This window comes from Neomonachus schauinslandi, chromosome 1 (genome assembly GCF_002201575.2).
Source record: "Neomonachus schauinslandi chromosome 1, ASM220157v2, whole genome shotgun sequence".
NCBI lineage: Eukaryota > Metazoa > Chordata > Mammalia > Carnivora > Phocidae > Neomonachus > Neomonachus schauinslandi.
The window spans coordinates 157,172,562-157,294,457 of NC_058403.1; the positions used below are offsets into that span (position 1 = coordinate 157,172,562).

Here is a 121,896-nt window from a genome sequence, read left to right on the forward strand (position 1 = left end):
ATAGATGGGGCGACTTATAAACAACAGAAATTTGTTTCTCACAGTTCTGGAGGCTCGAAGTCCGAGTTCAGAGACCCAGCCTGGTCAGGTTCTGATGAGAATCTTCTTCCCAGTTGCAAGTGGCTGACTTCTTATTGTGTCCTCACATGGCAGAAAGGGGGCTAGAAAGCTCTCTGCGGTTTCTTTCATAAGGGCACTAATTCCATTCATGAGCCCCCTGCCTTCACCTGGTCACCTCCAGAAGGCCCTGCCTTCTAAAAGCATCCCATGGGGGTGAGGTTTCAACATAAGACTTTTGGGGACATGACCATTCAGTCTATAGCACGAGGGTCCCTTGCTCACAATGGGTTGGGCACTGTCAGTGGGCAATGAATGGCAAAGAACAAAAGACATCGTCTGGGACATCATCCAGTTTGTCACTGATAACGCACAATGAGGTTCAGAAGCTGAGGCAGAAAAGTAAGGGGACAACTGTCTTGTAAAATATACTTACACAAACATGAGCTTCCACAAGTGACATCAGAAGCCATCAAGTGGCCTATGACAAGGCTGAGCCAGTGACAGACTCCTTATGAATGAGCCAGGAATTCCGGCTACTGGATGGGAGGGGAACCAAGGAGGCAAAATTTCTCAAGGGGATTGGAAATCCCTCCCTCAATTTCTCCGCACGTTTGTAGAAATCATTCACTCATGCAGCTGGATGGCGGGGTAATCCGCAACCCAACTTCATTAGAGGAGGATTTTCCATCTCATTGTTGAACTGCAGGCTCAGCTGACATGGAACCACCTGACCTAGTAGGCAGTGAACATTGCCGAAATCATCGGAAGAGGACTCACTTAAATATATCCATATAAGGAGAACACAGGTGAAAGCTCCTATCAGTATGTGGAGTACAGTAGGTGGTCCACAAATCTTACGTTAAAAATAATGTAAGAAACTTCTAGAACATGATGTATATCCTAAGGGCAGTGGGAGCAGGCCACCCAGATCATTCAGGGAACTCCCAGGTCCCAAGGGCAGGCAGGTGCAGCCCCCCGCATTCACAGGAAGTCTGGAATCTTTATGCTCCCTTCGGGCTCCTATCTCCAGTGTATCCTCAGTATGGACAGTCCACGTTCTGCTTTTAAACGGTAGATTCAAAACAAACAGTGATGGCACAGTGATTTTACAGAGGAGAAAAAGGAACTTGAGTTACTTCAGTTCTGCTATTCTTTCACATGATGACTTGGAGTTTATATGTCTTTTTTTTTTAAGATTTGTTTTTATTTATTTTAGAGAGAGTGGGGAAGGAGGTGCAGAGAGTCCTAAGCGGACTCCGAGCTGAGCACGGAGCCCCACGCAGGGCTTGAGCTCACGACTCTGAGATCACCACCTGAGCCAAAACCAAGAGTCAGCCCTGGTGCTCAACCGACTGTGCCACCAGGAGGGACCCCTTGCGATTTTTATTTCTGCTTAAAATTTAAAACACTGAAAGAGAGTATGAATACAGTGTAAATTCATCCTCTAAAAGTAATGTAATTAGGGTCCCTGGTGGCTCAGTCGTTAAGCGTCTGCCTTTGGCTCAGGTCATGGCCCAGGGTTCTGGGATCGAGCCCCGCATCGGGCTCCCTGCTCTGCGGGAAGCCTGCTTCTTCCTCTCCCTCTGCCTGCTGCTTCCCCTCTTTGTACACTCTCTCTCTATCAAAAATAAATAAAATCTTTAAAAAAAAAAAAAAGAAAGAAAGAAAAGGGAAGTGACCAAGGCGCCTGGGTGGCTCAGTTGGTTAAGCATCTGCCTGCGGCTTGGGTCATGGTCTCAGGTCCTGGGATCGAGCCCCACATGGGGCTCCCTGCTCAGCAGGGGAACCTGCTTCTCCCTCTCCCTCTGCTGCTCACCCTGCTTGTGCGCGCTCTCTCTCTCTGTCAAATAAATAAATAAATAAAATCTTTAAAAAAATTTTTTTAAATAAAATTAATGCAATTAAAATATTAATCCAATGTTTTTTCTTTGTTCGTGTATATGTGCTGACATGATTTAACTACGAAGTTCAAAAAAAATTTTTTCACTGCACCATTTCTCTTCTAGATATTCTTCATTATTATTATTACTATTATTATTATTATTATTTCACGATTGTTATTGAAAAGAATTTGGCATAAGAGAGCTGTTAAAAGAATATGACTACCAATAAGTCACACCAGGTAGAGAGAGCAGATTGAACATAGGCCTCTCTTTTGCTCCCTTCCAAAACCCCTTTTAGATGCCAAGAAGAAGGTTGCTTTAAAACCAGAACCTGCAGGGAAAGGAGAAAAGAAAGAGACAATTGGGACCCAGCTTTGGCAGCTGGAATGCAGAGGGAAGAGAGGTGAATGACACACTAAGCAGCCCCAGGAAGACCAAGTGCTAAGCTAGCAGAACCAGGATTTACCCTGCAGAATCCCCAGATGCCCAGGAACGAGAGGCGCTGGGACACCTCTGGCGGAAGGGTGACATCAACGGTGGTAAGTGGGGTTCCAGCTGCAGCCAGCCACTGATATCCCCTCCCCACTCTGCATCATGCCTTTCTCCCAACCTAGCAGAGGATGAGAAATGTCCCGGGAGGAGAGGATAATAAAAGTTAGTCTTCTGGACTGGGAAACACAAGGCACAGTTGAGGCCAGTGTTGTCATTCCAAAAAGACAAAAAGGTTATGTATATAGTGGATGCTGAAATCCCCAGCCCTGCTCCTCACTCATTTTCCAGAAATCTTCACCTTGAGGCAGGAGACCCGAGGATCTTTCTGGATGGAATCTGTGGAATGACGTTGGGACATCCCCAACTAAGTGACCTAGCCACATCACCCTGCAGTGAAGCTGAAAGTTAACAGGCCCCACTTACACCCCCGGTTTCCAATAATCATTTTAGTGCCCCATTCCTGAATATGAAGAGGCATCAGGGCACATCAGAGGGAAAGCTCTAACACAAAAATGGACATCAAGGTGCAGGTGGAGATGGACCAAGATGGAGACAGAGAATAGGAATTTGGAGGAAACAGAGATTTTTGCAAGGAGAAGAATGTTTAAAACAAAAAGATTATTAATAGCCTCAGAAAGATAAAAGAAGATATTGCAACCATGAAACAGACAAGATGTCATAAAAATTAATATTCAGAGAACAAAAAGGAAATCCTAGAAATTAAAGTCGTGATAGCCAAAATGAAAAGCTCAATAGAAAGCTTAGAAAAGGACACAACGTAGAGGAAAAGACAAAAAGCTGGAAGTTAAGGAGAAAAGTTAAAAAAAAATTAAAGGGGGACGCCTGGGTGGCTCATTCGGTTAAGCAGCTGCCTTCGGCTCAGGTCATGATCCCAGGGTCCTGGGATCGAGTCCCACATCAGGCTCCCTGCTCGGCGGGAAGCCTGCTCTCCCTCTCCCACTCCCCGTGCTTGTGCTCCTGCTCTCACTATCTCTGTCTCTGTCAAATAAATAAATAAAATCTTAAAAAAAAAAAAAAATTAAAGGACTAGTCCATGAGGTCCAGTACTCAAATAACATGCATTTTGGAAAAAAGATAATCAAATAGAGGGTGGGTGGGAACAGATAGGTGAGGAGTCTAAAAACCCCCAGAAGATGAGTTGCCCCATTATAAAGACCCACAAAGTACCCACTGAGGCTCACCGTCCCAAAAGCTCAGGATGCAGGAGGCAGAAAAGATCCTTTAAGTTTCCAGAGACAGAGAAAGGCTGAGGAGAAAAGATCAAGAATCAGATTGTTATCTACCTATAATCAGCTATCTATCAGACTATCACTGAAGGGCATTTGTATTTGTTTCCCACTGCTGCTACAAAAAATAACCACACATTTAGTGCCTTATGACTATGTAAACTTAGTATGTTACAGTTGTGGAGGTCAGGAATCCTAAACAGGTCTCACTGGGCTGAACTCAACCAGCAGGCTGAGCTGCATTCCTTCTGGACACTCTGGGGGAAAATCTGTTTCTTTGCCTTTTCTAGCTTTTGGAGGTCACCTGTGTTCTTTGGCTCATGGCCCCTCTGCCTTCAAAGCCAGCCAAGAAGCATCTTCAAGTCTCTCCCTCTCTGTCCCCCGCCCCACCTCTGCCTCCACTCTCTCATCTTTTTCTCTGATTCCAACTCTCCTGCCTCTCTCCTATGAGGACCCTTGTGGCTATATTTGACCCACTATAATCTCCCTGTTTCAAAATCCTTAATTTAATCACACCTGCAAAGTCCCTTTTGTCATGTAAAATAAGAGGTTCACAGGTTCCAGGGATTATGGCCAGGCCATCTTTGGGATAGGGCCATTATTCTACCACCACAGCACTGGACTTTTAAAGAGCAACACTAGAACCTGGCTGGCAGTGAAGCAACCCTCTTTTCCTGCCTGGAAGACCTCTCTCCTCAGCCAAACTATCAGTCAAGTGTGAGAGTAAAATAAGACATTTTCATATGTAAGATTCTCAAGAAATTTGCCTCCCACACATCCTATCTGAAAAGGCTCTTGGAGGATGTTCTCAAACAAATGACTCAACCAAGAAAAAGAAGGCACTAGGGATCCAGGAAATAGTAGATCCCACCTAGGGACAAAGATGATGTTAAAGAGGCATTCTAGAAGGACAGCTGTGCAGCGGTGCACCTTGGAGTGGTTCAGAAGATTCCAGAAGAGACTTCCTCAGGAAGATGAACTGATAGTGTATCTGATGCATGTGACCTGATTGTGAGAAAATATAGACAATGGGTATGGAGTTTGGGATTGAATTAATAGTAAGTTCATGAAAACAAAGACAATTATTAACTCCAGGGAAAACAAAAGTTGTGCAGGGGAAAAGAAAAGGTAATCATAGTTTGCTACATTTGGCAGTTCCTTAGCTGCAAATAGTATTTCCATAGCTATGATTGTGTGAACACTGACCACCCACTTAATCAAGCTAAAACCATGGGAGGGTGAGGGATAAGCCAGAGTGGGAAGCAGAGCCCACCTTGAGTTTCAGAGTGAGGATCAGTAGTCAGGGAGAACAACTGAAAAAGAAGGAGTGATACAAGAATTTTTTTTTAGGGACCTGGAGGCACATTCCAGAATAATCATCCAGAAGAGGTGAAGGCTAAGGAAATTTTTATGGAGAAAGAGAAATGGGGGCTGTCTAGTACACGGTTAGCAAATTTTACTGCAAATAGCCAGATAGTAAACATCTACAATACAACAAAAATCTATTCCTTTTCTAGGCTGCATAACAAATGATCTCAAACACAGTGACTTAAAACAACACCTGTGTATTAGCTCTCAGCTCTGTAGGTCAGAAGTCTGACACAGCATGTCTGGATTCTCTGTTCAGGGCTCACAAGCCAGAAATCAAGGTGTAGGCTGCTAGCCTCCTAACTAGAGTCTCTGAAGAACCTCCTTCCAGAATCCGGCTCCTTTTTGTTATAGGACTGAGGGCTCTGTTTCTGGCCACATGGCCTCCTGTCTTCAAGCCCCTTGTGCTTGGAATTTCTCTACTTTCCTTTTCCACTCCCTCCCCCAGTTGAGGGATAATCGACATGCAACATTATATTAGTTTTGGGTGTACAACATAATGATTCATATTTGTATACATTGTGAAATTGTCACCACGGTAAGTCTAGTTAACATCCATCACCATACGTAGTTACAAAAAATATTTTTTTCGTGTGATGAGAACTTTCAAGATCCATGTGAAAGTGGATCCACTTCCTCTTCTGCTTTTAAGGGCTCATGTGCTTCCATTGGACCCACCCAGGTAATCCATGATAGCTGATAGGTCACCTTAATTACAACAGCAAAACACCTTTGCTAAACAAAGTAATGTATTTATGGGAGTAATGCCAGGTGGTGAAGGTCACATTCTCAATGTTTGTCTCATGTACTCAATTCCACTGCTCTAGCACAAAAACAGCCCTCAGCAAAATATAAATGAACATGTTCATGGGTACACAAATGCTTAGGGAAAGAACCAGAAAGACACATTCCAAATGCTTAACTGTTACCACTCCTAGGGAAGGAAGTGAGGGCAGAGGGGAGACATGCTCATCCATATTTTATTCTGCATACTCACTGGTCTGATTACTTCACATTGTACTGACTAATAAAAAATTTTTAAATTGTACATTTATATAAATACATGAATGTTAATATATGTATATTAAAGCTCAGCCCATGATGGTGATTATATCTGAGGAGAGGAAGTATAAGGAACTTTGTCTTTCCAAACTACATTTTCCTGTCATCTTTGATGTTTTTGTTACAATGAGCTTCTACTGCTGTAGTGAGCAGAAAAAGATATACTTTTTCCTTTTTTTTTTTTTTAGAGAGAGAGAGAGAGAGAGAGAGAGAATGAATGGGGGAGGGGCAAAGGGAGAGAGAATCCCAAGCAGACTCTGTGCTGAATGCTGAGCCTGACCCTGGGCTCAATCCCATGACCCTGAGATCATGACCTGAGCTGAAATCAAGAGTTGGACGCTTAACTGACTGAGCCACCCAGGCGCCCCAAAAGATATATCCTTTTAGTTTTACTGATGTTTCTGGAGAGTTTAAGCAAAAAGCTAAAAAAATAAGTAAGAAGCTAGGTAGTAAATATCTATAATAGTCATCTATCATGGACAAATGTTCATGTTATAACTTCAAGTTAAAGGTGCAAGATAAAGACTGTCCCAGAAAATAAATCCAACTATATAAATATTCATAGAAAATGACTGGAAGGAAATCCACTAAAATGTTAACAGTGGGTGTTCTAGGCAGTGAAATCATGAATAATTATTTCTTCCTTTCTAGTTTTTAATACTTCCCAATTTTCTATTATAAGCCTGTATTATTTTTATAATTGAAAAAAATAAGCACTATTTTTTTAAAAAAACTAAATGTAATTGCCAAGTATACTGCAGTATTCATGTCGGCAGGCTGCCAGGTTTTCCTCCCAGTGAAGAAGCTTGCTTGAAAAATAGTCGAAATCAGAGTGGATCTTGGCGAGTATGGGTTCTAAGGAAAAGGAACCCGAGGCTTCAGGGGTGAGAAATCATGTCATTTTACAATCGGGTGGGGCCACTCCTGCCCAGTGACCCAAACACTCAGGGATATTGAGAAAGCCACCCCTGGCCCTGGTCCACACTTGATGCATGCTAATGAGCTGCTGTTTTCCATATAGATCAGATTTCTGATTCTCGTATTCTTAACAACACCTACTTTTTCAACACCCCCATTTGGTGTGATATTCTCAGCAGGTGGCTTTCTGGGTGTTCCTGAGGTGGCTTCCCCTGCAGGTTGATGATAGGCTTTGTTTGTGGCTATTTTTACAGTTCGGGGGAGCAGGCACGCACCTGAAATGCAGCTCTCACCAGCTCCTACTGAACAGGCCCATTCCCAGACACACAGATCTGTGACTGTTCCGTCCCCACCACACAGATTTTCAGTCCTTGCAGGGGCAACTTGGAGTCCTCGCTTCCCGCAAGGTGCCCTGGGAGAGCCAGAACACAAAGGGTAGGACACCTGCCTTCACAGGAGCTCACAGCCAGTGAGACATAAAATGTGTCCAGAAAAGTGGAGAATGGTAAGTGCCCTGAGTCATGTCAAGGGGAGTGCCTCATGGCGGAGGGAAAGATTCAATCAGTTTTAATGGAGGGGATGCCCGTTGAACGGTGCCTTAAAATATGTGGAGGATTTGTTCATAGTGAGATGGAACGAAAAGGCAGAAGTATTCCAGCCCACTCCCAAAAAAGGCAACATGAACAAAACTGGGATTTCCTGACTCTTCAGAATCCGAAATGTTAAAATATTTCTCACCGCACCCCGCGCGGCTGCAGCACCACCTACATGCCGTTGCCTTGCGCAGAGACGCCCCGAGGTTGGAGTAAACAAAACTGCCCGTCTGCCTCTAAAGTACTCTAAAAAGTCACCAATAAACTGGTTCTGAAAAGTTCACTTTGCCCTAACATGAGAGGTGCCGATAAAAACCACACTGGGAAATCAATGTGCTCTATCAGTGTGTATGTGTTAAATTTAAAAACAGATGGGAACCTTGGAAATCATATGTTTCAATCTCCTCTCATGTCAAAAGGGACAACTGGGATTCAATGTCAGGAAAGTCTCAAGGTCACACCCCAAGCTGGTGGCAGAGCAAGGGTAAAATCTGTGGTTCCTCAACTCCAGATGGAGCTGATCTTTAGCTGGGCCTCGGGACCCACTTCTGCCTTAGTTCGTAAATAGCTATTTCCCTAAGCCCTCCAAGGGCCCATGGCCCATCCCAGCTGCCCTGTCTCCTCCCCTAGAACCTTTCAGACATGTTCACAGTCCAAAACCTACAGGCCTAGCCTATAGACTGATGGTACCTAATGCTAGTCAGGGTATAGGATGACTGGAACTCTCACACGTTGGTCAGAGTGTAGGATGATACGACCACTTTAGAAAAATGTCTGATGCTTTCTTATAAAACAAAATATGCACCTCACCCATGCCCAGGCAAAATCACGCCTGGGTGTTTGCCAAAAGAAACGAAAGCATGTGTCCATACAAAGATTAGTTCAAGAATATTCACAGCAGCACTATTCATAATAGCCCCAAACTGGAAGCGACCCACATGTAGTCAACTGATGACTGGGTACATAGCTTGTGGGGTATCCTTGAGTACGTGAACAGCCTTAGACAAAACAGTACATGTGCAATGATTCCATTTTTCTAGAACAGGCAAAACTCATCTACGGTGAAGTCAGACAGTGCTTGCCTCTGGAGGGTGGGGATGGGGCAAGTTTGACTTGGAACCAGCAAGAAGGAATTCCTGGGCTGATGGTATCTCTCTTTTATTTAAATCGAAGTATAATTGACACCTAACACTATAGTAGTTTCAGATGTACAACATAATGATTCAGTATTATATGTATTGCAAAACGATCACAATGGGTTGAGTTACCGTCCATCACCACACATAGTTACAGAATTTTTTTTCTTGTGATGAGAAGTTTTAAGAACTACTCTCTTAGCAACTTTCACATATGTAATGCTGTATTATTAACTATAGTCACTATGTTGTACGTTACATTCCAATGACCTATTTATTTTATAACTAGAAGTTTGTGCCTTTTGACCCCCTGGGTGATGGTATCTCGATGAGGGTCTGGGTTACATAGGTATGTACATTTGTCAGAACTCATGCTTGAAATTGGGGCATTTCACTGGATGTAAATTTTACCTCCAAGGAAAAAAAGGAAACAAACATGGAACCCTGCTTAATGATATTTATGCTGAAGTGTTTCTGGATAAAGTCCTGATGCCCGCAACCCACTTTGAAATGCATCATTATAAGCTGGACATGTTTAGACATACAGATAGATGGATAGATTGGTGATGAAGCAAGTGTATAGTATGTAAAAATCTAGGTGATAGACACACAGGCGTTCACTGTACAAGTCTTTTAACTTTTCTGTATGTTGAAACATTTTCATAATAAAATCCTGGGGGGCAATTTGTAGGTTAACTAACAAAGGAGGTGTGGACAGCGGCTTCCAGGATCCTACTCAAGTGTCCTACTCAAGTATCCCTGCTGTACCAGTTGCTGACCAGATATTAAATTCTTGTGCAATCACAGTTGTCCCAGTTCAACATGCTTCCCTCTGCCCTCTGGGTCATGCTTCCTCCCTCCTCAGTCTACCCCGGGGCATCTGAGGGATAACAAATACATTGTTCACTGAAATAATCTTCTCATTAAAGTTACCTGGCAGCCCTTGGTAATAACACCAGTCTCCCTGAGCCCTCTAGTTTGTGAATTCATCACTGTCTTTGGAACGTCTGTTTATTTTTTGGATGTAGATCAAAGCAAAATTGAGATGTCCATTTAACAAACATTTGTTGAGCGTCTACTACATGCTAGACAGTGGGGATGCAGACAACATTAAGAAATGGTCAGGAGTTGCCTTAGCGGCCAGAATGGGAAGTTTTAGAGGTGGAGAAGGAGTGGGTGAGGAGAAGGGAAGGAGAACCGGCAGCAGACCCATGATCTCATCTTTCATGTCATGCTGAGAGGTTCGACTTCTATTCGCAAAGTAGCAGAGCTCTCCAAGCCCTCCTGAAAAGCTGTGTGTAAATCCTTTCATGTTTCAAACATTTTACGGAAATGCCCAGGAGATTCTGAAATGTAAAAAACAATATGGGAGATATTTTTGGAAATAAAAAATTATTTTATATTGACAATCATTCAGTTTTACTTTTTTTTTCATTTCAAATTTGAAAATATATCCTATCCCTTGCCTTAAAGTGGAGTGTCCTAATTATAAGACCCCTACACTCACATGGTCTTCATGACATCAGTGGGCCATCCGATTACACATGCATGGGGTCATAGCTCTTGGATGAATTGATTCAATCTCAACACATAATAGTTTAACATAAGAACGCAACCTAAGAAGGTTCGGAGGGCTGTAGGAAGCACCTGGTCCAATGTCGCCTCACTTTTTGGAGAAAAAAGATAAAACGAGGCAATATATACATGACTCAGAGCTACATGGCTAGTGAGAGGCAAATGATGAGACTCAGATCCAAGTTTTCAAATTCCAAATTCAATGTTCACATAGTCAGCTATCATTAAACGACCATTATCTGTTCCTTTTTTTCCCCCTTAATCCATATTTTTTAACATTTCTTGAGGGATGGGTATAAATAAAACTTAATTCTAAATATTTTAAAATTTTCTATTATTTTAGGGCTCCCTGCTCAGCAGGGAGCCTGTTTCTCTCCCTCTGCCTCTGCCTCTCTCTCTCTCTCTTTCATGAATAAATAAAAAATAATAATAAAAAAAATTTTTTTTTCTATTATTTTAGAAGTTCTTGTAAGAAAAAATATTTGAGGGGAAATAATTACTCAAAATTGTTACAGATCTTAAATTCCACATATGAGTGAAATCATAAGGCACTTGATATAATGAGCACTGGGTGTTCTATGCAACTGATGAATCACTAAATTCTACCCCTGAAACTAATAATACACTGTATGTTAATTAAATTGAATTTAAATTAAAAAATTTAAATATAAATAACAAAAAAATGGTTAAAGCTCACGATCTATGATATAATTCAGTCACACACATTTCATATCACATGGCTCTCTGTTCAGAAGGAAACTTTCCAGCAATTTATGGATTTTGAAAACATGAACTACCTCACTAAAGGGTATTAAAATATCCTTCCATAAAGTCAAGTTCCACCAGATGAGAAAAGAGTTTTTAAAACAGGGTGACTTCTGGGGCGCCTGGGTGGCTCAGTTGGTTAAGCATCTGCCTTCGGCTTTGGGTCCTGGGATCGAGCCTCACATCGGGCTCCCTGCTCCGCGGGAAGCCTGCTTCTCCCTCTGCCACTGCCCCTGCTTGTGTTCCCTCTCTCGCTGTGTCTCTCTCAGTCTAATTTATTTATTTATTTATTTATTTTTAAAACAGGGTGACTTCTCTGAGTGCCCTATTGTTCACAAGGCAACCAAAACAATGAATGTTCCAGGCACTGTTCTGAGGACCATGCATGCATTAACTCATTTATGTTACAACAACCCTGTGAGGTATTGCTCTTATCATGGCTCTAGTAGGGAAACTGAGGCACAGTGATCCCTGCCCTGCTAAGAGGCAGAGATTGAACCAGGCAGTCTGGCTCCTGAGCTATTTGCTGAACCTCCCATGCAAGCCACTCGATAATGTCTTATTACCAATTCCACTGCAACTTCGTTGCTTCAGGGGAGTTGGTCCTTTGTGGTGTTTCAACTTTATCTTTTCTTTTTCCCCTTATGCTGTAGGGGATGGAAGTGAGAAACACCCTTGCCCAGATGCCCCTAGCAACAGGGATCCAGCTGGGCTTTTCCAGGGGGAGGCACTTATGCCACCCAGATGCCAAAGGCAGGTTCCAGCCATCTGCTGCAGCAAAGGGAGCGTCAGCATCTGCAGAGACAAGCAACAGGCAGACTCCATTGTGACAGCGCGGTGGACACCAACGGGGGCATTAGCACATTCATTTACGCCCTGGTCTCTGGGCACCAACACCTTCCCCCCTTTATGCACCTCCAGCCCTTCTTAGTTGAAAACCAATTTCCTTCATATAATCCCTCTCTGCTTGAAATATGTAGGTCAATGCTTTTTTTTCTGGACTACTGATTGATTCTGACACCTTACTTAAATGTATTGCATTTCCCTGTCTTCTGAAATGAATATAATGAACTTGTGTACCCTCGACTTGACAAATCACAATGCTGTAACAGCGAGGTCCCTGGGACCTATCTCAGGAGCACGCATATCTGCCGCCCTGCTTCCCAACATCACTTTGTAATGATGGGAGAAAAACTTATTTTTCAATTTATGAGCTATAATAAGATTGGAAGGCAAGAAAGGGTGCCCCCTGCAGACCAGAGTGTTAGAGAAATTTTAGGAAGGGAGAAAGCAGCTGGAGCCTGATGGGTGGAGAAATCAAGGCAGAGGGTAAAGGCTTTTTTCTCAAGGGAGCCCTGGAGAAGCCCTCTGATGGGCATCAGTAGGTACAGAGAGCAGGAGCGAGCCATTCTTGGGCATCTGAGCCGCATCCAGAACCACTGGGGAAACCCAAGTCCTCCTCTCTGTGTACATACATTTCCTAGCAGTAAAGGCGCTCCCAAGAAAGGGCAGGACCCCAGCTGAGGTCCTCGGTGAGAGAAGCAGAGCAGAGCAGACAGACACAGGGAGGATGCAGGACAGAAAGGGGAGTTGCTCAGCCAAGGACTGGGATACAGCAGAACACAGCCCTTCTTGCCGTGGTGCCTGGGGGCAGCTCCCTGACCTGCACCACACAGGGGACCTCTGCCAACATGGGCTTCACTTCCAGTTCACACACAAGCTGCCATCAGAAGACCCAGCACTGGGGGACAGAGGCCCACAGCAGGGGGACCGACACTGGCCAGGGTGGTCCTTCCTTAAGAAATACACACAGCAACGAATGGTCACCAGATATTTGAGGAAGATGGACAGAAACTTGAAGGACAACTGATCCTGAAGGAACCAGAGATGATTTGGAACACTCAAGAAAACACAGAATAAATCCTAAATTTAATGTTTAACTTTTAAAATCTGTACTATCTTTGCATGATTCAAAAATCAAAGAAAAATAAGGGATACACTGAGAAGTTTTGCTCCCACCCTTGCCTTTCAGCCATACTTTATGTGCAAAGGCAAGAAAATATGAAAAACATATACTTATTTTCCTTCCTGTCTTACACAGAACATGGCATGCTACCTGCATTAACAAAGCAGGTGGCTTCAACAACAGAAACCTACGGTCTCCATTCTGGAGTCTAGAAGTCCAAAATCAAGGTGGGCCAGGAGGGAAGGGTCTATTCCAGCCCTCTCTCCTTGGCCTGTAGAAGGCTGTCTTCTTGTTCATATGGTGCTCTTCCTATATGCATGTCTGTCTCCGGATTTCCCCTTTTTATAAGGACACCAGTCGTATTGGGTTAGGCTCATCCCAATGACCTCATCGGCACTCAGTTGCCTCTTTGAAGACCCTATGCTCAAATAAGGTGACAGAGATCCTGAGGGTTAGGACATCAACATATGAATTTTAAGGGGACACAATTCAACCCCTGTCACTACAATACCACTTTTTTTCCACTTACTAATGTGCCCCTGAAGACTTCCCCACATCAATACATAGAGCATTTTTTCATTTTTTCATGGCTGTACATTACTTTGTTCAGAGAATTACTGTGGTGTATCTGACCACTCCTTCATACATGAATACCTGGGTTGCTTTTTCAATCTGCCACTATTATAAACTAAGCTTCACTTCCTAAGTGTGTTGGGTGTGTCTATATGATATGATCATAGCCATGGAGTTGCTTGGCCAAAGGGTAAAGGCATTTATAATCCTGAGAGATATTGCCAAAAGGCTCTTCTTGGGGACTCTGCCATTTTGCACTTCCCCCAACATTGGATGAGAGGGCTTGTTTCTCTCAGAGCCTCATCAACAGGCTATGTTGGTAGTCTTTGGGATTTTTGCCTATCCCATAGTTAAGAGATGCTTTCTTCATACAGTTTCATTCTTATTTCTCTTACTAGTGAGGTTAAGCATTTTTTTTTTTTTTTTGGGCCGTTTGGATTTTTTTTTTTTTTTTTTTTGCGAATTGGCAATTTTTTATTGGGTTGTTACCTCATTTTGCTCTAGATTCCTAGCCACACCACACATTAACCAGATTAATCCTGTGTCTGTGATGTATGATGAAAGTATTTCCACAAATTTATCATTTGTCTTTTCACTTTGCTTTTTAAACTTTTCATTTGGAAAATTTCAAACACTGACATAGGTAGAGAGATTATATGGTGAACCCCATATACCCATCACTCAAATGCACCCATTACTAATGCACGGTAAATTTTCCTCTGTCTATAATCCCACTGGCTCCCATCCCAGATTATTTTATTTAAAAAAAAAGATTTATTTATTTATTTTAGAGAAACAGAGCATGAACAGGAGGGGCAGAGGGAGAGAGTGAGAATCTCAAGCAGACTCCCTGCTGAGCACAGAGCCCAATGTGGGGCTCAATCTCACTACACTGAGATCATGACCTGAGATGAAATCAAGAGTCAGACGCTTAACCAACTACGCCACCTAGGCACCCCCCCATCCCAGATTATTTTAAACACATCCCGCTCATCATAGCCTTCATTCATAAATAACCCAATCCGTAAAAGATTGTTTGTATCTCTTAAAAACAAACAAACAAACAAACATAATCACAATACCATTATCACATATACAAAATTAAAGTGTCCTTAATATCATCAGATAACCAGTTGGTGTTGAAATTTTCTGAACATATATTATGATTAGTTAATATGTCTCTTAAGTCACTTTTATTTTTTATTTTATTTTTTTAAAGATTTTATTTATTTATTTGACAGTGAGAGAGGGAACACAAGCAGGGGCAGAGGGAGGGGGAGAAGCAGGCTTCCTGCCGAGCAGGGAGCCCGACGAGGGGCTTGATCCCAGGACCCTGAGATCATGACCTGAGCCGAAGGCAGATGCTCAACGACTGAGCCACCCAGGCGCCCCTCTTAAGTCCCTTATAATCTATAGGTTCAGCCTCTGTCACAGTTTCTTCTTTCCTTTGAAATGAATTTTTGAAGAATCAGTTGGGCCGTCAGTCTGGCAGAAACCCCACCGTCTGGAGTTCGCTGCGTGCATCTCTGTGGTGTCTCTGAGCATGTTCCTCTGTGGTCTGTACCTTCTGTAAACTGGTAGCTGATTTAGAGGCACTGCCAGATTTTGATTTGATTTTGATTGGGGGCAGGGGGGGGAAAAGACGACTTCATAGGAGGTGTTGTGAACTTCCTTCAAGAGGCGCTTCATGTCGGGTTGTCCCTCTTTTTGTGATATTGGCAGCTGTTCATCAACACTGAAGAGAACCTCTCAAACTGGGAAAAATATGGTATTGTGCTGTCTCTGTCTGCCTAGAGCAGGGGTGGGCAAAATCAGGTCTGCAGACCAAATCCAAGTGTGCCTGTTTTCGTAGATCCTGCAAGCTCTGGATGCCTCTTCAATGGCTGGGAAAAAAAATCCAAATGAGAGTAATATTTTGTGACATGTGAAAATATATGCAATTCAGATCTCAGCGTGCATCTGTAAAGTTTCACTGGGACACGGCCACAGTGTCCATTTTGCAATGGAGGAGTGGAGGAGTTACGACAGAGACCCACTAGCCAGCAGCATGGCTGGCAGAGCCTCGGATACTCACAATCTAAAACGCTCACTTTCCCAGAAAAAGTTGCCAATTTCTGGCCTAGAGGGTGTGGTAGCCTCACAACCTCCCCTTCAGCCCAGTGCTCTAAGGAAGGCAGTCTTCAAGCTAAAAGAACAGTGAGGGCCAAGCAGGGTTTCATTTTACATGAAACTCACAGGCAGACACATTCAGGGGAAAATTCAGAAGGAAGGTCAAGAACAGAGCCCGAAGCCCTCAGAGATAAAGCAGGCCTTGTAAAAGGTAAGGGATTAGGCTTTCCCACCAGAATTTTCGTTGGCAATACTAGCCATAAGACTACTGTGGAGCCATGTTTCAAAATTCTGGGGTGAAGACTTTGGAACCTAGAATCCTAGACCCACCCACACCTTAGATGAATGTGAAGGTAAGAGAAAGATGTGTAAAAAGACAAGAACTCATAATTTATTGGCCATAGTCTCTATATTTAAAAAAAAAAAAATCTATCCTAGGTATTCTAGTAAAACAAACAAGGCTTGAATAAAAAGACCACATAGGATATAGCAAATTGTGGCATCTGTATGTGGCCCAGAAAGAATGAGTGAGCCAGAATGAAAATAAAAAGGATCCAACAGTATGAGGGGTGTCAGTCTTCAATGTGTGGGAGAACCACACTGAGTGCCTATGAAAGATACAAATTCCCAGGAGCTCTTTCGGAGATCGCAGTGGGGTAGTCTGGGGTAAGATGATGGATTTTAAGCAAGCTCCCCGGTCACTTCCTTAGCTCTCTTGGAAGAGCCGCACTGCATTCCGACCTCTTGCCAGCCACAGTACTAATGGCAAAGAATGACATTTTCTTCTCTATGGGCCCAATCATACCACTGAGTATTTTCACTTATTCAGCAAATACTTATTCAAATATTTATTCAGTGCTTACTATGTACCAAGGCACTGTTCTCTTCTAGGCTTTTGGGCTATATTCATGTCAAGCAGATGAAAATCCCTGCCTGTGATGCTTTTTCTAAATTCCAGAAGGAACACTTACATGATCATCATGCAGTAAATGAAGTTTATTGGCTTTCCATTTTTAGAATCAGAGCACAGAAGACTTGTCCACAAAGATAAAACAGATGTAAATAATACAAACCTTGGCAACCTAAAAATAACAGGACTTACACAAAATTATATGATAAGGGATAAATGGAGGGAGAGAAGTAAGCATAAATTTCATCATCTCTCCTGGTGGCAGTCAGAGGGGTGAGGGGAGAAAAATGTATGTAACAGCTGGGGAGGAGAAGTTCTCAATTATCATGAACAATGCTGCTAATTTTTTTTTTTTTTGCACAGTATTCAACTATTTCTTTAGAATAAATCCTAAAAGAAAAAATTGTTGGGTGAAAGGTTTTGATACAATAAACTGCCATGTGGTCCTAAAAAAATTGTACTATTTCGTCCATCCTAGGTACAAACTGCTAGTTATAAAATAAATAAGTCATGGAGTTAAAAGCTACGGCATAGAGAATATGGTCAATAATATTAAAATAAGGTTGTGTGGTGACGGTGACTGACTACACTACATGATGAGCATTTCATGATGTGCAGGGCTGTCGAATTGCTATGGCGCACACCTGAAGCTGATGTCACATCGTATGTCAACTATATTTCAATTAAGAAAAAAGAATGTATGGTCAGATCCACCCAAAGTATTAAGCTAACCATAAAGAAAATATTGTACAACTTTATAGTTCCGCTAAGAGTACAGGAAAGTACCCACTACCTGAAACTTCACCTACCTTGAGTTTTATCCAATTTAAAAAATTTCTTACTTGATATATATACAAAAACAAAAAAACAAAAAAACAAACAAACAAACCCTGACATCCCACAGTTTGAGAATTACATTTATTTGTCTACAACTGAAAGGAAATATTTACTTCGTTTTCTACCTTTTTAATGTTTCTTGTCTTTGTGACTGGTCTGGTCATGCCATTCATTTCTTATTCATTTGTGCAAGCGCTTATATGTTAAAGATATTAGTTAGCTGCCTACTAGATAGATACATACATACATAGCCAAATTTTCCCCAGTTCACATTCGATTTTAATCATTTGTGTGGTGGTTTGTCACATACAAACATTTAAGATTTCAAGTAGTCAATCTTATTACCATTTTCGTTTGTTTTTCTTCTTGAGTCATCAGAATGACCAAGTCATTCCCTACCCAGAAATCACCTACAATTTCCTCATTTTTTTATGTTGCTTCCTGTTATTCTTCCTTTTTTAAACTCTTAGATTCTTTTTTTTCCTTTTTTTAAAGATTTTATTTATTTATTTGAGACAGAGAGAATGAGATACAGAGAGCATGAGAGGGAGGAGGGTCAGAGGGAGAAGCAGACTCCCCACCGAGCAGGGAGCCCGATGCGGGACCTGATCCTGGGACTCCAGGATCATGACCTGAGCCAAAGGCAGTCGCTTAACCAACTGAGCCACCCAGGCGCCCCCCTCTTGGGTTCTTAATCACACCGGATTCTCATTGATTTGTTCCTTCTCTGATCATTTCATTGGACTAAGGGTCCTTTTTTTTTTTTTAAGATTTTATTTATTTATTTGAGACAGAGAGAATGAGAGAGAGCACATGAGAGGGGGGAGGGTCAGAGGGAGAAGCAGACTCCCTGCCGAGCAGGGAGCCCGATGCGGGACTCGATCCCGGGACTCCAGGATCATGACCTGAGCCGAAGGCAGTCACTTAACCAACTGAGCCACCCAGGCGCCCCTAAACTCTTAGATTCTTAAACTATTAAAGACCTCTTGTGTTACATGTTATGAGATAGCATTTCAAGTTATTCTTCAAATACCTAGCAGAATTTATTAAATAATGCCACCAATTTAAGGCACTCCATCTAACAGACACCTATTCCCATAAAAGCATGAGTCAGGGTAGAGACTCCATTCTGTTCCAGTGAAATAGCTACCTGTTCTTCCCTTCACCCCACATTGCTTTATTTCCTGCAATTGCATTATAATGTTTCAGTATTCGATAGGGCAAGTCACCCCTCTTTGCTGTTGTCTTTTTTTTTTTCTTTTTTTTTTAAGTAGGCCCCATGCCCAGCGTGGAGCCCAATGCAGAGCTTGAACTCAGGACCCTCAGATCAAGACCTCAGCTGAGATCAAGAGCCAGATGCTTAACCAACCGAGCCACCCAGGTGCCCCGGCTGTTGTCTTTTCTAAATTGTATTGGCCATTCTCATATTTATTTCAAAAACTTATTAAAGTTTCAGTTGAATAAAAAATAAAAATAAAAATTTAAATAATTTTTTAAAAAATTAAATAATTTTGAAAGTATAGAAAACATTTTAAAAGTAAGCAAAAACCAACAAAACAAAAAACTGCCCCAAATTCCACCAACCAGGAAAAGAGAACAGCGTTAAGCCTGGCATAAATATCATTCCAGACCTACATCAGAAGACATGTACAAATCAAAGGATTTGTATTTAATATTTGACTTTACCAAAAGAATAAAAACTTGTGTGAAATTTAAGAAATTGCTGAACTTCAGAAAAAATATTTTTTATAAGATGTCCCTAAAAGATTTCTCTAAGGTTATAAAACAATCGAAAAGTTGAATTTATTGTATTTTTTCCTACATGCCTCAATTTTGGATAAAAATTATTGATACCCTGCTGTGAAATACGAGGTTTTTATTCTTACATCTCTTTCACCCACCGGCATCTTGTTAGCTGTATTTTCATTTTGTCAAGTGTTATAACACATTTGGTTCAATAAACATTTCCCCAGTTGCTCAGTTTTAGTCTGTGTTTCTATATGAATTTAACACGTAACATCGACCTTTTCTTTTTTCACTGAATAAAGGTAAAAAAATTAATCTCACCATTGGTTCTATTTAACGTCAAGTCATTCTTTTTACAGGAAGTGCCATATACAATATTTCTTGGACTCTCCCGTGCTTGAGTGTGACTTCCTGTTTCCTTCCTACTAGAATAACTCTGTGGCTGGTCATCATCATCTTGGGTCACACCTTCTTCCCCTCAGAACACTACCTGTGTTACTCCACTGCAATGTCTGCTACTGTGGAGAAATCAAAAGTGATGTCCTCCCTCATAAATGACTTCTTTATCCATCTGGATGCCTGAAAAATTATGTCTTCAGTCTCAAAGTCTAATAACTTAACAATGTGTAAGGTATTGATTGTTCCGTATAAATTTTCCCCTAGATAATATGTGCCCCTATGAGCCAAAGATGTTATTGTTCTTTCACTACATGGGATAGGGATGTTTTCCTCTATCATATTAATGAAAATTCTTTCTGGTCAGTATCTTCCCCTCTGAGCCACAATCCATAGCGTGAGAAGCATGTGCCATGTAGGGTGGAGGGCAACGTTGAGAGAGCTGAGGTGTCTAAAGCCCTTACCAGGGCACTGACCGTTCTATATTTGACTAACTCTAGTTATCTTTATATTGGTTCATTTTGTCATTCCTTCAAATCCATCATCTTTTTTCCCCAAGATTTACTTACTTATTTTAGAAAGACAGAGGAAGAGAGAGCGTGAGAGAGCACAAGTGGGGGAGGGGCAAAGGGAGAGAAATCTCAAGCAGACTCCCCACTGATCACAGAGCCTGTGGCTCCATCCCACAACCCCGAGATCATGACCTGAGTCAACACCAAGAGTCGGACGCTTAACCTACTAAGCCACCCAGGGGCCTCCCCATCACCTTCTTAATTGCTTTAGTCCTTTTGTATTTTTCCTCTGAAGTTACTGTGATTATCTTAAACTTTTTTTTTTCTATATTAGGAATTTGATTTCTGGCTCTCTCTAAATTATGAATCAGATCTGTAATGGTGTTTGGAGTCTCATTGTTCTTCCACATCTCTTTTCTTTGCATCTCTATTATTTTATTACCCCTGTATTGAGCTAGTTTTATTGAGTTCATACCCTCTTGCAGTTCTTCCATATCATGAAAAACACCTGGAGGTTTCCTTCTGCTCCTTGATTATGTTTGCTTCCAGACTGGGCTCTTTGTTATTTCCATGCAACATTTTGTGCATTTTTGTTGTTACAGACTTGCATAGCTACATGCCATTTCTTTTCATCTTGCACATGCTAATGATGGGACTCATCTGTCCAGATCTTCTATTTGCTCTGCTATCATGTGGATAAGTTCTCCTTGATATTTTCCACCTGATCTGACACCCATTTGTCTTCCCCTCTGAGCCACAATCCATAGCGTGAGAAGCATGTGCCATGTAGGGTGGAGGGCAACGTTGAGAGAGCTGAGGTGTCTAAAGCCCTTACCAGGGCACTGACCGTCACTCTCTCTCTTTCGAGTATTCATTTAATGTCTTATATCTGGGACAACCATCCTCACAGAGATGTGTCCCACTCTCATGGGCATTGAGTCATTCTCTTCATGTTTTGGGCAAAACACCAAAGAACCCCGGGAAATGGCCCTTTCTGGCCTCCTCTATCATCTGTGCTGATGTGTGAGATGTCCCCCTTTCAAAGATGTTCCTTCTCTCTTCCCCAGGGCTGCATAGCCACACATTCCATCCACTTTTCTTCCAGTTGGAGGATGTTTGTAAGAACTGTCTGTATTTCCTTTTGTGGTAGGAGGCGAAAGGGAGATATTCATGAGTTTGAAATCCCTCTCAGGGATCTCAGTAAATTACCTTAGGGACCATCTGACATGTTGGAAGTTAGACCTAGATTGGTGAGGAGGGAAACTACAAATACCTACAAAGTGAGAAGGAGCCCTGGAGATTGCAGGAAGCCAAGGAGGAGAAGAGGAGAAGTGGAAAGGAGAGAGCCCAGCTGTATGGCCAGATGTTGGATAGCAAACATGAAAAATGACCAACGAAAGATCCACAGAAGCATATGCATCATTTCATGTGTTATGTTCAATATTAAACTGCTCCACAGCTTCAAAAGTTCAGCCAAATGGACTCCACACACAACCTTGAGGGAAAATATTGTGCTGGTTTTGTAGATGTTATCCCAGGAAGAGAAGGAGTATGAAAAGACCAAAGGTAGCAACAGTCTAGGACACAGATCACAAAATCAGTAGAAGCAGAGATTTCAAGTCAGCAGTGATCAAGAGAATTATAATCATTCCCCGCTTACTAAGCCCCAGAAATACTGCCAGGGGAAAGCAGGTTTTAAGATTTCTCACCAGCCAAAGGGAGGATGGGGTGACATCCAAGATACTGACACATTTACAGATGTTTAATAATAAGAGTTACAAACTGCCCTTGAAACAGGTTTGGTCACATCCATGTTTTCTGAGTTTTGGTAATGTGGAATTAGAGTTTTTAGTGCTTCCTACATTATTAATGTGGGACACATCAGAAGACTTCTAAAGACCTCTCATATGTACATATTAGATGAAACTATTATTCCTTGGGAATCCCTTGGGAATTTTTTTCATTGAAGTAAAATTTACATACAGTGAAATGCACAGATCATAGTGTATAATTCAATACATTTTGAAAAATACCTACACCCATGTAACTAACACTCAGTCAAGATACAGAACATCTCCATCACCCCAGAAAATTCGCTTGTACCCACTTCTAGTCAACTCTCCCCATTCAAAGCAACCACTACTCTGATTTCTGTCACTATAGATCATTTTGTCTACTGTAGAATTCCGTATAAATGGAATCATGCATATGTACTGTTTTGTATCTAGCTTCTTTTACTCACATTTTGAGATTTTTGCTCATATTATTTTTGAGATGCATTATTTTGAGATTCAGTAGTTTGTTCCTCTTTTCCATTCTATGGATACGCTACAAATTTTATGTCTATTCTCCTACTACTGGACATTTGTGTTATGTTCAGTTTTTTACTATTTTTTCTGTGTACCTTCAGGTGAACCTACATTTTTGTTTCACTTTGGTAAAACCTGTAAGTGGCACTTCTGGGAACTGCATTAACTGTATTGGAAAACACCAGTTTTCCCAAGTTGTAGCATTTTATACTCCCACAAGTCATATATGAGACTGTTGTTGCTCCATATCCTTGCCTACACTTGATATTGTCTGTCTTTTTAATGTTAGTCACTTGGTTGGACATATGACAGGACCTCATTTCAGGTTTCAAATTGCATTTCTCTGGTGACTAAGAGGTGAGCATCTCTTCATGTGCTCATTGGCTATTTCTGTTTCTTCTTTTTGAAGTACCTGTTTAAGTCTTTTGCCCATTTTGAAAAGTTGGGTTCCAGTGTCATTTGCTGAAGAACCAATCAGCTATGGGTAAATCTATTTCTGGACTCTCTTCTATTCCAATAATCCATTTGTCCATTGTAACACCAATACCATGCTGGGTTTGATTATGTTAGCTTTATAGTAAGTCCTGAAATTAGACTGTGAGGTCTACAGCTTTGCTGTAGTTTTTAAAGATTTTAAAGGTTGTTTTGGCTACTCTATGTTCTTTGTACTTCATTTAAGTTTTAGAATTCACTTATCAATTTTTTCTGGGCTTTTGATTGAGATCAGATTAAATCTAAAGATCAGTTTGGGGAGATTTTACATTTTAACTAAATTGAACCTTCCAATTTATAAGCATGGTATATTTTCCCACTTACTTAGATCTTTAATTTCTCTCTGTTTTATATGCAAGTGCATTTGATATATATATATATATGAATTTTGATAATTTATATGCAAATAGTCAACAAAACTATGTGTGATTTTTTTTTTTAAATTCTGGAGTTCTAAATGAACTGATAAAAGACTCAGCACAGAAGGAGAAAGCAGTCAGTGAACACTACATAGAATTTTTAAGTGCTACTATAATAATGATAATTTGATTTTTAAACATGGTAGCGGCTCTTAGTGACGAAAAATGAGACATTAGTCTCATTGAAGCCTTGTGTAAAACATCCTCTCCAGCCTTACCTCCCATGATTTGTTGTCCCGCTCTTCATCTGTTCCTCCCAGAGGTCTCTCCTCATTGCCACCAAGGCTGTCTCCTTGCTTCCAACTGAGTACCACTGCCTGGGGTCAGGTGCTCCTGGCCTCCTTCTCTGACCATCGAAATGTCCTAACTGCTCTCTGTGCCTCCAGTCTTTTTGCTGCCAATTCACCCCACATGCTAGACCCCAACGTTACTTTTAAAAACATACACCTGCACATTTAATATATGTTTGTTATTTCTGTTAAATAAAGTGGCTCAGACACATGTTGTTGTTGTTTTTTTAAATATGGCATGCCAAATATATTCCCTATATATCTATGGTTATTTGGTTAAATTAGAAATGATTGGGGGGTGGCTCAGTCGGTTAAGTGACCAACTCTTGATGTCAGCTCAGGTCATGATCTCAGGGTTGTGAGATCGAGCCCAGCATTGGGTAAGCATGAAGTCTGCTTAAGATCCTCTCTCTCCCTCTTCCCCTTCCCCTCCCCACCCCTTATCTCTCTCTCTAAAAAAAGGGAAAAAAAGATAGAAATTATTAATCCCCCAGTAAAGAAATTAAAAGTATATGTTATGAATAATTTGGTTGTTAGAACACCTGAATCATCAATCTGATTTCTTATTTAGTGATGAGAACATGAAATTTAAATACTGCATTAAAACAGAATACACCTTCCAACTCTTTGCAGAACACCCATTAACTTACCAGCAAACCAAACTGCTAGAATGCACCCTTTGCAGAAGAACAAATAGAAATCGAGTCTCCTTGATTGATGATTTGAATTGAGTCTTCCTGACTGTGACATAAATCATGATTTAAAATGTGATTAACACTGGCCAGAGGTGAATAAAATCCACACTACCTGGAAGCCACATATTCAAGGATGGATGGTTTGTCATCATGTAAATTATACTCAGAGAAGACCCCCATGGAATTTTCAAAATATAGATAAGCAACAGGAAATTCCTACTCAATAGAATTACAGCTTTGTGTCTTAAAGTGGTGTATTCACTTTATTTTCATTATCAACGACTCTACAATCCATTCTACAAACCTGTCATAATTATGTCGAGAAAAAAAAAATACAAAACAAAAAGATGTGGTCCGCCGCTGCGTTTCCGCTTGCCAAGCTGGGAGAGAAGAAAATGGAGCTATTATGCCACCCCGCTCTACCGCAACGTTCCAGCAGTTCCAATCGACAAAATAGCAGCCATCATGCTTTGCATCGCAATTTTTCCTTGCCATTTTCTCCCAGCTCATCATGACATAATTACATTCCATTTTTTCTAGCCAGGGGCCTGTGTTTTCTTTCATCCAGGACAGCAGCTGTGAGGCTCAACCTTGATGCTTCCACAACATGGTGAAATGTGCTTGCTTTCTGTTGCAGCCTTGACAATCCCAATTTCCACACTCCTGCTTGACAAATTTTCTTGCTGCCAAAAAAAAATGCAATCAGCCCTGAAACTTTCACAGGGCTGTGCAAAGGAGCTTCCAGGGGGGCTTAGTACTTGTCTGTACTGTAACTGATCCTTGAGCCAAGTTGTTTGGAAATGTGTTGAGAACACTATCTGCTCTCATTCTTTTTATAGCTTCGTAATTGCTAAAGGAGAATTGTCTTTGTGTCAAACCCATCTGAACATTTTTATTCTTCTTTCTATTTATGTCTACTCATGTATACTCACATCAACATTTTCTGAGAGATGGGGACGTCAGGCCAAAAGCTTGTCAATAAAAATCCAATGCTTCATGGCAAAAAATTCTAAGACCTTGTGTGGATGGTAACAATAGCTAACAGTTTTTTGAGTGTTGCTCTGTGATAGATAGATGTTCTAAATTATGTCGAGAAAATTAGGTATTTCACTTTTGGTGAAATACCTAATCTATGCTTCACAAAAACCGTGAGATAGGTGCTACTAGAATCCTCATTTTTCAGAGGAGGGAAGACAGGCCAAGAGAGATTTGGGAAACCACATCCGCTTGGAGAGCTCACAGCGGATGTGGCTGTGCTGGGAGTTAAATCCAGGCAGCCAGAGCCCAAATCACACGCCTTGCCCTCCCACCTTCCGTGGTGGTCATCACCAGCTCCCAAAACACAGGAGGCCCAGACTTATCCCCTCCTTGGGCTTGTTCCTCGGGAAGTAGTACAACGATATTGAAAACCTGATAGCCAATCAAAGACTGGTTACATTGTGTATACTAGATGCCTTCTTGAAATTTCTCTTCCTGATCATATAGAATTTAAACGGCTGTGGTCCCGGTTGTACACTATTCATCTGAATATTCAGTTTCCTTCATCCCCACGTGGTGATACTGAATAGGAAAGGCAGAGATTCACAAGCCACCAGTGAATGGAGGCTTCCATCGTCCTGTAAGGAGGCTCCATACTGGTGAGACCCCTTATGGGAAGATCAGAGACAGATGCCTGCGGAGCACCAGCCATTCTTCCCAGCCCAGATGCCAAACATAGGACTCAAGAGGCTTTCAAGATGACCCAGCCCCAGTCACCAACTGCCTACAACCTCATAAGAGACTCCAAGCAAGGACTACACAGCTGACACAGTCAAACCCCCCAGCTCACGGACTTTTGCTCCTTTTTAGACCACTGTTTCGGGGAGCTTTGTCACACAGCCATAGATAACTAAAACACCAGGCAAAATAGCAGCAGAGAACATGGGGGAGAAAAAATTCCAGCAGGCTCACATTTTAACCAAATGTTTGTAGAAGGACCCACTGCTGTGATGTACTCATAACACCTGTTGCATTGGGGCTGGGGTTAGTACGTAAGTAGGCAACGTTACCTGTTGGACTTTTATCCCGTGGACTGGGTCTGACTTGAAGAGTGAGATAATCCATTCTGTCAGTTATCAAAATTCTGCCTATCATCTGGGGACTGGGAAGAATCTATCAATCCAGAAACAAGAACCAAGAGGAAGGGCTTTATAAAGGCGTATAAAGTAGAATCACTCTCTTGACCAGGCAGTGAATGACTTACCACGTCTGAGAGGCTGAGTCTGTGAGCTGTTGGTGATGCCTTCTGTGTGGACACAGGCCAGGAGCAGGGAAGTAAGAACCCATGTCAAGAGCCTGTCTAGTTGTACCAGCCTCTGGGGCTTGGGGAGGGAAGAAGTGAGTGGCACAAGGCCTGTGTCCCAACAAGTCTGTTAAACTAAGATCTTTTGTAAGCTGAACTCTTCTTATGCTTCTTGTATGTTCCCAGTTTTCACTTTTATTCTCCTTGATATTTAACAAGGTCTTTTTAAAAACTCTGTCCTGCTTTGGCTATGCTATGGGAAATCATATTTGGGCCACAGTTTTATGGGGATTTTTAAGACTTTATTCTAAAGTAATCTCTACACCCAACATGGGGCTCAAGCCCACACCCCTGAGATCAAAAGTCACATGCTCCAATGACTGAGCCCGCCAGGCTCCACTGGGCAACAGCTTAAAAAGGGAGTAATACAATAGCAACACAACAACAACAACAACAACAAATAATCCAATTAAAAATGGGCAAAACACCCATATAAACATTTTTCAAAGAAGATATACAAAAGGCCAACAAGTACCTGAAAAGATGTTCAACATCAGGGACATGCAAATCAAAATCAAAGTGAGATAGCACCTCACACTTGTTAGAATGGCCATCATCAAAAAGACAAAAGATAACACATGCTGGCAAGGATGTGGAGAAAAGAGAGCCCTCGTGCACTGTGGGCGGGAATGTAAACAGGTGCACCCACTAGGGAAAACAGCATGGAGGTTCCTCACAAAATTAAAAGTAGAACTACCATATGATCCAGCAATCCCACTTCTGGGAATATATCCAAAGGAAATGAAATCAGTAACTTGAAAAGATATCATTGTAGCATTATTCACAATAGCCAAGACATGGAAACAACCCAAGTGTCCACTGGTGGTTGAATGGATAAAGAAGTTGTGATATGTGTATACACACACACACACACACACACACCCCAATGTATACACACAATATACACAATTTTATATAAATGTATATATATATATATACATATACACACACAAATGGAATATTATTCAGCCACAGAAAACAAGGAAATCTTGCCATTTGCAACAACATGATGGACCCTGAGGGTATGATGCTGAGTGAAATAAGTCAGACAGAGAAAGACAAATACTGTATGATTTCACTTATTTGTCTAAAAAATCCAAATCTTAAAAAGCCAGAACCCAGAGAAAGAGAGAGTAGAGTGACAGTCACCAGGGACTGGGGTCTGGGGGAAGTTGGCAGATGTTGGCTGAAGGCTATAAACTTCCAGCCACAAGATCAACAAGTCCCGGAGCGCTAGCGTACAGCATGGCAACCACAGCTAATAACACTGTATTATGTACTTAAAGTTTGCTAAGAGAGTAGATCCTAAGTGCTCCCACCACAAAAAAGAAACAGTAATTATGTAATTAGGGTATTATTTTCCTGCATTGTGGTTTGCAAATCACGCCCAAGTGGAAGGCCAGGGTAAACATGGAAGTCATCTCAAGTGCTTCCCTTGGCTCAGAGATCATGGCTCTAAGCTACTCACTGTCTAATGCCTGAAAAGTACTGCTTAAGTTTTGTCCATTTTTAGAACAGTTATTAGTGGTAGAAGGTTACATCTAATACCAGCTACTCCATCATGACCAGACTGGAAGTCTGTTGAATAAGTATATCAAAATAGGACAGCTCAAAGTTACCTAACATAACTGAACCCTGAAAACTAACTTACTGGCTATCTCCCTCTGGGCCCATCCCATAGCTGAGCTGCTGTCCTGAGCACAGGTCCTGGTCTCCTCTTTCTCACCAGCATGTCCTACAGCTGGTCCCATTCCAGTTGACATTCTATCCTTTTTTCCCCTCTCCTTCCATTCTGAGCCTTTCCTGAGATACGGGAATTACAAAATGGCCATTGTTTGGAGGAAAGTGAAATTCAAGAAAAAAGCTCAAAAGGGTCTCAAAACACAAAGATCATATAACATAATGTGAAACAGGACAATGGCTTCTAAACATAGGAATATATTCTATTGAAAGACAAATACAACATGAGAAATTAGAAACCCCTGAAGAGCTGTTGGCTTGTATTGCATTTTAACAAGGCAGAAAATCCTCTGGATAATATACCCTAACAGAGGAACAGCGATGACAATTCAAAACTCAAAACAGCTCTTCAACGCAAAACAGGAAAACAGATTCATATATAGATAGATAGATAGATCTTACACTTGAGGTGGTACTGAATGACCTCCCATTCCCAATCTCCAGCTGAGGTTAAATAGACAAATAAGGCATGTTCGGGGGGGCGCCTGGGTGGTTCAGTCAGTTAAGCATCTGCCTGGGGCTCAGTTCATGATCCCAGGGTCCTAGATCGAGCCCCACATCAAGCTCCCTGCTCAGCAGGGAGTCTGCCTCTCCCTCTGCCCCTCCCCCCACTCGTATGCGCACGCTCCCTCTCGTCGCTCTCTCTCTCAAATGAACAGATAAAATCTTAAAAAAAAAAAAAAGGCATGTTCCAGGTAGGCAGTCAGGAAGGTCCCCGGAATATTCTGGGCACCTGCTGTAGCTGACCAATACTGGGATTGAAGATTTGTCACAAAGAATCTAGAAAATGGAAATAAACATATAGACAATTGACAACATTAACAACCTATTCTATGCAATACTGGGCACACTACAGGTGCTTTAAAGTATTTTTGAATAAATATATATAACCCAAATCTTTAAGCATTCATCCCAAAGCCTTCCCTTCACGGGCCACACTTAGATTCTTAGATTCTTCCCTGGTTCCCTCTGTTGACCCGAGATCTTATCCACTCACCCTGTTTACTGTTTTTGAAAATTTGTTTAACTTGGAAACCACTGTTGCATCTCTCCACAGCATTCTAGCTTCACATCTGGCTTTGGGGACCATCAGCTTGCTGAGTGCATTCCCGCCTGCTTATATTTCTACAAGCTTTATTTTGGAAATTTGGTGCACTTTGGCTTTGAAACATGTGTACAGAAGATTTTTAACATAAGAAGCCCCGCACGCATTGTTATTTTTAAATAAATGTATGCAACTGTTAAATTTTGTGCTTCTTGGGTTTTGTTTTCCACAGCTGACTGGGCACATTCCAAGTCAGGAAACGAGCTCGGCGAAACAGCTGCCATGAGCAAGGGGACCGTGGCCGCGAGAGAGAACGGACGACAAAGTCTGCTACTGTATTGACACAATGTTGTGCCGATGTTTCATATGGCATAACAAAGTGCCATATGAAATCCTAAGGTATGAGACTTCCATGCAAGACTTCTTACAGGTTCAGCAAATCAAAACTATATGGACATACTAACACATATATATAGTATATATAGTACATACATGTGTTAGTATATATAGTATAACACATGAAATGTAACATTTATCTTAAACTATGGTGGGTTCTAAGTCTAATGAATATTCAGGTGGCGGAGCTGGAAGAAACTTAACATTTTTCTTTCTGGAAAGCAGTAATTTTGTTCTAATTTCAACCTTGCTTCTACCTAGCTGCGTAACCATAGGTGAGTCATTTAAACAACCCGAGTTGTCTTAGTTTCCTTGTTTGAAACCAATGATTCTCAGAATTCCATTATTGTACCCTTCTTTCCTTCCCATCCCACGCCCCTGGAAATCTCTAATTCTTTGGGAACTTAATATTATTTGTTTCAGATACTTACATTCTTTTAGCTAAGTGTTACAGTTGCAGTGAAAGAATAGTTGGTGGGAAATATTTTTCACGTGTCAAAGCTAATGTTTAGAGCACAGAAAACAACCAGCAAATGTCTCACTCAGTGTCCTGATTACACTGCCTTTGTTAAGTCTAACCTTTTAAATTTGGTTTTAAGCAGATGCTCTGGAGTTAGTCATATAATGAATGAATTCATAAATGACTGTATTTTATGTTTGGATGTCTCTACACATACCCTCAATGGGCCAGGGTTGCTGTAGCTGTTCTCTATAAGGACCATACAGATTTATGCTAAATAATTAATTAGCATTTTCTTCAAAATACTGAAATCATCAAAACTACTTGCTAAAATCTATAGACTCTCAATTCTTTTTGCTCAAACAATGAATCATGCTTCCCTTATGGCTCTTCCAATTTTACTCACCTCTAAACTCCCAATTTGCAGGTTATAATGAGATAACACAGTTACACACGTGTGATGTATTTTTTCTCATATGTTGTATACTTTTCCTCTGGAACTATATAATCTTCATTTGCAATGGCTACAAAATATTTAATGGAGTTTATATAACAATTTTTTGTCAGCTTTATCTGTCTTCCACTGAAATAAATGAGTTAAGGTCTATGATCAGTGCGTTTTGTCTATTTCTCCTTACGTCTCCTTAGTTTATGCTTAATGAAAGATGCTACGATTTGATGCACAGATACGTGTAACTGCTGTACTTCCATGGTGTTCTGTGGCATAATAAAGTGTCAGCTTTTGTCTTATTTAATACTTTGGGGCCTGAATTTTACCTTGTTTTATATTAGGATTATGATGACCCCCCCCCCACACACACACAGTTCATTTTTCTGCTGGTGTATCTTTGTCTATGCTTTTTTTTGATTCAACAATTCTGTACATTACTCAGTGCTCATCATCATACTCTAAATCCCCTTCCCCTACTTCACCCCTCCTCCCACCCACTTCCCCTCTGGCAACCATCCATTTGTTCTCTACATTTGAGAGTCTGGTTTTTTTGCCTCTTTTTTCCTTTGTTCATTTATTTTGTTTCTTAAATTCCACATAGGAGTGAAATCATGTGTTACTTGCCTTTCTCTGTCTGACTTATTTCACTTAGCATAACCCCCTCTAGGTCCATCCATGTTGTTACAAATGGCTTTTAGTTTTAGTTTTTCTATTTTGCTTTGTGATTCAGTCTGAAGATCTTTTTCTTCTAATGGGAGAATTATATTTACATTTGTTAGTATGACATGTGTTTGGTCTCAGTTTTGTCATATTTTATACGATGTTTTCTGTTTTTAGATGCTGCACTGTAGCAATTCCTGGTCATTTTTTCCCCATTTTAACATCTTTGGAATTGGGATGTGTCTTACAACTGATGGTGCTTTGTGGTTTCATTGGGAACAGTGATGATTAAAATAATAGTGATCTTACAATCGATACAATCTTCATATCTAATAAAATTTGGTATATATTTTAATATATAATGTGATGTATTTTCTCTATGTTTTATTGCAGTGCTTCATCTATTAAGGAAGATTGTATTCTGCTTATTTCTACATTTATATGTTTATATAACACCTGTAATGCCCTCTCTGTCTTGTCTAAAAAGCGAACAATAGCATCAGCTTCTGTCTCTTCTTCCTTCACCTCTTTCTATCTTTTCCTACCCAATTTTAGTCAATAATACTGTTTTTCTTATAGTTTATCTTTTTATTCTTAAATATTCTTAAATTTGGACAACGCGATTTGTCAGCATTAAAGACAAGGCAATCCACAAACTTACTCCATCTTATTTGTTCATTGCCAGGGCATACAACAATTACATTATGTATCATTTAGCTCTCTCTGTTTAACAAAACACCTCAGAATGGAGAGGCTTAAAGCAGTGAACATTCATTATTTGTCATAGTCCTGTGGGTTGGCTGAGCAGCTAGCTCCTCTGGGCCAGCTTGGCCGCATGGTCTAGTTAAGGGGTTGACAGCAAGATTGGTCCTGAGGGGCCTCACTCAGGGGTCTGGCAGTGGCTGGATGTCAGCTGAGGCAACAGCAATACACCTCTAATCATCCAGCAGGCTAGCCTGGGCTTGTTCAGATGGCCACAGAAGGGCTTCCAGCAGCAAGAGAGGCAAGTCCCAACACCCAAGTGCTTTTCAAGTCTCTGCTTATACTACATCTACTATCACTCCATTGACCAAACAAGTCATGTGGCCAAGCCCAGAGTTGATGCGGAAGAGAGGCCATTTTGCACGGTCTACCCCACACTCTATTCCATTCATCTTGTCCCCTTCTTTGCTTTTGCCTTATGTCTCTTGTCAAATATTTCCAACATTCAATCCTTTTGTGAAGTTTCCTCTGCCATCTCTTGGCTGGTTGGAACTCATCCTCCAGTGGTTCCCTGAAGAGGGTCTCATGAGCTACCTTCTTCCAGTCTGCACAAAGGCACTGTATATGCTGGCTGCAGCCAGGACCTGAGGAGGATGTGGCTAGAATATAGAGGCTGGGGATCAGCCTGCTCATCTGGCCAAACTTCCATTCCCAGGCTGCTATATGTTATTCAAAGTCAGCTGCCAACCCTTGGGTCTCACTGGATGCAGACAGACTTTTTCATATCCAGGAGCCAGAACTGAGGTCTCAGAGGCCCTAAGTGGAATTTACATTCCTGAAGGGGAGCTGGCATCCTCACCCTGGGGCCCTAGAAGGGGTCCTTCCCACGATGTGTCAGACTAGACTATTGTTCTAGTTATTTATTTGCTCCCCGGTACAAGAGTTGACATCCACACCCGTTGCTATGTAACATCCACCCAAAAGGAGCCAGGTATAGTTTCCCATCCTTTGACATGCTTTGGTCGAGGGGATGTTGGCAGATGAGATGCAAGCAGAGGCTTGAAAGTGCTTTGCTTGGTTGGGCTTGCCATCTTTGCCTCTGTCATATTCATAAGAAGAACATTCTTGGGGAGTCCGTTGGCCCAAAGAAGATGAGAGACATGTAAGCAGAGATGCTCCAGCTGACTCACAGACCGGAAGTAGGAAGCAGAGCTGCCCTGGCTGCCACAGCCTGGGGCAGGGACACCTGCTGAGCCTAGATCAGATCACCCCAAGCCAACCTGCAGTAATAAATATAATACCGGTTTAAGCGACTGAGTTTTGAGGTGGTTTGTTATGCAGCAATGTTATCACTGCAAACTGACACATGTCAGAATTTCGTTTGTGAGTGTCAGTGTCCCTGTCAAAACCCTCAAGAGCCCCAGTGAAAAAAGGTGACCTACTTTCCGGCTGGAGCCACCTCCCCTCTCAGGCTCAAGCTGGAACTGCTCCTCCCACAGCCACTGAAAGCTGGTGACTGAATTCTGCCCAAGGATTAGCCAGGAGCCACACAAACAATATGGGTCTCCTGTCTTCTCCAAATTCTCTTATTCCTCACTACTCCTAGACTCTAAAGGATCTCACCGCTCTCAGCACAGTGCTAAAGATTCAGAAGTCCTTTAATACCTATTATTTGAATAATCAATGAATACATTAGAAGGTCATTTTCTGAAAGTGTTACGTGAGTTAAAAGGTCCACCATTTATTGTATCTAATGCACTTAAGTACACCACTGATGTTATGAATGAATAAGCAAAGTTATATTTCAGTGGAATTTGATTTTGATTGCATTTCATTTAAAATCTAGCTCTAGGGGTGCCTGGGTGGCTCAGTCGTTAAGCGTCTGCCTTCGGCTCAGGTCATGATCTCAGGGTCCTGGGATCGAGCCTTGCATCGGGCTCCCTGCTCAGCGGGAAGCCTGCTTCTCCCTCTCCCACTCCCCCTGCTTGTGTTCCCTCTCTCACTGTGTCTCTGTCAAATAAATAAATAAATCTTAAAAATAAATAAATAAAATCTAGCTCTCGTATCCTGACACTGACACACATTTTAAAGGGCTGCTGGAACCCTCTGGCAAAAGAGGGAGTAAAATTCCTTTAAATCTCCTCTAGCCCTTCCAAAGTTGGTGTTAAGGGAAACCTGTTTGGCCTAAAAGGAAACTATCCCTTGCACTAATATACTTGCTTAATCACTCAGCAGAATTAAAACTGGATTCTTTGCTGCTGTACTTCTCAGAACTTTTAATATGCTAATGCACATTGTAGAGTTCTGAGTGGGGAATTAGCAGGCAGCATTTCCTAAGCCAACTTGGCCCCGGAACCCTGAGAACTTTTTGTGCTTAGGGCATTTGTATGATTAATATCAGCCCATGGAACACAGTTTGAGAAATTCTGCTCTTTTCCAATGACCTACAAAGTAATAAATCATTTTGTCAGCTACACAGTTATATTTCAATCCCCCCCTCCTGGACCTAAAATAACTAAACCCCCCCCCCCCCACTCCTTGGTAACCTTTTCATGGCTCTAGCACACTTGAAGGGAATAAAGGATCAAGGCAGGGGGCGGGTAGGAAACCACTAAACAGGTCAGAAATAATTACAGCAAAAATGCTTTTTTCAGTTGAACAAAGTCTCACAGGTCTCTAAAAGAGTGCACGGTTATCTCGCTATTCACCCCCAACACTGGGTCTTTGAGGGAAGCTTGTGACTGGGCCTGCACTAATAAGGAAAAGTTTTGAAGTGTTCCAAGGAACGCTGGATTTTTTTTTTGGCACCGGCCAAGGTTACAGGACACCCTTTAACTCTTTTTTTTTTTTTTTAAAGATTTTATTTATTTATTTGACAGAGAGAGACACAGCGAGAGAGAGAGCACAAGCAGGGGGAGTGGGAGAGGGAGAAGCAGGCTTCCCGCGGAGCAGGGAGCCTGATGTAGGGCTCAATTCCAGGGCCCTGGGATCATGACCTGAGCCGAAGGCAGACGCTTAACGACTGAGCCACCCAGGCGCCCCCACCCTTTAACTCTTATTGGTAAAAAGCGGTATCTTGCGTCTTACAACCTGATCATATGCCACAGCTGCACATGGACTCACTTGGAGTATAACAAATTTGCACACGTTCAACATTTAACAGACACCTGCCCTCAGAAGTCACAGTATTTCTGCAGCGAGCTCCCGGAAACCAAAGGGGAAACACTGAGTCGATCGTGGCAAATCACATTGCACCAAAAACTATGTATGTAAGTGCTTCGGATTAAATGGTATCCAAATAGAGCACTATTTTCCTCAATGGTACTCGGTTTAATTTAGTTATTTCAATATAAAAAAACACAAAAATAAAAACGAGAATGAAAATACCTCTAGCCCACTTGGCCCTCCAGTGGTCATTGGAACAGCACGCATGATCTTGTGCTCACATGGGTTGGGTTCTAAAGTCTGCATGTATGGAAAAATCAGTGATAGTCCAAATTGCCCTTAAAAGTCTTAAATTTTTTCTAAGGTGCATGACACATGGTGTGTGCCCCTCAGTGAGATCCACCCAGGCCAAGAACTAGAGGCATTCTTCATGAAGAGAAAAATAATGCTATCAAGGGACATCATGGAAGTCTCCAACGAATGGAACATCATGTCTGAATCTTGGACAAAATACCCAATATGGTAAAATTATTTTGTTTCCCCAAATAATATATCGGGCTTTTTTGCAATTCTAAATAACATTACAGAGTGCTTTTTCTTGGACACCTGACAAAATGATGCTAAATTGAAGTAGAAAAAGTTATATAAGGATAGTCAAGAAAATATTGAAAATGAAGAAAAACTTATCCTAGCATGAGTTAAAGAATATTATAAAGCTAGGGAAATTAAAGTATTATGTTGCATGACAGGACAAACAGACAGCCCAGTAGGAAAAAAGAGAGTACAGAAATGGACAGAAGTAAGTAAGGAAATTTGATATGGGAGAAAGTTAGAATTTCAAATCAGAACACTCCAGATGGAACGATCAATAAATAGAATTGGAATAACTAACTCAACACTTGGGGAAAAATAATAATAAATCTGGATCCCCACGTCATTCTTGACACCAAAATAAATCCCAAATGGATCAAAAATTTAAAGATTTTAAGTAGACAAAGCCATAAACACACTAGAAGAAATATTGATGCATTTTTAAAAATATCTTGGGATTGGGGAAAAACATTTCTAACCATATTGCAAAACCCAGAAAACAACAGAACTTTTAAAAAATCCATAAAGTTGAAAGACAAAGGGGGAGAGGGAGAATATTTATAATACATTACAGGGGAAAAAATTAATGTTTGATATCATTTCTATCTCAAGCCTCAAATAAGCCAATAATAAAATAAAGCAAACCCATGCAAGGAAACTAGGCAAAGAAATTGGGCAAGAAAAGTTACAAAAGAATACAAATGAACAGTAATCATATGCAAAGATGTTCAACTTTGTTAACAATACAAAGCAAAAATAAAAACAAGATAATAATTCTCACCTAACAGAATAGGGCAGAGGAAAGATCACAAAGGCTGGCGCGGGCCAAGATGTAGACGTTGGGTGCTCTCACAACCTGTGTGTGCAGGCTGCTGGTAAAAACCCTGAGGGTAAAGTATGCACACGTTAACAATATCCAATGGGAAAAGGACAGTTTCTTCAACAAATGGTGCTGAGAAAACTGGATAACAATGTGCAAAATAAAGAAACTGGACCACATTCTTATACCACATAAAAATAAATTCAAAATGGATTAAAGATCTAAATGTGAGACCTGAAACCATTAAAATCCTAGAAGAGAGCACAGGCAGTAACTTCTTTGACATCGGCCATAGCAACTTTTTTCTAGATATATCTCCTTGAGGCAAGAGAAATAAAAGCAAAAATACACTATTGGGACTATATCAAAATAAAAAGCCTCTGCACAGTGAAGGAAACAATCAACAAAGCTAAAAGGAAACTTATGGAATGGGAGAAGATATCTGCAAATGACATATCCAATAAAGGGTTAGTATCCAAAACATATAAAGAACTTATACAACTCAACACCCCAATTTAAAAATTGGCAGAAGACATGAACAGACATTTCTCCAAAGAAGACATGCAGTTGGCCAACAGACACATGAAAAGATGTTCATCATCACTTATCATCAGGGAAAGTCAAATCAAAACTACAATGAGATATCACCTCATACCTATCCAAATGGCTAAAATCAACAACACAAGAAAAAAACAGGTAGGTGTTGGTGAGGATGTGGAGAAAAAGGAACCCTCATGCACTGTTGGTGGGAATGCAAACTGGGGCAGCCACTGTGGAAAACAGTATGGAGGTTCCTCAAAAAATTAAAAATACAACTACCCTACAATCCAATAATCGCACTATTGCGTATTTACCCAAAGAATAAAAAAACACTAATTCACAGGGATACATGCACCCCTATATTTATAGCAGCATTATTTACAACAGCCAAAATATGGAAGCAGCCCAAGTGTCCATGCATCGATTGATGAATGGATAAAGAAGATATAGTACCTGTGTATATGTATATATTCCATTCCATACATGTATGGCCATAAAAAAAGAATGAAATCTTGCCATTTACCATGACATGGATGGAGCTAGAGAGTATAATGCTAAGTGAAATCAGTCAGTCAGAGAAAGACAAGAGAGAGAAACCAAGAAACAGAAAGAAAGCGAGAGAAACGAAGAAACAGGCTCTTAACTATAGAGAACAAACTGATGATTAACAGAGAGGTGGGTGGGGAGATGGGTGAAACAGGAGATGGGGATTAAGGAGGGCACTTGTGATAAGTACCTGATGTTTGTATGGAAGTGTTGAATCACTATATTGTACACCTGAAACTAATAAACACTGTATGTTAACTAACTGGAATTAAAATAAAAACTTTAAAGAAACTACAAAAAATTATAAAACCAAAAAAAAGTATGCACACCTTTTGCCCACGAAATCCCATTTCTAAGAATCTATCAGAAGAAGAAAATTATTAGAAGCTCAAAAAGCTGCATATACAAGGAAATTCATCACCATATTTACAATTGCTAGACAAGAGAACAGAAAAAAAGAAAAGGACTGAAATGGAACGAGATCAGTGAGAAGAAGTTAACATATATTCTGGTATACTCCCTGCACCATACCATGCAGACGCCAGAAGTGATGATCTATGTCACTGACATGTCTATCAACTGTCAAAGCACCAAACCAAGTTACAGAAAAGGAAGTGTGATTCCTTTTGGCAAATAGTGTGTACATTTATCAAAACAAGTACATGGCGTTATTGTCTAGAGCTACGCTTGTCAAAAGGCTTTTGTTGTTGTTATTCTCTGCAGTACAGTTTCAATTAGTTTACTGTGATTACATAAAATTTTCCATAACCAATGTTTTCAAAAGAGAAAAAAGTCATGACTAGATGGGCAAGGAAAGCCGAGAATGTTTTTTAATGTAATGAAGGGGCATTTGCCCTTGCTGGGGGTAAAGCATATTCTAAAGATGTAACCATTAGAACAGATTGGTAATGCTGCAAATGCAGGTGGAGATTTGAAATGCAGAGAGCTAACAGAATGCTGAGAAAGTGATCCAGTTACATAGGGAAGTTTAGCTTATGACTAAGGTGGCATTACAAATTAGTAAGAAAGAGACGCATTCTGAATAAACTGTGGTGGAGAAACTACTGCATCATTGAGGGCAAAGAGGGGCACTCTCCTTTCACACGACTGATCCCAGAGGCATTAAAATTTAAGTGTAAAAGCCAAAGACAAAAGACGACTAGAAAACACAACAGGAGGATGTTTGTACAATCTTTAGGTGTGCGTGTTGGGGGATGTATCTTCTAAGTATGTGAATCCCAGAAGCCCAAAAGAGAAAAGGTGGATAAATTCGATCACATAACAAATTTAAATTTCTATAGTGAAACGTACCATAAACAAAGTTCAAATACAAATCTCACGCACGAGAAAAATAGAGTATTTACTATCAGTACTACAAACTCTGTCTGCAAAGATACAACCAACACCTTAACTGTGGTATCTTTATTTCCTTCTATAATGTTTTGCATTTTCTTGATTTTTGTTATTGAATATAATACTTTCATAAATGAACAAAAAACTTTTTATTTTTTAATATTTTTTAAGATTTTATTTATTTATGTGTCAGAGAGAGCGTGCACAAGCAGGGGGAGCTGCAGGCAGAGGGAGAAGCAGGGTCCCCCTGAGCAAGGAGCCTGATGTGGGACTCGATCCCAGGACCTGGGATCATGACCTGAGCCGAAGGCAGACGCTTAACCGACTGAGCCACCCAGGCGTCCCCAAGAAACCCTTTTTAAAAACTAAAACCAAAAAATGTTGGGAGGAAATAAAATTATTCATAAAAACTTTTGAAATAGGGGATGGAGAGTAGAATTTTCTAAGCTTAAAGGTTTTAAAGGAAGGAAAGAAAGTCCTTTCCTTTGTGGGGCCAGACTTACACATCCAATGGCATCCTTGAAATCTCCACTTGGGCCTCTTGCAGACAAACTTCATCCCAGCACAGTGCAACTTCTTGGCTCCCACACCCAGAGAGGGTGGGGGAGATCTAAACTCCAGCTACCAAAACAAAATGAAGTCAACGTATAACTTTTTAAATGAGTCCATCAAGACATAACGGGGTCTGCTGCTTTTTGCTAAAAGCTCTTTAGTACTGTCATCACTTGGAAGGAAAGAGGGCAAGAGGCAGCCATGTCCCTTCCTCCTTGAGGACCTGGCCCAGAAGTCGTGCACCCTCTGATCTCTCACATGCCATTGGCCAGAACGAAGTCACGTGACTGTGCCTAGCTTCAAGGGAGACTGGGAGATGCTGTCTTCACTCTGGGAAGTCATGTGCCTAAATGATATTATTCTGGGAGGAGGAGAGGTTGGGTATGGAAGGATCAATGGTCTCTGGCGTCAATAGAGTATAGCCTGCAGTGCACAATCTCATCTGTGTAAAATACACTGCCCACACTCACACACGCACGCACCTTGATGGATGGGAAGACACAAAAATATTGGGAGTTTGGGGACTTTTACTCACTTCCTTGAATTTTTTGGTAATGATCAAATATTTATAATGGGCATATTTTTCAGTAGCTTTTTTTCCCCAAAATGAACAATAGAAATTAAATCTAAGGTCAGAGACTTCCTCGTGAAAGACATATAAGCCATCGGAGGCTCTGGGTCTGGGCTGGCTCTTCAAAGCTGTCCCCGAGTGAGGGCCTTTGTACACCCTCAACAACCCGTCATGGGATGCAGACTGCCCTCCGGGAGGGGGGAACCTTGACCCAGACACCTCCTCTGGGTCTAGAGCAATTCCAGGAGGGGACTGGACCATGGGTCCTCAGCAGCTAACGCTCAGTTGGTGGAATCAGTCAGTGGGAGGTATCTCTGTGCTGGAGAGGGGAATCTCAGTGGTGGACAAGGGCATACACTCTACCAGGGACAGATACAAGGCATGGCCTAGAACCAGAAGAAAGAAAGAAAGGAAAGTCAGAAATATTATTTTACACATACTACATGCCATGTGTTTGTCACTGCGCATGTTACCTTCTTCAATTCAATAGTCTTGCAAGCTGAGTGCTTAAGTTCACAATTTTTATATGTATGGAAACTGAAGTTCAAGGATATTAGGAAAACTTGTCCAAGAAGAGACAATAGAGAAATAATAGAATGAGGATTCAAACCCAGACGGGATATTTTATTGCAAAACCACTTTCTACCCCAGCATTAAGTCATGAAGATTGAGACCTTGTTTGGTTTGATTCAGATGAAAATTGCTAGCGGCATCACAAAAGACTTTTAAAACTATGTTGGCAATGAGAACAAAGAAGGAAAAGTTCTGGTATAAGGACATGGTCGTGAAAACAAATTAATAAATAGAAGAGGGGCGCCTGGGTGGCTCAGTCAGTTAAGCATCTGACTCTTGTTTTCTGCTCAGGTCATGATCTCGGGGTCCTGGGATCGAGCCCCGCCTGAGCAGGGAGCCCGCTTCTCCCTCTGCGCCACTCCCCCACTGCTCGTGTTCTCTCTCTCTCTCTCAAATAAATAAATAAAGTCTTTAAAAAAATAAATAAATGCAACATGTGCTCTTGCATTGGGGGAAATTGTATAAAGGGCAACATGAGGGCTTAGGCATAAAGTCAGGACGGATTGTAGGTATGGTAACAGTTTTGTTACTGATATTAAATTTTCTAATTTTGATAATCACACCATGGATATGTAAAATATATTCCTGTTCTTAAAATTATATGCATAAGTGTTTAGGGGTAGAGGGTCATGATATCTGGAGTTTATTCTCAAATATTCAGAAAACAATTATATGTAGAATAAAAAAAGTATCTATGTATTATATATATATATCGAGAGAGAAAGTAAACGCAGCAAAAAGTTAATAACTGGTGAACCTAGGTGAAAGATATATGAGAATTTATTGTAATATTCTTGAAACCGTTTTGTGTGTTTGAAATTCTTTCAAAATGAAAGAAGGAGAAAGATCCCCAAGGCAGGAGAACCAATAGCATGAGAGAGGGGGCGCCTGGGTGGCTCAGTTGGTTAAGCGACTGCCTTCGGCTCAGGTCATGATCCTGGAGTCCCAGGATCGAGTCCCGCATCGGGCTCCCTGCTCAGCGGGGAGTCTGCTCCTCCCTCCCCCGCTCCCCCCTCTTGTGCTCTCTCACTCTCTCTCTCTCTCAAATAAATAGCATGAGAGAGTCTCCACCTTCCTAAAGGAACTCAGATCTGGTAAGTCTCCAGATGGGCAAGTGTTGCAACTGATAAAAAATGGATTATGATCATTATCGATTAACAAACTTGAAGTTGATCCTTGGGAAGATTCTGGAATGTATTTTCAAACGGATGGGCTAAGAACATTTTAGAAAAGATTGCAATCTCTAGCAGTCAGTATGAACTCCCCTACAAAAACAAATAAATATATGCAAATTAGGTCAAGCTAAGCTCATTTTCTTTTGTAAAGTAAATTAAAGAAATGAGCATCTGCACAGGGTGTCCTGATTTTGGCAAAGCTATTGACTAAGTTGTTCATAACATCTTCATGGATCAGAAGACAATACAACCCTTGCAGGCATTTTTACAGCAACCTGTAACACCACCACTCACAATGAAGACTGAATCTGCTTGTGGGTAGGGATGGGGTCGTGGATTAGTTTCTAGGGCTGCTGTAGGAAAGCATCACACGCTGGTACCACCACAGCATGAAATTTATCTTCTCGAAGTGCTGGAGGCTGGAAGTCGGAAATTAAGGGGATGGCAGGGGCAGCAGTTTCCTTCTGAGGACTGGGAAGGATCTATTCCAGCCCTCTTTCCTTGTCTTGTAGATGACCAACTTCACTTGCGTGGGCGACCACACATACATGTTTGTCTCCAAGTCTTCCCCCCGCCTTTTTTTTTTAGATTTTTATTTATTTATTTATTTGCCAGAGAGAGCAAGTAGAAGCAGGGGGAGCAGCAGAGGGAGAGGGAGAAGCAGGCTCCCCGCCGAGCAGGGAGCCCGATGCGGGGCTCGATCCCAGGACCCTGGGATCACGACCTGAGCCGAAGGCAGACGCTTAACCGACTGAGCCACCCAGGAGCCCCCATGTCTCCCTTTTTGATAAGGATACCAGTCATATTGGATTAAGACCCACACTAATGACCTCATTTTAACTTAATTACCTCTGTACAGACTCTATCTCAAATAAGGTCAGATTCTGAGTTGCCAGGGAGTTAGGACTCCCATATATGAACTGGGGGGACATAATTCAACCCGTAACAGTAAGAGGTGGTGGGGGGTATCTAGCAAAGTGTCACAAAGCCTTGCTCTGTTAAACTCTAGCAAGAAAAGACCACAGGAGATCCCCTCCTCACACTTGGGGACTATCTAAAGATGCAAAGGGAAAATAACCAGTAGGATGATGAAGCAGCTGGTATAACAGATACGGAATGAGGGGGTGGGGTTCTGTGGCCACATCCCTCACCGGCCAGTGGCACCGCCCTGTCATTCCTCACACACACTCTCAGGTGGCGTGCAGATTACATGCGAACTGGGCAGGAGGCATTATGCAAACGGCAAGGCTCACATGACCCACTAATCACTGGCACCGTCACCTGCTGGAGACGGAGTGAGAGCCACCGCAGGAGTGCCAGGCGGAAGACAGCATCGACATGCGTGAGTGACAGCACTCTGTCATTTCCTTTACAGCTGTCTTTAGTAGGTCTGGGAGATGGGGAGGTGCTTGTGCTACTTTGGTTTCTGGTTCCTTCCCACCTGCCCGCCTTGATTCCATAACCTTCCACCTCTCTGACATTTGGGATCTCCACCTTTCCAAGGATGTCTCTCGGTTCTTGCCTTTACAGAGACTTAAAGCTTCTATCTGAACATATTCTTAACTTACGCTGAGGTCCTCTTCCACACCTGTTTCTCAGGTGTGCCCCACAGGGTCTTAGCGTGCCTCATACCCAGACCCATAGTCACATCATTGATCCAGAATCAAGAATGTTTAGGAAATGCTTTGCATCTTTTTTTTTTAAAGATTTTATTTATTTATTCATGAGAGACACACACAGAGAGAGAGAGAGAGAGAAAGAGAGAGAGAGAGAGGCAGAGGGAGAAGCAAGCTCCCAAGGAGCAGAGAGCCTGATGAGGGACTCGATCCCAGGACCCTAGGATCATGACCTGAGCCGAAGGCAGACGCTTAACCATCTGAGCCACCCAGGTGCCCAAAATGCTTTGCATCTTTACTGCAGAATTCATCAGAACCTTTCATTCTGCATTCTGATTCTCCAATAAGGGATTTGGAACACAGCATTTCTCAAATTGTTCTAACTCAGAACTCCATTTTCCAATCTGGAGGAACTACTGTCCTTCGTTCGTAAGTGCTGGTTTGCACTCAGTGTCTCTGCTTCCAGTTGGTCCATGACACACAGCTACCCACCAAAATCCTTTTCCCCTTTTTTTTTGGACATGGAACTAGACTCCACTTCCCACCCTTCCTCAAAGTTATGCACCCTCATCCTCTCCAATGGGACGTGAGCAGTAAGATTTACCCCTTCTGGGCCTGACCCACAACCGACTATGTATCCTTTTCAGCATCCCTTTCCTTCTGGCTGGCCAGGAGATGAAGACCCGGGGGGCCCTCGGCAGGGCCACTGTCAGCTGGAGTCCCTGAACCACTAGATGAAGGACAGCTACCTTGATGGTCTGAATACCTGCCTTAGGCTTTGCATCAGCAAAAGATCATTTCTATTATGTTAAGCCATGAACCACTGAGGGCTCTTATTATGGTGCCTAACTCACACTGTCCCACTTGCTTCTTCATTCCCTGTAATTCTGCATGAAGGAAAAAGAAACTTCATTTTTAGTTAGGGAGCTATCCAGTCAAATTCGTTGTTAGAGCAGCAAAACCTATATACCTGAACTTACACAGTGTATAAATAGTGGTCACCGCATAATAATGCAACAGACGATAATAATTAGTTATACCTGTGTTGAGAAACTACTTGCTTAAAAAGCAAGATTTAATGATTCATATACTCGGGATTTGAGGATTTCATCGCTGGGGAACATGAAATAATCTTGGGGTATGGAGAGAAATTTGGCTTCCAGAAAGTTCATGATCTTTGAAAACCCCTCAGCTCTATTAGATTTAGGGTGCAGCCTTGAACACCTGCAGGCTGAAGGCTGGACTATCTGAGCATGGTTTATTATCACTGAAGGGGGAAAGCAGGGCTGAGTAGCTAGAGAACTCCCTTCCCCATGCTTCCCTGTGACAGATTCTGAAAGTGGAAGAGCCTCTGGAAGAAATATGGTCCATATCTCTGCCTCAAGACGGGATACGATCAATATTACCAGGAAGAAATGGCTTTCAGTCCCATTTTCAAGATCTTTGGGGAAAGGAGTTTCCAGTGAATATCACATGCCTCATCAGGGAAAATGACGTTGAGTTACTTTACAGTTTATCAAAGTCCTTTTACACATCCGTTTGCTCTCCTCGCCCATCGTCCTAATAACTTGGCTATGAGGTAGATGCATTTTCACTTTGCCTTTATCCTCCAGGAGTCTGAGTTACAGGAGGCTGTGAAGCCTTCAGGAGCGGTGCCAGGTTAGGATACCGGGTGTCCCATTCCCCAGTCCCATTTTCCTGTCACTTACCAGCCTTGCCTCTCGGTCATCCAAATCAGTGAACGTTCCCTGACCATCTATTCTCTGGAGGGGCTGAGGCAGCCACGTGAATGCACCACAGAGGTGAAGAGGACAGAGCCCTTGGCCTCCGGGAGCTTTCGGGCTTGATGGGAAACTATGACAAGTGTGGACACATGCTACAGAACGAAGCTCTGTAGGGTGAACACCATGTGACAGCCACAGGCAACAATGCTCTGAGCCCTTCAGACCAAAACAGCCAATGAGGATATCAAAATGAAGGTGTTGCAACTGCTAGAATCCTCGCCCTTTCCATACGCACAGGTGCTGAGCCCGAAGCTGCAGGCACAAATACCCTACACACACACACACACACACACACACACACACACACACTTACCTCTGGCCCCGTCAGGTTGTGGTGGCCTCGTTCCTCACAGCCCACAAACCTCGGCGGGGGAGGGGGGTGGCAACACGTATCCCAACCCTCCAACTATGAGAGCTGGAAAGTATAAAAACACTTTTTTCTTCAGGTTCCATTTCTCAGCCTCTCTCAAAGCCAGGGTGTGGAGAGGTGACCTGGCTTCTGTCAATCAGAGGTACCCACAGTTCACCTGGAGGTGGAGGAGAGTCAGGTCACCTGGAGGTGAATCAAGGTCCTCTGACAAGCTCTGTGAAGGGAGAGTATGAAGCAGCTGTGGAAGTTTCTGACATCCATGCCCTCATGGGGCAGAGCAGCAGGCGACAGGGGCATTTCTTCCGACTGTTGCCCTGGGACACACTGCCCCCAGTGCTCTAACATCCAAGCCTGCTTCCGGGGCATCCCACACTAGCCAGACTGAATTCCACTACCCGCAACAAACGGTTCTGACCCGCTTACTTGTTCACTCCCTAAGAATTATTGAGCACCGCCTTTGTGCCAGGCACTTTTCCAGGTGCTGAGGATCCAGCAGTGAACAAGAAAGACATACTCCCCGCCCCTCAGGGGGCTAATATTCAGGATGAGAAGAGAACCAGCTACACACAAAAGACAGAAATTAACGGTGTGATAACTTTGGTTCTTGTTTCTTACCTCTCCCTTTCAAGTTGCTCCTTGTTGCTTGCTGAAACTCAAGTTGAAAGAAGAATCTCTAGGTTCCCTGAATCCTGTCCCCCATAGGGTGACAAACCACTTCTGCTGATGCTCAGTGCTTCTGCACGAGACTCTGTGGGTGTCAAGCCCTCCATTTCCACAGTCCACAAACTACAGTGTGGGTGAAATACGACTTTATTAGTGTCAACACGTTCTGGTTGAAGTTCTCATGCCACCAGGATGGCCAAACCTTCCCTTTCCCCAGAGTCACATCTAAGTTCGGGGGGGGGGCAGGGGTGTCTAACCAACACTGGAGTCAGGCCAAGGGGCGTGCCTTCGCTTGCTCAATGTCTGTCATCTGTCTGCACTGACCCACAAGAAGCCCATTGCCCCTAGGTCCTTGGTCTTGCCAGAAGCGCCACGTACCTGTCTGCACGGGCCTCTCTGGTTCAGTGGCTCTCTCTACCACTGGGGCCCCAGGAGGATAGGCAAGCCTCTGGAATGGTTACCTGAAGCCCTCGCTGGCCAAGATGCTATGGAGTTATTTTCTCTCTTTGGGTTCTGGCTGCCAAACCACCCCACACTTAGTCTGGCTGAACAGGGCATGGGTCTTCTTTATTACTTCTCCTCCAGAGACTTCCCTGTTTCTCAGTTGGGGAAAGGGGTACTACGGGAAGAAGATCCATTACTGTAATTTAGGTTTCCTCCCAAATGTATTACAAATGCCAATAATTCATTTCTTTCTTGAAAGAGCCGAGGCTTCTGGAATCAGAAGAGAGCATTTCCATTCCCCACCTGCCAGGTTTTCTGAGGTCCTGATTCCAACCCCCCCCCCCCCACCCCTGAAGCAATGACCCTAGAGCACTTTCAACTTTGAAATGGCATAGAGAAGCAAAGCATCATAAGGAAAATATATGATGAAGGAAGGAGGGTGGGAAGAAACAGATATTTCAAAAATATCACTCCATAGACAAGAAGATATAGCAGAAGAACTACAGCAGGAGAGTAAGAATGAAGACCACGAAAAGAAAGCTGCTACCACTGGTGTGTATCCATTTGTCATTCTGTGGCAGGCTGGTTTTTTTTGGGGGGGGGGGCGTGTTAAATTAAGTTTAAAATAATCAGGTTGGTTGTTCATTTTTTCATTTAGAAGCCTGGTTTTCCCTAATCAAGGAACTGCTCAAGCCAAGTGATAGATAATAGTTCAAGATAGGAACCAGTGTCAGGAATAGTAGTTCAGATGTGTGTACTTTTCCTTTAAAATGTGGCAATGTCATGGGGCAGAAGTGGATATGTGGGGAGAAAAGTGATTTCTCTATTAAGGAAAAGCTGCTCAGAGGCAAATCACAGTCGAAGGGAGCCAGGCACAGGGTAGATTAGCTTCAAGGCGCCAGAAGGAGGAATAAATTAAACCAAAATGGCAAAATATACCCAAAGGAATACAGGAGAAGCAACTCAGCATTGTAAGAAAGTGAAGGCTAAAAATGAAGCAGTAAGTCAATTCTGAGTAAAGTACATATTCATATATAATCTATTCAAAAAGCATGTTCCCTAAAACAAGTTTTGGGTACATCAGTGTATTTGATAATATTAATCCATCATTAATCATCTGGCAAATCATCTGAGAATCAGCTAAAGTCCCTGAGAGCCCAACTTCCAACTTAGCCTCTCTACCCACAGGAAGCCCTAGCTCTTACACCATATTTCACTTCCTCTAGAAACAAATGAACAAGGGCAAATAAAGTAGCCACATGGGAAATCAAATAGTCTTCAGAGCAAACGGAGAAAGATTCATTAGCTTAGCACAATCATCTGGTAAACAAAACCAGAAGCAGGAATAGAATCAGGTGTAAAAGGACCTAAATGGGGCTCACAGATCACGAAATGTTTGTGGGAAAGGGAGACAGGAGTTTCATCAAACAACTCTAATATGTACATGTAAATATAAATGCATGCAAGGATTGACATGAGCTTCTAAAATGCTTTAAGGAATTTATTTACCAACATGAAATGTGTTTTGTTTTGAATATGGTATGTGTGTAGACACATACACACACGCATGTGCATGCGCACACACACACAATGGAATATTATTCAACTTTTAAAAGGAATGATAAATGGATAAATCTTGAGGACATTATGCTAACTAAAATAAGCCAGGCATATATGGACAAATATTGTATGATTCTACTTGTATGAGGCACCTGAAATAGGCAAATTCATAGAGACAGAAAGTGGAATAGAGGTCTCCAGGTGCTGGGAGGAGAGAGGAAGCAGGGGAGCAAGGGTGGTAATTGGGAGTTAATGGGTACAGAGTTGCTGTTTGGGAAACTGTTTTTCTTTCTGATGACGAAATTCTGGAAATGGTTAGTGGGGATGGCTGCACAACATTGTGAATGTATTCAATGCCACTGAATTATACACTTAAAAATGGTTAAAATTTTGGGGCACCTGGGTGGCTCAGTCGGTTAAGCATCTGCCAGGGTCCTGGGATCAAGCCCTGCATCCGGCGCCCTGTTCAGCAGGGAGTCTGCTTCTCCCTCTCCCTCTGTCCCTGCTTGTGTTCCCTCTCTCGCTGTGTCTCTGTCAAATAAATAAATAAAATCTTTTTAAAAATGGTTAAAATTTTATGTATATGGTGAATGGTAAAGGTTATGTATATTTAACCACAATTTAAATAAAGGAAAGAAGGAAGCAGAAAAATCAGTACCAAGTGCAATCTAGGAAAGACTCAGCTCTGTTTCCAAAGGCTTTGAAGATGGAGGAAAGGGCCATGAGCTGCAGAGAGAATGAGTACAGTTAATAGAAGCTGGGAAGGCAAGGAAACAGATTCTCCCCTAGGGCCTCCCCTCCCCCAAAAAAGAGTGCAGCCCTGCAGACACTTTGCTTTTACCCCAGGGAGACCAGTTTTGGACGTCTGCACTCCAGAATATAAGAAATAAATTTGCATAAGATAACAATTTTTTGTTAACACAAATTTGTTTTATTTTAAACTGGCTGACCTAATACTACTGCCTTATCCACCCAGTAGATATTCTGTTACACTTCCCTCCAGGAAACATTCCTCTTCCCTGCACCACCCCAAACCTGGGCATTACTCATCAGTCTTTTCTCAGGCTTACAGGGGACCTCCCACTTGAGGCCGAAGGTCATGGGGCTGCTGGTTTTTCCACGTAGACTTGCCAGACGTAGCAAATAAAAGTACAGAACCCCAAAGAAGCAACAACAAGCACCCACATTCCGTTAAATGTGAATTGACCATGCAGTATTTGGGACATATACTTAAAAACTGTTGGTTATCAGAAATTTATATTTAACTGAGCATTTCATCTGGCAACCCTATTCCCTGGCCACATTCAGTGAGCCCACACATATTGGGTTTTGGTCGTTTGCATTTTTTAAAAAGATTAAGCGGATAGATGTGTCACTTATAGAAATCTGATTTCCAGATTCTCTTTAAAACTATGCCCTCGCCCACTCCGGGCGGATCTTCCGCCGCCCTGGCACGCGGGCCCGCGCGGGAAGACTAGCGCAGGCGCAGAGCGGCCCGCGGGCCCGCAGATGGCGGATTGCCTTCGCAAAGCCGCTTGGACGACTAGCGCAGGCGCAGAGCCGCCCTATCCCGGGCTCCCGTGGCGCCGAGGGCAAGCAGCTGTCACTTCAGAGGAGCTGCCAGCGCCTCCCGCCCCCTCCGCAGGGCGCGGGCCCTCGGTCCCCTGCGCTCCCAGCGCGGTCTATTTATATCACCAGGCCCGCACAGGCCCATATTGGGCAGTGCCCGCTGGTCAAGCCCGCTAGCTGCCCCGCCCCGGCCAGACCTGGCCCGGTCCGCGCGGCCACAGGGCCAGGTCGCGGCGCCATCCCTGCGGCCTCTGCGGAGCCAGTGGGGCCGTGCCTCAAGCCGGGGGTCAGCAGCTTGTAAGTAACGGTGACAAAGGAAACGCGGGCCCCTGTCGAGGGCCTTGTCTTAGCTCTAGGGCCAGGCCAATGGAGAAAGGTCGAGGGCCGGAGTTGGGGGCAGCCTCCCGGCCCTTGGCACTTGTGGGACCCACTGCGCTTCCCTCCCGTCGTCATGGGGCCGGCTCCTGCCTTCACAGCTCAGCCCAGCCAGTCGCTTCCTTCTCGAGACCAGCTTTGCTCAGCCAGGAGTCTCTTCCCTCTTTAATGTGGCAGTAGCCACCGTCCTAGCATTATCTACGTTAACGTTTGCCTCCCTCACTAGACTATAAGTTCCATAAAGGGAGGGACCCTTCTGTCTTTCCCTTCCTGGCTGTCTGCCTAGGGCCTTGAATAGTGCCTGGCACTTTAAAAAGCTTCAATTAGCATCGAAAGTACCCCCAAGCAACTCTCTTAACTTTAAAGCCAGGAATATAATTACGCTGCATTTCCCCCCCCACGCGATTCTTAAGAGGAACTAATGAGCTACTGCACAATGCATATTAAAGCACTTTGAAAAGTATAAAGTGCCCTGAGAATGCAAAACAGTGTGAACTCCTCAAAGGAAAGCAAAAAGGAAACCTTTTTTGCTTTATCACTTATAGGCCTGGCCGTTATTAAACACCTAGGGTATGGGATGGATTATTGCTATTAAGTAAACCAGGTGTTTTTCCATACTAGTGGGAGACTCAAAGTGCATTTAAGGTAGCCATTTCCTACCAGTGTCTGTGCAAGGTTGTAATACTGAAGCAAAATAAGGTGTGGGGATGGACTGGTGAAAAACAGAGGTCACAAATAAGTGCCTGGAAGGTAACTAAAAAGGCGGGGGGAGAAAAGCAACAGTGTGAGAATTATAAATGAGGACTGACACTCAGGATAATGGGGGCTGGGGAAAGGAGATAAGATGTGCCGTCTGAGAGGTGGCAACTGTCTACTCAGGTCAAACACATTGTTGTCACCATGGGAATGAAGGCTCCAATGTTGCCAAGCCTTCCATTTTTTTCAGTAGATGTTACAATGTTACAGTTGCATGTTAACAACTATTTTGCAAAAAAAAAAAAAAAAAAAGTGTGAGTAGCCAATTTGTGATCTCTGGCTTCAGTTCTCTAAAAATTGGGGCCGAATCCCTGAGAGCACGTGGTAACTGGGAATTAATTTTGAAAGTAGAAGTGAAGTGAGAAGTGGGTGTCACAGTGCATCAAGGAAATCAAGTTAAGGATTCTGGGTGATTTGCTTGACTTGAAAAAACATGAGCAACTTAAAGAATCAAGCACAACTTTTAAAGGTAGAAAAGAGGGGCGCCTGGGTGGCTCAGTTGGTTAAGCGACTGCCTTCGGCTCAGGTCATGATCCTGGAGTCCCTGGATCGAGTCCCGCATCGGGCTCCCTGCTTGGCAGGGAGTCTGCTTCACCCTCTGACCCTATCCCCTCTCATGTGTTCTTTCTCTCTCATTCTCTCTCTCTCAAATAAATAAAATCTTTAAAAAATAAAAAATAAAAATAAATGTAGAAAAGAATCTTCAAGATAATGGTTTATTAACATGCATGAAACAAGAAGAAAAAAAGGTTATCATGAAATTGTAATTTAGGACGAAGCAAAACATTTAGTTGCACAGACCTTATTGAGCAGCCCTAATGTAGCAGGCATCATCACAGACAGATGTGAAGAGTTTGGAAGTGACTAAAACATGAGCCCCCTACCCTCAATGTGCTCATTATTGAAAGGGGAGGCAGGCAGATGCAACAGTCACTATGTTCAAGGTACAGACAAGGAAGGGCAGAGAAGGCTTCACAGGGGAAGTGATGTCTAACTGAATTTGGAAGAGCCACTTGTATTTCTTCAGGTGGAAGGGGGAGAAGGATATTCCAGACAGAACACTGTGTGTAAAGGTAACATATGCATTAGAATTGTTAGTGGTTCAGTACTACTAAAAGACTGATGTATAAGGAAGGAAAGCCAGGAGATGAGGTAGGAAAGGTGGGGAGATGCCAGATTGTGAAGGGCCTGGTGATGTTTGAATGAGGGGTGGTGCTGGTGACTATAGGCTCAGGATACATTTTTTTATCTTTATTATTGAAGTATATGTGACATAATGTATCAGTTTCAGGTGTACAACATAGTAATTGGACAATTTCAGACATTGTGCAGTGCTCACCACGGTAAGTGCAGTTCTCCAATTGTATCCCCTCCTTCCACACTTCCTCAAGGCAACCCTATCCTGAATTTGATGTTTTTTATAATTACCCTTCATTTCTTTATATTCCACCAGAGTTGTATGTGTCCTTAAAGAATATATAATTTTTTAAACTTTTTAAAAGATTTTATTTCTTTATTTGGCAGAGAGAGAGAGCACATTTATTTATTTTGTCAGAATATATTGTCTATATTTACTCTATTAGAACATAATTATTTTGCATATTTTATAAATTTTTTTTTTAAAGATTTTATTTATCTATTTATTTGAGACAGAGAGAATGAGAGAGAGAGAGCACATGAGAGGGGGGAGGGTCAGAGGGAGAAGCAGACTCCCTGCCGAGCAGGGAGCCCGATGCGGGACTCGATCCTGGGACTCCAAGATCATGACCTGAGCCGAAGGCAGTCGCCTAACCAACTGAGCCACCCAGGCGCCCTATTTTGCATATTTTAAACATGAGCTCAGTGGTTTGTAGCATCTATTCGTCTGCAGTCTTTTGCACAGATTATGATGTTCGTGAAATTCATGTTGATACATGTAGCTCTAGTTCATTTTTTGTTTATGCTGTGCAGTATTCTCTTGAGTGAATATCCTCCAGTTTATCTGTTCTCATGTTAATCAATATTTAGGTTATTTCCACATTTTTGCTATTTCAAACAGTGCTACTATGAATTTAAACTAGTTTTGACTTCAGCAAAACATGGAAGCAAGCTCATGTATCATTCATTATGTAGGAAAAGTAGCAACTTTAAAGATAATGTAAAGATTATAATATTAAACATTATAAAAGCAAATCCTTGGCAGTTTAAATTAACATTTTTATGCCACATTAAAATTTGTAGCAGTCCATCTCTCAAAACTAAATATACTGGACATGGGTATAACTGCATTTTGGATTTGCAGAGTAATTAGGCTTTATTCTTGTGATTTGTATTTATCTTTGCTACTCATTTTTTCTCTATTATTATGGGTACTATTAATATGAATGCACCAGTTCAGTTTTCTATAAATTGGAGCAGAGAATAACTTCCCATTGATATCATGAGAACATTTATACAATTTTGTTTTGCTGATGAGAGGAGAATGCCCTCTCTGCCCTCATTATAAGAAAAAGTTGCTGTCAGCTCTCTTTTATTTATGAGCTGTGTCTGTACCCACAAGCAGTTTGTATATGGACCCAAACATTGTTATTATTAGAAAATTATTTATACAGGTATATCCTGCTTCAGCTGTACCAAGCAGATTTTACCAGGCAAATGATGTATTGTACACGAATGGCCTTATTTAATTCTCCCAACTATTCTTAAATAATTCTCAAAGCTAATCTCAAGTGAGGAAACTGAACGAGGCTAAGAAATTTGCTCATATTACTAGATAGTAGAGCAAGGATTCAAACCCAGGCCTTGGTAACCCAGCCAAAGCCCATGTTTCTAGCCTCTAAGCTGCACTCTGCTACACTGTAAAATAACAATAATTTCCATTTATGGAGCACTTGGATGCCAAGAACTGACCTAACTACTTTTATATACATCCTCCCCATTTTACAGATGAACAAACCAAGGTTTAGAAAGGTTAAGTCATTTTAGGAGTATAGCAAGTAAATGGCTAAACTGAGATTCAAACCCAGGACTCTCTCAAAGCCCCCATCTGCAATGCTGGTATCTTCTCTGCACCTTATAGGTACAGGAGACATTGCTGAGAATGTCTTTGAAGTGTGGTGGTGCATTTAACTGCCTGGATATTTTTCAGGATTTCCATCGGTATATTCATTTGGTCCATAAATCCATAGAAATTTCGAGTAGCTTTCAGGAGGTGTATAAAAGGCAAGTAGAAGAAGGGGATACTTAATAAATATATACGCCCATCTAAAAAATTTATAAATGCTTCTTCAGAATGTTGGGAACGATTATTTCTGTTTTAAAAGTGTTTGTTGTGGGTGGGAGGATGGGTTAGCCTGGTGGTGGGTATTGAGGAGGGCACATTCTGCATGGAGCACTGGGTGTTATGCACAAACAATGAATCATGGAGCACTACATCTAAAACTAATGATGTAATGTAGGAGATTAACATAAGAATAAAAAAAAGTGTTTTTTGTTGTTACAGCCAATATTTGGGGCAGACTGGCTGCATCCAAATAAAGTATCTATTGAAGAAATTGATTTATATTTGGGAATCTTGGGGACAACCAGATGATCTTTTTGAATCTTTTTGAATCAAAACTCTTCAACTGGGCTTAAGCAGAGAAGTGGAGGTTAGGCACCCAGATGGGATATTGTCCTACTCAGGATCTAGAAAGTGGATTGATTTATAACAGTAGAGCAAGAGTTGTTGACCTGCGGCCTGTTTTTGTATAGCCCATAAGCTAAGAATGGATTTTATCATTCTAAATAGCTTTTAAAAATCAAAAGAATACTGTTTCATGACACATGAAAATATATGAAATTCAAGTTTCAATAGCCCTAAAACAGTTCATTGGCACACAGCCATGCTCATTTGTTTATGTATTGTTTATGCCTGCTTTTGCATTACAACAGCAGAGTTGAGTTGTTAGGACAGAGACCCTAGAGCCTACAGAGCCTGAAATATTTACTCTCTGGCCCTCCTTTGCCCACACTTGCACGAGAGTGAATGGTTAAGAGTACAGACTTTGGAGTCAGATAGAACTGCGTTCAAAACTCAGTTCCTGCACCTGTAAAATGTTGTGTCCATTTAATGAGAAGAGGTAAACTTAGAAGAGTGACTTAGTGTATATTGCCTTCTATCAAGAAGAAATGAAGGGGTGCCTGGGTGGCTCAGCTGGTTAAGCATCTGACTCTTGGTTGCGGCTCAGGTCATGATCTCGGGGTTGTGAGAGTGAGATCGAGCCCCGTATTAGCTCTGCGCTCAGTGCAGAGTCTGCCTGAGATTCTTTCCCCCTCCTCTTCCCTCCCTCACTGCTCTTCCCTGTCTCTCTCTCTCTCGCTCGCTCTCAAATAAATAAAATCTTTTTTAAAAATGAAGATAACTAGAAGCTTCTATGGTTCTTTTACTTGACAGTATACTAATAGAAAACATAAGAATATAACAAAAGTGGAATTTTACAAAATATATGATTGCAATTACCTTAGGCAACCTTTTCTCAACCTTTTTGCATATGTCACTTATACCAGTAAGGACTCTTGAGTGTCAGTTACAGCAATCCCAATTCAAACTAGCTTAAACAATAAAGGAAATAGTTTGTCACTGAAGCCTGAAAAATACAGATATAAAGCATGTTTCAAACCCATTACTCTGGATTCTCTGCCTTCTTCCCTGTATTAGCTGTGTCCTCATGCTGACTTATGGGGACATGGCTGTAGCAGTTCCAGACCTCTCATCTGCAGAACACATGGATGCCGCCAGCCATTGAGCCAGAAACCTGAGCTTCACTCTGATTAAGCCCATCTCCGGTCTCACACCCATCCCTGAACCAGTCACAGTGGTCCTACCCCATCCACTCCAACAGAAGGCAGGTTGGATTCTGGGGGAAACCCAACATTGTCCACGGTGTTTATAAGGCACTACTATATTTATAAAGAAAAGGAACACATACTTCTCTTTCAAACTAATGCTGCTTGTGTTTTTATTAAGATAGCCTTATGCCACAAAGTTCAACAAGGGTGGTTTGGTTCCTGCCTTAAAGATACAAATCCTGAGGCGCCTGGGTGGCTCAGTCGGTTAAGCGTCTGCCTTCGGCTCAGGTCATGACCCCAGGGTCCTGGGGTCGAGCCCCGCATTGGGCTCCCTGCTCCGTGGGAAGCCTGCTTCTCCCTCTGCCCCTCCCCTCGCTGGTGCGGGCGTGCTCTCTCTCTCTCTCTCTCAAATAAATAAATCTTTAAAAAATATATATATATACAAAATCCTAGGGTTACAGTCACAACATTTGAGCCCCCAGCATCTCATTTCTTCCTAGCAGCATCAAGGTCAAAACTCTGGGAACTTGAGGCACTTTCTGAATGGCCTGCCTCATATTCAATCTAGTGATCCTATCTGGAAACTGCTCTTGGCTTCCTAGCACTGGTATCGATATCCTCTAAGTGATTCTTAGGTATCAGTACAAATAGAATAGGAGAAACTCGTTCGTATTTATCTCCTTATAAGGAAACTTCTCTGGTTTTCAGCTCAAAGTAACAGCTGCCATCTTTAAAGTTGACTGATGTGTTTGTGTACGAAGAGGCCCACATAATATGATTTGGGCTACTCATAATGTGTTGTAGGAGAGTCAGAAATATAATGACCTCTTAATTACCCATAACTGGATTCTCTTTGTAAAAATCTAAAACAAATGAAAGTAAAAAACAAAGGTTCACTTTTAATCTGCAGGGCCTCACAAAGAAAGTTTTAAGCTTTTATTGAAATAAACCTGAGGCATTAGTGCTGGAAAATCTGGCAAGAAGGGTTTTTATTCCTATTTCAAGTATACAGATTCTTAGACTGGCTACTTGTTATTACACACACTCTAGCACAGTGATTTTTAGGTCTTATAGATGCCATCATATACTTAAACATTCCTATCGTGCTTAACACTTGTTTCCTGAAATGAACTTTAATTCAACACTGAAAAAAGTGCCATTTCTCATTGAGACACAGTGAGAATTGAGATGGATAAATTTTGCTGAGATTTCTAATCTTGATAGGATTACAGAAATGTAGAACCTTTGCAGCTGACAAATTATGCTTTCATATGATTGAAATTATCACCTCTCTTCCTCTCTTAACTCCTAGGACTGACTTTTTTACCATGGTTCATTCTTACTGCGTGCAACTTCTAGCCAAGTAAGAACTAGACAGGGTGACAGGGCCTGGAGATGTGCTCCTCAACGTGAAGGTTACTGACTCTAGGAATTCCTTCTTTAAATCCAAACAGCTAATTAGCTTCCTTGAAACACCCTGCTTCCATTCCTCTGGGCAAGGTGAAGACAGACAACTAGCTGAAAGAGACTTCTGATTAGACCAGGGCTTTTTAAGGGGAGAAGTGAGTCCATCTCCACTACTATGAAGTAAGGAACAAAGAGAAGCTGAGCAAGGAGTGAGGATACAGAAACGGGATGGATTTTGTGCACATTCTAAGTTGAGGATGATTTAGCTGTAAGTTTCAAGTCTTGTGAATTCTCAGATCAGCGGACATTTGGCTGTGCTTTCCAAAGCACTGTTTTGAATTATTTGCCCCATAGGAAAAGTCTGGGCAGAATTTTAATAGACTTTTTTTTTTTTTCCTCAGCCATCCTGTGTGGTTCTGGGGCCATTATAACACTTGAGTGCAGTTTTTGTTTTTGGTTTTTTTTGGCAGGTGCACATGACATTTTCAGAGATGCACGTCCTCAGAGGGCAGGTTACCTAATGCCCCTGCCCCCTTGGCCTGCAGGCAGCTGTGTTTGGTAACTGCAAATGGAGTTGCAAAACGGGCCATCTTATCACTTCTCTCTCCGTTCACCTTGGGAGGGAGGACTTTCCAGCCCTCCTAGAAAAAAAAATCTCTGCTGCTCATTAGGTTAATGTTGTTAGTAGTTGATAATTTACTGTTTATGCAATCACTGACATTATTTCTAGATACAAAAGTGGTTGTCTTAAACTACTGCGTTTGGAGTGAATAAAATTTATTTATAAATACTTTTTAGTCACTAATGCTGCATATTTAAATCACAGAGAATTGTTTTCTTACGGGAAACCGGATTCTTTTCTTTCCCTCAGGAGTGTTCCAGCACGTCTCTGTAGCTTTTTGAGTAATCAGACATGCAAATAGCCCCGCAAGAATCCAGCTACCTTTGAAGAAGACGTACTTAGAAACACTGAAAAGTGTATCATGGAGTGCAAGGCTGAGGGAAAAGAAAAATACCAACATAGTTTGAATTTACTGAATCAAGTTAAGAGCATGAAAGAATTAGCAGAAATGATCGATGTCATACTCATAGCAGAAGGGGAGAAATTTCCTTGCCACAGGCTAGTCCTGGCTGCATTTAGTCCTTATTTCAAAGCTATGTTCACCTGTGGACTACTCGAATGTACTCAAAGGGAAGTCATACTTTATGACATCACAGCAGAAAGCGTGTCCGTGATATTGAATTACATGTACAATGCGGCTTTAGAGATTGATAACGCCAATGTTCAGACTGTCGCTATGGCTGCCTATTTTATGCAGATGGAAGAAATCTTTAGTGTGTGTCAAAAATATATGATGGACCATATGGACGCCTCGAACTGTGTAGGTATCTATTATTTTGCAAAGCAGATTGGAGCTGAAGATTTATCTGATCAATCAAAGAAATACTTGTATCAGCACTTTGCTGAGGTGAGCTTACATGAAGAAATATTAGAAATCGAAGCACACCAATTTCTGACACTTATTAAATCAGATGACCTTAACATATCCAGGGAGGAGAGCATTCTGGACTTAGTCCTGAGATGGGTAAATCATAACCAAGAACTGCGCACAGAGCATCTTGTTGAGCTTTTGAAGCAAGTCAGATTGGAACTTATAAACCCTTCTTTTTTAAGACAAGCCCTGAAAAGGAACACAATGCTTCTGTGTGATGCAGACTGCATTGACATAATTCAGAATGCATTCAAAGCCATCAAGACACCCCAACAGCACTCTCTAAATCTTCGTTATGGCATGGAGACTACTAGTCTTTTGCTTTGCATTGGCAACAACTCTTCAGGAATCAGGTCAAGACATAGGAACTATGGGGACACTAGTTTTTGTTATGATCCTGCTTCACGGAAGACCTATTTTGTCTCGTCTCCCAAGTATGGAGAGGGCTTGGGAACCGTGTGTGCTGGTGTGGTCCTGGAAAACAACACCATAATTGTGGCCGGAGAAGCAAGTGCCTCTAAACTCTCTAGACAAAAGAACAAGAATGTTGAAATCTATAGGTTTGTATCTCGCAAATATTTATAAATTGGTTTTAATTTTCTTGCTCTAACATTAGCAATGGTAGAAGAAAGTACTCCTGAAAGAGTGATCATCTCTTCAAAGATGTGTAGTAAAATTACCCTGTAATTACATATTTTACATATATAGAAAATTCATAATGAAATCACCCACATTTTAAAATTATTTTTTTTCCTTTTATTTGTTCAGAGCATACAGGTGGATTTCCATAAGTTAAATGTATATATGTTATGATTCCACTGTACAGTTTCATGCTTAGCTTTCATTATTGATCCATATGAAAGGATGTAATTGTTTAGTTACAAGTTTTGAAGAGCTTAAGACAACTTTTAACAAGAAGAAAAGTTTATTAATATGGATTCCTTTGAATTTATGTTTTAGTTCATAATTCAGAATAGTAAATAATTTTTTTCTCAACCAAAAATTACTAATTATCTCTCGGTTTTCGTTCTGTATCCTTAATTTATAGATCTTTCCTAAACCTCCAATAGCATGAAATGTTTGTGGCCTAAGAATGCTTCAAGGCTAGAATCATTGGAGAAAGGAGTGTCTGCTAAGAAGTACCATGTCCTCTAGGTCTCCTATGTGAGGACTAGTCATTCATTTACTGTTTCTGCAGCAAGTATTCAGTAAGCATTCAGGGCTTCAGTCTAACTGGGTAAATAAGAAATATGTACATAGAATAAGCAGTAGGCAGTAAAGCTCTCCTTCAGTATCCTCCCCCTCTCAGTTCCCTCTACGAGGGTTTGTTCAGACTTTTCAGTGAGAAAGGAATTCTTCTTGCTGGCAAAGTTGGGACAAAGAAAGAAGTAAGAGGCCTACTATTTTCCTGTCATCTTTTAACATTCCATTATCTGCTTAAAGCACCTGTCCCCTTTTCACCTTCATCTCCCCTGGTAGTGATGGGGGAGGGACTGCAGAGCCCTGGGTGAATGACCTGGCCCTATGCCCTTGGGGCCGAGCATGGCCCTGGGCAGCAAGCACAGCCTTCTTCAGAATAATCAGGTATAGACTACAGAGCCAGGATGTCAGATCCCAAGGGCCCTTCTTTTCATCATAGATGCATAGCTATTTTTCTTCCTCATCAAGACAGTCCACAGTTCTGCCATTATTTTTATTTTTTTATTTTATTTAAATTCACTTAATTAACATATAGTATATGATTAGTTTCAGAGGTAGAGTTTAGTGATTCATCAGGTGCGTATAACATCCAGTGCTCATTACATCACATGCCCTTCTTAATGTCCATCACCCCATCCCCAACCCCCCTCCCCTTCAGCAACCCTCAGTTTGTTTCCTAGACTTAAGGGTCTCTTATGGTTTGTCTTCCTCTCTGATTACGTCCTATTTTATTTTTCTCTCCCTTCCCCTATGATCTTCTGTTTTGTTTCTTAAATTCCACTATGAGTGAAGTCGTATGATAATTGTCTTTCTCTGATTGACTTATTTCACTTAGCATAATACCCTCTAGTTCCATACACATTGTTGCAAATGGTAAGATTCCAATTTTTTGATGGCTCAGTTATATTCCATTGTGTGTGTGTGTGTATGTGTATGTGTATATATATATATATATATCACATCTTCTTTATCCATTCATCTCTCAATGGACAATTGGGCTCTTTTCGTACTTTGACTATTGTAGACATTGCTGCTATAAACATTGGGGTACAGGTGCCCCTTCAAATCACTGTTTGTATCCTTTGGATAAATACCTAGTAGTGCAATTGCTGGGTCATAGGGTAGCTCTATTTTCAACTTTTTGAGGAACCTCCATACTGTTTTCCAGAGTGGCTGTACCAGCTTGCATTCCCACCAACAGTGTAAGAGGGTTCCGCTCACCAATATTTGTTGTTTCCTGACTTGTTAATTTTAGCCATTCTGACCTGTGTGAGGTGGTATCTCATTGTGATTTTGATTTGTATGTCCCTTATGCTGAGTGATGTTGAGCATTTTTTCATGAGTCTGTTGGCCATTTGCATGTCTCCTTTGGAGAAATGTCTGTTCATGTCTTCTGCCCATTTCTTGACTGCCATTATTTTTAATAAACGTCCAGCCCTGTCCATGTGTCTTTCTTATGATCCTCAGGCATCTTTCCTCTTAACTTTTTTGAAAGCCTACTTCCCTTTCTGATGACATATGTCTAACTATATACTCTGTGTTTTCCTTCTTATCTGTCTTGAACTCAGCCACATTCCCATCACCAACCAGCTACTCCACAGTGGTCGGAGTTAGGGTAAAAGTATCCGTTACCCTGCTTACCTCCTCCAATAATGAAATTGTCAGCAAGGCAAATAATGAAATTATCAAAAGCACTGCTTTGGGCTTCAATGAGCCGGACTTCCAGTAGATACCCAGATAGTTAAAATCTTAGAGCATTCCTGAAGGTCATGTTAGGTGCCAGTTTTGTGATATGTGTGAGAAATGATCATTTTGTGTTACATTCCTACTCTATTATTTCTGTTCTTATCCCTTTTATCTTTGCCTGGATGCTCTTCAACTTGCCTCTGTATAGTTCATAGATTTCTATGCAGATATATTTCTTCTTGACTTAGGAAATAGACCTGTACCCTAGTAGGCCATTTCTTTTCAGAAAAGATACACCTTCCTGTGTCCTTTAACTTTCTCTCATACTTGGGTGCACACACAGCTGAGGATGTAAGTGTTGTCTTTACACTATCAACCTCTGTGAAGTTGAGCCACTTTGTCACTATTTCCTTTTTATGTCATATCCATTTTTCTTAATAATATGTTTTATAGTTTTATCTGGGCATTTTCCCTCCCCATTTTCAGTTCAAAGTGTTGAAAATCAGATTAGCAAGCTTGCCCAGCAAACACGCACTTCCCAACCTTCATGGGATGTATTTCATTCTTGGCCTGTTTTCTTAAACCATGTCTCAGAAAGCCAAAAACCCATTTTTTTAGTTCTGTTGATATATTCATCCACTGGCTTTACTTCAGTATCCCCCACACTTGACACCTAATCCTCCTTCCTCTTCTAAAATCTAGTACAATTAAAAGTAGTGGTGAAAATACCAACTGTGATTCTAGGGACTGGTTTCCTACCCAGATTACACAGAAGACGATGACTGGATTTGTTGAGTTTCTGCATTCAGTTTGTGACAAGCCAGACAGGAAAGGAACATTGTCTTCCAACTTCCCTGTCAAGCCTGAAGCAAGGAGTTGTCTCTAGGGAAGAATTAAGAGTTGGCTCAGAACAACTGGGCAAAACTCATATAATCCGATTCACTGTCAAATGTTTGATACAAAGTAAGTAGGGTACTTTAAACTGTACTGTACTCTATACTTTAAAACTGTACTCTGTATAGAACATTCATCATTTCTTCATTTGTTTCCAAACAGAACAACTTTTTTTTTCTTATTTTCCATATTTTCCTGGTTTTGTTTTACTTTTGAATTCCAGAATATATTCTGGATTTTCTGGGACAGATCTAATTTCATATCCCACTGTCCCCATAAGTATTTTTGTTCTTCTTAGACTATTTGTCTCAAATCATGATTGGAGAAAACAGACTTACCATTATCAAGAGGCAAGACAAAGGATACCCACAAAATCATATATTTAGTGACTACATAATGCCACACACGCACACACACACACACACACATACACACACACAATCAATTAATGTGTTGGACTCTAGGAGGTATTTAAAGACTGTATATCCTGGTGTCCCTACCTCCCAAAACCCTTCTCAGACTGACATACTTTTTCATGGAAGAAATTACTAAAATTATCCTACCCAGAGCATTAAAATAGATGTTAAATGTAGCAGACACCTACAGGTGTTCCTGACTCTGTTCTAAGCCAGTTAGAACTATAAGAACAATCCTTAAAATTCTACATACTCTACCTTGTCCCATTAGAAATCTCTGAATAGAGATATTTTGAGATTCTCTACTGGAAAGCTGATTGCTCTAATGTAGTATTAAAATGAGACAGACCTCTAGGGGCACCTGGGTGGCTTAGTCATTAAGCATCTGCCTTCAGCTCAGGTCATGATCCCAGGGCCCTGGGATCGAGCCCGGCATGGGGCTCCCTGCTCTGCAAGAAGCCTGCTTCTCCCTCTCCCACTCCGCCTGCTTGTGTTCCCTCTCTCGCTGTGTCTCTCTCTGTCAAATAAATAAATAAATAAAATCTTCAAAAAAATTAAATAAAAATAAAGTGAGACTTCTAGTCCACAGAATAAGACATTTTTGTATTTTTCTTCATTTTTACTTATTCCTCTTTTATAGTAAAATTACAAATGATGTGCTGCAAGATTTCCTATTTGTTCTTGATTTTCTTTCCCAGAATCAGGAAATGAAAGCTAGTCCTGGATAATCTATACTTTGTCCATATATTTTCTAAAATTCTGCAGAGATGTGGTTAATTATTTCCATGCACATTATAGTTTGTTCATCAATCCTTGCCCAAAAAAGCAGCACAAACCTGTGCTACTATCTTATACTAATGTTTCTTCCTCCCCAATTAGATGAACCAAATCGTGTTGTTTCTAGCTAGAAAAGAAATTTTTTTTTAAAGATTTTATTTATTTATTTGAGACAGAGAGAATGAGAGACAGAGAGCATGAGAGGGAGGAGGGTCAGAGGGAGAAGCAGACTCCCTGCCGAGCAGGGAGCCCGATGCGGGACTCGATCCCGGGACTCCAGGATCATGACCTGAGCCGAAGGCAGTCGCTTAACCAACTGAGCCACCCAGGCGCCCGCTAGAAAAGAAATTTAAGTGTGTTTCTTGGATAAGTTGTTTTCCAGTTAACACTAATCCTGGGTTTTCTCTCTTAATTTGCAGGTATCACGATAGAGGAAACCAGTTTTGGGAAAAGTTATGCACCGCTGAATTTCGAGAGCTCTATGCTCTGGGCAGTGTCCATAATGACCTCTATGTTATAGGAGGACAGATGAAAGTTAAAAACCAGTATCTCATTACAAACTGTGTGGATAAGTACTCTGTAGAACGGGATAGTTGGAGAAGGGTGTCTCCTCTTCCACTGCAGTTGGCATGCCATGCCGTAGTAACCGTGAATAATAAACTTTACGTGATCGGAGGCTGGACCCCTCAGGTTAAGAAATTTCCTATATACCTAGTTGGCATGGCTGTGCTACGTCTGGTGCTGTGTTGAAAAATACTGTAGTTGTTGAACACTAAAAGAGCATGACTTACATCTTGGTAAAATGCCTTTTATTTTATAGACTATTAAACTTAAGATCGTAAAGTGTTAAAGCAGTTTAGGAGAATGAATTTTAAAGTGTGTTATTCATAGACATGACTTCATTCAGTATTCATGCTATGCTCTTTATAATCCTTCCCATTCTTGCTAATTATGAAAGATGCTTATGCTGAGAAATTATCTGTAGGGAGCATCTAAGCAAGAGGTGGAGACACTGGATCCTCATTCCACTTCTGTCTGCTTAATAGTTGTGTGAGCTGAGGCAAGTAAGGCTCAGGTTTTTTCCAAATTTAAAGTTCTTACTCTACATGGGAAACCAGAATATTCAACCTGTGATGGCCCAGTCATTTCCACAAAAGTATATTGTGATTTAAAACATTTTATGGCTTTGCTGGGCACCAGCAGATAGAGAAACCAGGATACCATTTGCATGGAAGCCCAGCAAAGAGATGGCAAGCCAAGACTGCTGAGTCAGTAGAGCATGACCACAGGGGCCCTCCCCTTCTCTCTGGGTGTTCGCTCCCCATCCCCACCGTGCCTTGAACTCTCGTGGTAGTAGCAGGCCAGCTGCCTTCTGCCCTGGCCTACCAGTTGTTCTCATAAGATGAATCTTATTAGCAGGGCGCCTGGGTGGCTCAGTCGTTAAGCGTCTGCCTTCAGCTCGGGTCATGATCCCAGGGTCCTGGGATCAAGCCCCGCATCGGGCTCCCTGCTCAGCGGAAAGCCTGCTTCTCCCTCTCCTACTCCCCCTGCTTGTGTTCCTGCTCTCACTGTGTCTCTCTCTGTCAAATAAATAAATAAAATCTTTAAAAAAAAAAAAAAGATGAATCTTACTAGCTCATTGTCCATCCCCATGACAGAAAGCAAACTTATTTTTGCCTGTATGCTTTCTTGTTTGGGAAATTGGCTTCATGATAAAACTGAAAAAACTGATGCTTTTTGTATTCATTTCATAAGCTTGGATTTTGCCATATATCATACCTGTTTTTAAACCTTGAACATCACATTTAATACATTTTGAAATGTGTCCTGTGTATCAAAACGTAGTACAGATTTAATCACAGCTAGTAGCTAAAACCTTTGTAATTATGCATTTTCAGAGCAATCCATTACATAGTTATTTTGCATGAATAAGCTCCAAAGACAATTTAGAAGCTTTTCTTTGGTTTTCTTGCCACTAAAATAAAGATCAAATACTTAAAAATTAGAAGGAAAATTAAAACAATAAAGTCAATACGTGTTACGGTATAATGTCTTTGAACAAATGACACATGGATATTTATTGCATAACAAAAGCTTCTGCTGGTCCCTATCTAATACAATACATTAAATTGCAAGATAACCTGGGGTTGTGATTGCATCATAATGATCATATCCCTGGTGTATTTAAAGTAATTAAATTAATTACAACTTTCATAAGTATGGCAATTATTTCTGTGTCAAACACCTGCATCCAAAACAAAAGACATTTAAAAAGCATCCTTAGACTGAAGTTATAAAAGTTCTTGACACACTAAAGGCAAAAAAGCACTACTTTGCCTGAAGTTTATGATCAGGGGAAGCCATATTCATGTGTATAAGAATAAATAGTTCAATTTTTACTGTCTCTAGTCATTAAAAATGTATATAAGTAAAATAAATACATAAAAATAACTGCAAATAATGTATATTAATCCATCAATCTTGAAGATGAAGTTCAGACCATTCCCATATAGGTCATAATTATAGTATAAAAATACTCTAATTACTAAAACACTAAAATGTTTTCTTAATTTTGTTCCATTTGGATTAGAAAGATATAAAGAAAAATGCCTTATGAATTATTAAAATGAGTTTCTCACAAATATCATTAAACTCTAGCACTATAAAGTTTGCTGAAATAAAATTGCACTTTAAATACTGTTCAAGAAAGTTGGGTTTCATTTTTAAGGCTCTGCCATTGCTTCATTTTTTTAAAGAAGTGCTGTCTTGTCTCCTTGCTCAGATCACAGATTGTTTGCTGTGAGCCGACCCCCTAGCTCCATTATTACAGAGTCCAAATTCCTCTGACATTGACGGTAGACTTATCACCCCAAGTCATGGGATCTGGTGTGTTTGTGAGTGTGAGTCTCAGCAGCTAACTCCTCTTCATCTCCTTGGCTGTCTGCTTAGATTAATTGCATTCATGTACTCACAGAGATTTCCGAGTGGTATGTTATTATATCAGCTGTCATATCTCACACAGATGGATCTCCCTGATGAAGAACCGGATCGACTAAGCAACAGACTGTTGCAGTATGACCCCAGCCAAGATCAATGGACAGAGCGGGCGCCCATGAAGTTCTCTAAATACCGATTCAGTACAGCTGTAGTCAACAGTGAGATTTATGTTTTGGGTAAGAAGAAAGCAGATTGCTAAAAGAGTATGACTACTTTTATTTTTCTCAGCAGTTTGCCTCAGTAAAAATGACCTATTCTCCCTTCCTCTTGCATCCCAGTTCAGATGTATCTGTAACTAGCCAAATGTGTTTTTTTGTTTCTTGTTTTTCTAGAGCACAGTCAGATAAGATTAAATGGAAGTCCACTGACTTATGGAAAACAAAATTATTTGTATGGAATTTTCAAGTCCCTTGGAATTCAAGAACAATAGTGATACATCTTTATATATAGTATCAAGTAATATTTTGAAATGGGAATAAGCCTTTGGCCACCTTTGGTTGATGAAGTGTGTGTTTTAGCAACCAACTATGATTATCTGTGCTAATAGAGTAAGCCACCATAGATAAGACACACATTATGCCAGCCCTCTTCATTTTGCCTCACCCACCAAATTTCTGTAGAGGTGTTATTAGATAATTCTCATCTGAATGTATTTTTTTTCTTATTTCTTAAATATGTGTGATCTTGTGAAAGACTGGTTCATTTCCACTCAAGTGGGTAAAAATTCTAGAACATCTCCTATGCTTCCCTTATCCTTCTTCACTTCTTATTTTTTCCTCTTTTATTAAGTCCTTTGCTCTTCTAAGCACATTTCATGACCTCCTCTCCCTCTCCCACTGTCCCTGTCCTGTGTGGGAAAGGGTGAGACTGGGTCAAGGAGGCTGACCGGCTGGTAAACTGATAAGGATTCCAGTATTCTCTACTTCATCTCATGCACACTGATGACTAACTGGCAAAAACATAGGGAAGGTGATGGATACCAAAAAGAAGGCAAAGAAAAAACATGAGATACGGGCTGAGAGCAAACCAGGCATTTGAATAGACTTTTTTTTTTTTGCTAAAGGGAAGCCATTATCTCTTGGTTGCCTGCACAGCATGAAACAAAATAATTAATGCACTCAAATATTAATAGTTTTATAATTTTAAGAACATTATGCAACATAATTTATGACTACCTCAGTGATGAGACTCATAATTATAATTAAGTTTTTCCTCTGGAAATATATTTGTTACTTGGTTATAACCATATGCTGTGTCATAGGCCCAGAAGAGACAATATCTAAACCAGGATAGATTGCTTAGGATAGATATATAACTCCAGGGAGGGAACGGCTGATCTCCTAATTATATTAAAGTTGGAGGTAGTCAAAAGTGGGATAAAAGTGATTTATCAACTGAACAAAAATGAGATTTCTGCCTAATGTGGAGCCACAACTAGGCTAGATGTAGGGTAAAAATGTAATGTTTTGTTTGTTTTTGGTAAGTTATATGGGGAAAAGCACCTTCAAGACAGCCTTTGGAGCTCACCCTTGTTGGCATGAACAAATGCCCACTAGATGAATGAAAGGAGGCAGATGTTAAAGGATCCGTAAGAACTGGGTAAGTGACAGAGAGAGAAGGGTACACCCAGGAGGGGAGATGGTGCAGAGCGGCAGGGAAGAAGATGAGGAGGAGAAAGCTCAAGCCAAAGCTTGGCGGTGAGAGTGGAGGTAGTAAGAATAGAAAATGAAAGGAGAGTGAGTAAATGAACCCACCAGGTGCAGGGAGCTGCAGGAGACAGAGTTTACAGGTAAACTGGGAGCCAGGTTACAAAGGATTGTAGTGGAAAACCAAGAGAATAATAGTAAGTAATGAAAAACTATGTAGAAGCAACATGATTACATCAAAAACTAATGATGTATTGTATGGTGATTAACATAACATAATAAAATAAAACAAAATTTAAAAATATATATTTGGGGAGTATTGGTGAGGTGAGGATTAAAGAACAGATCAAAGGTTCGAAGAGACTGAAAATGGAGAGACCAGTCAGGAAGGCTTTTGTAGTAGCTTAGAATATAGTTTCTGGATATTCAGAACTGAGTCATGATTAAATAAAACAAAGTTGTAAAATCCCTACAATGTAAGTGTTCAGACATTATTATAACTACTGTTTTTTGAGCCCCTTTGTGTTACAGATACTTTGCTGAATTCTTTGCATAAAGAAATTCATTTAATGGTCATAAAAAACTGATAAAGCATTAACTTTTCTGTATAACAGACTAGATATCTAGACTAATCCACTGAAAATGCCAAAAAAAAATGTTGGGAAAACATTTTTAAAATTTTTCTGAAGAGCTTCTAAGATCTGTAATGGCAGTAGGAATTTAGCAGGCCAAAAGCTAAGTGAAAGCAGGAGGCTTCCAACTATGAAGAAGTGAATGAGTTGACATCCTCTCCCCAAAAAGCAACTATAAAACCAGAGAGATTTTTCAAAAACAACCATTTCAGATCTCTAGAAACCAACCAAAAACAACAAATTGAGAAGAGCTTATCTTCTCAAAACTGCTGAACTTGAGGTAAGTTTTCAGGCAGTCCTTGGCATTCTTTCCTGAGCTGCCCCAGTTCCCTACCCCAGTAGATCCAGCATGGGAATTCTAGCAGAGTGGGCTAGCTGTGAAAACCAGCATCTTTGTTTGCCAGAGGGGGCTGACACGTTTGGGAGTGAAGGGTGGGAACCTACACTCACAGTGACAAATGGGAAAAGCCCACATTTCTTCTAACCTGAGCTTTTAGTCCTGCTTGGGACAGCAGCAGACAGGAGAATTAGCCAGAAATTTAATAGGGACGTTCCAGGAAAATCCTGGATATGAGAGTCCTAGAGGGGCTTGATAAATTCTCCACACATCCCTGGAGACTAGGGAAGCTGCACAGACATGGAGCCCATAAGAGGATATAAGCTCTTCACACATTCCTGGATGACTGGGAGTCTGAGCACATGTACAGAGATCTGAGAAGGCCAGGCAGAAGGTAAAAGTCATGGTAGACTTGAAAACTGCCTGAGCTTTGAATGTGCTCCCAACGTCCACATAGACCCACCAAGCGAGGCTGGAAGCCTTCCTATTGTTTGAGTACAAACAATTAGTCTTGACTTGACCTGACCCATGAAGAAATAAGAGTAACACCTATGCTTTAAAAAGAGAGAGAGAGAGAGAGAAAATTTTTAAAAATGGAGAAGAAACCAAAACAAACCACAGGAGAGGCATATTAAATCTAAGCAAATTACTTAAAAACAACAACAATAACAAAAGACAAAAAATACCCTAGGGGGAAAAATAAAATTAAAAGTTGCTACAATGTATTATTTTAAATGTCTAGTTACCAACAAAAATTTACATACAAAGGAAAATAAACAGGGAAGTGTAACCCATGCTGGTGCGGGGGCAGGGAAGCATTCAATAAAACCTGTCTCTGAGGGCCTCCAGATGTTAGATTTAGCAGGCATAGTCTTCAAAGTACCTATTAAATATATGTTCATAGAATGAACAAAAATCATTTTTAAAGAATTTTTAAAGAATTCCTTTAATGAATTAAAGGAAAATAAAATGACAGTGACTCCCCAATGATATCAATAAAGAAATAGAAATTATCTAAAAGAACCAAATGGAAATTCTAAAGTTGTAAAGTATAATAACCCAAATGAAAAATTTACTAAGTGGGCTCAAAAACAGATTTGAGTTGTCGGAAGAAAGAATCCATGCACTTGAAATAGATCAGTGGAAATTATTAATCTGAAGAAGAGAGGGGGAAATTGGAGAAAAATTAGCAAAGCCTCAGAGACAATATAAAATACCATCGAGTCTACCAACATAGGTATGATTCCCAAAAGAAGACAGAAAGGAACAGAATTTTTTTTTTCGTCAAATACTTCTCAAACTTGATGGAAAAACTTTAATCTACATATCCAAGAAGTTCATTAAACTCCAAATAAGCTAAATTCACAGAGATCCTCACCTAAACACATTGTAGACCATTCATTGAAATATATCATAGACAAAAAATTCTTAAAAGCAATAAGAAGGGCGCCTGGGTGGCTCAGTCGTTAAGTGGCTGCCTTCGGCTCAGGTCATGATCCCCGAGTCCTGGGATCGAGTCCCACATCGGGCTCCCTGCTCAGCGGGAAGCCTGCTTCTCCCTCTCCCACTCCCCCTGCTTGTGTTCCTGCTCTCGCTGTCTCTGTCTCTGTCAAATAAATAAATAAAATCTTTAAAAAAAAAAAAAAAAGCAATAAGAAAAAAATAACATATAGATCATAGTATATGATCATAACATCATAATATGCTCAACAGGTGACTTATCATCAAAAATAGTGAAGGCAAGAAGGCACTGGAATAATATATTCAAAGTACCACAAGGAAAAATACTCAACCAAGAATGTTTCTGTGTCCATCTTCTATGTTCAGCAAAACTATTCTTTTAAAATGAAAGTCCAGCAAAGACGTTCTCAGATAAATAAAGACTGAGATCATTTGTGGCTAGCAGACTTGCAAGAAATACTAAAGGAATACTAAAGAAATACTGAAATCCTTCAGATTAAAAAGAAATATACCAGAATAATTCTAATCCATAGGAAAAAATGAAAAGCACTGGAAATGACGAATATATAGGTAAATATAAAAGACTTTATACATATTCAATTTTTTATCTCTTAATTTCTTTAAATGATATAAGAGCAGATAAAACAATAATTATGGAACTATACTGTTGGATTTATGACATATGTAGATATAGTACATATAACTATCAGAATTGGAGAGGAACAAGAGATATATTGGAACAGTGTTGCTATATTTTAATAAAATTAAGGCAGTATTAACCTGAAGTAGATTGTGATAAAGTAACATATATATTAGAATTTCTAGAGCAACTACTAAAAAAATTTCAAATAGTTTAAAAATCAAAAGAATTAAAATGGTACACTTAGAAAATGATAAACACAAAAGAAGGCAGTGAAGGCGGAACAGAGGAACAAAAACAATATGAGACGTTGTAAATCCAACTACATAAAAAATTACATTAAATGGGAATGGACCAAATACTTCTATCAAAAGGTAGAGATTTCAGACTGAATAAGAAAATAAGACCAAGTATATGCTGTCTATAAGAGACATATTTTATATTCAATTACATAAATAAGCTGAAAGTTTTATTATTTTATAGAGAAAGACCTACGATGCAAACAGTAACTTTAAGAGAATTGAAGACGGTTTATCATTATCATACAAAATTGACTTTAAGAACTATTACTATAAAGAGAAATTTTGTAATAATGATCAATATGCCAGGAATATATACATATATTATATATATATCTCAATTATAAATGTGTCACACCCAACAACAGAGCTCTAAAATACATGAGGCAAAAACTAAAATGAGAACTAGAAAATCACCATTGGAGATTTGTATCCCACCTTCAATAATTGATTGAACAACCGGACAGAAAATCAGCAAAATGATAAAGACTTGAACAACACTATCGACCAACTTAACCTACCTGACATTTGTAGTACGCACATATAATAGTGAAATACACATTCTTTTCAAGTGTACATGGAACATTCTCTAGGCTTAATCATATGCCAGGTCATAAAACAAGTCTCAATAGATTTTTATTTCTTTTAAAGATTTTATTTATTCATTTGAGAGAGAGAGAGACAGGGAGAACAAGGCGGGGGGGGGGCGCAGAGGGAGAGGGAGAAGCAAGGAGCCTGATGCAGGGCTTGATCCCAGGACCCGGGGATCATCACCTGAGCTGAAGGCAGATACCCAACTGACTGAGCCACCCAGGTGCCCCTCAATAGATTTTTTAAATTGATGTTATTCAAAGTAAATAACTGACCATAAAATAATTAAATTATAAATCAAAGACAGAAAAAGGAAATCCTCAAATATATGGAAATTAAACAGCATACTTCTAAAACTTTGGGTAAAGAAATCACAAAGGAAATAAAATATTTTAAATTGAATGAAAACTCTAGGTGTATATCCCTCATGACCATAGATTCAACAATCTTTAAGAAACACTTAGCAAATTGAATCTAGCAACATAAAAATTATTATGTGTCATAAAAAATCCTTAAGAAACAATAAGCAAAGTGACTCCAGCAACATAAAAAATGATTATATGCCATGGCCAAGTGGGATTTAGCCCAGAAATGCAGGAATGCAAGGTTGGCTCAATATCCAAAACTCAATGTAATACACCATTTTAATAAAGGACAAAAACCAAATGATCACCTCAATAGATGTAGAAAAAGCATTTGACAAAATTCAACCCCCATTCTTGATAAAATTCTCAACAAATTAGGAATAGAACGGAATTTCCTCCACTTGTTAAAAGGTGTCTATGAAAAACCTACAGCTAAGATGATACTTAGTGGTGATTTTTCTACCTATGGTCAGGAACAGGGAAAGATGCCTGCTCTTGCTCCTCCTATTCAACATTGAACCAGAGGTTCCAACCCATGCAATAAGGCAAGAAAAAGAAGTTAAAGGTATATAGATTAGAAAGGAAGAATTAAAAAGTCCTTATTCACAGATTATATATTCTTGTGTGTAGAAAATCCTAATGAAGCTACAAAAAGTAAATAAATAAAAAGAAAGAAATAAAGACTACTAGAGCTAATAATTAATTTTAGCCAAGGTCACAGGCTAAAGAGATCACAAGATATGAGATCGTATACAAAAATTAACTGTATTTCTATGTGCTAGCAATGAACATTCCAAAAATCAAATTGAGAAAATAATTCTATTTCCAATAGTATCAAAAAGAAGAAGGGCGCCTGGGTGACTCAGTTAAGCATCCAACTCTTGATCTCAGCTCAGGTCTTAATCTCAGTGTCATGAGTTCAAGCCCTGCATTGGGCTCCACTCTGGGCATGGAGCCTACTTAAAAGAAGGAGGAGAAGTGTATGAATACATTTAACCCCCAAACTGTAAGAATCATATGCAGAAAATTATAAAACACTCCCGAGAGTTAAAGAAGATCTAAATAAATGAGATATATTCCTTGATTATGTATTCAAAGATTCAATGTCGTTTAGATAGCAAGTTTCCCAAAATTGAGCTATATATTCCATACAGCCCCTGTAATATCCCAGCATTATTTTATTTCTATTTTTTAGTCTTAAATACTTTTTAATTTTTTAAATTCCTGTACAGTTAACATACAATGTTATATTAGTTTCAAGTGTATAATATAGTGATTCACCAATTCTATATATTACTCAGTGCTCAACAAGATGAGTGTACTCTTAATCCCCTTCACCTATTTCACCCATTTCCCCCACCCACCTCCCCTCTGGTAACCATATTTGTTCTTTATAATTAAAGGTCTTTTGGTTTGTCTCTTTTTTTTCCTTTGTTCATTTTCTTAAATTCCACGTATGAGTGAAATCATATGGTATTCGTCTTTCTTTAACTTATTTCACTTAACATTACACTCTGTAGCTTGCTGCAAATGGCAAGATTTCCTTTTTTTAATGGCTGAATAATATTTCATTGCATATATATACCATACCCTCTTTCTCCAGTCATCTATCAGTGGACACAGGTTGCTTCCATAATTTGGCTATTGTAAATAACCAACATTGTTTTTTTAAATTGACAAGCTGATTCTAAAATTATGTGAAAACATAAGGGATGTAGAATAACCAAAATGATTTTTAAAAAGAATAAAGTTTGAGGACTTAACTCATTTTAAAAACCTATTATAAAGCTATAGTAATTAAGATATAGTGGTATTGGCCTAAGGACAGGCAGCTAAATCAATAGAACAGAAATGACAGTCTAATAATAAATTGGTCTTTGACAAAGGTGTCGAGGCAATTCAGTGGGGAAAGATGAACTTTTCAGCAAATATGCCAAGACAATTGGGTAGCTATATGCAAACCAATGAGCTTTTTCCTTAGGAAAAAGGAAAGAAAAAAACCCCACAAAAACCTCAGTATGGACTCCAGACTTAAGAAAACATAGGAGAAAATGTGGTGACTTTGGATTAACAAAGATATGAAACTGAAAGCATGATCCATAAGAGGAAAAGTGTTGAGTTGGACTTTCTTAAAATTTAAAAAATTTTGTTCTTCAAAGGGCAACATTAAGAAAAAAGAAAAGACAAGCAAGAGACTGGGAGAAAATATTTATAAATCATTTATCTGATAAAAGATTTGTATTCAGGGGGTGCCTGGGGGGTTCAGTCGGCTGAGCATCCAACTCTTGGTTTTGGCTAAGGTCATGATCTTGTGATTGTGGGATCAAGCCCCTCACTGGGCTCTGGGCTCAGTACAGAGTCTGCTTCAGATTCTTTCTCCCACCCCCTCTGCCCCTCCCCACTCTCTATCTCTCAAATAAATAAAATCTTTTTTAAAAAATTTGTATTCAGAATACAAGTAGCTTGTAAATAATTTTTGCAACTGAATTATAAGAAAAGAATCCAGTTTAAGATGGGCAAAAGGTTTGAATAGACATTTCACATAAGAAGATATATGCCTATCTGGTAAGCACATGAAAAGATGATTTCTCATCAAAAACCATGGGAGCAAGTAGGCAGGGAAAAAGCATTTTTAAAGTGTTAAAAGAACTGTCAACATAGAATTGTATATTTCATGAAAATATCTTTCAGAAGCGGAAATGAAATACTTTCAAGGAAAGAAAACTAAAATGCGTGGGAATAGCTTTACTCTAAAACAATTTACTCTAGCAGGTAGCAAGTAGATTTACTCCAAAAGAATTGTTTAAGGAAGTTCTTCAGACAGAAGGAAATGATGACAGAAGGAAACTGGGAACATCAGGAATGAAATAAGACCAATAGAAATGGTAAATATCTGGGTAAATACAATAGAAAATTCTTCTCCTTTTGAGTGCTTTAGAATGCCTTTAGTGATTGAAAGTAAAAAACTACATTTTCTGATGGGATTTTCAATGCATGTAATGTATGAAACATATATTTATATAGCATAAAGAGGGAAGGTTAACAGGACTTAGAAGGGAGCAAGTTTTCTACATTCCAATTATAATGGCAAAATATTGATTCTAAGTAGACAATGAAGTGTTAATTTATTAATCTCCAAACCAACCACTGGAAGAACTATAGTTAGAGATACAGTCAAATCACAATAAATACATTAAGATAGAAAACTAAAAAATGTTCAAGTAATCCGAGAGTAGACAAGGAGAAAAAGAGGAACAACAACAACAAAGAGCAGAGGGAATACCCATAACACAAACAAAATGATAGACCTTATTCCAGCCATAAAAATACTTACCTTAAATGCAAATGGGATAATGATACCAATCAGAAAACAGAAACTGTCAGGATGGATTAAAAATAGAATGATCTAATAATATGCTGTCTACAAGAAATCCACTGCAACTATAATGATGTAGATAATTTAAGAGTGAGAGGATGGAAAAAATATACGATGCAAAACTAATGAAGTGAAAGCTGGAGTGTCTATATTAATGTCAAAGTTAACTTCAGTGCAAAGAAAATTACCAGGGATAAAGGAAGACATTTCATAATGATAAAATGATTGATTTACCAAAAAGACAAAACAGCAGTAAATGTGTATGCACATAACAATAGAACTTCCAAATACATGAAGGAAAAACTGACTGAACTGAAAGGTGAAAGAGACAAATCAACAAAGATTTATTTAACATTCCTTTCTCAGTAATAAACAGACAATTATAGAGAACAAACTGATGGTTACCAGAAGGGAGGTGGGGGGATGGGTTAAATAGGTGATGAGGATTAAGGAGTGCACTTGTGATGAGCACCAGGTGTTGTATGGAAGTGTTGAATCACTATATTATACACCTAAAACTAGTATTACACTGTATGTTAACTAGAATTTAAATAAAAATTTTAAAAAAAGAAAATATATTGAGTTGAATGAAAACACAATATATCAAAAATTATGGGGGTGCCTGGGTGGCTCAGTCATTAAGCATCTGCCTTTGGCTCAGGTCATGATCCCAGGGTCCTGGGATCGAGCCCTGCATTGGGCTCCATGCTCAGTGGGAAGCCTGCTTCTCCCTCTCCCACTACCCCCTGCTTGTGTTCCCCCTTTCACTGTCTCTCTCTGTCAAAAAATAAATAAAATCTTAAAAAAAAAATTACAGAGTGCTATGGAAGTAGTGCTTAGAATTTAATTTGTAGCATTTAGTGCTTACATTAGAAAAGAAAAAAGGTCTCAAATATCTAAGCACTCACCTTAGGAAACTAGAAAAAGTAGAGCAACATAAATCCAAATTAAGCAGAAGGAAGGAAATAAGAGAAGAAAACAATGAAATTGAAAGCTAAAAAAATAAAATAAAATATAGAGACAATCAATGAAACCAAAGCTGTTTCTTTGAAAAGATCAATACAATTGATAAACATCTAGCAAGAGTGACAAATAAAAAGAGAAATAAGGTGCAAACTACCAGTATCAGAAATGAGAAAGGGCATATCATTATAGTCTTCACAGACATTAAAAGGATAACAGAGCAGTGCTACAAAAAACTTTAGACACATATATTCAACAACTTAAATGAAATGGACCAATTCCTTGAAAACCACAAACTACATAGCCACTCAAGATGAAATCAGGAACTCCAAACTATTAAATGCATTGAATTCTTAGTTTATAACATTCCAAAAAATAAATTGCCAGACTTAGAAGTTTTCACTGGTAAATTTAACCAAACACGTAAGAAAGAAATAACACCAATTCTGCAACCCCTTTCAGAACATATAGGGAGAGGAAACACTCAACAACTCATTTTATGAGGCAGCATTGCCTGATCTGAAACCAAAGATGGTACAGAAAAAGAAAAGTACAGACCAATATCCCTCATGAACATAGACACAAAAATCCTCAAGAAAATATTGGCAAGTTCAACCCAGCAATATATAAAAAGAATAACACACCGTGACCAAAAGTGAGTTTTATCCTGGGAATGCAAGATTGGTTCAATATTCAGAAATTAATCAATGTAATCTACTATATTAATCCTATAGACGAAACCACATGATCACGTCAATTGATGCAGAAAAATCACTTGAAAAAATATAACACCCATTCATGATTAGAAACTCTTAGCAAACTAGGAAGAGAAGGGAACTTCCTCAACTTCTCAACCTATTAAAGGGGACCTATGAAAAAGTTAGTTAACATTATTCTTAATGGAAAAATTGAATGCTTTTTCCCCTAAGTTTACGCATAAGGAAAGGATGTCCACTGTTACTATTCAACATCATACTCAGAGTCTTAATGCAATAAGGAAAGAAAAAGAAATAAAAGTTAGGCAAAGAAAAAGAAGAAATAAAATTCCATTTCAAATGACATCTACATAGAATCATCTGTGTATAAAATCTCAAAGAATCTATTTCTTAAATTCTTAGAATTAATGAGTTTAGTGTTGCCAAAGAATTAAAAAAGTCAATCTTATTTCTATACATTAGGAAAGTACAAAAACAAAATTTGAAAAAAACTACAATTGCTCCAAAGAAAATGAAATATTTATATATAAATCTAACAAAACATGTATAGGACCTATATGCTAAAATTACAAAATGCTGATGGAATCAAGGAGGATTGGAATATGCAAGTATAAATGTCAATTCTCCCCAAATTGATCTATAAACTTAATGCAATGTCAATCAAATGCCAGGAATTCTTTTGTAGCTATAGACAATCTCATCTAAAATTTATATGGGAAGACAAAGAAACTAGAGTAGCTAAAATAATTTTGAAAAAGAATAAAATTGGAAGAATCACACTATCTGGTTGTAAGGTTTTCTATAAAGCTAAAATAAGGCAGTGTGGCATTCGCACAAAGATAGGTAGATAGATACATCTATGGAACAGAATACAGAGCCCAAAAAATAGATCCACACAAGTATGGTCAGTTGGTTTTTGACAAAGATGCAAAAGAAATTCAATGAAGAAAGGATAGTCTTTCAGCAGACAGCATTGGTGTTCTAATGAACTTTTATAGATTCTGTCATTGAAGATTTGGCATCCATTGATCACAGGGCCAAACCAACTGCCAAAGTTTACATCTCTCCACCTTCTGGGTTTTGTGGATGCTTGAAAATGATATAACAAATCTCCAACCACAATTCCTGACATCTGTGTTTCTCTTCCTGCCAAATAGGGGCTATCTCCACCTAATAACTTCCTGCCACACAGTAAAAAAAAAGGTGTTTTCATGCTTTCCCTCTGCCCCTTCTGCCTCCTGACTGACCTTGTTTCTTCTGCCCTGTGGCCCCTTGTGGCATGGCATGCCCACTTCTCTTAGGAATTGTAACTAATAAATTCTTATTTCAATGTCACTGATCTCTCCATTACCTCACTCAGTCACCTCCACAAATTAAAATCTTATACAATCAAGATAATTGGAAAAATTGGTCATATGTAAGAGAAAAAAAAAGAACTTCAGCCTAAACCTCATACCTTACACAAAAATTAACTGAAAATGCATCATATATATAAATGTAAAGCAATGGAGTATCTTGGTGGCTTAGTTTGTTAAATGTCCAACTCTTGGTTTCAGCTCAGGCATGATCTCAGGGACATGAGATTGAGTCCTGCATTGGGCTCCAGCTGAGCATGGAGCCTGCATAAGATACTCTCTCTCCCTTTCCCTCTGCAACAACCCCCCAACTTGCACATGCTCTTTCTCCCTCTCTCTCTCAAAAAAAAAAAAAAAGTACAACACAAGAATTTAAAACTTCCAGAGTTATAAAGAAGAAAATCTTCATGACCTTGAGATATGCAATGAGTTCTTATATATGGTACCAAAACCTTAATCTATGAAAGAAAATACTGATATATTAGACTTTATCACAATTTAAAACTTGCTCTCTGAAAGACACTGTTAAGAAAATGAAGACACACTGTAGACCGGGGGGGAATATTTCCTTTAAGACTTTCTCTTTACCTTTGTTTTCAGCAATTTCACTGAGATCTGCCTAAGTGTGATGTCTTTGTTTTCATTCTATCTGGGGTTCACTGAGCTTTTGGAATTTACAGATTGATGTTTTCATCAGTTTGGGGGAAGTCTTCAGCTGTTATCATGTTGAATATTGCTTCTACTTTATTCTCTCCCTTCTTTCCTTTTGTGATACTCTAATTAGCTATATGTTAGACTTTTAGATGTGGGCTATGATCTTATCTGGACTCTCCATTCATACTTTTTTCTTCCTATACTTCAGATTGAATATTTTTTATTGAGCTATCTTCAGATTCACTTATCCCTTCTTCTATTGTGTTCAGACTGCTGTTAACTATCTTATGAGTTCTTATTTTCAGATACGATTTTTTTGTTTCCAGAATGTCCACCTTTTTCTTTTTCATGAATTCCAATTCTTTGATGAATTTCTCCAATTTTTTCATTCCCCTTTGTCCATCTTTTCCTCTATTTTGTCTTATTAATCAGTTATTTTATTGGTCTGTTAATTCCAATATTTGGATAATTCATAAGTCTTCTTCTATTATGGTTTTTTCCCCTTTAATTGGCCCTATTTCCCTGCCTACTCACATGTCTGGTAATTTTTCATTGTATGCTGAACAATGGGAAGGCACCAAAAAGTGTCCTTCCCCCAGAGAAGATTATGCCCTTCATTGGTAAGACAGAGCAAGGGACTAATCACCTCATCCAATCAGGGGTTGAGTTGGGCCAGGGCTGGGTCACAGCCTTAGCAACACTCAGTTCACCTGTTGTTTGTCCCTGTTCCCTGGTCATGGTTCTTCCAGGCTTTGGACTGAGCACTTCATGGATCTCTGTGTCCTCTCCCCTGAAAGACTATGGGGATTCAGTTCTTTCCTTCAGAATTTTTTTAGCTTTGCTCTTTAGCCTTCCTGAACAGCTTCAAAACCTGACAACATCTTAAAGGGAGACCTCTCGTTTGCCACAGGGCTCCTCACTTTAGTCAGGTTTGATCTTCCACATACCATGCAACTCTGGGAGATGTTCCTCTGACCATTAAAAGTATTTGGCTCAGAATCCCAGATTGCCTTTTTAACTTAGCATTTTTGAGTAAAAAAAATTGGCCATGTGTGGGAAGTTCCTCTTTGCAGATCCTCTAGTTTTCAGTCTGTCACACCAGCCCCACACAACTCACCCTCCTCTCCCCGACCCTGGTTTCTCTTTCCCTCACTAGAGTCCCTCTGTCTGTGTCCAATCCAGTTCTTTGCCTTGGTCTAGAATTAGCAAATATCCCAGGTGCAGAAAATGGCCCAGAAAGGGCTTTTTCCTCTCTGGAATTTTAGTTCATCCAGTCCTTATTGTTTCCACACCTCTCTAACGTCTTTAAAAATGTGATTTTTTTTCAATTTACCCATTTTTTTCTAGTTGCATTAGGATCATTAGCCTGCCAAGACCTACTACTACATGTTACCAAGAAATGGAAAAATGATTCCTGTACTTCATTTTTTTAGACACAGTTCTTTTTGTATGATACGTTTGTTCTACAATTTTATAAGGGAGGAAAGGGAAAGAACAAGATCACAGAGTAAGTACCTTATTCAAACTTAGTTATTAAATGGCATAGCAGAAACAGAACCAGTCATCTGACAACAGAGCCTTACTTTCTACCTTTCTTACAACAAGATTCCTGATTTTGATCCTGCCATTCAACTAAGACTGCTTCGGTAGCCATCATCAGGGGTTTGCAGAGGCCCTTAGGGATGTACCTGGTTCTGTCTTTACCTTGAGTCAGCTGAGGGTGGGGGTCAGTAACCCCGCTGAGTTATATATTGGATGGTGCTGGCCCTGCAACTCTCTGCCTTCAAGATTAGGGCTTTAGGGTTTCACTATTTCCTTATCTCTTGCCAAAAATCATAAGCTAGATGCTCTCCACAGGGGCTGACTTAGGAAATCTGGTTTACCACTATGCAAGCATATAAGTCCTGTGATGTTTTTTCATAACTGGAAGAATGAGATAAAGCAGAAACTCACATGCTCTAGGCAAGATCATACATCTCATCTATAAGTCCTGAATTAACAGGTTCTTTAGGGTCTTCTCAAAAAGAGAGAAGTGGAGAAACAGAAGGGTTGAATGTTTGAAGTTAAAGTTCTAACTGGGTCTTTTAAGAAATTCTCACTCTTTAGAGACTGAAGCAAGTGAGGTCTCTGCTTCTTTCCAGTACCTGAATTTGGGTCGCTACACAGTTGATGTGCAAGCTGGATGGTGAGCCAGAGAAAGGAAAGGAGCTAAAAAATCAAATTAGCTAATTTTGCCCTCTGACTTTAATAACTTTTATAAGTAGTTTGCCAGGGCAGGAGCTAAATTATGGCTTGGATAAAATGTGACTTCTATTATCTATGCTTTCTTTCTTCCCTCTTAGCAAGAGAATTTAAGAATTGGCTTTATAGTTTGACCCATTGGATTTGGGTAAAAATATAATGTGATTTCTGTTACTTTTGTAGTTTTATTGCTATCTGAACTTCTAGTAATATTGGCAGTATGTATAAAAATTAAAATTTTACCAGATACACGGTTTGCAAATATTTCCTCCCATTCCATAGGATGCCTTTTTACCCTGTTAATTATTTCCTTTGTTGTGCAGAAACTTATAGTTTGATGTAGTCCCATTTGTTTATTTTTATTTTTGTTGCCTGTGCTTTTGGTGTCATATCCATGAAACCATTGTAAATCCAAGATCACTAAGCTTTTCTCCTAAGTATTCTTCTAAGAGTTTTATAGTTTCATGTCTTATATTTAAGTCCTTAATACATATTGAGTTGACTTTTGTGTATGGTGTGAGATAAGGGTTCAATTTCAATTTTTTGCATGTGAATAAGTGTTGGCAAGGATGTGAAGTAATTGGATCCCTTGCATGCTGTTAGTAAGAATGCAAAACACTGTAGTCACTATGGAAAATAATATGGAGGTTCCTCAAAAAATTAAAAATAGAAATACCATATGATCCAGCAACCCAGAATTTATTCTGGGATTTTATCCAAACCTGGGTATTTATCCAAATATTTGAAATTAGGATCTCAAAGAGATATTAGCACTCCCATGTTCATTGAAACACTATTCACAATAGCCAAGGGGTGGAAACTACCTAAGTGTTCATTGACATATGAATGGATAAAATGTAGCATGTACATGCAATGGAATACTATTCAGCCTTTAAAAAGAAGGAAATTTTGTAATATGCAAAAATATGGATGAACCTTGAGGATATTATGCTAAGTGAAATAAGCCAGTCACAGAAAGACAAAAACTGCATGATTTCACTTATCTGAGGTATCTAAAATAGTAAAATTCACAGAATCAAAGAGTGGAATGGTGTTGCCAGGGGCGGGAGGTGGAAATGGGGATTATTAATCAATGGGCATAAAGTCTCAGTTAAGCAAGATGGATACAGTATAGAGAGCTACTGTACAACATTGTATCTAGAGTCAATAATACTGTATTATACATTTTAAAATATGTTAAGAGGATAGAGCTCATGTTAAGTGTTCTTACCACAATAAAATTTTTAAAAATTAAAATCACAAAACATGCCATTTGAGCTAAGAAAGATGTAAAAGGGTGGGGGAAACACACAAAGTAAGGAAAGAAAATATGGTATAGAAACTCAAAATTTGTACAGTGAGAGAAGTGGAAAGAAGGAGGTAGCAGGGCCTGGGCTAATGGGGAAGAAGCAGCATCGAGAGACTTAGGAATGAAAACAGTTCTTAGGAACTAGATGAATGAAAACAAGCAAAATTTGGCCTTTCCAAATTGAGGGGAGAAATAATTCAGTGGAAGGAAACCCTTTCTAAATAACAGGCAAGATTCAATTGAGTAACATTGATGTCATATAGACTATGCATTTCCATTGGAGAGATGCTGCATTTTCTTATCATACTGTAATTTGATTCAACAAATACTTGTTGGACATATGATATGGCAGGCCCTGGGCTGGGTGCTGAGGATCTAGAAACGAAATCACACTCTATGCCCAGAAGGAACTTGTGGACCAGAATAAGATACAGTCAGATCAGTCATGCATACAGTTAAGTGCACACATAGGACATATGGAGGGTCAAGTCACTCACTCTATAGGTAGGACTTAGAAGAAGGAAAAGGAGAAAGATGTTTGGCACCAGGGACAATATAAGTCAAAGCATGATAGAGAAAGATTAGATTGAGTTTCTTCCATGCTTTAATATCTTCATTTCATGAGTGCATATTAAATTAGTCTGTTTCTCAATTAAATGTCAATTATTGATCACCATTCAAGGATGAGACCAGCTCTCAGTATCTGGAATCAAAAAGAGCTGAGCTTATTGTTTATTTATGTGTAGGAATGATTAACTGGTCAGAGACACTTCGACTGAACAAACCTGACTAATAATCTCAGGGTTGTGGGCAGGAGTTTATTCTGGATTACTGTTTGTTACACAGGTGGGAGTGGGTTGCTGTCAGAAGTATGGTTTGTGTTCGTGATAGAGGCAGGGGTAGGTCAAGCCAGAGGTAGCAGAAAAGTCAGTGGAGCCGGTCAGCTGCTGATTGGCTCCCTTTCAGAGTCTGCAGCTCCATCTGACTGATTGGTTCTAGAAGCACGTTCACTGAAGCAAGCGTGTACATGAGTGGTTTTCAACCTGATTAATTAATCAGGTTGAAAACCACTTCTGATATTGATGTGTTCCCATGGCCATAGAACAGCTAGGCTTTTCCTAGGAGTGTGGAACTTTGATATAGTCTCATTCTCCCCTCCTAGTCTCTTATTAACCTAAGCAACAGGAGACATCATTGGGGTTGTCCAGATGCTCTCCGCTATTGTTGATTCTTCTTGAAGATAAGGTTTTACTTGTGGGTCTGCTTTTTAATTTTCTTGTCCATTGGCATGAGTTCGTCCTGCTTCTGTCTTCAAATCATTTGTTGAAACATTTGTTAGGACAGTGGCCGTGTAGACTTAAGACTGTGGAGAAATAAATCAAGCTGTGTGATATACGAGTATAACAACGTATTACAAGAAGGGAGTGGAGGGCACTCTCATGGCACGATCTAGACTTTTCCAGGTCTCATCATCAAAACAAGGCCCAGCAATTCCCTGAGTCTTAATAGTTTGCCTCTTCTTTTTGCACGGATAGAAATCGTTCTAACTTCTCTGTGGTGTTAATCGAGGTACAAAATGACGTGTCAGCAATAGCACAGACTCTTTTGGGTTAGCAATAGAAAAACCAAAGGAAATGCTAATTTCCCTAGCTATTTGGGCAAAGGAATTTTAACTGGTTTGTTTACTATTTTCTATATCAGCCAAAGCGAGGGAGAAATTTTCAAGGATCACCTGAGTTGAGCAGCACATGGGGATGGGATTGTTATCCTCAGGAATCTGTCCCACCAGTGTGGGAAGGGTTTTATCCCTTTGGACTCTTTATAAGAAGACACAGCCCCTCAGAGGGTATTGGAGAGTCATACACCTGTTCTAACTAATAGACTGATAGAACAATTAATTGGTCCCGGTCCCGGGTTGGCAAAGAGCCTGGCTCCTACACAGAAGAAAAGAACCTGAGCACTGCAATAGAGATGTGATCAGCTCTGCTGGAGCTGCAGGTATATTATCTCTAGGGCTCATGATAAACAGTCACTATTACATCCTGTTAAATAACAAAATTCACCCAAGTAAATCTAAAGATCTAATTGGCTTTATTCAATGATTTGTGAATCAGGCGGCACCCCATGTAGCAAGTGGAGAGGTGCTCCGAGGAGTTGTACAAAATAGACAGAGGGTAGGGACAAGAAAGTTATTAGCAAAAGGAGAGGACTGTTCCAGGCAAGGCTGCTTTCTAGGGGGAAAAGCAAGGTGTCTGATGGTGCAGATGGCCTCATCTTTCCTAGGAGGCTGGAGATGACCCAGGTGCAGACTAAAGGGCAGGGATTGAAAAATTCCTGACTGACCAGTTAAGACCACATTTCTGGGGGAGGTTGAAACTGCAGTTAGGTTAGCACCGGTGTGAGAACTTGGTCTAAATGACACCATTTGGGGCCTGTGTGTATTTTTTGTGGGTTGTTCTTTTTTCTTAACAATCTCGAGAAAATTGTTATCCCCCTCTCTCAGTGCAGGGACATTGTTTTCATTTCTGTATTGTGTCATTGTTGGTGACCTCAGTTTGCCATATCTCCATACCATACTTCAAGTTAGCTGCTCAGGCAATAGTTCAGGAGAGGCAAATTAAAAAGTTAGGATGGTCATCAGCCCTTGGTAAACCAGTAAAGAGAAAAAATATGATCAAAAGGTAAAGAATAAAGTTACACAAAGAAGAGCATGACAGTGATTATAGTAGAATCTTGTTCTGATGGTCTCTTCAGTCTAAGGATGCCCCATGGAGTGAATGCTTCTGGGGTGGGCTGGGGGTGGGGGCTGTCTGGAGAACCTCAGTTTAAGATCCCCAGTGGCTGTGTGTCCAGTTCTACTGCTTTTTCTAAAGCTCTTTGAAAATGTTCAGCCGATCTACTTTTTTCATTCCTTCGCATTGTAAATATGCACCAGCGACATACTGCATGTTCACACAGCCTGCTTTTCTGTGTAGAGCAGGTACACATTTTCATGTGAGGGACTCTCGGAAAATATTGTCCAGAATGTGTTCTTTCCGTTTGAACTACTGGACACCGTGGCCATGGCTGACCCTCAAGGTTTGATATGAGTTGTCAAGATGTTAGAATATTGGCTTCAGTTCACATCTGTGCTAAGTTTCTGTGGAAATGTCTTTGAAAAGTGTCTCGCCACAGATAATAATAACTTGAATTTAGTTGAAAACAGCTCCTGGGTTTATGGCAAACTAGCCAAGAGCCCTATTTGTCAGATATTGGATAGTTTTTCCTGGAAATCTATCAATTGCCTTCTTAACATAAAAATACAGGAAAAGATACGGCTAGATTGTTTGCCTAAGTGACTCTGCTCTTCACTTAGTTACATGTGTTATTGTCAGTTTTGCACACTATAGTTGGCTCTTCTGTTGCATAACTTCCTGGAGAGCTTAAAATAATTTAAAGAGTCTATATAAGCCTTATGAGTAAATGACATCCTATTGAAAACCCAGGTATTTAGTACTGGCTGGTTTTCATTTTGGCTGTTTTCTCAGGAGTGTGGCCATTTTCACTGGGACATGCGGGAAGGAGTGGGCCATGGGCTCAATGGCTGAACCAACTGAAACTCTCTGGGAAGAGACCAGAGGGTGCTGTTGAAAGCCATGCATTTTTTTTTTTTTAAGATTTTATTTATTTATTTGACAGAGAGAGCGAGAACAGGAACACAAGCAGGGGAAATGGGAGAGGGAGAAGCAGGCTTCCCGCTGAGCAGGGAGCCCAGTGCGGGGCTCGATCCCAGGACCCCGGGATCATGACCTGAGCCAAAGGCATATGTTTAACGACTGAGCCACCCAGGCGCCCTGAAACCCATGCATTTTTAAATGCTTTATTTTTTATTTTTATTTATTTTTAAAGATTTATTTATTTATTTGACAGAGAGAGACACAGAGAGAGAGGGAACTCAAGCAGAGGGGGTGGAAGAGGGAGAAGCAGGCCTTCTGCTGAGCAGGGAGCCCGATGCGGGGCTCCATCCCAGGACCCCGGGATCATGACCTGAGCCGAAGGCAGACGCTTAACGACTGAGCCACCAGGCACCCCTAAATGCTTTATTTTTTAAGAACAATCTTTTGTCATGTGTACTATGAAAGCTTATTATAACAGATAGTTAAGCTACTTTAACCCAAATATATCCTAAGCTTCCAAAAAATGTCCTTTAAATAGGCAGCCTAAAAAAATTTAGGGTAATATATCCTGTTACTGTGAGAAAATGTTAACTCCTTGTTTTCAAGGTTTAAAATCATATTTTTATGAGTAATAATGTAGGAGATGAATTAAATGCAGACTCCTATTAGTAACGTTTGGAGAAATATCAAACCTTCTGGCCTCCACCTCTTTAAACCCTAGTCGTGAGCTCTTGTTGAGTGTCTGTATTACCAAAAAAATGATTCTAAATATGGTACCAGGGGTTCTCTTTGAAAAATAAAAGCCTTTGTGAAATAAACTAGCAAGCATTTTAGATCTCCTACTATTAGTTATGCTTTTGAATTAATTATGCTTGCTTCTGGAATGACAATGGATACTCATAAATATGGATTTCCGGCAAGTGTTATTAAAAAGTCAAATTGTGTTCAGACATTGCTTCAGCTTGGTGGGTCAGGAAAATCAAATATAGAAAGTGAGCACCAGCATCTATTTGTGGAAATGTTCAGACCTCTCCCAAACTGGCCCCAGCCTGCCTATGCAGCCTCATCTCCTCCAGCCTCTTCCCTCCCAACCCCGCAAAACCTGAATTCCAGCCACGGGAATGGACAGTCATTTCCTGAACACACCTCCATTCTGTGCCTGTGCTTACTCTCCTCCCTCTGCTTTTAATGCCTCCACCTCTGTTTCGCTAACTCTTACACATCTGGCAAAAAATGCCCTTGGCGGTTGTGTGACCACTGGGTCAGGGTTGATTGCACTGGTTCCCTGCACCAGCTGCTCTGGGTCGGTCATTGCCCTCCTCACCACTTAGGGGAAGAGACCTTGCCTCTTTTCGTGTCCGCCTTCCAAGAGCCCGCCCAGGGCCTGGCTTCTGTGATAGGAGCTTGGTAAATACTGGTTTACTGAACTGACTTCTCTCATCTCTGTAGCCTGTCCTGTTCTTCCACCCCCTAAAAAGCCACAAAAATAATCAGACTTACAGGTATTGTGGGTAATTTTTTAAAGTAGGATTTTTCCTTTCCCTGTCTGGGGAGCCAGCTAACGAGAAGTCTTCCCGCACAGCTGGTGTCCCAAAGCACTGGTGTCACTTTCTCCAGGAGACTGCTCTGGGCCTCACTGGCTCACTGAAGCGGTCACACTGCAGTCTGCCTCCCAGCTGGAGAGCCACTGTGGGTGACACAGGGAAAGTCACCCCGAAGGTTCCAGGCACTAGAGTAAATGCACTTCAAAGATCTCTTTAGAGGTGAATGATTGTATGAGATGAAAGAAGTGTTATTACGGTAAGGTCTTGCCTTTATCTTTCTTTGGATAAAACTCTAAGCACCTTTTTAAAAGTTAAAATAAGTATTTCTCGAATTACCTCAGTTGTTTATTAAATGGCATCTCCCTGGCCCTCGCCCTCGGCAAATTCTGAGCTAGGAGGTCTGGAGTGGGACTTAGGAATCTGAATTATAGGAAGCATCCAGGCAGTTCTGGTGTGAGTAATTGTAGGACTACACTTTGAGAAATACAAATAATGGTGAAAACAGTGAAGTGGTGGAGGGATCACATACCCAGAATATTTACTAAGCATGTATCACATAAGCCAGGCCCCAGGGCCAGCTCTTAGAAGAGATGCAGAGATGAATAAGGCAAACTCCCTTCCCCTGGGCAGCACTGTATAGTCAGGTACCCTAGGAGGAGGGCAAGCTCATTCGGTCAAAGTATCCTGACATTGGGCGCCTGGGTGGTTCAGTCGGTTAAGCGTCTGCCTTTAGCTCAGGTCATGATCCCAGGGTCCTGGGACGGAGCCCTACATCAGGCTCCCTGCTCAGCAGGGAGGCTGCTCCCCCCTCTCCCTCTGCCCCTCCCTGCTGCTCATGCTCTCTCTCTCATGCTCGCTCTCTCTCTCAAATAAATAAATAAAATCTTAAAAAAAAAAAAAAGTATCCTGGCATTCATAAGTTACCAGAGCGGGCTGTTGGGTGTGGTCTGCTCGAATCCCAGAAGTGTTCTGGACTTAGATAGACATTTCTTAAGTTCATGCTGGACCAAAAAAAGCACTATGTTTTTACAATGGCCAAAGACGCCAGACAAGGTATTCTTCATGCCAACTCTCTCTGAGAAAAGGCGTGGATTTAAAGATTCATCAGCTGAGGTGGCTTTGAACTGGAGTGAATGGCTCATGTTCTTTTTGTTGTGGGTATCCATGAAATGTATTTCCAGTTAATCATATGAAGGATTTTTTAAAAGATTTATTTATGTATTTGAAAGAGAGAAAGAGAGGGAGAGCCAGCAAGAGGAGGGGCAGAGGGAGAGGGAGAGAATCTTAAACAGACACCCTGCTGAGCACAGAGCCCAATGCAGGGCTCCATCTCATGACCCTGACATCATGACCAAGAGTCGGACGCTTAACCAACTGAGCCACCCAGTCGCCCCATATGAAGGATTTTAACCTTGATTATCTGGCACTCTCAACAGGGAACCCTGAAAAAGTACTCTAAGAGACCAAAGTTTGCCTCTGGCTCCCAAATTGCAACTAGCTATAGTAATTTTTATCATTGGTATCCTGAAAGTTCATGGAGAGCTGGCAGTCCCACATTTCATTATGCCCATTAGTTAGAAATTCTACTTATGGTTAGAAATTACTTATGGTTTCATATTTGCCTTTGGTTTCCCAGTTGACTGTGTCTTAAGGACAAAAAAAAAAAAAAGAGAGAATCTTTAACGTGTTATTCTCTGATACCTAGTACAAACACAAAAGGGATATCCAAAATATGCATAAAATTAACTGGAAGTTTAAAGTATTATACATTCTATGCTTTTTGCTATGAAAAGAAATAAATTGCTAACAGCCACACCAATAGCAAGGATTTGTTCAAGAAAGTAAATTTTAGGTCTGTTTTCATGAAGCCTGTTGTATAGAGTCTTGTACATATCTATGGCATATTATGACAACAGGTCATATTGTCACTCCTGAATCCTTAAGAAAATGTTTAATTACATTTGGAATCTTCCACTCACTAAGGCAGAGATAACATATGTTTTAAAATATCATAAAAGAGTAGGGAATGTGTTATCTTCAACTAGTTCATCCTAATTCATAGATGTAATCATTTTTTTATGACTCTCTGGACTAGTTCTTGGGTAAATATGGAAATGAGCACAAAATGATGGCTTTCTGCAAATCATTTTGTTTACACTCATGTAATATGCCAAACATTAATAGTTAGTCAATAAATATTATTAAGATCCCTTAGAAAAAAGACATTATACTTAGCAGCTCAGAGAATATAATAATGCATACCTCGCCTTCAAGGATTTATATCCTGTGTGTCTACATTTTTCAGCTGTAGAATATATCTGATGACTAGTTCTCACAAGGCCACTTTAGAGAAGTATTTGCAGAGTGTTGACCTGTGTCCTGTCAGGTTAAGTCCAGCTCAGGTTAAGAGAAGTTACTGATTCTTTAGGCAGGCTAACCTGGGGGAAGAGAGGAGCCCCAAAACAGACTCACACCAACAATTTCTCCCAATACCTGGGCCGAGATTCCTATATCCTTAAGAAGATGACCTTTATAAACTGACAGGAAGTGAGTTTTCAGCTCTCTGGACCCAGGGCTTCCCTATTCTAGAAAACCAGTCATCGCCTTTTGTTTTGACAAAAAAAAGTATAAGAAAAAAAGATACCTGGGGTGAAGGTGAGGAGCTGATCCATTTATGCATTTAGTTAAATTTTTATTTCTTAACTATCTATAAAAAGTATTGAGGATGCAGATGTGAATTAGACACTATTCTGCCCTCAAGTGACTTACAATCTAATCTAATAGACAAACATAAATAAAGAGCAATATATTTTATAGGAATCTGATTTCTGTTCAAAGGACAGTGGAAGCCCAAAGAAAGGAATGGCCAATTTTGTGTAGAGAGACATAAAAGACTTCTTTTCTTTTAAGATTTTTTTTTTAAGATTTTATTTATTTATTTGACAGAGAGAGACACAGCGAGAGAGGGAACACAAGCAGGGGGAGTGGGAGAGGGAGAAGCAGGCTCCCCACTGAGCAGGGAGCCCGATGCGGGACTCGATCCCAGGACCCTGGGATCATGACCTGAGCCGAAGGCAGCCGCTTAACCGACTGAGCCACCCAGGCGCCCTCTTTTAAGATTTTTTATTTTTAGGTAATCTCTACACCCAACGTGGGGCTCTAACTCACAACCCAAGGTTAAGAGTTGCATGCTCTACGGACTGAGCCAGCCAGGCGCCCCTAGACATGAAAGATTTCTTAGTGGTGACTACTGAACTGAGCCTTAAAAGAGAGGTAGGAGTTTATGAAGTGGGGGAGGAGGAGGAGGAGAGACCATTCTAGGCAGAGACCAGCCTAAGCAAAGGCCAAGAGCTGAATGGCCTTAACCTGTTTGGGGAACTGCCAGCAGCCCAGCGTGCCTGGAGCATAAGGCGGTAGGGTGTGTTGGAGGAAATGTCAAGCTCCAGACAGTGTCTGGATCATGAAAGCTTGTGTATCTTTCAAGGAAGGGATAGACACGAGAAGAGTTGAGGAGGTGCAACCAACAGAATTGGGTGACAGATGAGATACGGAGGGTGCTGAACCAAGTTGGATGGTGGTGATATTCATCTGAGGCTGTGCCCTGTCACCTCTGACCTGTTGCAACCTCTCTAGGTCATCCTCTAAGCATGCTCCTACCCACCGTTCCCAGGCTCTCCTTTGTTCTCCCCATACCGGCTCAGCCTTCTGGCCGGCTGGGGCCCACAGGACAAGCTAGTGAGGAGGAATAGGGAAGGAATGAGGGAAAGACGGGCCCAGGGCTTGAAAGAACTGACAGGGTGAGGCCAGACTTGACTCACATAGTGAAATCCACTGATGCCCCAATACCAGGTCAAGACATAAAGCCCAAGGGCCATTCAGAATCAGGTGGGGAGCAACTTTGTAATTGCAGCTTATTTGGCACCCACGGGCTCAGTGACAGAACTTAACTATTCAGCTGCCTACAATTCCACTTGGAAATGTATTTCTAATTCCAGTGGAAATGTAAGACGTTGCAAACACCTGATTTTCCCTCCAAAATCAAGCAAAATCAAGCTTTAACAAATGGAACTTGATCTTCCTTTTCAACTCTTTTATTTGATTTTCATTGCATTGTGTTTTGAAGAGTGAACACAATGCAGACGGATGACTCTTTTCTTAGCCTGGTGAGAAAAAACTGGCAAAGGGCAGTAAAGGGTTAGCCAGTGAAGAGAATGGCCTTATTATAAATGAGGACTACCAGCCCATGTTCACACAAAATAAGCAGGGCTGGCGTCACCCGGAATTTTGTAAATGGCAGATAAGCGTGCTTTCAACCAGTCCTCAAGGACTTTTTTTTTCTGAAAACACCCGAGACGCCTGTGTTAGACTAAGAAAGGGACAAGATCATGTCTTCTAGGGTCTTGGTCTCCACATCGGGAACTCTAAAATGAGAGTAAAAAAACTCAGAGAGCAGACAACTCCAGTGAGAACAAAATGGTCACAAGCATTATATCAGCAGTGAACAGACTGCATTTGACATGCAAGTCAGAAAGTAGCCCATCCACTCAGATGTGTGGGCCAGCCTTACTCCTGGAGGCCTGGGGCTGCAAAGTCCTTGTCTGGCCTTTAGGACGTCACCTGACAGCTCCTACCTCTCTCAGACGTTCAGGACCAGATGAATTCCTCTAAATCCCGTCCTGGAGCCTTCCTCCCCACCTGATGGAGGAGGTGAAGGCTTGGCCTGCTTGAATGGCAGCCCTCTGACCTTTTGATTGTCTCTACCCAACCTTGGAAGAAACTTTTAAGAGACATTTGACCATACAGTCAGTAACCATCAACTATAGATCTAGCAAATAGTTAAATTCAGAGAAAGCAAATGTAAGATTTCAGCTACTTCAGTGAACACTGGCTTATTTACCCAATGCTCTAGAACATGCAGGAAAAAGAATTAACTTGACTGAGTACCTTTGTTCACAAGCAGTACATGAGAATAAAGAAATTCCAGTAGTAATGCCCTTCTCCCCCATTACAGTTATGTACTAACTTACTCTTTGCCACAACTTATGAAATTGGTATTATTATCCTTCATTTACAGATGAGAAAATTGTGGCCTAGAGAGGTTATATGGACCCCATTAGGAAATGGACACAAGCGTATGAACCAGGATCTGTTTCCAAAAGCCTACCTGCTTTTTTTCTGTGTCACAAGAGAGCCTACGACAGTAAACATATTTACTAAAGCTTGTTTCAAAAGCTTCTTTAGCAATGCAAGTAACTTTGGGAGTTTGCCCAAGCAATTACACAATCCCCTTCCTCTTTTGGATCCAGCCCAGGGAAGAATAGAGTAAGCCTGCCACCTGAAGGCAGCCCAGCAGGCAGAAGCAGGGAGCCAATACCACTGCAGGCCAGGTGCTGCGGACAGGGAGTCCTAGGAGGTCGTCTCACTGGCGCCCTCAGCCAGCTCCCTGACAGGCTTTGCATGTGCGCACCCACAGAAGGGGAAGAATCTATAGCAGCGAAACACAAGAGTGGGTCTTCATCTTTGTAGAAACAAAAACAACAGGGAGGCATTGTCCTATCATTTTCTCCCTCCTCTGTCCCCCACCACCAAAAAAAACCCTAAGGTATATAGTTTGCATTCGAGGTCGATTTGGGCATGACTTGCAAAGATAATTTCTATTCATTGGTCTGTTTTGAATAAAGAAAAGTCAGGCTGAGAGGTTCTGATAGCATACAAATTAAAGATATGGAGGTATCTCATTGAAATTCTAAAGACGTACTGATCCTACCCTAGATTTCTCTCATCAAAAGAGTTCTCTTGTAGTGCTGCTGCTGACTTATTAATAAAGATCACGCTTGTATTTGATTATTTATCTAATCAGGATTCACCTTCAGTTTAAGCTCATTAGTCTGCTGTCACAGAGTGACACTCTAAGTGTACCTGTTGGTGGGATTACATCCAAGTGAGACGGAGAATGCATTCGGGCGTTAATGGCCAGAAGCCGAGACAATGCCCCGCCAGCCAGGGCACCCTCGAGTAGAGCGTGTGCGCGGTCTGCCAACCAAACAGAAAAGGCACATGTTTCAAAGAGCAGCAGAAGGGCTGGACATTATAATTAAATACACTTAGCAACAGAGAAACAGAAATGGCAAGCGCCCTAATTATTTCAAAAACCAAGAGAATAATACCCATTCTTTGTATGCATTATGTTGGGGAAGCTTTTCTAATGGGCTTTTATTGAAACTTCTAAGTTATGTTCAGGATGCTGGTTGCTCAGCATGCCCCAGCCTGACTCCCACTGACTTGCATTTAACCTGTTTGCTTCCCCTTGTTAATAGGTCTTCTGAAGTGGTTGTAATATCATCCAGCCTAGTAATGTCTCTCCTGGGTCTTGGGGAGCAGGTAACTAAAGCATCTCGTTCTTACCTGATGGGTGGTTGCCAGGTTTAGCTGCTGGTGATAAATCCTCTTCTTTAAGGCTGTCTTGCCCCACAAATCAGAAATTCCCCTTTTTGTTGAACTAAGAAACCTCTACCACACTGAAAGAGAGCCGTGAACAGCAGAGCCGTGCAGTTAACCAAGGCCAGCGTGCTCCCCTCCTCGGAAACGCTGCAGCTCACGCTTGGCACTGGAATGGGCTAAATTATTTATCCAGTTGGATAAGAGAGAAAGCTGCTAAGAGCTTCCTGAGTTGATAGCCTCACTCCCTGGATCCATACTGACAGAGGAAACAGGCTGGGCTCCATCAGCGAAGAGGAAAAAAAAAAAAAAGACTTCCTCCATAGTTCTCTGCCATCACCACTGTTACTTACAGATACCTAATTGGTATCTGTTTTCAGTTACCTGTCACCATGTTGTATACCTATTTATTTGCATATGTGACCCTTTTCCCACTGCATTAATTTCTTAACGGCAGAAAATATGCCTTATTCATCTTCCTAAACTTCTTATCATTTAGCATGTTGCCTTGATAACATAGGAAACCAGTGAATATCTGTTGAGTGAACCATATCATCCAAAAATGGGAGATGCACTGGGCATTTGGGTTTGGAGCCTTTCTTTGACCCTAAACCTGAAATTTATAAAAGAATGGCCCTTCCCTAATGGGGAAAAGTTCATGCAACCTAAGAAGAGAGGAAGAGACAGGTTTACATTGATGAGGAAGAGAAAGGACGCATCCCTACTGGCAGGTCAGTGAAATCATTGCTAATGATCAACTGAAAGACAGATGTCAGAGTTGAGTTGCGCTCACATGCAAACCTGAAATTCTTATCCTAAAGGGGTTGCTCATGGTGTGAACCAGCGTTGGATATTGTAGAACACAAAGACTGCAGTGGAATCCGCTTCATGCATAAGCACAAACAGAACACTCTAAAAAAATGCTATTAAACTTGCCTATGGAGTACAGAGCAGACATCACTATTGCTTAGAAATTATCTGAGAAGTAGTACCAGGCAAGACAGAGAAAAGTCAGAGGCCCGTAAATGTGTGATACAGACTGTAAGAGGAAGGGGGTGCTAGCCACAGGGAAATTACAGTTCTTGGTCATCTCATTTCTGTGTACCATTCTCTGTAGGTGGAATTGGCTGTGTAGGTCGAGACAAAGGCCAGGTTCGAAAGTGCCTTGATGTGGTGGAGATCTATAACCCTGAGGGGGACTTCTGGAGAGAGGGCCCACCCATGCCAAGTCCCCTGCTCTCCCTTCGAACCAATTCTACCAATGCAGGAACAGTGGATGGCAAGCTCTATGTCTGCGGGGGATTCCACGGAGCAGGTAAATTGATCCAATTTTAAATGCTTTATAACCTCCCTCGGCATTGGCTTTAATACCGCCCCCTTTAATTGACCCTGCCACCAAAGAATAATCCTGAGAGGGGCGCCTGGGTGGCTCAGTTGGTTAAGCAACTGCTTTCGGCTCAGGTCATGATTCTGGAGTCCCGGGATCGAGTCCCGCATCGGGCTCCCTGCTCGGCGGCAGGGAGTCTGCTTCTCCCTCTGATCCTCCTCCCCCTCATGCTCTCTATCTCCCATTCTCTCTCTCAGATAAATAAATAAAAAATCTTTAAAAAAAAAAAAAGAATAATCCTGAGAGCAGGCTGAGCCCTGGCAAAAGCCCAGCCTTCAGAGTTCAGTGACCCTGAGCAGCTCACCGAAGCTCTGAACTTGGGTTTTCACATCTGCAAAAGGGAGCTGCTACCTCCATGGGCTACTGTACGAGTTAAATGAGATCTAGTTTATAATGTGTCTGGCAGTCAATAACTCTTAGCTGAATAAGAGGAGAAGAGAAATGGGAGAAGCAAGTCTAATCCTGATTGCAGGGCTAACAAGAGATGTGAAAACGTGAAGAACAGGCAGAAGTAGAGTCATGACCGGAAGTGTTGGATTTTATCCCTGTCTTTATTGACCAACAGATCCCACCCTCAGAGGACCCACTTATTCCTTCTCCATTACTCCCACTTCAAATAAACAGCTTGAAAGCATTTCTGAAATAATACCTAATGCATATGTTACTACACTTAGTTCCCAAGTATCAAATTGTACCATCTTTGCAATATACAGTATGGATTTATCATTTTTAACATACCAGGGAAATTTTTAAATATGCACAAAACTAATAAGCAACTCTCTGCAAAGCTTGACTAGTTGCATCAGTAAATAAGGCAGAGTGCAGTTATATTAAAATGACTAACTGTTCAATTCTAGCCTCACTAATAGAAGGACTGGGTCAGTACATATCCATGAAAAGCATGCCTCCAGAGTACTTAAAACTTTGGTGGGGTGCCAGATTCAAATAAAGCTGACACTGCAGCTAAGCCAAGCCTTTTATAAACCCACCTTCATTGTTAATGCACATCATTATATGGAAGTTAAAGAATGTAGTTATCATTACAAACTAAAAAAGACAGGAGATAAATGAACCAAATACAATGAGTGGGCCTTATTTGGCTCTTGATTCAGACAAATCCTCTGTAAAAAGATATTTTTCAGATAGTCCAGAAAATTTTAATATGGACTGGAATATTAGAGGATAGTAGGGAATTGTTCATTGTTAGGTTATGATAATAATGGCATTGTGGTTTTGTATAAAGGAGAAAGAAAAAAAGAAGAACGCGAACAATTAGAGATCATTTAGAAGTATTTATGGGTGACAATGATATGCTGTCTGAAATTCACTTTCATCTACTCCAGCAAATACTTTTAAAAAAGTCAGTGGGGTGAGGGGGTCAAGAGCAGCTTTTACAGCATTAGTAAAATGTTGATAATTGTTAAGGTTGGATAATGGATGCATCAGGGCATTATTTCACTACTTTTGTGAATGCTTGAACATTCCCATAATAAAAAGCTTTAATTTTCCTTTCCCGCTCTTTCTTCAGAGGACTTTCCAAAGAGGTTTTTAAAGCATTTTTAATATCTTTTATATTAAACATCATGTGGTTGTGTAAAGGAATCTATCATAGTAGCAAGAAACCTGGCTCAGGAAGGAGATCTGATAAGTGCCCCCGGGTTCATGCTCTGGGTATAAGGAGGGACACGAGGAGTCAGGAGAGAGATCCCAGCTGCTGGACCCACACACCTGCCAGGGCTCTCCCCCAGCTGCGATCACATACCTCCTCTCCATCCTCTGGCTTTTGGCTTTCTCTTGACCAGAAGAGAAGAACAGATAATTATAAAAGGTAGCCTCAGGACATCCAGAGGGATGGGTGGTAATTAGTGTCTAAGGACCTGGAAGATATTCTGTTTTGTTTTGTGTCTTACCTTTCCTTGTATAATAATGAGTTAGAGAACTGATATCCTCCAGCATTTCAAACAGTCTACACTCATACCAGGAGACAACCTCTTTTCTTGATACTGTGGTGGCCTAATGATGCTTTCAGCCAGAGGGAAAGGGATTTACCAGATGAGCTCTCAAAGTCCATTTTAATTATTTGGTTCTAACATGGTGGATTTTCTGGGATTAGCTGAATGAATCATCACTGGGGTTTTATGAAAAATAGAGCAATTGTATAATAGCATGCCTGTTATGACCCAGCAACCTCAGCATCAGACCTAAAAACAGGCACTGAATTTTCTCTCCTCGTGTGACACAAACCTAGTCATCCCATTTATGTAGTCAGGAAACCACAATCAAGAAATTAATCTCTTATAATCTATTTAGTTAATTCAGTAAAAATTTGGTGATTGAAACATAACTTTTGATAAGCATTTGGGATGCCATCAAGATGTCCAAAATGGGACAGACAGATATGTAAACATGTAATAAATATAATAATTTGGTTTTGGTTAAAATGCTAGTTTGAACACCTCTATTTTCTCCCCAAACCCCACTAAAATGATAGTAAAAGGAATAAACCCAGTTGGACAAAGGAAAGAAGAGGGACGGCAACAGCAATCAAATTTTGGAAGCTGGAGGGCAGATGAATGAGTAGTAATTAACCAGACCTTAGAAAGTTCGATCCTGAACTGGCCACAGGAAAAGCAAACAAATAAACAAACAAAACCCCCAGATTTGTAGCACAGAACCCCAGGCAGCCTCAGGAACTGGCAACAGCAGGAACCTCTGGAGGAGGGAATGAAGGTGATGCTGGGTGAAAGAAAGCAAGACCTGAATCTCCTGCCCCACTCTCACTAGGGACGCAGAGCCCCTCCTCCACCCTAGTGGAGACCGAAGCTGAGGCCAGGAGTGGAAGTCAGGCGCTCAGTATTAAAGCAGGCAGAGTAAGTGAACAACTGCACACAGATCCCCACCTTTCTTCCTTCCCTGGCTCCCAGAATGTGGGCAACCATACCCTCCAGGCAGGGGACTGGAAGACTCGTCTCTGGGGACCTGGCCAGCCCTGAAATAAGGCAAAGCCAAATCACCCCATGGAGAACCTCACAGAGAAATCTTCCATGGCATCCAACTCTTAAAGATGAGCAAACCGCTGGAGACTATCAGAGATTTGAGGAAAGTATGTCGATCAGAGACAAAAGTCAAAGTAAAGAAAAGTAACTTGGATGAAACAGAAACTATAACAGGAGAAGTAGCCTCAGGGACATAAGAAAACATTGCATCAATGGAAGAAGAAAAGTATATTTAAAGGACTTTTTGGAAATTAAAAATATGGTAGTAGAAATTAAATATACACTAGGAAACCTGGAGTGGGAGGAACTTCTCAGAAAGCAGAGCGAAAAGCAATTCGATGGAAAGTGAGAGAGAAAACAAGTCCAAAAGGTCCAACATTTGAATAAGAGGAGTTCCAGTAAAGAAGAGCAGAGAAAATGGGGAAGAATAAATCATCTGTGAAATAAATTAAGAAATTTTCCCAGAACTGAAGTCACCAGATTGCAAGGATACACCATGTGAAAGATACACAGTGGATGAAAGCAAACTCAAACTGAAGCACATTCCTGTGACATTACAAAACATTGGGGACAAATAAAAGATCCCAAAAGCTTCCAGAGAGAGAGGAAAAAAAGTTTCATAAAGTGTCAAGAATCAGAATGACATCTGATTCTGAACCATGACCTTGGAAGCTAGAAGAAAATGAAACAAATGCCTTCAAAGATTCTAGGGGGAAATTATTTTCCACCTGCACTTTTATACCAACTGAACTATTCATTAAGCACAAGGGCACAAATTCAGCCAAGCAATGTCTCAAACATGTATCTCCCCTGTGCCCTTTTATTAAAAGGATGTAATTCACCAAAAATGGACATATAAACCAAAAAAGAGTTGACATGGGATCCAGGAAACAGGATCAAATACAATAGAGAGGAAGAAATTCCAGGAAGATGTTGGGCGGGCAGGGGGGGACCTGTGAATGGCCACCGGCATGGCAGGCCTGAAGAGCAACCACGCAGAATGGAGCAGCTCAAACGGCTCTGTGGGAGGAGACCTCCAGCAGAGAAAACTGATCAAATCGTAATGTTTTGAAAGATCTAGACATTTAGACGTTTGGAGAAGAGCAATGAAAACTAACAAAATCAAACAACTGACTTTGCACAGGAAAGGAAAAGTACAGCACACGGCTCATCTGTGAATAGCTTTTATAAGAATAACGTCTAATAATATAAATATTAAATCTTGAGCTGACCAAAAGGACACCTTAACTATCCTGGAAAAATGAGAAACCAGAAAGTAGGCAGATGTGGGGATGTGAAAGAAAGGTGAAACCACATTTTCCACAGTGGAAGCCAAGAGTCAATACCTTCATCTGAGAAATCAAGAAGTGGCAGTAGTATAAAAAATGCTATTTACAGATCCAGTGCTCAATGCCAGAAGACTCAGCCAGAGTTGATGGAGGAGCAGTAAATGGGGAGGAGGGGAGGAGATGACTGTTTTTAAGGAATACGTCTTGTAAAGCTGTTTGACTCTTCACATCATGTGCATGTACAACTGATAAAACAAAAACTAAATTTAAAATGTATAAATAATAGTACATATAATGGAGGAATAACGGGGGGGTATGAAGGAAAATATTAACAAGTACATCTGTTGGGAGATAATTCTCTGTGAGTCTCAGGCATGTCTTCTGAGCAGAAACACTGTCTTTGTGCTGGACTATCTTTTCAAGCAGGTTTGTATAGCATACAGCCCAGAAGACAGAAACGGTGTCTCCCTCCATGGTAAAAGGCAGGCATGCTTACTGGCCATTATAAAAGATTTGGGGTCCTGAGGCCCCTGACTTTTGATTTTGGCTTGGGTCATGATCTCAGGGTCGTGGGATCGAGCCCCTCACCAGGCTCCGTGCTCAGTGGGGAGTCTGCTGTCTCCCTCTCCCTGTACCTCTGCCCCTCCCTCCAAATAAATAATTAATTAATCTTAAAAAAAAAGATTCGAGGCCCCTCAGCTCGGGGTTCCTCTCCTATAACGCAGTGCACTGACAGTCCAGGTATCACCTGTCAGTCTTCATGTTGCCCTGGGGGAACTGGGTCTCAAATAGCTAATGCTGACACCCTGCTACTGCTCTTGCTGTGAGCGACACTGTCCTTCACCTCAGACCTAGGAGTTTCACAGCATCTCTCAGTGTCCACAAAACCGTAACAAGCTAACATGTAAAATCTCAGACTCTGCACAGTTCTTGACAGGGTCCTGGGACTCACCAGGGCAGACTGGGGTGGGGAGGGACAAAAACAAAAACCAAACCTCTTTCTCCACCTCCAACAGAGTGAGGAAGCCAAGATTCTGTTTCAAAAACTTCAGAGCTCATTAACACCAATCCTTCACAAACTTACAAAATATAGAAGAGGAGAGAACACTTTCCAATTCATTCTGATACCAAAACTAGACAAAGACATTGCAAGACAACTAGAGGTCAATATCCTTTATGAATAAGGATGCAGAAATCCTCCACAAAATACAAGCATACTGAATCCAGCAACATACCAAAAAAATTATACACCATGCCAAGCAGGATTTATCCCAAGAATGCAAAGTGGGTTCACCATATGAAAATTAACCAGTGCAAGACACCGTATTTGTAGAATGAAGGACAAAAAACAGGTCAATCATTTCAATACATGCAGAAAAAGAATTTGTCAGAATCCAACACCCTTCCATGATAGTAACACCCAGCAAACTAGAAATAGAAGGGAATTTCCACAATGTGGTAAGGGGCATCTGTGAGAACCTCACAGTTAACATCAAACTTAGTGGTCAAGAACTGAAATCTTTCCTCCTAAAATCGGGAACAAGACAAGAATGTCTATTTTTGCCACTTCTTTTCAACATTATACTGGAGGTTCCAATGAGGGCAATTAGGAAAGAAAAATAAATAAAAGGCATCCAGATCAGAAAAGACTAAATAATTGCATATGGCATGATCTTTTATTTAGAAAAATCCTAAAAAATCCAAACACCAAAAAAAGCTTTTAGAGCTAATAAATGAATTCAGCAAGGTTGCAGGATGCAAGATCAATATACAAAAAACAATTGTATTTCTATACACTCACAATGAACAAGCTGAAAATGAAATTAAGAAAACAATTCCATTTATAATAGTATCAAAAAGAATAAAATACTTAGGAATAAACGTGACCTAAGCAGGACTTACACACCGAAAACTGCAAAACATCATGAAAAGAAATTGAAAACCTACATGAAATGTAAGATATTGCACAGAAAAATTGACAAGCTGACCTAAAATTTATGTGGAAATGCAGAGACCTAAGAATATGCAAAAGTCTTGAAAAAGAACAAAATTAGAAGACTCACACTTCCTAATTTCAAAACTTACTTCAAAGCTATAATAATCAAGACTGTGCAGTACCAGCACAATAACAGACATATAGATCAGTGGAATACACTTGACATTCCAGGGTGGTACAAGGGTGCCAAGACAATTCAATGAGGAGAGGATCTCTTTTTCAACAAATGGTGCAGGAATAATTGGATGTCCACACGCAAGTGAATGAAGTTGGACTCCTACCTCACCCATGGACAAAAATGAACTCGAAGTAGATCCACAGTCTAAACATAAGAGCTTAAACTGTAAAACTCTTAGAAGAAAACATAGGCATAAATCTTTATCCTGAACTAGGCAGTGGTTTCTTAGATACACCTGAGCACAAACAAAAAAGAAAAAGTAGGGATATTGTACACTGAAATTAAAAACCTTTGTACTTCAAAGGGCACCATCAAGAAAATGAAAAGAACCCATAGGATGAGAGAAAATATTTGCAAACCCCGTATCGGATAAGAGACTTGTATCTAGGATATATTAAGAACTCTTACAATTCAGTCATAAAAAGAAAAATAACCCATTTTTTTAAGTTGACAAAGGACCTGAATAGACATTTCTCCAGTTATAAACAAATGGCCAGTGCTCAGCATCATTAGCCATCAGGGAAATGCAAATCAAAACCATAAAGAGATAACACTTTACCACCACTGGGATGGCTATAATAAAGAAAATAAGTAACAAATGTTGACAAGGGTTGGAAAAACTGGAACCCTCATGCATTGCTGGTGAAAATGTAAAATGGGGCAGTTGCTTTATAAAACTGTCCGGCAGCTCCTCAAAAGGTTAAACATAGAGTTGTCACGGGACCCAGCAATTCCATTCCTAGTTACAGACCCAAGAGAATTGAAAATACATGTCCACACAAACACCTGTACATGAATGTTCACAGCAGCAGTGTTTTTCACAGCCTAAAAGTAGAAACAACCCAAATCTCTATCAACTAATGAATGCACAAAGGAAATACGGTACATTCATACAGTGGAATATTATTTGGCGATAAAAGGGAATGGCGTACTAACACAAACTACCACGTAAATGAATCTTGAAAACATTATGCTGAGTAAAAGAAGCCTATCACAAAAGACCTTGTATGATTCCATTTATATGAAATGTGCAGAAAAGGCAGATGCATAGAGATAGAAAGTAGATTTGTGGTTGTCAGGGAGAATCAGGAACAAGAAATGACTGCTAATGGGTACAGGGTACAGGGTTGCTTTATAAGGAGAAAGGTTTTGAAATTAGATGGTGGTGATGGTGGCACAGCTCTGTGAATATACTAAAACACGTGGAATTGTACGTTTTTTAAAAGATTAATTTTATGGTACGTAGATTATATCTCAATAAAGCTGTTATTAAGGGAAAAGGAGCTCTTCCCCTTTGTTCCCCCCACCCAAAGTAATTCAGCTTTGGTGTTTGACGCTAATGCGGAGAATTAGCTGAACTGCGCACAGGGAGAGTGCATGGAGGCGAGTTCTTGGCTTCGCAGAGGCAGAAATGGCTCCATCTAGGAACAGAAATGTAGGTTTCTAGAGACAAGGAGAGACAGTGGTGGCAGGTGACACCTAGTGGCAGGAACCTATTTCCTGCTCATTGAAGCCTCCAGGAGGAGAGGAGAACATAGTGACCTAAGAGCTTGCAAGACCCCTGTGTCAAGGCTTGACACACAGAAATCTTGCCTTTCGAGGGACCGCGGGAGCCTGGAGAGCAGACATCTCGGGGACAGCTGTAATGAACTGAATACCAAAGACCCACTCCCGTGTTTTCTAGCTCCAGTGAGCCCCCAGGATTCTCGGATATCCCGCGAGGAGTGGCTGCTCCCAGAGGGCTCAGCTGCCTTCCCTCTGACAAAGCCCCACTCTGGCTCTCGTCCCAACTACTGGCTCTTTGAGACTCGGCTTTCTTCCAGCCTCTGGTTTTAGTGTGTTTCCCCCTAAATCTCTGGTGCAGGATCCCCTCACCTCCTACCCCTGCAGCAGCCAGTTGGCACACGTGCATATTTGCAATCTGTAGCTACTCTCCCATTCCTTCCAAGGTAACACGGGACCTCCTTGAGCAAGCTGAGGGAGCCACTGGTTCTCCATTTCAGCACTACCTGGCTACCCAAGCAGGCGGGGCTCTGGGCAGAGAGACCCCCCCCCCCGGGGTCCAGCCCTAAGTCCCTTCTGCTTTCAGTCCCCCCTAACGCATCTGACACATGTTCACCATCTTCCCTGGATAATTGCAGGGGACCCAGGAATCTGTCATTCCTCTACCGAGAACCAGAGAATCTCTCTGCCTCCCTTATCCCCAGCAAGAATTCCTCTCAAAGCCCCTCTCTGTCTTCTCTCATTCAGCGTGGGGCCCAGTCCTAAAGGTAGAGAGGCTGCCGAGAACAAACCTGAGTTATCAAAAAGAGAAAACACATTGGGAAGTATTTCAAAAAATTAATTACCTCACTAACAAATGTAGAATCAAATGGACAGCTAACAGTTACCCGGTGTTGACTCTGCTAGGAGCTGTTCTGAGCACTTTGCATATGTTAATTTATTTAATTCTCACAGGAGCCTGTGAGGTAGATATTCTAATTACCTTTACAGACTACAGCAGAAACGGAAGCCACCTAAAAGAGGTCACACAGAGGGTAAATGTTGAATCTGGGATTCAAAATCCAGATCGTCGGGCCCCAAAGTCTGTATTTTTTAACCAGGAGGCTAAGTTGTCTCTCTGTGCCAGACAAATTAAATCAGAATATTTGGGTATGGGGCCTGGGCATCAGTATTTTTTCAAAGCTCTTCAGATTCTTCTAATTTGCAGTCAGGATTGAGAACCACTGATGTCCGTTGTTCATTCATTCAACAAAGCTTTATTGAATGACTTCTAGGTAAGCTTTGTTGAATGACTTCTAGGTAATAAGCCTATGTTAAGCCCTGGAGAACAAATATATGCAGTCCCAGCCCTGAAGGAGTGAAGTGAGGGCGAAACTGAAAGTTGCTACATTAGTGGAATAATGCTTTCAGCCAGAGGCTTAGAAGGTAGCTGTGCTCCTTAGAGAAACAGCTGATTCCAGGTTTGAAGCACAAAAACTATGAGGTGAGCTTAGGATATCTTGTAATACCAGAAAGCAAGCGAGCTATCAAAGACTTAAGGGAGTCATATCAAAAGACAGAGAAGCCAGCCTAAAAGGGCAGTCAGTGACCAAATTTGGAATAATTTAAACATCAAAAATCATTATTGACTGTAATTGATTGAATATATAATAAATGTAGAAGGAATGCATTATATATTATAATAGTTATATTAAAATAAGCTAGAGAAAACAAAATGTTGTTAAAATCATAAGGAGGAAATCTATTTACAGTACTCCACTGTATTTGTTGAAACAAATCTGCATATAAGCAGACCCATGCAATTCAAACCCATGTCGTTCAAGGATCAGCTGTATTTTCTTTCTGTATAATACGGTAGGAAGGACTCTTGCCCACCTACCACCACCAAAATGATTAACTTGTGTCTAATCAAGCCTCTAGATTTCCAATTTATAGGGAATACAAGGGAGAGGAACAAGTTAAATGACCCTATGAGGAAACAGATTCAGAATGTGGACATTCAAACAAGAAAGCTGGCCCCAGACCCAGAAAAGTTAGTTAGTGTTATGGAAAAAAAAAAAAAAAAAAAAGGGGACATACTAAATGAAAAGAGATCAGAGGGACATAAAAACCAAATATAACATGTGAGTGTTTATTGGATTCTGACTGAAAAGAACAGTCATGTAAGGGCATTTTTGGGACAACTGGGGAAATCAGAACATGGACAGGATGTTATTTAATGTGATGGAATTAATGTTTTTTCTTAGGTATGATAATGGTACTGTAATTATATAAATAAATATCTTTATTCTTAGAAGAGGCATGCTGAGTATTTAAGGGTGAAGTATCATGTCTGCAACTAATTTTTAAGGGTTGCAGAAAAAGAAAATGGGTGTTCATGTGTACACATGAGGGAGGCAGTAAAAATACAGAAACACGTTAACTATTATTGAATCTAGATATAAAGTCTTCAGGTATTCACTGAACTCTGCTTTCGACTGTTTCAAATTTCTCAAAATAAAAAGTTGAGAAAGGAACAAAAAACTTTGGTGGCAACTACACAATCGATTTCTGCATTATCCTAGGACTATCGGCCACAGAGAGAAATACAGTATAATTAAATTTGTCTGTTTTACCATTGTTATTTCAGTCCTCCCTAGAGAAATTGTACTAAAATTGTAATATCCTGAAGGAGAGTTGCTCCTTTTGTTTTTTATATGTCATATATATCGTTTGTATTTCCAGGAAGAATGGAGACAATTTAAAGAATAAGCATAGGTGCAACGAAACTAAAAACATGCTTAGTAATAAGTGGACGGGGTAAGTTTATCAGAAAACCTAAGCTAAGAAAAATTTCCAGAATTTAGCTCAGCTTGCTGGCCACCAAGGCAAAGGAGGAAAAATGATGGGTTCTAAAGCTCCTGTTGAGGGAGGCATACAAGTGTCTCCTTCCATTGCTTCTCATCCCAAGTCTGCCTTAGCCTTTTCTCACTTCCATCTGTGTTCTTCCCAGAGACCTTCCACAGCACAGGGCAAGATGGTGCAACAGCCATCAATTCACCCTGCTCTGCCACTCCGGTCACCCAGCACTGTTCTCTAGACACTAGAGCAATGGTTCATGTGCAGCGGGTCCGGAAGGTAATATCCTCCAACAGGTGGGACCTCCCGTCACTAGAGAGAGGCTAACATGCCATCCTGAAATCCTGTGGCCTCACTGCATCCGTTCCTGTCCTAACTGCTAAGGGACTAACTCACTGTTCCACACCAGCTTTTCCCTCCACACCAACTGGCCTCATTTTCCAACTAAGTTTCCAATAAATAAAAGTAACCATCTGCTTAAGGCGGGGCTCCTCCAAAAACAGGCCTGAGACAGGATTTGAGTTTACATAGTTCTGGGAGGCATTGAGAGAGGGGAAGAGAGTGAGACAAGAAAGGAACGGGGCCACAAGGAAGAATTAACAGGCAGGTTACCGCCGTGGGCCACTGGCACTCAATCCCGTTGGAAAACTCAGAGACAGTGTGGATCAGCCTCTGGGTTGTTCCCTATGGTGGGGAATCTGAGGTATTTATCCTCAGATTGACTCCTTGGCACTCCCGACTTGCCCCACTTGAGCTGAGAGAAAATCCTCAGGCAAAGAGTGGCAGGTGGATGTAATCAGCATGTTCTGGAACAAACATCACAGAGAGGATATGGCTGACAGCTGATCTGTCAGTGATCTCACTGACAGTGTCTTCTACACCATCCCAACCACCCGCCTTTAAACAAAGAGGGTTTATTACTTCTAGGTAAAAAGATGTATCTGAACAGATTCGGCCTCTGGTGGTTTTCGCCGACTGTCACTCTGTTCATCTTGCATGAGTTTCTTCTTACCATGTAATCACTGGTTTTGCATTCTTTTTTCTAGAAAGCATCCAAGAATAGGAACGCAGCCTCAGTGCTCTGTGCTGAGCTGGCGTACAGATCTATATATGTTTTATAAGTTTTTGCAAACTTGAAAGACTGACATTGATTCGTAAGCATGACATACGATTTTCTCTCCAATCTCCAAGCTGGGAAAGGCTGGGCAAGTCTGCTATCGGATGGACTGCAGGCAGCAGAAAAGGCCTGGGATCCTGCAACATTGACATCACAATGGCCACGACGGAACCGAAATTAGGGAACTCTGTTCTTTAATAATTTCAAGCTTACAGAAAATCACAAAAATAAAAACAGCATAATCAATGCACAGATTCACCTATTGCTAACACGTTGCCCCTTTTGCTTTATTTAGCATTTGCTTAGTCACTGAATCCATCTGGCCGTAGGTATGTATATATTCATACATGCAGACAGGTACGGAACTTTGTTCTCTTCATATTCTATTCATATGCCCTTTACCCCTAAATACTGGAGTGTGTGGAATAAAAAAATATTCTCTTACATAACCACAGTGTAACTAATAATTTTAGGAATTTTAACATTGATTCATACTTTTATTTATTCTACTCTTAGTATTCTAATTTTGTCAATTGACCTAAAAATGTCCTTTACAGCATTTTTTCCTCTCCACACCCATCTACCATCAGGTATTGCATTTTGTCGATATGCCTCTTCAGTTTCCTTAAATCTGAAATATTTCTACATACATTTTTTGCCTTTTATAACATTGACATTTTAAAATAATACAATCTTCCCCCTTTTTAAATAAGATATTCCTCTTCTGAGATCCAGTTGATGATTCCTTGTGATAAAACCCAGGTTATGCATTTCTGGCTAGAATATTACATCCCTGCTATGTCCTTCTCAGGGCATGACATCTAGAGGCAAATCAAGTCCATTGCCCCTCACTGGCAATGTTATTTTTATTTGCCTGGTCAAGATACTGTCTAACTTCACCACTGTAGAGTTAACTATTTTTTCCTCACAACTAATAGGCAATGTGTGAGGAGATGCTTTAAAAATATGCATTTTAATTTTTTCACTTAACAATATCTCCCAGAAATCATTCTATATCAGATAATAGAGATCATCTTTGCTCATTTTTATAGCTGGATAGTGTTCCATTGGGTATATGTACCATAGAAACTTTGTTCTTTATTTTTTTGCTAAGGTAACTCCCCAACATCTCTTTGGACCAAAAGCTAGGGCCATCTCCCTGATTTTAACAAGAGACTGTAAACTGGGTTCCAGTCAAGATGGAGTAAGCACCTGTCACCCTGTCTCTCCCACTGAATGCAAGCAATGCCCCTGGGCAGAATGCATGGAGCAGCTACCTGAGAACTCTGAAACTAAATGGTCATGGGCAGATTGGGGAGGAAAACCAGAACTTGTGGTAGCAGCAAATCAATGACAAGTTCCCCCATTTGTTTCCCTTGGTACCCACTGGCTGAGACTCAAAGGCAGCCTGAAACCCAGAACTTTGCACCAAGTGTGGATAGAAAGAGCTCTAAAAGAAGCCCTCTACTTCTGTTTCAAGGAACAAGAAAGAGGACCGCATGGGTCAGAGAAAGTGGGGGGTATGGCCTTCTTCATTTTCCATTCTCTCCCACCCCAGCCCTCAGGCAATGCAGGTGGTGACTGACAGCAGCAGAGGCTGGGCTGGTACCCTTCTCTCTCGACCAGGGGAACTTAGGTCCCAAGAGTGTGAGGAAAGACCTCATTGCCTTTCTCTCTCAATCTACTGGCCCTTAGACCTGGAAGCAAACACATCTGAGGAAAGTGTGCAGCAGCGTGGGGAATCTAAAGTCCCAGCTTTTTAGCCAGAAGACCAGGAAGGGGAACAAGGGAATTCCTAGTGGCAAAAAAAGTGTCAGAAAGATTGCAGATAGAAGCGAGCTCAAGAAAACGATCCCATAGCTTTTGGCTCAGAGAAAGCGAAGGTGAAACTGTCTTCATTCGCCCCAAATCCAGGTTCATCTGACACCAGCCACCTCCACCATGCCACCTAAGTTCGACCCCAAGGAGATCAAAGTCATATACCTGAGGTGCATGAGTGGGGCAGTCATGCCACATCTGCCCTGACCCCAAAGATCAGAGCCCTGGGTCTGCCCCCAAAAAAGGTTGGTGATGACATCTCCAAGGCAGCTGGTCATTGGAAGGGTCTAAGGATTACCGTGAAACTGACCATTCAGAACAGGCAGACCCAGATTGAAGTGGTACCTTCTGCCTCTGCCCTGATTGTCAAAGCCCTTAAGGAAACCACCAAGAGACAGAAAGCAGAAAAACATTAAGCACAGTGGAAATACCACTTTTGATGAGATTGTCAACATTGCCTGACAGATGCAGCACCAAGCTTTAGCCACTAAAGCCATTTAGCTTTAGCCAGTTTCCATCTCTGGAACCACTGAAGAGATCCTGGGGACTGCCCACTCTGGGCTGCAATGTTGATGGCCGCCACCCTCGTGATATCATAGATGACATCAATATGGTGCAGTGGAATGCTAGTTAGTTAGAACTACAAAGGAAAATATTTCAATAAAGGATCATTTGACAAGCAAAAAAAAAAAAATAGATCCCATAAAGTTGGTTATGAGTTCCTGGGCTCATGCCCCACCTGCACATGGATGATTTAGCCCTAAATGGTATACGATAGTCTTTGAGAACTGATCTGAATAGTAATCAGTGCTCAGTCCCTCCCTGGCCACTGCTTAACACACACGTGGAGAGAGCCCAATGACATTGCAAGGGCTTTGAAAACTGAGCAGACATTGAGGGCACAGCCCACAAAAGGTAGGTGGGAACTGAAGTTGTACCTCACTGGAGCAGTTTTCTGCTTAAAAAAAAAAAAATCAATATTTTTTAAAATAGGATTTAAGCAAGACCCAGAATCGTAATATTCACAATGCCTATATGTAATTCAAAATTACTTGATATACCAAGAACCCAGAAAATAGCAACATCTCGCAAGGGAGAAGACAAGACAACATGCCAACTCTGAGATGGCATGGATTTTGAAATAACTAAGCAGACACTTTAAAGCAGTTTTTATATTGGGGCTCCAAGAAGTGACTACTTTTGAAAGGTATGAAAAGATAGAAAGTCTCAGTAGAGAAATAGAAGTCATTAAAAAAAAAAAAAAGAACCAAATGGAAATTTTGGAACTGAAAAACAAAAAAATAGATTACTGAATGGGCTCAATATCACAATGGAGATGACAGGAAAGAGTGAAAAGTGAGTGCATTTGAAGATGATAAATCAAATTATCCCATCGGAATAACAAAGAGAAAAAAATTGGAAAAAAAAAGTGAAGAGCCTTGGGGACCTACGAGGCAATACTAAGAGGTCTAATAGTCATGTCATGATCCCAGAAGGAAAGGAGAAGGAACGTGGGTGAAGAAAAAATATTTAAAGGAATAATGGCTGAAAACTTGCCAGATTTGGCTAATGAAATACACTTACAGATTCAAGAAACTCAAGAAACTGAAATAAGTCAATCAGAGGAAGACAATTATCTATGATCTCACTCATGTGGAATTTAAGAAACAAAACAGAGGATCATAAGGGAAGGGAAGGAAAAATAAAACAAGATGAAATCAGAGAGGGAGACAAATCATAAGAGACTCTTAATCATATGAAACAAACTGAGGGTTGCTGGATGGGGGAGTGGGGAATTGGGTAACTGGGTGAGGGACATTAAGAAGGGCATTTGATGTAATGAATACTGGGTGTTATATAAGACTGATGAATCACTGAACTCTACCTCTGAAACTAATAATACATTATATGTTAATTAATTGAATTTAAATTTAAAAAAGAAACTCAGCAAACTAAAAACAGGATAAACTTGAAAAAACCACACCCAGACACATTATAACCAAACTTCTTTTTTTTTTTTTAAAGATTTTATTTATTTAAGAGAGAGAGAATGAGAGAGAGCACATGAGAGGGGGGAGGGTCAGAGGGAGAAGCAGACTCCCTGCCAAGCAGGGAGCCCGATGCGGGACTCGATCCAGGGACTCCAGGATCATGACCTGAGCCAAAGGCAGTCGCCTAACCAACTGAGCCACCCAGGCGCCCTATAACCCAACTTCTAAAAACTAAAGATAAGGAAAAGATCTTGAAGAAGCCAGAGAAGAACAACAGATAACATATGAAGGGAAAGTATTAAAAAGAGTGTGGATTTCTCCAGCTAGGTCAGAAGGCATGGAACAAAATTTTTAATCGCTGAAAAAAAAAAAATTATCTGGACTCGTATATGCAGCAAAAATATCCTTCAGGAATGAGGGCAAAATTAAGATAAGACATTCTCTGATGGAGAAGAACTAAGAGATTTATGGCCAACAGACCTGCCAACAGAAAGTGAAAATTCCTCAGATCAAAGGCAAATGATACAGAGAAAGTTGGAGCCTCGGGAATCAAGGAAGAGAAACAGAAATGGTAAATACCTGGATAAATATAATGGACTACTCTTCTCCTCTTCAGTTCTTCAGAATATGTTTGCCAGTTGACGGCAGAAATTTTAACATGTCTGACAGTGTTGTTTTTTTTTTTTAAGTTTTTATTTTATTTCCAGTTAGTTAACATACAGTATTATATTAGTTTCAGGTATACAGTATAGTCATTCAACACTTCCATACATCACCTGGTGCTCATCACAGAAAGTACATTCCTCATCACAAGTGCAATCCCCATCACCTATTTCATCCATCCCCCAACCCATCTTCTTTCTGGTAACCATCATAGTTAAGGGTCTGTTTCTTGATCTCTTTGCCTCTCTCTCTCTCTCTCTCCCCTTTGCTTGTTTGTTTCTTAAATTCCACATATGAGTGAAATCATATGGTGTTTGTCTTTCTCTGACTTATTTCACTTAGCATAATACTCTCTAGCTCCATCCACATCATTGCAATGGCAAGATTTTATTCTTTTTTATGGCTAAGTAACATTCCATTATCGATCAATCACTTGATAGGTAGATAGATATAGCTTCCATCAGCTGATGAACACTTGGGCTGCTTCCATATCTTGGCTATTGTAAATAATGCTGCTATAAACATAAGGATGCATGTATCCCTTTGGATTAGTGTTCTTGTATTCTTTGGGTAAATACCCAGTAGTGTGATTACTGGATCATAACTATTTTTAACTTTTTGAGGGACCTCCATACTGTTTTCCACAGTGGCTGCACCACTTGGTATTCCCACCAACAAAGCACAAGTATTTCTTTTTCTCCACATCCTCACCAACACCTGTTGTTTCTTGTGTTGTTGATTTTAGCCATTCTGACAGATGCGAGGTGATATTTCATTATAGTTTTGAATTGCATTTCCCTGATGAGTGATGCTGACCATCTTTTCATGTATCTGTTGGACATCTGGATGTGTTCTTTGGAGAAATGTCTGTTCATGTCTTCTGACCATTTTTTAGTTGGATTTTTTGGTTTTGGGGTGTTGAGTCTGATAAGTTCTTTATATATTGTGGATACTAACTCTTTATTGGATATGTCATTTGCAAGTATCTTCTCTCATTCCATAGGTTGCCTTTTAGTTTTGTTGATTGTTTCCTTCACTGTGCAGAAACTTTATATCTTGATGAAGTCCCAATAGTTTGTTTTTGCTTTTGTTTCCCTTGCCTCAGGAGACATACTTAGAAAGAAGTTGCTATGGTGAATGGTCTGACAGTGTTTTCAGTGTATGGGTTTTTTTTTTAATTTTTAATTTTTTTAACTTATTTGAGAGAGAGGGAGAGAGAGCGAGCACAAGCAGGGCAAGGGGTAGGCAGAGAGGGAGAAGCAGACTCCCACTGAACAGGGAGCCCTACTTGGACCCTGAGATCATGACCTGAGCCAAAGGCAGACACTTAACCACTGAGGCCCCAGGTGCCCCGTTTTCAGTGTATGTTAATGTTATACAGAGAGGACCATTTCCCCAAGGGTAGACATAGGAACTACATGGTAGTAAGGTTCCTATGTTCCACTCGAAATGATAATATATTAATTAGTCTGTTAAAAGTTAAGTATGTATATTGTGATCCTTAGAACAACTACTAAAAAAAATTATACACGCAGGTGTGGCTAAAAACTCAAGACAAATTAAAATGGGATATTAAGAATATTCAAATAATTCGGGCGCCTGCGTGGCTCAGTTGGTTAAGCGACTGCCTTTGGCTCAGGTCATGATCCTGGAGTCCCTGGATTGAGTCCCGCATCGGGCTCCCTGCTCGGCAGGGAGTCTGCTTCGTCCTCTGACCCTATCCCCTCTCATGTGTTCTCTCTCTCTCATTCTCTCTCTCTCAAATAAATAAATAAAATCTTTTAAAAAAAAAAAAGAATATTCAAATAATTCAAAAAGAAGGAAAGGAGAAATGAAGGTACAAAAATAAAAGAAATAATAAAATAGTGACCTAAATCCAAACATACCAATATTTAAATTAAATATAACAGTCTGTATTGGATAATTTTGTCTCAGACCTTCCACTTGTGCTTAAAGAAAGCATAATCTCATTTTAAAAAACGATGTCTTCCTCTTGGGAAAATGAAAGTCAAAATACTTCTTGAAAGAATCATTTCCTATTTTAACTCCTACATGTAACTTTAAGCATAAAACACATTCTATGTTTCTTATAAATAAACCCAGAATACTTAGTAGGAGTTCATTTACAATCCATTACATCGAATGCCAATTATCCCTTGATCACAAGTGGTTTTACATATCCATTCCTTCAACTTGGTGGAAACTATAAAATCTTTGATCAACTAATTGAATTTATAGACAAAGACTGTAACTATGCAACATGATTTTGTAATTACACTGGTATCTCTAGAGGGCTATAAAGAGCTGTTGCTCCCCCTTCCACCTCCTCTGCAGCTAGACAACTGCATATACTCAGCCATTCGTTTGTTTCTTTTCTGCCCATTTGAATGGACTCTTGGCCTCCTCCACTAGCTGAGGCCATCAGCTGCTGGTCATGCCTATCTGCAACACTCATGACCCTCCTCTTCCTGCTTGAGTCAGGGGCATTTAAATGGAGGCTTTCACTGGCCCGTGGTTCCTTCACCACAAGAGAGGGCAGGTAACACCCCTCAGCTGAGGACAAGCCAACTTAGCCTCAGGTCTGTTACTCATTCTATGACTGATTATTTATTCACAGGCCAATTCATTCAAAATGAAATTGAATTTGAGATGGCTTATAGAGAGATGCATGCCCCACAATAAGATAGAAATTAAAATAAATCGGGAAAATAAAGATAGAAAAATAAAATCAAGGAAGACGAGGTGAAGTTGGTACATAAATGCACCTAAAGTTCTTTTTCAGGGGTGGCTGGGTGGCTCAGTTGGTAAGCGTCTGCCTTCGGCTCAGGTCATGATCCCAGGGGCCTGGGATCTAGTCCCACGTGGGGCTCCCTACTCAGCAGGAAGCCTGTTTCTCCCTTTCCCACTGCCCCTGCTTGTGTTCTTTTCTTGTTTTGTCTCTCTGTCAAATAAAATCTTTAAAAATAAATAAATAAAGTTCTTTTTCACTAGCTGTATTTCACTAGCCAGTTTATCTTTGATCTCACTAGAGGCCAGAGCAGAAAGGAGAGCGTGCCCTGTTTGCAGTGTCCTCAAGGGAAGAGCAAACCACTGCTTAGAAGGTACATATCTTTTAAACAGGGAGAAACTTCTCACTGTAGCTTCATGTAGAGTAGCGGGAAATGCCCTCAATAATACTCCTATAATGAATAAAATGGCAAGTTAGCATTTCATTGAAGAGCAAATCAAAAGGAAACAATTCTACAAAGGACAAAAATACCCTAAGTTTTTGGTTTTCTGGTAGTCTGATTGAATTCAAGGATGAAATTTATACTGCAGTGTGCTTCTCAAATTTTTCCACAGAAGGACCTCCAACAGCAGAGAGCACCCCCTAAAACACATGGGGTATAGCCCAAGGCAGTCTACCACAAAGATGGAGTTTCTTTGCCATCTCATTATTTACTTCAAAAAAAATCATGTGATTTTTTTATTTACTTCATGTAAAATAATGTTTTAAATTGCTTACTATTGGAGGTGTCAGTATGCAGGGAGAGCTTCCTAACTCCTTTAATAATTAAGATGCTGTTGCATTAAGTGTGTCTATTTTTGGAAAATTAACTGAATTGAAAAAAGCCGACACTGAGTTCAACCTCCCGTTTCTTTTCCCTTGTTAGTGTGATAATGTTTCCAGAACCCAAACTCACATAAATAAGTAAACACAAATGCCAAGCACTGATTCCTCGCTTTATGAGCTCTGTTAGTAGAAATTTAGGACAGCATTCAGGATGGCCCCACAGAGGCGTGCAGCGCTGCCAGGTGATTCTGGGTGACAGCTGTGGCGGGGTCTGCGCTCTTCCTGAGAGTTCAAGTCTCCATAATCAGGCCTGTGATCTAGTACACTATCTCAGAGCTTTCATACTCAAGAAAACTCAAGGGGCGCCTGGGTGGCTCGGTCGGTTAAGCATCTGCCTTCGGCTCAGGTCATGGTCCCAGGGCCCTGGAATCGAGCCCCGCATCAGGCTCCCTGCTCAGTGGGAAGTTTGCTTCTCCCTCTGCCCCTCACCCCACTCATACTCTCTCTCTTGCTCTCTCTCTCTCTCAAATAAATAAAATCCTTAAAAAAAGAAAAAGAAAGAAAGAAAACTCACTGGTTGTCTTCTTTGCTTCTTTGCCACTAATGCGGTAATTTTCATTCCATGTAAATAAAGTAACAGATATCTAGGAAAGATGGTAATATGCATACATGGCTTAAAAAAAATGTCTCCCTAGGGCACCTGAGTGGCACAGTCGGTTAAGCATCTGACTCTTGGTTTCGGCTCAGGTCATGATTTCAGGGTCCTGGGATCAAGCCCCGCATCAGGCTCTGTGCTGGGCATGGAGTCTGCTTGAGGATTCTCCCTCTCTCTCTCTCCTTCTCCTTCTCCCTCTGTCCCTCCCCACCCCCACATGCTCACTCTCTCTCAAATAAATAAATCTTAAAAAAAAAGTCTCCCCAATAAACACTGAAATGAGCAGAAGGGAGCAAAATTAGTGAAGAAAACTCTCTACTCTGAAATTATAAAAGGCCCCAGCCTGCATTAATTTGAATAAGGGCACCAGAAGCCTTCACCCAGCTAAAACAAAGCAAAACAAAAACGGTAAGCCAGTGTGGCAATGATAAAAGATGCATTCCAAGATGATGGCAGGAACTAAGACAGAAAAGGCTGTTTCATCTCCATAGGGAGTAACAAGCAAGAAGACGGAACAGCTGTCCTGGACACCTGTCATGCTTTACGTGCCGGCGGGCTTTCTAGCAGCACTGCCCAGGGCCAGAGCAGCCGGCCGTGTAAGGAGCCATGGTAGCACTCTGCCCCGACGGAGCCTCCCGCCAAGCCTCCCACTCTGCTCAATCTGTTGAGCTACCTTCCTTCCAATAAATCCCCATTTTGCTAACGCCAGCCCAAGTTGGCTTCTGCTGTTGCTACCAAGAACCCTAACTGATTCAACAGGCATGACCCTTTTGCATTTAATAGCCTTGAAATTTTATTTCAATTTATTTCAATTCTATTTTATATAAAATAGAAACTTTTACAAATCATAAAAGGATAAATCCACAAAAATTGCGTGGACTTTAAGATAACTTCCTCAGAAATTGATAGATCAAATAGATATTTTAAAAAACTGAAACAAGGGGCGCCTGGGTGGCTCAGTCGTTAAGCGTCTGCCTTCGGCTCAGGTCATTATCCCAGACTCCTGGGATCGAGCCCCGCATCGGGCTCCCTGCTCGGCAGGGGGCCTGCTTCTCCCTCTCCCACTCCCCCTGCTTGAGTTCCCTCTCTCGCTGTGTCTCTCTCTGTCAAACGAATAAATAAAAATCTTAAAAAAAAAAAAAAACTGAAACAAAAAGAGATGTAGAGCTTTGTGTAAATTTCAGCTAATTACAATTAAATAAGAGTTCAAAATCAGTTCCTCAGTCTCACTAGCTACATTTTAAATTATTCAATACCACATATGTCTAATGGTTGCTGTATTGCACAGCATGGATTATATAACATTTCCTTCATCACAGAAGGTTCTACTGGACAGAGTTGGTGTAAAGAAAATGTGATACACACACGTGCACGCACAGGGGAATTTACTCAACCATTAAAAGGAAAGAAATCCTGCCCATTTGCCACAAGGATGAACCTGGAGGACATTATGCTAAATGAAATAATCGGGACACAAAAAAAACCCAAATACTATACCATCTCATTTATATGTGGAATCAAAAGTAGCCAAGTTCAAATGGTAGTTGGAATGGTAGTTGCCAGGGGCTTGGGATAGAGGGAATGGTGATGGTGGTCAAAGGCTACAAACTTTCAGTTATGAGTAAGTTCTGAAAATGCATAGCATGGTGACTATAGTTAACAATACTGTATTGTATATTTGAACTTTGCTTTAGTGTTCTCACCACACACATGCGCACACACACAAAAGTAACTATGTGAGGTCATGGGTGTGTTAATTAGCGTGATTCAGGGCTGGGATGTATATCTTAAACATATACAATTTTTTTTTTAAAGATTTTATTTATTTTTTGACAGAGAGAGAGACAGCAAGAGAGGGAACACAGCAGGGTGAGTGGGAGAGGGAGAAGCAGGCTTCCTGCTGAGCAAGGAGCCCAATGTGGGGCTCGATCCCAGGACCCTGGGATCATGACCTGAGCCGAAGGCAGACGCTTAACGACTGAGCCACCCAGGTGCCCCAAACATACACAATTTTTGTCAATCAACCTCAATAAAGCTGAAAAAAAGTAAATATTCATTTTCATACCTAATTTTGTATTTGTAATTTTGTAATATTTTCCTAAAAGAGGACCGCCAAATTTGTATAAGATTTAGGTCCCACTTATTCGTCTCATCAATAAGCTGTAAAAATACAGTGATACCATGATGTCCTCCTTCATTCAAGAGCTTAGTAGTTATGGTCTTAAGGACCACATATCTGGGTGCATATTCTGGTTCTACCACTTCTAACTGCATGCTGTAGGCACAGCATTTAATTGCTGTAAGTTTTTCCTAACCTGTAAAACTGGAATAACAATAGTACCTGCTCACAGGCTTATTATGAGGATGATATAACATAATGCCTCAAATGTAGCCAGCACATTAAGCATAGTACACAGTAAGCATAGTACACAGCAGACATAGAATGAGTATCAGTTCTTACTATTTTATGGTGTTTGGGGAGGGAAAATTCTTTCAGAAAATGCAGGTGAAAAAAAACATTTTCAGAGAAACAAAATCTGGTAGACCTCCTCTAACATATATACTTCAGGCGCAGGAAAAGTATCTTAGATGAAAAGTCTAAGATGCAAGAGATAATGAAGAGCAATGAAAGTGTAAATGTGTGGGTTAATTCTAAATGAACATTTACTGTATAAAACAATAATGATAATGTCTTGCAGATCTAAAAGATATATAGAATTAAAATGTACATCAACAGTAGCTAATAAATTAGGAGGGCAGTAAATATAATTAAACTATTCTAAAGCCCTCCAAGAAGAGGGTCAAGTATTGATTATGTTTAAGTCTTGATAAGTTAAGTATGAATGTTTTACTTTTTAGGATAACCACCAAAAAAAATAGAAACAGGGTTTATAACTTCTAAATCAGTAAAGAAAGGGAAATGGAATGATAAAAAAAGTACTCAGCCAATCCAAAAGATGGCATTAAAGGAGAAAAGAAAGAACAAGCAAGACAAGGACAATCCACAAATGAGGTGGTAGATATAAACCAAAATATATCAGTAATTGCATTAAATGTAAATGGACTAAATGCTCCAATTAAAAGACAAAGATCATTAGAATGGTGCTTAAAATCCTACTTTTTAGAGTTTATAATATCAGTCAAAAGAATGGAACTTATTCTAGAGTACAAGGATCACTCATAATGATAAATTTATAAGTGGTAAAATTTATATGTACTTAATAACAGACTCAAAATGTGTAGACTAAAAATTGACGGTACTAAAAGGAGAAACAGACAAATCCACAATCTTAGTGGGATATTTTAACACAGTTCTCTCAGTAACTGGAAGAATAAGCCCACAAAAATCCATAAATACATAGGAGGGTTGGCTAACATGACTCAGTGAATGTATATGGAACACTGCACCAAAAACTACAAAATAACCATCCTTTACAAGCACGCATGGACCATTTTCAAAAATTGACTTTAATATGCAAGGACTGGGCACTTATGCATACATTATCTCCTCTGGTCATCATAAAATTGTGAAATAGTCATCTAGGCTGGAAATCTTCCATTTGCCCCTCCAGACTCACTCTGCCCCATTCTCTATCATGCTCTATGTCCTGTGAAGTTGACAAATACTGGGTGTATTCACAGATGCCCTTCTCCTCTAGCTTCTGGTTGAGTCCATCCAGTGGGAGGCAAGAGCAGAGATTGTTGGGTGAAAGGAGGGTAGAGTCAGGGCATTTATTATCGCCACCCCCTCCCTGTGGGGTTTCGGAGGATGGCTGTTACATCTTCCCTGCCAACGTCTGCTCCTTCCAGGCTGCACTCTTTCGACAGCTGCCCTTTCCAAAGCAAGTACCCATTTTCCCCCTTGCTGCCTCTCAGGTCTAGGGGTGGTAATGGCCTTTGCTATTCTTAGTGGGTCTTCCTGAACCCTGCCCACACCTTTCCAAAAGTCCCTTCAATAAATTCCCTTCAAATCACCCACTTAGGGTGTGCCATTTGTTTCCTGCAAGAACCCTGGCTGAGTATTAGCATCCTTGTCTGCCTTTAAGGAAACGTAAGCTTGGGGAGGTCAGCAACTCACACAAGGTCACAAGCTGTATCTCCCCCTAGGTGTAGAAATAAGGACAATTTCATCCCTAGCTCCAAACATTAATAAATTATTAAATTTAGACAATGGTATGCCCTGTTAATATACCAATTATTCAAATAATTTTTGAATGTGAGTTGTAACATGGCCTTTTTTAGTTTCTTAAATGTTAGGGGCACTGTGTCTTCCATTTAAAGTATGTTTATTCAGTTGTTTTTTCATTAATTTTTGGTGCTTGATGCCTTTTAGAGGAAGTTGTTCAATAGAGTGAAGATTGCTCTCTCCTCCACACTCCACTATCATACCCCCATGATATTTTGTCTTCCTACTTTGCTATTTTTCAGATCGACATGAGGTTATCTCCAAAGAAATATTGGAGCTGGACCCATGGGAAAACCAATGGAATGTTGTAGCCATCAATGTCCTCATGCATGACAGTTATGATGTCTGCCTGGTGGCCAGGATGAACCCCCGAGACCTCATCCCCCCACCTTCAGATCTGGTGGAAGAAGGCAATGAGCACTGAGGTCAGTGTTTGCTGTAAGACCTCCTGCTATGTCTGCACAGGAGGCATTAGGAACAGAGAGAGCCCACAGGCACCAGCCAGTCACCCTGGACATGTGTATTACATGCATAGCGGCCCATGCACAAAGCAGTGTGTGCTGGATGCTGTGATAGGGAGTGTGCAGAGTCTGCACTCAAGGACCTCCAGTTGGCTAGGATGGACAAGACATTACAAGGCCAGGAAGCACAGG

The 121,896-nt window shown here is 40.7% G+C and overlaps 1 protein-coding gene across 1 annotated transcript; it reads left to right on the forward strand.

Moving 5' to 3' along the window:
- The first annotated feature begins 58,325 nt into the window (after nt 1-58,325).
- Nucleotides 58,326-121,667, forward strand: KBTBD12 (kelch repeat and BTB domain containing 12). Its single transcript, XM_021695140.1, has 5 exons — nt 58,326-59,440; nt 64,273-64,543; nt 66,876-67,026; nt 96,191-96,388; nt 121,486-121,667. The coding sequence occupies exons 1-5, from the start codon at nt 58,371-58,373 to the stop codon at nt 121,665-121,667; spliced, it is 1,872 nt and encodes a 623-aa protein (XP_021550815.1). The 5' UTR covers nt 58,326-58,370.
- The last annotated feature ends 229 nt before the right edge of the window (nt 121,668-121,896 follow it).

Coding starts and splice junctions, on each gene's coding strand:
- KBTBD12 (XM_021695140.1), top strand. CDS start 58,371: ATGGAGTGCAAGGCTGAGGGAAAAGAAAAATACCAACATAGTTTGAAT. Junction 64,544..66,875: donor TCGGAGGCTGGACCCCTCAG/GTTAAGAAATTT, acceptor TATCTCACACAG/ATGGATCTCCCTGATGAAGA. Junction 96,389..121,485: donor CGGGGGATTCCACGGAGCAG/GTAAATTGATCC, acceptor GCTATTTTTCAG/ATCGACATGAGGTTATCTCC.